Consider the following 144179-nt stretch of genomic DNA (forward strand, 5'->3'; position numbering starts at 1 on the left):
CCGGTCGGCACACAGGGAGGAGGGCCATATCATGCAGGCTGAAACCGGTCGGCTCACAGGGAGGAGGGCCATATCACACAGGCTGAAACCTGTCGGCACACAGGGAGGAGGGTCATATCACACAGGCTGAAACCGGTCGGCACACGGAGGAGGGCCATATCACACAGGCTGAAACAGGTCGGCACACAGGGAGGAGGGCCATATCACACAGGGTTAAAATCTAAGAGGTGGGGGAGAGGGACACAAGGGAGGAGGAGTGTATATCTAAAGGGGCCCATACACTGGTCAACTTCAGCCATCGATCAATCGATTCTATAGAATCGATGGATCGGAAATCGATCAGCCAATCGATTGATTTGATCTATCTGACAGGTTGGAATAATCTAGGTCAATCTGCTGCTGGAAGCAGATCAATGGCCTATACAGTTGCATTAATTCTAATGGTGCAATAATGACTTTAGACCGATTTTCAATAGATTTCAAATAGATCTATTGGAAATCTGTTCCTAGTGTGTGGCACACATCAGATAGATTCCTGTTAGATTCGACTAGACAGGCATCTGATAGAAATCTATCTGATAGTCGAATCTGCTGCAAATCTATAAGTGTAGGGCCAACTTAGAGGCACTACAGCGAAAAATGTTAAAATTTAAAATATGTGCAAACATAGACAAATAAGAAGTATGTTTTTTCCAGCGTAAAATGAGCCATAAATTACTTTTCTCCTATGTTGCTGTCACTTACAGTAGGCAGTAGAAATCTTACAGAAGTGACAGGTTTTGGACTAGTCTATCTCTTCATAGGGGATTCTCAGCAAGGCTTTTATTCTTTATAAAGATATTCCCTAAAAAGGATTTATACAAAGATGCTGGCCGGTTTCCCTACTCGCTACACAGTTTTTTGGCAGTTGGATAGAGCAACTGCCATTCACTAAGTGCTTTTGAAAATAAATATATCCCTGAGAATCCCCTATAAAGAGATGGACTAGTCCAAAACCTGTCACTTCTGTCAGATTTCTACAACCTACTGTAAGTGACAGCAACATGGGAGAAAATTAATTTATGGCACATTTTACTCTGGAAAAAATGTACTTATTTGTATATGTTTGTACATATTTTAAATTTTACAGTTTTTTGCTGTAGTGCCTCTTTAAGAGAGGGTGTTGGAGCTATGAAGATGACAGGTAAGCAGTGGTGAACAGATGGGTCTTTAAAGCTTGCTTGAATGAGTTGAAGGTGGAGGTAAGCCTGACGGGGTTAGGGCGGGAGTTCTACAGTGTAGGGCTGCTCTGGAGAAGTCCTGGAGCCTCGCGAGTGAGCAGGTGATGCAAGGGGTAGACATCCATAGAGTGTTGGAGGAGCAGATGGAGTGAGTCGGGGAGTATGTCTAGACAAGTATGCATCGAGGTATGGTGAATGGATTTGTATGCTAGGCAGATCCATTTTAATTCTGAGGAGGACAGGGAGCCAGTGAGGGGACTTGTGAAGAGGGGCAGCTGAGGAGGAGCAACCGGAGGAGTGAATGAGTCTATTTTTAGTCTTAAGTGCTTCTTAGATATCAGTTTCTGCAGGACACCCTCACTAAGGGTTGAGGATGTGCTCAAAATGTCCCTCATTTGCCCGTATGAGTGGTTGCCTATTGGCTACCCAGTTTTTGTGAACAGAACAATTGGTTCCACATTATATTCTACACTATGGTAGCTCCTGGTATTCTTGTCATTTTACAGGTGAAACTCAGAAAAATTAGAATATCATGCAAAAGTCCATTTATTTCAGTAATTCAAATTAAAAGGTGAAACTAATATATGAAATATACTCAGTACATGCAAAGCGAGACATTTCAAGCATTTGTTATAATGTAGAGAACTTAGAAGAAAGCGTTGGGCACCAAAACGTAATGCTTGCAAGTTTATTCCAAAAGGTCACAAACAGACATCAAAGCAGAAGGGAGTGTTCAAGTGGTCTAACAGCCGTTTCGCGGGGTAGACGGCCTGCTTCCTCAGAGACCAAGAAGAAGAGGTGTGCTGTCTATCCCACGAAACGGCTGTCAGACCACCTGTACACTCCCTTCTGCTTTGATGTCTGTGACCTTTTGGAATAAACTTGCAAGCGTTACGTTTTGGTGCCCAGCACTTTCTTCTAAGCTCTCTACTGGCAATCTGCAAGCTGAAAGCACACTGCGTCTGCAACCCAGGTCACACTGCCACAGCCAGCATTGAGTACCAGCCAATCTACTGTCTCTATAATTATTCTAGGCTTAAAGTGTCAGACTCTAATCAGCTAATTCATCCAAAACAGCTGCAAAGGGTTCCTATTTCATATATTTGTTTCACCTGAAGTAAATTGACTTTTGCAAGATATTCTATTTTTTCATGCTTCACCTGCATTTCCAAGTTTCCTCATTCAGTTCTGTAATATTGTGGTGTGTTTCTTACATTCCCAGGACAAATGTTGTCTGTACTGGCCTTCCGAGGGCTCTGTCACCTACGGAGACATCACAATAGAGAGCAAGGGAGACCGCCTACTGGACACGATAAGCATCAGAGACTTTGTAGTGACTAGTAGCCAGGTAAGGAATAAAGGGCTGTCACATTACGTTGTTTTGCACTGGCAATCCTGCCCTAAAGCTGAGCTATACTTTCCAACATGTTCAGCCCTCTACTAGTGCAGGCTGTAATATAAAAAAAAGTTTTGGCAAGTTGATAGCTACGTACGCACGATAGATTTGTTTGCAATTGTCTCCTGACAACCTGAACTGGAAAGTTCTTGTACGCTAGCCCTCAGTCTGTAAGTGACTCCAGTCCTTGTCATGCAGGAGAAACATACTCGTCTGGTCCGCCAGTTCCATTTCCACGGCTGGCCTGAAATCGGGATTCCTGCAGAAGGCAAAGGAATGATTGACCTCATTGGTGCCGTACAGAAACAGCAGCAGCAGACAGGAAACCACCCGATCATCGTGCACTGCAGGTGAGTCCCCGCTGACTGTCTCGTATATAGGATGGGATGTAGACATGTCATCCAGTTTTGGCAAAAATGGAAGTGTGACAGTACTGACAAATTTGCCCCGAGACCGTGAGCCCCCGGAGGGGCGATTAATAATTTCTTCCATACCCTCTGTAAAATGCGGTTGGCACTATATAATACTAATGTGGCATGACAAAGACGTTTATAGCCCTACATTAATGCATAATAATAACAGTAAAGCGTGCCATTACAGAGAACCTTGTAACGTTGTAAACTTTTTGCTATGTAAATTGTTGGTTTGGCTGTCTGCTGGTGTTCCAACATCCTAGCATACTTATCAAAGCATCATACATTTACAGAATTATTAGTTGCCCACCAAGGGGGGTTATTAGTTGCCCACCAAGGGAGGGTGTTATTAGTTCCCTCCGGGAGGGTATTTGTTGCCCACAAAGGGGGGTTTATTAGTTCCCCCCGGGGGTGTTATTAGTTGCTCACAAGGGGGGAGGGGAATATTAGTTCCCTTGGGGGGAGGTTATTAGTTCCCTCTGGGGAGGGTTGCCCACAAGGGGGGGGGGGGGAGTATTAGTTCACTCGGGGTGGGGGGTTATTAGTTTCCTCTAGGGAGGGTTATTAGTTGCCCACAAAGGGGGGGGGGGTATTAGTTCCCTGTGGGGAGGAGAGTTATTAGTTGCCCACAAAAGGGGGGAGGGGGTATTAGTTCCCTCCAGGGGTGGTTATTAGTTGTCTGGCGGAGGAGGGTTATGTGTAAGAGTAGTGACAGGTTAGGTCATACAAGCATACACATATGCTGCTTTGACGATTCATCCTAGTTGGAACACCGGCTGACGGATGGTTGTGTGTTCTTCTGTAGTGCGGGTGCCGGTAGAACAGGGACATTCATCGCCCTCAGCAATATCCTGGAGCGAGTCAAGGCCGAAGGCTTACTGGACGTCTTTCAGACTGTGAAGAGTTTACGAATGCAGCGGCCTCACATGGTGCAAACACTGGTAAGAACCTGCGAGATCTTCATGCTTACGTGTTTGGGCCATAGTGTAGAAACTGTGCAAAGTCTGGTCTACAGCTGCTTCATGCTGACATGACTCCATCAGTATTGTATTCATCCTATGCTGCATCTGAGTACAAAAACCACTTATAGGCCAACCTGGAACTGCACACTACTTTGCATAGAGCCAAACAAAATGACTATATACAAATCAGCTAAAACGATAAAGCCACCAGCCTGTATTGTGGAGATCCTTCTTGAGGCAACAAAACCGCTCTGAGGGCTCTTTTCCACTATGAAATGCGATTGCGATCGCGATTCCGATCGCAATCGCGTTTCAATTTCCACCATGCGATTGCGATTGAGCTACTATACTCATTATAGTCCAGCTCAATCGCATACAAAACGCGGCAGGACAACGATTGCGCTTTGACCAAAATCGCATCGCAATCGGATCGCACTAATGGAAATTGCTGCTGCAGTTTCCATTAGTCTAATGTACCTTGCGATTTGCGATCAGAAGCAAATCGCAGGCCAGTGGAAAACAGCCCTGACTCATTGAGCCATGTACTCCACAGGAGCTGTGAAGAAGTCCTTCAGTGTCTGTCACCAAGATGTTAGCAGAAGATCAAAGTCCTGTAATTTGAGACATCCATGGGTCAGACTTCTTCTTTTTGAGCACATTCCACAGACGCTCCATTGGATTAAGATCCAAGAATTCCAGAGGCCAAAGAAAATGTCATCACACCACACTACCATTTCAGTTGCTTCATGGTTCAGTTCTGAAGCTCACATGATTATTGTAGATGCTTTCACAGTGGACAGGGAGTCAGTATGAGCGCTATGGCTATAGAGCCCTATAGTCAAGTTGCAACGCACGTTGTGTTACAGTATATCACCTTTCCTGCATGGCCAACATTAAGATAGGAGCTCTTCTGATGAATCATACCTTATGAGCAATCTTCACTCCTCACATGCATAAATGAGCTCTGGACGCCCATAGCCCTGCCACCAGTTTATCAGTGGTCCTTACTTTGATCAGGTGGGGTAGGTACTGAATACTGAGTACACTCCTCAAGACCTGTATTTGTAGGGATGCTCTGATCCCTGTCTTGTAGAGTCACTTAGATCGCTACATAACTGGGTCACCTTCATACAAGGTATGTACTGAAGCTGATGCAAAAGTGGGCATTACTTTATCAACTGACATACAATTCCACACGTTGGTAGAGTTAAAGAGGAATTCCAGCCTAAACAAACATACTGTCATTAAGTTACATTAGTTATGTTAATTAAAATAGATAGGTAATATAATCTCTTACCCACCCTGTTTTAAAAGAACAGGCAAAGGTTTGTGATTTCATGATGGCAGCCATCTTTTTGGTTGAAAGGAGGTGACAGGGAGCATGAGACCGAGTTCCAACTGTCCTGTGTCCTGAGCACCTCTCCCAGTTGCTAGGCAACGTGAATAACAACATAGGAAAGCCCGGGCTTTTTTTCTTTGATGGGTGGAGCTTAGCTAAAAATGCAGCTAAAAATGATGCTTTGGTAAGAAAAACAAAGTTCTGATGCTGTGAAACTGTTAAAGAAACACCAGGCCTTTTCAGTTCTGCTGAGTAGATTTTTAGTCCGGAGGTTCACTTTAAATTGCCCTTACATCATCACTCGACTTGGTGGCCGATCGAGCATTCGATTCAATAATCATTACCAAATCGGATGCAAATCGGTGCCGCCACAAGCATGCACGATCGACGATTCAAACCAATTATGGGCCAAAATTGGTTGAATGTATCGATTGGACATGCCGCAAGATGTCAGTCCGAGGCGGTTGATCAGGTGCGTGGCAAAAACTGTGTGCGATATGGGGACGAGCGACGAACACGCCAGAACCCCCGGTGCCGTTTACCCTGATGTGCGGGTGTCTTCCCTCCACCCCCCATGCATTTAATACTTCCCCCATGCTCCCTATTTATCTTCCGCATTGCCTCTGGGCTTCCGTAAAGCATGCGTGGCAATACAGAAGATGACTGGGGACCACGGCGGGATACAGCGGACAGGTAAAGTATTCAATGCACAGGCTGGGGGCACATTTACATAAGAGGGGCAGCGGGGGAGGCAGCATCACAAGGCAGATTCCCAAGAGATTTCATGCAGAAATCCCTCTGGGAAACGGTCTGCTGCTTTATGGGCAGGCAAGAGATGTCTATCAGAGAGAGAGATCGGTCTCTTGGTCGATCTGTCTATATCTTCTGATGTAAGGACACCTAACTTTCAGAATAATTTTTTTCATGGCAGGTAAATACAGTAATTGGATTCCTAACAAATGCAATGTGGTGTCATTGTGTTCCTGATGAAAGAGGGGTAGTCACCTGATGGCCTCTCACCGCATGGTTTGTCTTCAGGGCTGGTCTCCCCTTCATTATACTTCTTCCCCATCTGTACACATTTCTGTTGTCGCCGACAGGGCCAGCACTAGAGGCGGAAATTCCAAGATGTACCCCCCCCCCCCCCTCCTGAATAGTGCCAGCCTTAGTATAGATAGCAGATGTGTCCCCAGTATTAGCCTTGCCCAGTTTAGATAGCCAGCTATGCCCCCAGTATTAGCAGGCCCAATAGCTAGAGGTACCCTTGCAGTATTAGGTAGCGTTTAGTGAGGGGATCACAAGAAGAATGGGAAGGCTCTATAGGGCCCAGAGCCTTCCCTCTCATTAGGTAAATCACTTTAAAGTGTACCTGTAGTGAAAAAAGTGCCACTTAAGAATACTCCCCTCAGCAGGGGGAAGCCTCTGGATCTTCCAAGGACCCAACCCCCCCCCCCCTCCATTGCACTGTTCTAGTGCTGTGCCCTCCAGTAAACCGTCAACAAGCCCTTGCCAACTGCTTGCGCATGCACAGTAGCATGGACCCAATCTGGCTTGGATTCTTCTGTCGAATCCACAGTGGGTCTGTGCTACTGTGGAGGTGCAGAGCGGCCATGCTTGTTCTCGTATGAAGTTCCAGGGGGTCCAGGCGTCAGGGAGGGGTCTGCAGAAGGGCTTGGGAAACCTCTGGAGGAGTAATTTTCCCTCTCCCGAGGTAACTATCTAACTTTTTAATGAATGCTACAGGTTTGCTTTAAACTGGGATTGTCTACAAAAAAAAAAAATCATTCCATTTACCCACTGCTCTGAGTTTATTATGCAGCCTGGAACCTGATCCCGCATTGCAAACATTCCAATCTAATCAGAAATGTTTCTGCTGTAATAAATCTTATCTCAGCCAGCCTGGTTCTGTTCTGGTACATTACTGAGGAGAGGGAAGCTTGTTATCTCCCCACCCACATTCCTGCTCCTCACTGGTTGAGGGCAGTTCAGTGTGATAGGCTGGGGCTGAGAAAGGAAATACAACCCACCCCTCTGCAGAAGCTGCTGAAATATGATCTACGCTGTACTCGCATGTGTTTACAAAGCAAGCTAGATATGAAAGTGCAGCTTCTAGGAGGAAAAAAAAGAGCATGGGAGGAAATTACATCAGGATTGGCTTCTGTCAGAGGCAGTAGAGATGGAAAATGCCTGGAACAGATTTCTCTTTATTTACTAGATAGAATTCACTGAAATCAAAGTGGACAGTATAATACATATGTTATGTAAGTAGAACAAGTATTTATCTACTTACATATGCGGTTTTTTTTCCTGTCCCTGCTGCTTTAATTCTGGTTAGTCTGATTCTCATCTCTTACTTTGCAGGAACAATATGAATTTTGCTACAAAGTGGTACAAGATTTCATCGACATCTTTTCTGACTACGCCAATTTCAAATGAAGGACCTGGTTTGGTGTCTACTTGGACCTAAGTGACGTTATATATATATTTTGTTTTGTTTTTTAAATCTTTTTTTGGTTTTAAAGTTTTTGTATTCTCCTCCGCTACCAAATAACACAACGCTATATGCTTCTCTTTCTACGTTCCGTGCGGTGTTGTACAGTATAGAGATTCCAATACAATCCTTCACCAAGTGGAGGAAAGATGGATGTACAGTATTGTATATATGTATTTATTGACAACAAAGCATGTATACTACCATGACTTATTTTTCTTATTGGCCACGTGCTTTTTATGACCTAAATAATAAGATGTGACTTGGGAATGGCGGGGTGGGACTTTGGGCGGGAGGTTTACACGCCATCATGTTTTTAAGCTGCAATTCCTGTGGAATATAAAGTATGACCTCTCAATTTACTTCAGCTTCCTGCTAAGCTGACCCTATGAACAGGTTCAAGTCAAACCTGCCAGTGGCATCCATGAATAGTTCCCGAAACTTGTGGCCAAAACAGACTACAAAAATTCTGAGCTGAGGTCCAAATCTGACTTTCCATGCAAGTTTCAACTATCTTGAAACAGAACCAATAAAGTGGATACGAGGTTCTTTCATCTTACCACACTGTACAAAACTATTTTTTTCTCCGGGAACTGGCCTTTAATTCATTAGCAGCTTCAATAGAGTTATCTTCTTTGAGATAAGTGCACGGCTTTTCACCTCAGTCGGCAGAACTCATTGTGCTGTAAATTCTTGGAATGCTTTGATGTCTCTCTACTAGCAGAAAATACAGAAACTGAAAGCAGTAGTCCTCTGTTATTGTCTCACACTGCCCTCTAGTGAAAAGTGGCCATAAATACACATTACAGCAGTACTAATTAGAAGCAGGGAAATGTAACAAATAAAAAATAAAGAAATGTGCTTAAGAAAAATTGGCTTGGAGCACTTGTAAGCCTCTAAATAAATTGGCTGCTAACGGGTTTAGGGCTCAGTGATTCAGCAGACCACCTGACATCACTTCCTGTTATGTTGGGCTCCAGTACAAGAGCAGAGGGCCAAAGGCAGCCTGTCCAAACCGAGAGCAACCAATCACAGATGTCAGGAGTGGAGATGGCCAATTAGATACTAATATTTCTATCTTGCATGCCACTTTAATGCAGATTGTATGCAGCTTGGATTTCAGCCAGTCAAAACCATCAGGAAGAGCGCTTGATTGGTTCAGTTCCAAGTTGCCTAGGATTTGGCTTAAACTTGCATACAAACCAGAATTATCAGCTTCTCGTTGAGCATCTGTGGTAAAGAGGAGACTTGCACTTGTTTCCAGGGGCAACAAGAGAAACGTGTGAGTGGATGGGAATACACCTGAATTACTTCATACAGTATTCAAAAGAAAAAAATCTTCTTTGGAATACATTTCCCAGAAATCACTATAAATAAAGCTGGAGTGTCTGGCGACCCGTCGTTTGAATAAATCAGGCGTGTGTACGCGCCTTTACTTTGGCAAGTATCTAACTTTTCTTGTTAATGCCACAGGTACCCTTTAAGCGATCTTGGCAGACCTCGGAGGACACCTGTTCAAGAGATGTGCATGTGGCTTAATAGGGTACATGTACAGGTCAGACAGACAGATATCGGAACATGTACAGATAGATATACAGAGGAATACATAGATATAGATTAGATACTGTAAAAATCCTGTAAAAATAAAAACGTTTCTGCAGTATGTATTATGAATGGAGATGAGCAAAACAGATGGAATTCTATTCAAAATCGATCGAATCGTAGCTTTGCACTGCAGCGATGCAGTACAAAGCTATGGGCATCGATCTACCAATGCTCTTGCGCCGCTCCAACCTAAACCTTCCATCCTGTCCGATCAATACTGGAGGTAGCAGAGATCAGCACACACTGCAGCTAGTTTACTATCAGTACAGGCACAGAGTAACTGCCTATACTATACATACTGGGGGTAACAGAGATCAGCACACGCTGCAGCTTGTTTACTATCAGTACAGGCACAGAGTAACTGCCTATACTGTACATACTGGAGGTAGCAGAGATCAGCACACGCTGCAGCTAGTTTACTATCAGTACAGGCACAGAGTAACAGCTTATACTGTTCATAGTGGGGGTAACAGAGATCAGTACACGCTGCAGCTAGTTTACTATCAGTACAGGCACAGAGTAACAGCTTATACTGTACATACTGGGGGTAACCGAGATCAGCACACACTGCAGCTAATTTGCTATCAGTACAGGCACAGAGTAATAACTTATACTGCACATACTGCAGGTAACAGAGATCAGCAAACACTGCAGCTAGTTTGCTATCAGTACAGGCACAGAGTAACAGCTTATACTGTACATACTGGGGGTAACAGAGATAGGCACACACTGCAGCTAGTTTGCTATCAGTACAGGCACAGAGTAATAGCTTATACTGCACATAACAGAGATCAGCACACGCTGCAGCTAGTTTACTATCAGTACAGGCACAGAGCAACTTCTGATACTGTACATACTGGAGGTAGCAGAGATCAGCACACACTGCAGTTCGTTTACTATCAGTATAGGCAGAAAGTAAAAGCTTATACTGTACTTACTGAAAGTGACATGTCTATAATCTTAAAATGGGCTAAAATCAATGTGAGTATATGGCATTCTTTGCAACCAACTAACAAATTAAGAGCAACAAATTGTACCTTCTAAGTACTATTATTATGCAAAACTATACAAAATATTATTAGATGGCAGAAACCCCACATAAAGTTCCTGTAAAAACCCATTCAGCGATGCATATGTAAATCCATAAATCCGTGACTGAAATAACAGCTGTACGCCATGTCAAAAAGCTTACGTATGGCTAAAGCCAATTATATGCAGTGTCAGAATTGGCATCCAATGACAATCAGTAATAATAAGACATTCATTCCTGGGCAATGCTTTGGTGCCGCCCCTCCTGACAGCCTAATCCTGAACTCCGTATAGAAGTTCCCCTCTCCTTCTGTTCCCAGTGGACAATAAGGCCTCTTTTTCATGGACAGTTGATAGGCAGTGAAATGCCTCCCAAACTCTCACAACTGCCTGCTGCTGCCTAGTAACTGCTGCTGAGCACACAGTTCAATTGTCCGTGGAAGATAGGCCTAACAGTGTACACTGCTACACAAAATGCATAGATCTCACGGCTGGCCAATCAGCATGGTCAGTGAGATGCTAATACTGAGTTGATGCGAAGTTCACTAATTTGCCTAAAATTAGCTAACGCTTTACATCAACTCTGATTTATTTGTACCTTACTTGCTAAATGAATTGTTCCAGAGAAGCTTCTTTTCCGCTGACTGTTGATAGGCAGTGAAATGCCTCTCAAACTCTCACAACTGCTTGCTTCTGCCTGGCAACTGCTCACTGCAGCCTGGCAACCGCTTGCTGAGCACACAGTTCAACTGTCCATGGAAAAGAGGCCTTCATTCTTTTTTGTTTGTTTTGTTGGAATTTCATTACAGCAGGATGGGTGACGTCCCATGCTTTCTCTTTTATAAGCTGCATTATTGATCAGGGCTGCATTTTAAGACATTTTAAGCGCACCCAAGTAAGTAAAGTCAGCAAGTTGCAAATAATTTCGAGTTGGTGCAGGATTACGCCAACATTGTTTACAAATGTATGTAGCTTGAAAATGGACCAGTTGAATTTCACCTTGGCAGGATGTGATCGGTCCATTTTCAAGCTCCATAAGTTTGTGTGCAAAATTTCCATAACCCCTGCATCAACTCGAAATGATTTGCATACGCGAATAAGTATTATACCGTAATAAGTATAAGCAAGTTAGCACTGTGAAGGGGGTTGTTGGGTGTGTGCCGGATGACCTCAAAGTATGAGAAATGTCAGAGGATTCCTCTTATGTCCGCCATCACTGACGCCCGTGTACAGTGGAAGGTTGGCGCACGTTCTGTATAGGAAGGCACACCGGCTGCAGGAGCTCACGGCAGAATTAGAATAATTGGTCTTTAGGATCAGAGTATATTTTAATATAAATTATATATAACAGGCCTGGATCCTGCTGCAATCTGCTAACAATGTGCAATATTGTGAGATAAAGCCGGCCGTACTGTAGCAGGTTAGGAATATTTTGCCCTTTGTCCAAATATACAAAGCACAATGTGATGCGTCTTTCTTTCTTTCTTTTTTTAAGGGGTGCTGGGTGGGAGGGTGGTTGGTGGGGGTCATTTTTGTCCATCATAAAAATGATAGTTTATTGTTTGTGTGATGATTCTTCTGGCTGAAGTACTTCTATAGTACTTAAAGAGGAGCTAAACTCAGAACTGCCTGGGAGCACAGAAGGAGTTAAGCTTCAGTGTTTACTAACTGATAACAGCTAATTAGACAGCACTGAATGAAGACTTTTTATTGTGTGCTGTGCAAGAGTTTGGGTCCTCTTCAAAATATACTCCACTGGAATAGGTATACAGATCAGGGTGGTCTGAGGATTCCTCTGGAACAGGTATACAGATCAGGGCGGTCTGAGGACTTCCCTGGAACAGGTGTGCATTTTTGACCCCTTTGTATGCACAATCCTCAGGCCTGGTCATAATAGCAGCTCTGTAGCAGTGATTTCTAGCTGTTACTAATTCATCTGACTGTATTCCTAAATCTTCCATATATAGAATCTATACTGCAAGTTTTCCAGGCTATAATGGCAGCTGTAAAGTATGTATATAACTAATGACAGAGGCTACATGTGAAAGATACATTTTATTAACTATATATAACATACAGTTGTGTTTTCATTTTCTTCAGACAAAACTATAGGGGGTTAGAGTATATTGTGTGCAGATGACAGTGCCATATGGAAAGTGTGCAATATTCTGGAGTTTGATATGGATGATGCAATGTATTCTCGTAGGTAGGTTCCTTGTCATGTCACATCCAAATACGCATTTGTAGTTTTAAGTTTACTATCATGCGAACTCATAGAGAAGATGCAGAATTACTAAAATAGTGAGGTCTGTCTTGTCGGGTAGAGCTATTTATTGTTTATTGTTATTGAAAGCTGAAGCCATTGTTAAAGTGACTCTCTGCTCACAGAAATAGACGGTATCGCTTTCCATGACGTCAGGCTGAAATCCGGTCGCCTATCAGTGTTATTGTTTTGATTATGTCCAAAAATTATTACGTACAGATTGGTGTATGAGTTTCCCCTCTCCTCCTGCCTGACCCCTTTCCCATCGGCTGTTTCTGAAACAGTTCAGCGCTGAGAATGACCTCTTATGGTCTCCACGTCACCTGTGTCTGATAAATCCAGAGTAACTACTGCAAGTTATAAAATTGGATTTGTAAACAGGAAGGGAGAATTGTAGAGGGATCTGGTCATTCTAATTTATCATATTTTGGAAAGAATAAACTATGAAATAAAAGTACAAGCATCTGCCTCCAACAGGTAAACTATTGATCTGAATTTTGGAAAAATAAACTATTAAATAAAAGGACAAGCAGTTTCCGCCGTCAGGTAAACTTTCTCTGTTGTAACAATTTCTGTGTCAGAATTCAGGGCGAATACAAATGGTGATTCCTGACTGGCTTACATTAACCCTGGTGTGTCAAACTACAGACTTGGAGTTATCTATTTGTAAAGGTGCTTACGGTAGGGCTGCTACCTCATCCCTTTAAATACCGGCACATATGTATTATAAATGCATTTTGGCTAGTTAAATGCAGTTTAGGCGCTGATTATGTGTGAGTAGCCCCAGAACCTGTATAATTCATATGTGACGGTATTTAAAGGGATGAGGTGGCAACCCTGGCTTACGATGACAAACCATGCGCTGTTTTGTTCATTCCATCTTGCCTAAGTCATACGGAAGATTGACTTCACAGTAAGCAGTGGCTTCTGGACCTCCCCAGCCTTCATGATGATATTTGTTGCTTACAGAATGACGTGGACAGTGATATGCTAATCATTCTGGCTTGAATGCAAACATAATGTAAATTGTATGCAGGTCAGGATTGGGCCAATCAAAATCAGCAGGAAGTGAGTTTAACTGGCCGATGCCAAACTGCACACAATATGCATGCAAAATAGACTTATGATCATCTCATTGACCGTCTATGCTTACGGTGAGACACAGATCTGTTCTCTCTCATACAATTTTGATCACTGACCAATTTCCCCACCTCCATCTAGTATAAGAGCTAACGGATTTTGAATACTATGAACAGGTAGTGTAGCTAAGCTTTATGCTACTTGGAAGTGATACAATTGGCCAATCATCAGCCAATCAAAACTGTGTTCCAGGCTTTATATGCTCTGTTGTAACTTGCAGTAGGAAAGCACATCTGTCGGGATGCCCAAGGACTGGCTGGATGTTGTATTACAGCATTCCTGCAGCCAGTCCTTGAGCATCCTGACAGATTTGCCGGATCTCTTTGCAGAATCACAGATCCTATGGTCATTATACTTTTTTATAAATTCGGATAACAGGCAGTGGCTTAGGAGCGGGGGTTACAGAGGTCGGGGCCCTCCTTTAATGACTGAGGGTTGATAAAGTGATCCCCGCTGCTGCCCCACTCACATCTTTATTAGGCAAGACTTTCTTTTGGCATGTTTCAGGGCTGTATTCTGCATCACATGATGCACAGCGCTATCCAGAGCCTGCAGGAGGATTGCTGGGCTGCTGAGGCCTGAACCTGGGTGGATCAGCAATGGGCAGCACGTTTAGTGATTACCACTAGCTATGCCACTGAATGGGAGCCTGGCTTACTGTAAGTGCTTGCCCATCTGCCCTCTGCAGGCTAAATCTCTGGCCGATTCTATTGCTGGCAAAGGAAGGAACTATACTGTAATTCTGCTTAAAACACAGCCAATCACTCCCCCTAACCGCAGTGTCCCATTCTAATATACGTGACGTTCACATGTAAACATTTACCCAGCTGCAGAGATGGGAGAAATGTCCTTTGTGAATTTTAGTTTGAACAATCCATAGGAATCTGTGGCAGAGCTTGAAGCAGAGTTGGGGTAAGTCCACACTGTGCACTTTACAATGGATTTCAAAATTAGGGCCAGTTCTCGAGGGCTTCCAGGGCGTCTCGATTAGCTGATGCCAAGCCCTTTTTGGCAGTGGAGCGGTAAAGCGCTTGGCGGTGGTTGCCGTCGTTCCGTCACCTTTTTGAACCCCCTACTGCCTGGGGGAACATAGACGCACCAAAAAGACGAGAGGGGGGGATCAACTATGGTGTTTAAATGGTGCAAAAACCCATAAGTGTAGTTTAAAAAAACATTTCAATTCATTTTAATGGACAGCGCTTGAATGATGAAACTGACGCGTTTAGACTCCCATGTGAACTAAGAAGCATAAGTGGCTTCTGGTAACAGGTTCTTTACAACGCAAGGTACCTCGTCGCCATTTAATCGTAGCATGGGCAAAACGTGTGCCTTGTCCGGTACCACACAGCCCGGCTCGCGTTATAAGAACAGACCCATTGTGAGACCACTGTAGTGCATCGCTGTGTGATTACAATCGTAAAATTTCAAATACGTGTAACACATAAAAATAAAAAGTACGTTTCTTCCAGAGTAAAATGAGCCATAAATTACTTTTCTCCTAGGTTGCTGTCACTTACAGTAGGTAGTATAAATCTGATAGAACTGACCGGTTTTGAACTAGGTCACCTCCTCATGGGGGATTCTCAGGGTTTTCTTTATTTTCAAATGCACTTTGTGAATGGTAGTTGCTCCGTCCAACTGACAAAAAAGGTGTGCAGAGAGGTTGGCTGGCATCTTTGTATGAATCCTTCTCAGGGAGTGTCTTTATAAAGAATAAAGGCCATGCTGAGAATTCCATGGAGAGATGGACTACCCCAAAACCTGTCAGTTCCGTCAGGTTTCTACTTTCTACTGTAAGTGACAACAACATAGGAGAAAAGTCATTTATGGCTCATTTTACTCTGGAAGAAACATACTTATTATTCATGTGTGTTGACATGTTTTTTTAAATTTTACAATTTTTTGCAATAGTGGTCCTTTAAAATGTAAAAGGATCAGCATATGCAGACACCAAATGACTGATTTTTTTTGTAGACAATGTTCTGTATAACCCTCCTTGGTTGTCTTGTTTAAAAAGCATTTTCTTTCTGCATTTTGTCATTCCTCTGGGTATTAATTTATTGCATGTCATTTAAACCTTGTCTTTTGTAATATATGACTTTGTACATTTTTTCTCTATTGATATTATTTCAGCTGTGAAGTTCTGCATCTGTGCAGTGTACTTTCTGACAAAACTGTAAATTCTTGTAAAGTATGATAAAGTTTTAAAACAAAACAAAAAAAAAAAAACTGTGACGTGTCTTTTTTGGTATGTCCACTAGGGAGCGCCATAACATACGAGAGAAATGAGCCATCAAAGATCACAGTCGGGGACTGGAGGGCTTGAGTACTCATACATGGTGTTAATAGCACAAAATCCCTCAATCCCATCAGTCCTATTAGCTTTGATCTGTCTGCTGAGAGTTAATCCCTGATTGCTGTGGATTAGGGGATATGTACACTTATCCTGTCTGTTCACAGAACTTCCTTCTATGCTAAAGCAGTCTAGCCATCTAGGTTGTAGTCTGTATTTGGGACTACTGCTTATAATGATGATGTCATGTCGGGCTTGTCCCTCCATATGTAGATTGCCTTGGTGGTACAAAAACATGTATTTGCGTGTATCTTTATGCACACTCAGTCTGTATCAACCTTGCGTTTGCACACATTTATGCATATTTGCAAGCAGTGGCGTAACTACAGTCCATGGGGCCAGCAGAAAAAAAAACCTTGATGCCACCCAGGGCCGGATTTAGGCCAAGGCCACCTAGGCCATGGCCTAGGGCACCACAGGAGCAGGGGCACCAAAGCAGCAGACTAAACTGGTGCAGCATTTGCAAGCTTGCAAATGCTGCAATGCAGGGAGATCAGGTGAGTGCCTGACAGCGGTACTCTGCTGCTATCTGCCTGTGCAGCGGCCACCTTGCTCTCTGTGCATGTCTGCATTGTGGCCGGAGGCTATTGACTTGGGCAGCATTGGAGAGGGAAAGGAAGAGGAAGCTTCTGCACTGGAGATAAGGGGAGAAATGAGTGACACTGATGGCTGCTGCGGTGTGAAGGCGAGCTGGCTACCTATACTGAAAGGGGAGAGAGGGGGATTAAGGGAGTCATCTGGCTACCTATGCTAGAGAGAAAGGGGGAGGAGTCATCTGACTACATATACTAGAAGGAACGGGGAGGAGTCATCTGGCTACCTATACTGGGGTGTCATCAGGCTACATATACTAGAGGGAAGGGGGGAGGGGTCACCTCGCTAGCTATACTGAAGGGGTCTGCTGGTGACAGTGGCCTTGGGCAGTAAAGAGTACAAATCCGGCCACCCCGGTGTTCTCTCCAAAAAATTTTCCCAGACGGGTGGCATGAAAACGTAGCTGGGTGGGCTGCGAGGGGGGAATTAGGGCCAGTGCAACTCTGCTTCCAGTATAGGAGGAGGAGAGCCGATGACAGCCGGGTGCTTACCAAAATTAGCCGGGCGTAGCACCTGGCTAAAAGAGCCTGGGGAGAACACTGCATCCCCCTCCCCAATGTTCCCAGCCCTCCCCTTGCCTCCTCTTGGTGCCCTTCACAGCCTTGGGGCCCATCTCACAAGGGCCATAAAACAAGTGTGGCTATCATGATCTTCACACCCATAACAGGCGTAGCCACAAAACACCTGATGTGAAGTATAGTCCCCTGTATCGGAGGAAGGGAAGGTTAGTAGTTGGTCCCCCTCACAGCTCTGGGCCCCCTGCTCCCCTCTAGTTACACCCCTGTTTGTAAGCACCTCTACACAGTGGTGTAGCTAAGGTGCTATCGGCCTCGGTGTGCGTTTGGAATTGGGCCCCTTTCAGGCAATCTATACAGAACTGATATGGAGCACCCAAACCTGCCAATGGGAGACCGGGCTCGTTCCAATTCACCTTTTCTCATCTTATCCATAAAGGCTCATACACACGTCAGTTTTCCAAACGACCTTGGTGGATCTGTCAAAACTAGCCTTATCAGCTGAACCACCGACTGTACACACGCCTGATTTGACATCCAAACAATCGGTCGTTTAGAAAATCCGACGCGTGTATGAGCCTTTAAATGCATTTTAGTCCACTGGTAAGCATGAAAATGCTCACAATAATCTTGGCAGTACTTTTTCACCTACTTTTTAGTCATTTTTCATTTGCAAAGCGCTGAAAAGTTATTTTAAACAGAAGATGAAAAATAGGAGAGAACTTATGATAGAGAGTGAATTGGACCGGCCCATAGTGTCAGAGAGGTGTAAGCAGGGGGAAGGGAACAGATTGTAAATAATTATTATTCCAAGTGCAGGGGTGTGGTGGGGGTGTGGTTAGAGGTGTGGCAGGGGCGTGTCTTAAAGTGTCCCTCTTATCTCAAAACGTTGGGAAGTATGGGTAAGAACCTAACTTTTTTTTCAGTGTCACTTCAGATTTGCTTTCCAGGAATAATCTTTAAAGAGAGTCTGAAGCGAGAATAAAACTCGCTTTTTCTCTTATATTCAGCAGGGGCATGTTTGCCCCAGCTAAAATGCCGCTATCCTGCGGCTGAAAGGGGGTCCTTTACCCCCAAAATCCCCTCCGTTCTGTGCGGGGAGCACTTCCTGCTTGAGGCAGGGCTAATGGCCGCAGCCCTGCCTCTCAGCGCGTCTATCACCGCTGATCGCCGCCTCTCCCCGGCCCTCTCAGTCTTCCTTCACTGAGAGGGGCGGGGGAGAGGCGGAGATCCGCCGCTGATAGACGGGGCATGGAGGCAGAGCTGCGGCTCATAGCTCTGCCTCCAGGAGCAGCAAAATCTACGACCAAGCTGGTCATGGATTTTGCAGGGGGGATTTGGGGGGTAAAGACCCCTCGTTTTGCCGTGGGATAGCGGTGTTTTAGCAGGGGCAAACATGCCCATGTAGAATATAAGGGAAAAAGCGAGTTTTATTCTCGCTTCAGAGTCTCTTTAAAGGAAAACTTAAGTGAACTATAAAAAATGAGATTTACTCACCTGGGGCTTCCCTCAGCCCCCAGCAGCCGATCGGTGCCCTCGCAGCCCCGCTCTGACGCTCCAGGACCCGCCGGCGAACACTTCCGGTTTGGCCGTCACCGGCCAACAGGCATGGGAACGCGAGTGATTCTTCGCGTTCCCAGCCTGTATATCGCCCCCTATGCTGCTATTGCGACCTGTCTGCGTACATGTACTATGTCTGCGTACATAGTACATGTCTGCGTCAGGAAGCTTTGAGCTCGATATGCAATGCCACAATTAGCATTTCTGCAAGCCTCTAGTGCTATATGGCATAGCTATGAAATTTACTTACACTGCCGCCAATCAGGCGCCGAAATTTACCTTCCTTGCCGCATATCAGAGCCATTATAAAAGGGCTCTCACGCCCTTTTTCCCCATTTCAGTGGGCACCTCTGTTCTAAAGGCATAGGAAAGATACAAGTGGTAAAATCACAAGGGCAAGGTTCTCTCATTTGTCTTGCAAAAAGCTGAATGTTTTGTTAATCACTGTAAATTTGTCACTAATACTATTATACTGTTTATCACATCTGTGTTTTGTATGCCAATGCCTGTTTGTTACTCTGTACAGAGCCGCAGAAGATGCTGGCACTATAAATCACCATTAATAATGATAAGTCAGTAAAACAGCTGTATAACCAAAGGCTGCAATTTCCTGTCACATTCTGCAAGAAGCAGGCACTGGTCTGTGGCTAAAGGGAAAGGCCTAAGCTGGGATAACTGCTTATGCAAACAGACAACAGCACTACAGACAGGGAGCACACTTCTTTGAATTGCATGTGGAAAACAAAAGCAAAATGGTATATATGGGCCGCATAAAAACTGCATTTGTGTGCGTTTTCCATTGCAATTTTTTTTGCGTTGCGCACAGCAGGCTTCTACCTGCATACTGTATGCGAAAACGGGAAATGTAAAATGCATGCGAATCATGTTTTTTAAAAATAACACCTGGTACTGTATTTTTTCCTCTTATTGAAAAAGGAGATTATTAAAACTGCAAACGCATAAAAAAAAAATAACGTAAATCCAAAAACCGCAGAAACGCACAGGCCTAAAACACATGCTTTTCTGCATAGACGAATGTGCTGCCAGCAAGTTTTCAGAGTTTGAAAGTGGCAAAGGGGTTTTGTAACGGTATTACAAGTATTCTGGCTCATTGAGCTTCCTCTGGCATGGACCCAGTGTTAACCACTTACGTACTAGCGGTCTCTGCCCCCTTAAGGACCAGAGACCGCTGGTACCAGAAACTGTGGAATACAGACGAATCGCTGCACATACCCGCCGTCCGCGCCACACGTCGGGAACCTCAGGCTACAGTATCTATGACGGCAAAGTTCCTGTGAGCCAGTCAGGAGCCACTTTCATTGGCTTCTGACCGTGTCTATCAATGTAAGCCAATGGGAGTTGCTTACATTGATAGACAGGGTCAGGTGCCCATAAAATCGTCTTCTGACCCGCTCACTGGGCTTTGCAGTTATAGAGAGAGCAGGGCGAGTGAGCTGCGGTGGTAGCGGTGAGAATGTGTGGTGTCGGTGAGTTGAAATCTACGTCCTGCCAGCCAACTCAGCATCTAAACGGGGTAGATTTCAATTACCGTCGTCCTTAACCTCCTTAGCGGTATGCATGCCTGACACTGTGTCGGGCATACCGCCGGCTATCCCCCAGGATAATTTTTTGAGATTGCATAGTTGTAATAGCTTCAGCAAGCACTAGGCTAGCTAGCAGTGGTGGCCAGCATCCCCTGATTACTTTTGATAACCCCCCCCCCACCCGATCGCCGCTAAATACATTATCCCCCGTGGATCCAGCGATCGCGCAGCCTCCCTGTACATCTCCGGTCCTCTCTATGGGAAGGATCGGGTCTGCGCATGACATCATGACGTTCAATCCTCCCCATAGAGAAGAGTGGAGCTGTCCGGGGAGGCTGCACCGATCGCTGGATCCAGGCTGGGTAATGTATTTAGCGGCGATCGGGAGGGATTAAAAGTAATCGGGGGATGCCGGCCACCACTGCTAGCTAGCCTAGCACTAGCTGAAGCTATTACAACTTTGCGATCTCAAAAAAATTATACTGGGGGACTCTCGGCTGCAAACCCTCCTGAGCTCAGGAGGTTAAAGGAGTCATCAGGCAATTATACGGAAAATAAGAGCTACTTACCCGGGGCTTCCTCTAGCCCCAAGCTCCTAGCATGTCCCTCGCTGCAGCTCCACGGTGAGCCGTTCACCTGTGAAGTGTCCTGGTCCCCGGCGATGACGTCACATGTACTGCGCCTGCGCAAGCGGCGCTGTCAATCACCGCCACGTGGACCGGAGCGTATTGCGCAAGTGCAAAACTACCGCGTCTGCGCAGTACGCGCCGAACCGCGTGGCAGTGATTGACAGTGCCGCTCGTGCAGACGCAGTACAGGCTGACCTCCAGGTTGGCTTGACATCATCGCCGGGGATCGGGAGGCAGCGGCGGCGAACGGCTGAGCTGCAGCGAGGGACATGCTGGGAGCTTGGGGCTAGAGGAAGACCCGGGTAAGTAGCACTTATTTTCTGTATAATCGCCTGATGACTCCTTTAAATGGTTAATAAAGTGGTTAATTAAATGTAGGGCTAATAGTGCACTGCAGCGTCTATAGTCAGTGGCAGGGCTGTGGAGTCGGAGCAATTTTGGGTACCTGGAGTCGGAGTCAGTGGTTTCAGTAAACTGAGGAGTCGGATGATTTTTGAACCAAATCCTTAATCACTGTAAAAATTAGACTAAGGTAATTTTGGTTACCTGGAGTCGGAGGTTTCATAAACTGAGGAGTATGATTCGGTGGTTTCATAAAAGAGGACGCCGACTACACAGCCCTGGTCAGTGGTGTGGCAATAGGCGATACAGAGGTTGCGACTGTACCGGGGCCCCTGGACCAGGGGGGCCCGCCTTCATCCATCTTATTAGCTTGTCATTGGTGCTATGCTGGTAATGAACACCCCTATATGTGCATTGCATTGGAGTAATCCTTAAAGGAATCATCAGGGCGATTATAAGGAAAATAAGTGCTACTTACCCGGGGATTCGTCCAGCCCCAAGCTCCCAGCAAGTCCCTCGCTGCTGCTCCGCCGTCAGCCGTTCGCCGCCGCTGCCTCCCGGTCCCCGGTGATGACATCAGGCCGACCTCCTGCGCCCGCACGAGCGGCGTTGTCAATCCCCGCCACATGGTTCGGAGCATACTGCACCTCCAGGTCGGCCTGATGTCATCGCCGGGGACCGGAAAGCTTCGCAGGCGAACGGCTCACCGCGGAGCTGCAGCGAGGGACATGCTGGGAGCTTGGGGCTGGATGAAGCCACGGGTAAGTAGCACTTATTGTCCACATATCCCCTTGATGACTCCTTTAAAGGACTGCTATCGTGAAAAATTGTAAAAGTTAAAATACATGAAAACGCATACAAATAAGGAGTACGTTTCTTCCAGAGTAAAATGAGCCATAAATGACTTTTCTCCTATGTTGCTGTCACTTACAGTAGGTAGTAGAATTCTGACAGAAGTGACAGGTTTTGGGCTAGCCCGTCTCTTCATGGGGGATTCTCAGCAAGGCTTTTATTCTTGATAAAGACATTCCCTGAAAAGGATTTATACCATGATGCTGGCCAGCCTCCCTGCTCGCTGCTCACTTTTTTGGCAGTTAGTGAATACCAGATGCTCTGTCCAAGTGCTTTTGAAACTAAACAAAACCATAAGAATCCCCCATGAGGAAATGGGCTAGTCCAAAACCTATCGGTTCTGTCCGATTTCTACTACCTACTGTAAGTGACAGCAACATCGGAGAAAAGCCATTTATGGCTCATTTTAATCAGGAAGAAATGTACTTTTTATCGGTAGGTGTTTACATGTATTTTACATTTAATGATTTTCACGATAGTGGTCCTTTAAACTGTTTCCTTACTCTGAGTACACCTCTCAGTCGCTGCAGCTGTCCTTGGTTGGTTTGGGGGGCTTCATATAAATACATTGGTTGTGGTCCCATGTAAATCTCACACTGGGGGCCCAAGCTCCTTTGTTACACCACTGTCTTTAGTAGTCATTTGTATACTGTACCCATCAGGGCCTGGAGATTTGTTTGGCTTGAAGGACATCTGACCCAAGCAAGGCTGGATCCACATACCTCTGTCACTGTTGTCACAGTTCCAGACAGGAAGAGGCGGGGTTGCTGTGATGTTCCCTCCTTTCACCTTCCCATTCCCTCCTCTTCTTCCCTGCAATGGTGATCGGAGGGAACATCACTGCAGGCCTTCCTCTTCCAGTCTGAAAAGTTGACTTAGCGAAAAGTCAAATCTGTCAAGGAGTGACTAAGAATGAATGGGGGGCGGAGTTGTGGGGTAGGAATGGACAAAGCACATAGGTATGTGGATCCAGCATGGACACACCTCTCTGCTTATCTCCCTCGGTTTAGGTATCCTTCAAGGACTTTAAAAGGAAACCCGAGGTGTGAGACCTATGGAAGCTGACATATTTATTTCCTTTTAAACAATACAAGTTGCCTGGCAGTCCTGTTGATATGTCTCGTCAGTAGGGTCTAAATCACACACCTGCAACAAGCATGCATTTAATCTTGTCAGATTTGTCACAGACATCTGATCTGCATGCTTGTTCAGGGTCTATGGCTTAATGTATTAGAGGCAGAGGATCAACCGGACAGCCAGGTAATGTGCATTATTTAAAAGGAAATAAACATGTCAGCTTCCATATCAGTCTCTCACCTCGCGTTCCCTTTAACCTCCTTGCCGGTTATCCCGAGCTCAGCTCTGGGTAACCTGCACAGGAGGATTTCTCAGGCCCCGCTGGGCCGATTTGCATAATTTTTTTTCCTTACACGCAGCTAGCACTTTGCTAGCTGCGCGTGGTACGCGATCGCCGCCGCCACCCGCCGCTAACCGCCGCACCGAGCCGCCCCAGACCCCTGCGCAGCCTGGCCAATCAGTGGCAGGCAGCGCTGAGGGGTGGATCGGGATTCCCTGTGACGTCCATGACGTCCCGACGTCCATGACGTCGGTGACGTCATCCCGCCCCGTCGCCATGGCGACCTGGTAATCCCTGCAGCAAATCCCGTTCTGAACGGGATTTCCTGCTTACTCTGATCGCCGGAGGTGATCGGAGTGGGTGGGGGGATGCCGCCGCCCAGGGCTTGCTACATGATTTTAAAAAAGAAAAAAAAAAAAGTTTTGCGCTGCCTCCTTGCCGGCGGGAATTAGACCGGCAAGGAGGTTAACAGACTGGGAAATGTCAGTAATGTGTATGGGAAAACTAAAGAGAAACCGTGACCAAGAATTGAACTTCATCCCAATCAGTAGCTGATACCCCCTTTTACTTGAAAAATCTATTCCTTTTCACAAACGGATCATCAGGGGGCTCTGTATGGCTAATATTGTGGTGAAACCCCTCCCACAAGAAACTCTGAGGACCATGGTCCTGGCAGTTTCCTGTATGTGAACCTTATGCATTGTGGGAAATAGCCGTTTACAGCTGTTTCCAACTGCCAAAAAAGCAAGCAGCAGCTACATCACGTGCCAGCAGTAAAAATGTCACCATGTGATAAATGTCAGAATGTAAATCAGGGATTTAAAAATCCCCCAAAAAGTCCTGAAAATATACTGGATGAACTCTCGGGGAGCAAAGGAAGGGTTAAAGCATCTGTCTATTCCTGTATAGCAGTGCTGAGGTGCTGTGAGTCACGCCTACTGATTACACACTTGTTACACTCAACTGTATCTAAATAAACAAACGCAGCTCAGTGCAGCTGATTTCTACAGAATTTCTATGTGTAATGAACACTTTTCAGTTTGTTCTTTGCAAGAGCTCGGGTTTACTTTAATACCAAATATTGACATAATATTTAATTATAAAGGTTATTATAAAAATAATTAAATGTGTTTGCAATTTCTTTATACGTTTTTTCCCTCCAGAAAGGATGTACTAAAATCTGAATTTGGGCTTTAGTTATTCCTAATTTGATTTGTTTTCAGTAGAACTGCTCCAGCTTTATTGCTTTGAGAATAAAATAGCAGCTACCGTCTCTGAAGGCGTAAATCAGGTTCACGTTAATGTCTAGTAAAACAGATGCAGAAACTATCTTACACAAACGTCTCTTGTACCGGGCAATAGGTACCAGAGTTTTGTATTTGCAGTTCCAATCCTTTTCTCACTCAAGACAACTAAAATGTTAATACATGCTCTTATAATATCTTGTCTGGACTACTGCAACATACTACTTTGTGGACTACCTTCTAACAGACTGGCTCACTCCAGTCGGTACTGAACTCAGCTGCTCGTCTCATTCATCTTTCTTCTCCATCTTTCTCTGCTGCTCCTCTCTGTCAAGCTCTTCACTGGCTGCCAATTAACCAAATGATCCAGTTCAAACTCCTAACCCTAATCTACAAAGCTCTCCACAATCTCTCTCCCCGGTACATATCCTCACTAATTTCCAGATACCAACCCAATCGCAATCTCAGATCTGCACACGATCTTCTGTTGTCCTCCTCTATCCATCCGACACTCGCCAACCTTTGTTACCTTCAAAGAGTGCCCATTGTAAAATCTTTTAAATCCCATCCCTGATTTACATCCTGACATTTATTACATGGTGACATTTTTACTGTTGGCAGGTGATGTAGCTGCTGCATGGTTTTTTGGCAGTTGGAAACAGCTGTAAACAGCTATTTCCCACAATGCAGCAAGGTTCCCAGACAAGAAACTGCCAGGAGTATGTACTCAAGGAGTTTCCTGTGGGAGGGTTTCACCACAATATCAGCCATACAGCGCCCACTGATGATCTGTTTGTGAAAAGGAATATATTTCTCATGTAAAAGGGGGTATTAGCTACTGATTGGGATAAAGTTCAATTCTTGGTCTGAGTTTCTCTTTAAACGCTCTCTAAAAACTAATTTTTTCCGACAAGCATATGCGCTACCTTAGGCCACTTCCCTTTGTCCTAAGACCAAATTGCACTCCTACTAGGTATCTTAAAACACACTGCCTCTATATATTTGCTGTATACTACCCCTCCTCTTGTTTCCCCGCATTCCCTTTAGATTGTAAGCTTGCAAGGGCAGGGCTCTCTCCCCCTTTTATGTCTTAGAAATCATTATACATTTTATTTATCATGTTACTTTTATCACTGTCATTACCAATTCTGTATTTTGTATTCTGTATTTTGTATCATTTCTTTGTATTTTGTCACTAATTATGTATCTTGTATATTGGTGTACACTAGGCCTGAAAGATAAATCAAATTTAAACAGAAATCATCAAGATCACAATTTCGGAATCGTCAAAGTGGCGATTTTCGCAATGACGTTATTTCTGCATAGGGAAGTTTGAAGACACTGCTCTTGTGCACGGCATACTTCCTGGTTCCTGTATGTCACATGACATACAGGAAGCATGCGTGCATTAGTGAATAGACGGGCATTGCTGAACTCGTGCTGGAAGGTATGTCCAGCACTGCCGCAGCTGGGGACAGAGCGGGCATAGAGAGAGACAAAAGGGGCCCAAAGAGAGACGCAAAGGGGGTAAGAGAGAGACCTAGAGAGGGCACAGACCCACAGACACAAAAGGGGCAAGAGAGGGTCCCAGAAGGGGCACAGAGAGACAAAAGGGGCTCAGAGAGAGACACAAAAGGGGTACAGAGAGACACAAAAGGGGCTCAGAGAGAGAGAGACAAAAGGGGCACAGAGAGACACAAAAGGGGCACAGAGAGACACAAAAGGGGCTCAGAGAGAGACACACAAAAGGGGCACAGAGAGAGACACACAAAAGGGGCACAGAGAGAGAGACACAAAAGGGGCACAGAGAGAGACACAAAAGGGGCACAGAGAGAGACACAAAAGGGGCACAGCAAATGGGGGGCACAAAGAGACACAAAGGGAGGAAAAAACAGAGGGGACACAGAAAAAAGGGGCACAAAGACACAGAGGGTGCACAAAGAGAGATGGGACAGAGAGGCACAGAGGGGGAACAAAGCTTAATTTGAAGGAAATCGTGAATCTAATCGAAATCGTGATTTGAAACAGAAATCGCTCAATTCAATTTTTTCCTAAAATCGTTCAGGCCTAGTGTATACCATTGTCTGTATTATTATGTACCCCATGTTTGTTTCTTAACTTTGTACAGCCCCACGGAATATGTTGGCGCTTTATAAATCAATAATAATAACAATAATAATAACCCCCTATAATGCTGAAGATATACATTTCTCCCACTGCAACACAAGCTTCAGTGGTCTTCAAAAATTGACAAATCGTAATAAGGAGCCATCCATCTGACAAGTAATAAAATGGCAAGGAGAGCTATTTTAGACTATGGCAGCAAACTACCACCAGAATAGACTATATACATACATACATACATACATACAATAACAAGCTCTAGGCATGTACATAAAAAGCCCCAGCTTACAAAAATGCGTTGACTGTACACAATGCATTTCCAAAGAGTTACTTTGCATGTTTTTACATCCTCTGTCTTCAGGCTGGAGCTGCTGAACTTGAGACTTGCAGGTAGAGCTGGTGCTCTCCATTGTCCGGAAAAGTCAAAACAAACGCAGCTCAATAGAGACATGCACTGCTGTGAAAGCAGAGAGGGTGTGGTGGGCGGGCAGGGGATTTGTAATGTAGAGTCTGCTTCACAAAGCTGCAGCATCTGTTCCTGTTTTACTAGTATGGGCTGGGGGATAATAGCTGGGCTGGCTTTGCAAACGTACAATGCAAATTGCACAACAAGCCTGTCTCCTGTGAATTGTATGCCTCGGGGGATTTGTATCAAGCAGGGTTATTTCATCACAGCAAAATAATAACACTGTAATGGGGATTTAAATCAAATCCTCTGCTGTGAGGGAAGTACCGTAAGTTAGTTGACTGCTGTAGCAGTCCACATACTTTGAACATCCACAAAAAAAACAAAAACTGGGGGAGGGGAAGAACTTTCAAAGCAGGCCACAGACTCAGCAGGAAATTTGGGCACTGGAGGTTTTCTGCGGCGGGTCGGACCAAACGGCAGGAAGTTGTCACTCGGTACGCTTAGCTATGTATCACCGAGTTCCTTATGGCATACATTTACATTGGCAAATCCAGCAGGTTGTGCTACTCACTGCCTGACACCAGTCAAAGGGATGGATTGTCAGCCCCCAAGCAATTTTCACATATCAGCACTGCTTCCATTCATTTGCCAATAACTTTATTACTACTTATCACACCTAAACAATCTATATATTGTTTTTCTAGGACAAATTAGGCTTTTAGTGGGTGATATTTTTGTTTAGTAATTACCTTATTTTCTATGCATTTTAAAAGGAAAATAGGGGGAAATTAGACAAAACATTATTACACTATTTCTCCATTTAAATCCATTATAGCTTTACAATAAATAGTGCTAATTATGAGTTAAACCCACACATTGTATTTGCTTATCTATCCGGGTTATTACAACATTTAGATTATGTTCCTAGTACAATGTATGGCGACAATATTGTATTTGGAAATAAAGATGTCTTTTTTTCTGTTTTGACAAGACAAGACAAGACAAATAACATTTATATTGCGCTTTTCTCCTTGCGGACTCAAAGCGCCAGAGCAGAGCAGCAGCCACTAGGGTGCGCTCTATTGGCAGTAGCAGTGTAAGGGAGACTTGCCAAAGGTCTCCTACTGAATTAGTGCTGGCTTACTGAACAGGCAGAGCCGAGATTCGAACCCTGGTCTCCTGTGTCAGAGGCAGAGCCCTTAACCATTACACCATCAGCCAGCTTTCTCATTGTATACAATCGATGATTACAAGACATTGTTTGCAAAAAATAATAGTAATAGACCCTTATCTCATACATATTTAAAAAGCCAAGATCCTAAGGCAGTGGTCCTCAAACTAAGGCCCTCGGGCCGAATGTGGCCCCCTGAGGCTTTTTTACCGGCCCCCCACACACAAATTGTATTATAGATGCGGTCAGCTACATTTTTAAATATTGGTGGTTCACATATAGAATGAAGCCAGAAAGCAGTAATTCGATAGTTTCCTATTAAATTCCACATCAGGTGACACTGGTAACCATTTGGACTGAAGGTTTTCACCTTAGTATGCATCACTTTCTGGCCCGCAAAGACTTCTATGTATACTCCGGCCCCCCAGCAGTCTGAAGTATGTTGACCCGGCCCTCGACCCAAAACGTTTGGGACCCTTGTCCTAAGGTAACAATACATGTATTTTTATTTTATATTCTGTAACTATTTTCATTTCCAAGTCTTTTATTTTGGTATAGAATATGCAAACATTTTTTCACTAAACATTTTCACAAAAATGTTTGTCATTAAAAAGAATACACAAGACATAGGCCTCAATCCTAAAACAACCTAAAATCTATTCTACCACTTATCACGGATAAAATTTTACCACATATGTCTCATGTAGTTTAGCTAAAACTTTCCCAAGTTTGATCATAATTTTGAAAATGACTTTTTATGTTGGACTGAGTTTGTCCCTACCTATCTTTTATGTGGCGTGGGTCCAAGCTTTTAAAAACACAACAAAATGTATTCTACAACTCGTCACGGTTAAAATGATGCTGTGTGTGCCTCAAACAAAGTGGTAGTGCACTCTTCACAACCATACTGGACATATCCCACACACACACACACACACACACACACACACACACACACACACTTTAGGGTAAGCAGCCTTCGCCCCTCATTTTGTATAAGTAGCTGTCCCCCAGTATAGGCAGCCCTCCCCCCCCCCCTTATATAGTATAGGTAGCTTTTCTCCAGTATAGGTAGCTATCCCCCAGTATAGGTAGCTGTCCCTCCCCCCATACAGGTAAGCTGTCCCCCCAGTATACTTCCCATCACTCCCTTCTTATTATCAGTCTTTCTGGCACTGCTCCGCCTCTCCTCCACGGTCCACCACTCTCCTCCTCCCCAAAGCCAGGCTACCCCTTGTTATCGCTGTTGGCATAGTCACACCTCAGATCAGCTGCGATCGTAATAAAGAGAGACAGGCAGCCATGCCCAGTATCAGCGGGCGCCGTATGCAGGAAGTGATATCACAGCTCACTTAATGCATACGCGCGCGCTGATAGTGGGCACTGCTGCCCACAAAAAGCCTAATTTTTTGGAGGAGCTCTGACAGGTGAAAATGGCTTTTGGCATTAAGGGTAAAATGGTCTGTAAGCTGAAGTAGTTAAAGCAAAACTGAAGTGAACCTGTGACCTATAATCACATACGGATAGGGGAGGCTCTGGATACCTTAGAGCCTTTCTAGTCCTCTCTCTGGGCCTTCAGTCCACCAGACCCCCATGTGAAAGTAATCTAATCAACTAGTCGAGTATGCCTTCGAGAGGCTTTGTATTTGTGTCTCTGAATACACCTGCACAGGTGCAGTACCGCTCCTGATGACAAGGGTGTGTTCACGCGTAGCACGGGCACATGTGCAGAAGATGCCAACCCATCCAGGGGTCAGGGATCTTCAGAGGCTGTCAGTGGGAGACGGCAAAAGACCGGAGGTGCAGCGAGGGACACATGTGACTTGTAGGGGCTGGAATAAGCCCCGGGTAAGTAAAAATAGTTTTATTTGCTCACCTCGTGTATCCTTTAAGAAACAGTTCGAGGCATGGCTGCCATACTCACAGGCCACTTGGCTATAGCTGAGTGGGTAACAGTAAATTCGGGCGCCTGAGGCTAGTGGACAAATCGGGCGCCGCCATTCACTCCTATAATAAATATCGTTTAATGGGCGCCCGATAGGAAAAAAGGGCGCCGGAGAAAAATAACGTTTTAAAAGCGGCGCCCGGAGACTTAATGTTTTATTACTGCTTCTCATGATTACACATTATTTAATGATTTATACATTTTTAAATATTATTTTTAAACGAAAAACAGTACAATATTTTTTTTCAAACATTATTTTTAAACGAAAAACAGTACATTTTTTTTTTTTTTTACATTATTTTTAAACGAAAAAACCAACAGGGGGGTCTTAGGTTTAGGCACCAACAGGGGGGTCTTAGGTTTAGGCACCAACAGGGGGGTCTTAGGTTTAGGCACCAACAGGGGGTCTTAGGTTTAGGCACCAAAAGGGGGGTCTTAGGTTTAGGCACCAACAGGGGGGTCTTAGGTTTAGGCACCAACAGGGGGGTCTTAGGTTTAGGCACCAACAGGGGGGTCTTAGGTTTAGGCACCAACAGGGGGGTCTTAGGTTTAGGCACTAACAGGGGGGTCTAGGGGTTAGGGGTAGGTACAGGGAGGGTTACTTAGGCACCAACAGGGGGGGTCTTAGGTTTAGGCATCAACAGGGGGGTCTAGGGGTTAGGGGTAGGTACAGGGAGGGTTACTTAGTAATATTTTTTTTTTTAAACGTTATTATACGTTTCACTATTTAAACGAAAGATTAACGTTTTTACAATTGCCGATTTAATGCACATTATTTAATGATTTATAACTTTATAAAACATTAATTTTAAACGAAATACAGTACAATACATTTTTAAACGTTATCCATGCTTATCGTTAAAAACCCGGCGCCCTTTTTTCCCAGCGCCCCTTTTTAACGTACGCAGCTGAGTGGTGTGTACTGTTCAATGGAGAGAAGAGGAGGCACAGCAGGTGCTGCAAGATCAACTTGATAATTGTGAAAACAATGCGCTTGTTTGTCGCTTTTGTTTAGGAGTCCAGCACGCCAGATCGCTACTCATCACAAGACATTGTGGGACCCCCCCACACACATGCTAGAGTCTCATGTCATGGTCATCTTGGTTGAACTTTTCACCATGTGCATCAGGCAGTAGTTAAAGAGAATCTGTATTGTTAAAATCGCAGAAAAGTAAACATACCAGTGTGTTAGGGGACATCTCCTATTACCCTCTGTCACAATTTCGCCGCTCCTCGCCGCATTAAAAGTGGTTAAAAACAGTTTTAAAAAGTTTGTTTATAAACAAACAAAATGGCCACCAAAACAGGAAGTAGGTTGATGTACAGTATGTCCACACATAGAAAATACATTCATACACAAGCAGGCTGTATACATCCTTCCTTTTGTATCTCAAGAGATCATTATACACAGGCAGTGTGCATAGAGGGGCCAGGAGGGGGGAGATGCATCACAGAACCACAACACTGAAGAACTTGGCAGCCTTCCAGACACAGGCTGACAAGTCTGACAAGAGAGAGATAAGTTGATTTATTACAGAGATGGTGATAGTAGAACGTGCTGCTGTAAGCCAGAACACATTAGAATAGCTTTTGGAACTTGTAGGATGATAAAAAACAGGATGTAATTTTTGTTACGGAGTCTCTTTAAAGATGATTTACACAGAGTCCACTACACAACAATCCTGCTCTCAGCTTATACATAAATCCCATTCTGCAGTCCTCACACATGCTGGATCCTCCTCTGCAGATACTCTGCATGTGTGGGGCCTTCTGCTAGCTTTACCTGCAGCTTGTATTTTGTAACTAGTCGCCTTATCTTTCCTCTTCATCGCCTAAACAAGCATGAACAGAAAGTAGATCAAGTGAAGCTGTTATGGGAATAATATGCCCCCTGCTGTAAAATAGGCCACCTGCAACAGAAGCACAGAAGAGAACTGTGCTTATATAAAACGTTTGTGTGTCCGAACAGCAACTTTACAGCATGCATGAAAAAAGGGCTCGACTGGATAACGTAATGGCGCCGGTGGATAATGAAATCTGATAATGATAAACCTCGTTGTCAAACTTGGTGAAACGCTAAATACTGTTGTAAAAACAGACGGGAAATAATAATGAAAAGATGTTAACGTTAACAATAGTTACATAATTCAAAAATACAGTTTAACCCAACCCCACTCTCACACAGAACCCTCCCCTGGTGGTGCCTAAAACTAACCACTTCCCTGGTTACACCTAACCAACCCCCGGTGGTGTCTAAAACTAACCGCCGCCCAGGTGACACCTAACACCCCCCCCCCCTCCCCCCAGTGTTGCCTAACCCTAACCGCCGCCCGGGTGGTCCCTAACTCTAACCACTCCCCCTGGTGGTGCCTAACCCTAACCACTCCCTCTACAGAAACACCCTTTTACACATAGAGACGATAATATCTTTGATACCGTAAAATCTGTACATAGAAACTAATCAATATGACAAAAACTACAACGTTGCAAGCTTCTAAAACGATAACATACTTCAAAAACTGTAATGTTCTAATACTGTTAACGATATTTATCGCGGCGCCTTTTTTTCTCCTTTTTTTGCTGTATTAAAGATAATTGCATTAGAGTCTATGGCGGCGCTTTACAGGATGCATGTCGCTACATGTCACTTAGAAGCTGACAATCTAATCCCCATCTAAAGCTAGGCACACGTGATACACATTTTTTTTGACAGATTTACTGTTCGACTATTTCCAACAAGTCCAATCTGATTTTCTTTTTGATTTTCTGACTGATTTTCCATAGAAGTAAATGGAAAATAGATCAAAAATCGGACCTGTTGGAAATAGTTGATCTGGCAGTAAATCTGTCTGAAAATGTTACTGTGTGTACCTAGCATTAGTCTGTCATACCATATTATTATTATGTATTTATATAGCGCTGGCATCTACTAACAGAGTACATAGTCATGTCACTGACTGTCCTCAGAGGAACTCACAATCTAATCCTACCATAGTCCTAGTCTAATGTCCTACCATATTATTATTATTATGTTTATATCACTGACATCTGCAGCACTTTACAGAGTACATAGTCATGTCACTGACTGTCCTCAGAGGATCTCACAATTAAATCCTACCATAGTCATAGTCTAATGTCCTACCATATTATTATTATGTATTTATATAGCACTGACAACTGCAGCACTTTACAGAGTACATAGTCATGTCACTGACTGTCCTCAGAGGAGCTCACACTCTAATCTTACCATAGTCTAATGTCCTACCATATTATTATTATGTATTTATACAGCACTGACATCTTCTGCAGCACTTTACAGAGTACATAGTCATGTCACTGACTGTCCTCAGAGGAGCTCATACTCTAATCCTACCATAGTCATAGTCTAATGTCCTACCATATTATTACTATGTATTTATATAGCACTGACATCTTCTGCAGCACATTACAGAGTACATAGTCATGTCACTGGCTGTCCTCAGAGTAGCTCATGATTTAATCCTACCTAAGCCTCTGTCAGATTTACTTAGAGGGTCCCAGCACTAAATCACTGGGGTTGAGGACGACGGGGGAAGCCTCAGGACTATCCAGAAGCTTTTCTTTTCTTATGTAACTTGTATTTAAAAAGTCACTTTTGGTTTACTTCAACCTTGTATAAGAGCAGACTAAAGTACATACACTAACCGAAGGTAAGTACCAGGGAAAACATACAAGAAAACACACTTGTCACTAGGACATGCCCTATAGGTACAGAGTCAGGTATAATACACCTGATGTATACTACGATTAAATATCGATAAAAAACACCAATACGTCCCGGTGTTTAATGCAATGACACTGACTATATATCTGTGGTAGTACTGTGTTGAGGAGGTCCTGGCTGATCCCTCTCCACTGAAACAGTATGTCAGTGGGGTGTAGCTATCCCACACCAACAGTACTCGGTGCCCTGCCAAGGGTGGTATGGACCCAAGTGTGATCGCAGGTGTGGTATTATAAACCACCTCAGCAAACACCTCAAAGTATAAGTCCTATACGCACCCCCTGGGGAGGCTAGATTACAATCGTGCTAAAACGTGCATCGTGCTGTACATATAAATGTAATAAAAATACAGGTTTATATGTACAGCACTATGCACGTTTTAGCACGATTGTAATCTAGCCTCCCCAGGGGGTGCGTATAGGACTTATACTTTGAGGTGTTTGCTGAGGTGGCTTATAACACCACACCTGCGATCACACTTGGGTCCATACCACCCTTGGCAGGGCACCGAGTACTGTTGGTGTGGGATAGCTACACCCCACTGACATACTGTTTCAGTGGAGGGGGATCAGCCAGGACCCCCACAACACAGTACTACCACAGATATATAGTCAGTGTCATTGCATTAAACACCGGGACGTATTGGTGTTTTTTATCGATATTTAATCGTAGTATACATCAGGTGTATTATACCTGACTCTGTACCTATAGGGCATGCCATAAGAGCAGACTAGACTGTTAAAAAATGCATGCAGACGTTTTGGAAGAGAACAGAACTTCCTATACAGCCTCAGCAGCTGAAACAGAACTTTTGTGAGGACAGACTTGGAGAAGGGACAACAGACTTTACAGCGTAAACAGACAGGCAGTGCAGAGATTCAATGATTATGATCTTGGACCGGGACAAGGGATACCATCCCTCAAAACGCACCTCTTCAAGATCACCTGCCTGTCACCTCAGTTTCAGTTACAGTGCAGTACTGTGAACAGCCCCATAGGATTGTATGAGCAGGGAGTTATTCTGCAACGCAGCTGAGCACTGTCTGTTGCATGATCTTCCCCATTTATCGTTCAGCACTGTGTAATATGTTCTTCCAACTAACCGACTAGCACCCCTCCAATCTTTACTGAACTCTGCTGCTCGTCTCATTCATCTGTTTTCGCTCTTCCTCTGCTGCTCCTCTCTGTCAAGCTCTTCACTAGCTGCCAATTACCCAGAGGATCCAGTTCAAACTCTTAACCCTAACCTACAAAGCTCTCCACAATCTCTCCCCGGTACATATCCTCACTAATCTCCAGATACCAACCCAACCGCAATCTCAGATCTGCACACGAGCTTCTTTTACCCTCTTCTACAATTACCTCCTCACATTCACGGGTACAAGACTTCTCACGTGCCTCACCCCTCCTCTGGAATGCCCCTCCACAGCACATCCGCCACTCTGCCACCTTTGAAATCTTTAAACTCTCCCTCAATACCCACCTTTTCCGACAAGCATATGCTCTATCTCAGACCATACACCCTTCAACCTTGTGTCTAGTTTTACTCCTTACTAAATATCCTAATCACGCATTGCCTGTATATACTGTGCAATTCCCCCACCTCTTGTTTCCACCCCATTCCTTTAGATTGTAAGCTCGCAAGGGCAGGGTTCTCACCCTTTTGTGTCTTGGAATGTTATTCATTTAACAGCTTGCATTCTGTTATACATTTACACATTTTAGTCATCATGTTAAATCTGCTCTTGTAATCGCCAGTTCTGTATTTTGTACAAGTGTCCATACTTGATGTTTATCATTGTCTGTATCCCTTGTTTGTTTTCTTACATTGTACAGTGCCATGGAATATGTTGGCGCTTTATAAATAAACAATAATAATATGTTGGTGTTGTATAAGTACAATAAAGAATAAATCATTCTAACAGATTCATATTTATTAATAAGTTGAGTGCTGCAGGTAAGGGTAGTATTGATAACTGCATAAGCTTTGTCGTGCATTGGACAGCTCCATACTAATGGTGGCAGCGTTGTTATCAGTTTTGAATCAGATCTGTTTATCTTAACCTTGGATAAAACGCCCTCCCAATCAGTAGCTCATACACACTTCCCCACAAGAAATCTTCATCTTTTCTCCAATAGATCATCACAGAGGAGGAGGGGGGAGGGAATCTGTGCTGCTAATAAACCCCTCCCACAGTGTGATGTCATGACCTTGGTCCTGACGGTTTGCTGTCTGTGAACCTCGTTGCATTGTGGGAATTAACGTTTGTTTTCAACTGCCAAGTAAGCAATATCTCTGTGTATTGAACTCTCAGTAACGAACATTCCATACAGATCACCTGGCAGAACTAAAGATGTCACCACCAGTGATAAATGTCAGGGCTGGTTTACACTGGCAATCACTAAGCGCAAGTGCAATTGCGTAGAGATTTTGTGAATTTTTTTCTAGCGCTTTCGGGGTGATTTTTTGTCCAATACAAAAGCTATTTTTGAGCGATTTCAGAGTGTAGCGATCAGCCAGTGATTGGTGAATAGTAGGTTTTGATGGGAAAAGCGCTCAAAAATCACTGCACTTAAAAAATAAAAAGCGATTTTGAAGTGATTCTATACTTATAATGGAAGCGCTATCGCTTCAAAAACGCTGCATGCAAATCTCTTAAATGAGAACATCTCCATTGAAATACATTGCTGTAGCGCTTTTCCAGCGATTTGCCTGATCGCTAGCGATCCGAAACGCTGCCAAAATCCCTAGAAAAGTGCCCAGTGTGAAATAGCCCTCAGAATGTAAATCCGGGAAATATTTTACATTGGGCAGACACTGACTAAATAATTTATACATTAATATTGTAAAAAAAAAAAAAAGCAAAGAAAAAAAAAGCATTATCACTACAGTTCCTCTTTAACCTCCCTAGCGTTCTGATAATTTTTTTTTTCAAACACGGAGCTAGCACTTTGCTAGCTGCGTGTTTGCCCCGTTCGCCGCCGATCCGCCGCTGCCCGACGCGAGAGAGGCCCGCCCCGTGCACAGCCTGGCCAATCGCCGCCAGGCTGCGCTTTGGGGTGGATCGGGAGTCCCAGTGACGTCACGACGTCGATGACGCCACTCCATTCGTCGCCATGGCGACGGGGGAAGCCCTAAAGGATATCCCGTTCAGAACGGGATTTCCTTATGGGCGTGATCGCCGGCGCCGATCAGAAGGGTTGGAGGGAGAGAGGAGGAAGGGGAGAATCATGTAGCTAGCACTAGGCTAGCTACATGAAAGGGAAAAAAAATCAGGCGAAGAAAACCCTCCCGCGGCCATGGGAAATGAAACGTCCAGCAGGTTAAGTGATAGAAACAATTTTATTTTTTTTTAATCTTAAAGGGATACTGTAGGGGGGGTCGGGGGAAAATGAGCTGAACTTACCCGAGGCTTCTAATGGTCCCCCGCAGACGTCCTGTGCCCGCGCAGCCACTCACCGATGCTCCGGCCCCGCCTCCAGTTCACTTCTGGAATTTCTGACTTTAAAGTCAGAAAACCACTGCGCCTGCGTTGCCATGTCCTCACTCCCTCTGATGTCACCAGGAGTGTACTGCGCAGACACAGACCATACTGCGCCTGCGCTGTGCGCTCTTGGTGACATCAGCGGGATCGAGGACACGGAAACGTAGGCGCAGTGGTTTTCAGACTTTAAAGTCTGAAATTCCAGAAGTGAACCGGAGGCGGGGCCGGAGCATCGGTGAGTGGCTGCGCCAACACAGGATGTCTGCGGGGGACCATTAGAAGCCCCGGGTAACTTCAACTCATTTTCCCCCGACCCCCCTACAGTATCCCTTTAAATTTGCTCTGTTCTGCTTACGCAGGAGAGAGAGGAAAAGTGGAATAAAATGTTTGACTGTCAATACCATTTAACCACATAACGACCAGCTAACGCCGATAGGCGGCGGCTGGTCGTTTGTGGGTTTCCATTCCATGTCAGTTCACGGAGGGTGTCTCCGTGAACAGCCTGCGAGCCTCCGATCGCGGCTCGCAGGCTAAATGTAAACACGCGGGGAAGAAATCCCCTGTGTTTACATCATCCGGCGCTGGAGATCGGCGATCCCCGGTCTCTGATTGGCCGGGGATCGCCGGCATCTGATAGGCTGAAGCCTATCAGAGGCGGCGTAGGATGGATCTCCGTCCTGTGCGCCCATAGGAAGGAGGGGAGGAGAGGGAGGCTGGGAATCGCTGCGGAGGAGGGCTTTGAGGAGCCCCCCCCCCACACACACACAGAGCGGTGGCGATCAGATTCCCCCAGCAGGACATCCCCCTAGTGGGGATAAAAGGGGGGGGGGGGGGGGGAAGTCTGATCGCCATGCTGCAAACACGATCTGTGCTGCGGGCTGGAGAGCCCACGCAGCACAGATCAGAGAAACCAGCCCGGTCCTTAAGTGGTTAAACATTGTTACTACCATATACTGTAATCTTGGTATGCGCTGGGCTGTTTATTTTTTAATTGACTTCATTTGTGATCAGCTATACTTAGTATAGCCAGTTAGCACAGGCGGAAGATCAGGATGTTATTGTTACTTTGTTACATCTTTCAGATGCTCTTGTGAACGTTCTTCCTGTGCACCTGCATGTTTGTTAGTGGAATGCTGCTTACAAGCGTAGCTGCAGGCCCTGCTGGGATTTTCATACTTCCCAGGCCATGTGATTTAAAGAGACTCCGTAACAAAAATTGCATCCTGTTTTTTATCATCCTACAAGTTCCAGAAGCTATTCTAATGTGTTCTGGCTTACTGCAGCACGTTCTACTATCACCATCTCTGTAATAAATCAACTTATCTCTCTCTTGTCAGACTTGTCAGCCTGTATCTGGAAGGCTGCCAAGTTCTTCAGTGTTGTGGTTCTGTGATGCATCTCCCCCCTCCAGGCCCCTCTCTGCACACTGCCTGTATATTATTTAGATTAGGGCAGCTTCTCTCTTCTCTCTTATCTTTTACAAGCTGGATAAATCCTCCTCTGAGCTGGCTGGGCTTTCACATACTGAGGAATTACATACAGGCAGAGCTGTCTGCACTCTGCAGGAAGAAACAGCCTGACACTTCAGTGGAAGATAGCTGCAGGGGGAAAGAAACACACAAATGATCTCTTGAGATTCAAAAGGAAGGGTGTAAACAGCCTGCTTGTGTATGGTTGTATTTTCTATGTGTGGGCATACTGTACATCAACCTACTTCCTGTTTTGGTGGCCATTTTGTTTGTTTATAAACAAACTTTTTAAAACTGTTTTTAACCACTTTTAATGCGGCGAGGAGCGGCGAAATTGTGACAGAGGGTAATAGGAGATGTCCCCTAACGCACTGGTATGTTTACTTTTGTGCGATTTTAACAATACAGATTCTCTTTAAAGGACCACTGAAGTGAGAGAGATAGAGGCTGTTATATTCATTTTCCTTTAACGGTTTAACCATTTCCATACCAGCAGTCTCTGGCCCCTTAAGGACCAGAGACTGCTGGTACCGCAAAAAACGCCGCCTTCCAATGTATCGCCGCACAGACCTGTCACTCCCGCCGGTCACGCCGCTCTAATATCGCCGCAGGTCCCTCTGTCTGCCGTCCCTATGACAACAGAGCTGTGTTAGCAGGTCAGGAGCCGCTTTCATTGGCTCCTGACGGTGTCCATCAATGTAAGCCAATGCAATTGGCTTACATTGGCTCCTGACCTGCTAACACAGCCGGCGATCTAACTTTAGAGTTGCAGCGCCACCCGGAGGATGGAGGCATAACTGCAGCGCTGGAGCCAGGGAGGTGAGCGATTACTGGGGCTGTTCAGATCTCCCTGGCAGCGGTTTTTTTCCAGGTTTTAGGGTCTGAAAGGATGCAAAAAAACTGTACCGCTTTTTGACTCTAAAATCTAGAAAGCATCATACCGCCAAGGGGGTTAAGGTACCCCTAAACCAGGGACAAAAAGTGAAATAAGCCCAGGGTGAGTTAGATTACCTCTTAGTGTCCTGGCACTGCTCATTTTCCTGTTCGTTGCCCCTCACCCCCTTTATTTTCTCATCATATTTGATGGGATGCTTAATTGAATACTATAACCAGGAAGTTCCCACAAGCGGCACCGCGTGATTGAGAACTTTACAGGTGCAAGTTCATATGAGCGCTTTCTTTTACTGCACAGGCGCAGTGCCGGCTTTTGGGAAAGGCCTGGGTGGCTGCAACCTAAGGGGGCACCTGGACATGCTAATTAATGAAAGAGAAGGCTGCAAGTTGGGAGCAACACATGAAAATCAGAAGCTGATGCCCAAGGGAGCTGTACATGAAAGATGGGCTGCAGTACGTAAGAGTTACAGTGGCTTGCAAAATTATTCGATGAGTTTTCCACATTTTGTCACATTACTGCCACAAACATGAATACCATTTTATTGGAATTCCACGTGAAAGACCAATACAAAGTGGTGTACATGTGAGAAGTGGAGTGAAAATCATACATGATTCCAAACATTTTTTACAAATAAATATCTTCAAAGTAGGGTGTGCATAATTATTCAGCCCCCTGAGTCAATACTTTGTAGAACCACCTTTTGCTGCAATTGCAGCTGCCAGTCTTTTAGGGTATGTCTCTACCAGCTTTGCACATCTAGAGACTGAAATCCTTGCCCATTCTTCTTTGCAAAACAGCTCCAGCTCAGTCAGATTAGATGGACAACGTTTGTGAACAGCAGTTTTCAGATCTTGCCACAGATTCTCGATTGGATTTAGATCTGGACTTTGACTGGGCCATTCTAACACATGGATATGTTTTGTTTTAAACCATTCCATTGTTGCCCTGGCTTTATGTTTAGGGTTGTTGTCCTGCTGGAAGGTGAACCTCTGCCCCAGTCTCAAGTCTTTTGCAGACTCCAAGAGGTTTTCTTCCAAGTTTTCCCTGTATTTGGCTCTATCCATCTTCTCAGCAACTCTTACCAGCTTCCCCGTCCCTGCTGAAGAGAAGCATCCCCAGAGCAAGATGCTGCCACCACCATATTTGACAGTCGGGATGGTGTGTTCAGAGTGATATGCAGTGTTAGTTTTCCACCACACAAAGCGTTTTCATTTTGGCCAAAAAGTTCCGTTTTGGTCTCATCTGACCCGAGCACCTTCTTCCACATGTTTGCTGTGTCCCCCACATGGCTTGTGGCAAACAGCAAACGGGACTTCTTATGCTTTTCTGTTAACAATGGCTTTCTTCTTGCCACTCTTCCATAAAGGCCAACTTTGTACAGTGCACGACTAATAGTTGTCCTATGGACAGATTCCCCCACCTGAGCTGTAGATCTCTGCTCGTCCAGAGTCACCATGGGCCTCTTGACTGCATTTCTGATCAGCGCTCTCCTTGTTCGGCCTGTGAGTTTAGGTGGACGACCTTGTCTTGGTAGGTTTACAGTTGTGCCATACGCCTTCCATTTCTGAATGATCGCTTAAACAGTGCTCCGAGGGATGTTCAAGGCTTTGGAAATCTTTTTGTAGCCTAAGCCTGCTTTAAAATTTCTCAATAACTTTATCCCTGACCTGTCTGGTGTGTTCTTTGGACTTCACGGTGTTGTTGCTCCCAATATTCTCTTAGACAACCTCTGAGGCCGTCACAGAGCAGCTGTATTTATACTGACATTAGATTACACACAGGTGCACTCTATGTAGTCATTAGCACTCATCCGACAATGTCTATGGGCAACTGACTGCACTCAGACCAAAGGGGGCTGAATAATTACGCACACCACACTTTGCAGTTATTTATTTGTAAAAAATGTTTGGAATCATGTATGATTTTTGTTCCACTTCTCATGTGTACACCAATTTGTATTGGTCTTTCACGTGGAATTCCAATAAAATTGATTCATGTTTGTGGCAGTAATGTGACAAAATGTGGAAAACTTCAAGGGGGCCGAATACTTTTTGCAAGCCTCTGTACATATGGGAGAGGGGGCTGCACGCGGAATGGGAGGGGCTGCTGTACATCGTTACATAGTTATTTGGGTTGAAAAAAGGCATACGTCCATCGAGTTCAACCAGAGAACAAAGTAGAACACCAGCCTGCTCCCTCACATATCCCTGTTGATCCAGAGGAAGGCGAAAAACCCTTACAAGGCATGGTCCAATTAGCCCCAAAAGGGAAAACATTCCTTCCCGACTCCAGATGGCAATCAGATAAAATCCTTGGATCATCATCATTAGGCATTACCTAGTAATTGTAGCCATGGATGTCTTTCAATGCAAGGAAAGCATCTAAGCCCCCTTTAAATGCAGGTATAGAGTTTGCCATAACTACTCCCTGTGGCAATGCATTCCACATCTTAATCACTCTTACTGTAAAGAGCTCTTTCCTAAATAAATGGCTAAAACGTTTTTTCTCCATGCGCAGATCATGTCCTCTAGTCCTTTGAGAAGGCCTAGGGACAAAAAGCTCATCTGCCAAGCTATTATATTGCCCTCTGATGTATTTATACATGTTAATTAGATCCCCTCTAAGGCGTCTTTTCTCTGTCTACATGGAAGAGTCCGAACATACTTGGACTAGGGGTGAAAAAAGTATAAATCCAGGCTTGTGCAGGCGCAGTTAGAGAGTTCAGACTTCCAGGAGGCTGCGGAAAGAAGGGGGCCTGGGGAACAAGAGGATAACGAGCAGCACCAGGACACTAAGGCCCATTCTTCAAATGTCCGCTGCAGTGCAATTCTTCCCCAACCACACTGCAAGAGTCCCAAAAGGTTGCGCTACCGCTGTGGTGCGACCAGTGAGCCATACTTCCTAATGAAAGTATGCCTCATTTCCAGGTGAAACAAACACGACACACACCTATTCGTGCATTATGACGGGACCCGCCTCCCTGCATACAATGGGATAACCCCATAGGAATATTACTCCTTATGTGTTTTTTTTGCTACGTGACATGACGGACCTCGGAAAGTATGAAAGACAAGACAAATAATATTTCTTCTGGGGGACTCAAAGCGCCAGAGCTGCAGCCACTAGGACGCGCTCTATAGGCAGTAGCAGTGTTTAGGTAGACTTGCCCAAGGTCTACTTACTGAATAAGTGCTGCCTTACTGAACAGGAAGAGCCCTAAGTGAGAGGTAATTTAGCCACGCATGGACTTCAATCAATAGATATTTCGCTGACTCAGGGTACTTTTAATTCCACCTTCATGAAAGGTTTGCTTTGCAGAATCTAAAGCTGAGAGGGGAACTGAAGTTAAGAGGTATACAGAGGCTGCCATATTTATTTCCCTTTTAACTACTTTCACCTCCTGGACGTACTAGCTACGTCCAGGAGGCCATGTGCCCGTGCTCCCGGCCCGCGGTTCGTTAGCCAGGCAATCAGTGAATCGGGCTATGGTGCCCGATCACTGATTCCTCTCCCCTGCTGAAAAAGCGACAGCTTCTCTCGGAAGCTTCGCTTTTTCTGGCTCTCGCGTCCCCATGCATCCCTCTAAGCGTGCGTGTTACCTCCATATCCCTCCCACCTCGTGTCCCCTTTAAATGGACCCAGCGTTAGAACAGTGGGCCACAGGATGATCAGTGAAGACTCTGGACTATACACGTTTCCCTCTACTCGAGCAATTATCTCATTTGAATTCCCACTTCTGGTAAACAAGACTCAGAGCTACACATGACAAGAGATTTTCATACATTACTTTAATGTCTACCTTGGTGTTATTTCCAGAGACGGCCACGTGCACAGCTCAGCCTTCCTGCCAGCAAAACGAGTATTGGGTGTGTCAGTTCTTTGATTGGAACTCAAAATAATCGGTGAGACAATAATCTTTTCAGTTCCTGGAAGTATTGTAGCAAACTGTTCGCAACTTGGAAACGATCCAGTCCAAATTGGCAGCTCCAGTATTCGGGGTGGACATTTAAGGGGTATCTTAATACAGGAGGCTCGTTTGAAGTTCCCACAGGGTGAGTGATCCAGTCCATCACAGAGCGAGTGGCATAGTCCATATCCTGGTGGATCACAGTAGTCCAGTGACGTCGGGGAACGTGTACACTCTTCATAGACGATTGCTTCAGCCGAGGGAACTTTGAAGTGTAGGCATAGCTTTGGTGTGTTATTTCCTTGCATGTGGAGCACAATTATGGAAGCTCACATTTACACCATTAGGACATTATTGTCTAAACCAAAAGCCCAATATGGATGCGCTTGCCAAAGGCTGTTCATGAACAGAAGAAAGGCACACTGGGCTGCTCCTGACTTGCTCCGTTCACGGATTAAGACACTTTTTTTCACTTGATCTGAGGAAGTGGACTGCGTTCTGCAAAACGCGTTATCTTATTAGTGCCTGATTTGCATTAAAAGTTTATTTTACATCCATAGGCCTATCCCTTTCTTGTTAGAAGTAAGCAAAACTTTTTTTCAATTTTAAACATAATTTATCACTTAAATGTACGTCGGAGTGCCTCCCCCACCCCAGATTCACACTAGGGCTTAGTTCACACTAAACAATGCAATCAGCAAGGTCTTCGCAATTGCACATTTTTAACGTATGTAGGGTAAGAAATGCTGCGTGCAGTGCGATTTTGAACAAATGGTAACTCTGCTGAGGGATCTAACTTTTTCTTTTGTTATTATTATCGCTTTAGGTGCTCTTTTCAATATCATGTAGTCTCTTGCTAATTTCTTTCAATAGCATGGAGAATTCTGCACCACTGTTGAACTTGCAAGCAAACCAGTGGTATTTAAAGAGAATCTGTATTGTTAAAAATCACACAAAAGTAAACATACCAGTGCGTTAGGGGACATCTCCTATTACCCTCTGTCACAATTTCGCAGCTCCCCGCCGAATTAAAAGTGGTTAAAAACAGTTTTAAAAAGTTTGTTTATAAACAAACAAAATGGCCACCAAAACAGGAAGTAGGTTGATGTACAGTATGTCCACACATAGAAAATACATCCATACACAAGCAGGCTGTATACAGCCTTCCTTTTGAATCTCAAGAGATCATTTGTGTGTTTCTTTCCCCCTGCATCTCTCATGCACTGAAGTTTCAGGCTGCTCTTTTATTCCTGCAAACAGCTTTGCCCTTGTGTGTAATTCCTCACTATGTGAAAGCCCAGCCAGCTCAGAGGGCGATTTATCCAGCTTGTAAAAGATAAGAGAGAAGAGAGAAGCTGCTCTAATCTAAATAACACACAGGCAGTGTGCATAGAGGGGCCTGGAAGGGAGAGTTCATAGCAGAACCACAACACTGAAGAACTTGGCAGCCTTCCAGACACAGGCTGACAAGTCTGACAAGAGAGAGATAAGTTGATTTATTACAGAGACTGTGATAGTACAAAGTGCTGCAGTAATCCAGAACACATTAGAATAGCTTTTGGAACTTGTAGGATGATAAAAAACAGGATGCAATTTTTGTTACGGAGTCTCTTTAAACTCAAATACAAAGTGGGCAGAAAATTGAATGCTGGGACCAAGTCACGGGCCAACCTCAATGTCTAGTGGCCACCTCACTACCTTATAAAGTTCCCTGGTGTATAATGGCCCCCTTCCACTATACCAGGAATGTCAAACGGTCCTTCGAGGGCCGAGATCCTCACACTTTTTTGACATAGCTCAAATGAATTGAGGGTCTGAATCAGGAAAGGTGTGGTCCATCAGGTGGAACACATTCCTCTCTTTCTGAGTCCATCCTAAACACTGGCATGGATCTGGCCCTCCAGGCCTGGAGTTCGACACCTGTGCCCTATAAAGTTCCCTGGTGTCTAGTGGCTCACCTATGCCATTCTCTAGTGCAGCCTTTATCAACCTTTGTACTCTGGAGGAACCCTTCAAATAATAGGGGGAGTAGGGATTTATTTTTCAGGATGCATGGTCTTTAAAAGTGGGTGTGGTTGTTCATTGTAACAACTTTGTTGTTAAGCCTCCATTCCATGTTTCTTCCTTATAGTGGTTCCTTTTAAGCAGCATACGTTAGTGTTTCTTATTATAGCTCCTACATTTATTATAGTGCCACTTGTTATACTGACCTCATATTCAATTGTTTTTTTATTAATGTGCTCCTTATTGTAACAGCTTTATACGGTACTCTATTATAGTGTGCTCTTACATACGTCACCCCCACCCCATTCGAAATGAGCATACAATGGGCTTGATTCACAAAGCCGTGCTAACCCATAGCACAGTGGCGCCAGCGTTTTGCACGCGTTATAACGCGATAATTGTTTTGACGCGCAATTGCAAATTTTCAGCCGTGTTTTCGCACGTTCTAACATGCGCAAAACCATGCTAGGAGTTACCACGGCTTTGTGAATGAAGCCCAATGAGTGAAGAGGACACAGAGGAAACAAAATGGCACTTTTGAAACTTTCTCATCCCCCCGGGAAAATGCCAGGGAACCCCTGCAAAGACCTGAAGCTACCCTGGCTACGAAAGCCGGCTCTAGTGGCCCCCCTCCCTGTCCTATACAGTTCTCTGGTGTCTATTGCCCCCACTCCCTGCCCTATACAGTTCTCTGGTGTCTAGTGCCCCCACTCCCTGCCCTATACAGTTCTCTGGTGTCTAGTGCCCCCACTCCCTGCCCTATACAGTTCTCTGGTGTCTATTGCCCCCACTCCCTGCCCTATACAGTTCTCTGGTGTCTAGTGGCCCTACCCTGTCATATACAGTTCTCTGGTGTCTAGTGCCCCCACTCTCTGCCCTATACAGTTCTCTGGTGTCTAGTGCCCACACTCCCTGCCCTATACAGTTCTCTGGTGTCTATTGCCCCCACTCCCTGCCCTATACAGTTCTCTGGTGTCTAGTGGCCCTACCCTGTCATATACAGTTCTCTGGTGTCTAGTGCCCCCACTCCCTGCCCTATACAGTTCTCTGGTGTCTATTGCCCCCACTCCCTGCCCTATACAGTTCTCTGGTGTCTAGTTGTCCTCTCCCTCCACTATACAGTTCCGTAATGTCTAGTGACTCCCTCCGCTATAGTTTCCTGTTGAGCTTTACCACTTCCTCTCCCATGGTGCTTCCCTGGTGATCTAGGGCTTCACCTTTAGTATAGCTGCCCTGGTGTCTAGAATGGACCAAACATAATGAAAAGAGGGTAAACCACTTGGTGCCAAATTTGATGGCTCTGCGGGGCAGATTTAGCCCATGGGCCAGAGTTTATATATGCTCGAAACGCAACAAAATTGCATATAAAACCATCTGCATCAAAGCACATGGTAAACCGGCAACATTATATCAGAAGCATGCAAATGGGCCTTACAGAATAGCTAAACTTTTTCTATATCAGTGCCATGCAAGCTGGGCAGATGGAAGGGAGTGCTCCCATTTGGGATAATCTTTTGTGGATACAGAAATATCTAGAAAACGGACTATACACAATTGCCAAAATAAGGGTTTCATTAATCTTTGCTATATACAGAGCTAAGCTGAAACCATTTGATGTTTTCACAACAAAAGAGGAACAGCCTGTAAAAGGGTTCCCCTCCCTGAGTAGCCCCAAATACACATTTCTGGGCTCATTTTGTATCTTCTGCCAGATAAAATTATGGGCCTTCTACCTTGGGCAGGTATTGTAGACCTACCTATATCCTGATGTGGTCACCATGCAGCCAATTACTCCTGCAGCAAGATTGGACATTCAATCTAAACCATCTCATAGTAATAGTATTCCAGAGGCATGCATTAGGATATGGCACCGGGTAATTTGGCCTCGGGGTGAAGCCGATATTCTACTAAGACTTCTACCTCCTCCAATAATTCCACCCCTAGCTACTCCTAAAAATACCCCCAAAACATTACTCCTAACACTACCTGTCCCTTCCTAACGTAATTTGGGCTTCGGCTATTGACAGCACCCAAATTACACACTGGTTTCAATTCACTAAGGATTAGCACATACGGTAAAGTAGAAAACGGGTTTTAATCAACATTTCGGAAAATGTCAATTCACTTAGTCTGTTGCCGCAAGGAAAACTAAAATAAGGCTACTTTTCCATTAGCCACAATCCCTTCAAAAAAGCAGATCGCGGCTGTTTTTCTGATAGCAACAGGACCGCGATTTACATGCAAATTGTGATTTTTCCGCAAATCGTAGTAGTCAGGCTGCAAAACTTTTGGTGTGATCCCACTCTGTTCCAGATGGCGCAATGGCAGCGAGTAGAAAACATAGGTAGCACGATTTTGCATGCAATCGCCCTTCCTAGTGGAAAAGCAGCCTTAGTGACTAGTGAGGAAAGTACTGTATATACTCGAGCACAAGTCTAGAAATTTAGGTCCGATTCACTTCATAAAAGTATAGGAGTTGACTTATACACGGGTCACAGGCAACACTGAGTAATGTGTGTACTAATAGTTCCTATTTGCAGCAATTTACCGTCGTGATACTTTGAGGAAAGGAAATGTCAAGAACACACAGGTCTAAAAGCCCTGGGCACAATTATCAGGTAAAGGGGCAGGAGGGAAATACTGGGCTGCATAAAAGGGAGTGAATAATTGCAGCAATTGGGGGCCTGGAGGAGTTATTGGCTGCACTTTAGGGACAGGAGGGGTTAATGACTACAAAACTGTATGCAGTGCAGTCATTAACTCCTCCTGAGCCCCAAGGGCAACTATTAACTTTGCTGGGTAGACTTATATTTGAGTCAATAAAAATTCCAGCTTAAAGCGGAATATAACCCTGCATTTCAACTTTGCTCTAAAACATTATTTACAGTATATTATATGCAACCAGCATTTTTTTTTTTTTTACTAGACCAGCATTGGAAGGGTTACACAGGGCTTTAAAGTTCCTGGAGATTTCTGCAGACGCATCCGAACCTGAAACAGATACATTTTGTTTACATAAATGTATCTAAGTGTGGCATGTGACTCATCTCTCACTGAGAAGGAGTTGGAGGACAGCCAAAGAGTGTGTAACTGTTTATCAATAGATACATCTAACTAAATAGAATGTATCTATCTGAACTTCTGCATATCTCTCCACCGAACTTGAAACCTCTGTTTACTTCTCCTTCACTTCCCACATCCAAAACCTCACAAAGTCCTGCAACTTCCACCTTCGTAACATCTGTAAGATTCGCCCTTTCCTGACCTCTGCCACCACCAAACTCCTCATCCATGCCCTCATAATTTCCCGCCTTGACTACTGCAATGCCCTGCTGTCTGGTCTCCCTATGACCCGAACAGCCCCACTGCAGTCCATCATGAATGCGGCAGCCAGAATTATCCACTGCTCCCATCGCTCCACCACGGCAGATCCCCTCCTAGAATCCCTCCACTGGCTTCCTATCCAGTCCAGAATCAGATTCAAGATACTGTGTCTGACCTACAAATCTGTCCACAAAACCTGTCCAACCTACATTTCCGATCTTACTCAGAGGTACACACCTAGCCGCTCACTCCGCTCTTCCAATGAACTTCGCCTAACCGCCCCCCGCATCACCCAGTCCCATGCACGCCTCCAGGACTTCTCAAGAGCTGCTCCAACACTATGGAACTCCATACCTCCACCCATTAGGGCAGCCCCCTCCTTCAACATCTTCAAGAAAGCCCTCAAAACTCACCTTTTCACTCTGGCCTACTACCCCTCACAAGTGCTCTAAACCTACAGCTGAACTCTGGTCCCCTACTATTTGTGTCCTTACCTCTCCCTCTAGATTGTAAGCCTTTGGGCAGGGTCCTCCTCCTTTTGTGTCCTACCTGATCTGGCACCTCCATTACTGTGAACCCATGCTATGCATCTGAGTGAACATAACTTGCCTAATCTCCATGATCCCCTCCAGTGACTGACTAAGCATTACCTTGTACTAATACTGTGCTGTGTGATCTGGTTTTCTTGTATTCCTGTATTGTCATATTGCTGTATGTCACCCCTAAATATTGTCTGTAACCTAAATTAATGTTCAGCGCTGCGTAATATGTTGGCGCTTTATAAATACAATAAATAAATAAATAAAAATAAACCCTTCCAATGCTGGTCTAGTAAAGAAAAAATGCTTTTTGCATATAATATGCTGTAAATAATGTTTTAGAGCAAAGTTGAAATGCAGGGTTATATTCCGCTTTAAGAGGGATGAATATTTGAGTTGACTTATACACGAGGTTGACTTGTATTCGAGTATATACGGGTACCTCAATAAATGTCAATTCACAAAGATCAAGTGAGATGTTCGGTGTATCCAGCTTGGAGCTGTTGGTAACCAACAGACATTCAGAAGGTTATAAAAGGGAGGAAACGCAGCAGAGAAAAGGCGAAAACTAAGTCAACTATCCAGGAAAATATGTAAATAAATTATAAAAACATATTTCACCTAACTTCACAATATTATTGCGCAGTAATTAAAAATAATTAAATTACCAATGGTTTTAAGCTGATTATATGCACCTCGGACTTGCACTTAACTCATCAGTATCATAAACAATGCCATCTGCATCACATCCTTTATCCATTTTACCTGCACTGCAGTAATTCATCTAATACCAAATGAAATACTGCACGATTCCTAAAATACCAATCCTGTCTCCCAACTTTTTGAGATAAGGGAGTGGGACACTTTAAGACACGCCCCTGACACACTTCTAACCACACCCCCACAACACATATCACTAAAAAAGCGGTAAAAGACTTAATTTTATTCAGACTACACTGGTCCTTTCTATCATCACTAGTTATTCTTCATATTAAGATTTGAAATGAAGAAATATATCAGTTTAAAGGATGGGAATAAAGTTTGGAGCCAATTAAACACATTTTTCAGTAGAAAAATACATAAATCGATACATCAGTCCTGAAAGAGGCACAAATGAGGGAGAAAGAGGGACAGAAGACGGACTGTCCCTCTTTAGAAATTAAAGGGACAATTTAAGCAGTTTAAGCTATGTTGATACCGCATAAAAGTAACAATCTTCGTGAATATTCATGCAGTTTTTTGTTAAATTACAAAACTAATACATGCGTGAAAATTTTAGTGCCCCCCCCCCCCCCAAAAAAACGCGATATTTTTCAACCTTTTAAATTGTTTTTTTTTTACCGAATGTAGTGATTTAAAGCCACTGGGCGCTGCGGTCTACAGCAGCACCCAAATTACCCATTTTGATCTAGAGTGCTGTTGACGCTGTGCAATTTAAGCCCTCAAAAAGAGAATGGAGAGCCCAATAGGGTGTAGTTATGTACTGGTATTAGAGTGGCAGAGTAAAACGGAGAGCATTTTACATGCTCCTACTTATTGCCTGATGAAGCAGAGCAATTCCTGCGAAACATGTTGCATCTATCTCCTGGAGTGTAAATACATTTGTGTTGGTATTACACATTTATGTTGAGATTAGATTACATCAGCTTTTACTTGTGTCTGCTTGGAAGAGGCAAGTCCACCACTGCCTCCTCTGATTTTAAATACTTTTATACTTCTGGCGCCTCTGTTCCTATTGTGTACAATTTAAGTCCTCCGTTTCTTTTTGGAGTTGTGGCTCCAAGTTGAATTTAAAGAGAACCCGAGGTGGGTTTGAAGAATATTATCTGCATACAGAGGCTGGATCTGCCTATACAGCCCAGCCTCTGTTGCTATCCCAAACCCCCCTAAGATCCCCCTGCACTCTGCAATCCCTCATAAATCACAGCCACGCTGCTGACAAACAGCTTGTCAGAGCTGGCTGTGTTTATCTCTATAGTGTCAGTCTGCTGCTCTCCCCGCCTCCTGCAGAACTCCAGTCCCCGCCTGCATCCCTTCCCTCCCTGATTGGAGGGAAGGGAGGGGGGCAGGGACCAGAGCTATGCAGGAGGCGGGGGAGCAGCTGAGACTGACACTACAGATGTAAACACAGCCTCACAGCATGGCTGTGATTTATGAGGGATTGCAGAGTGCAGGGGGACCTTAGTGGGGTTTGGGATAGCAACAGAGGCTGGGCTGTATAGGCAGATCCAGCCTCTGCATGCAGATAACATTCTTTAAACACACCTCGGGTTCTCTTTAAAACAGAATAATGAATTACACAAATGTGTGTAAATTCCAATCTTAAAAAAAAATGGTGAAACTAGTGGCATTTAACGGATACTGTCCCTTTAAAGACATTTGTCAGGCAGTAACGTCCTTGGGCATGCGGCTATTCTCCTCAGCGCAGCGCTTGTGGTGTATTGCATGCTGCTGGCCTCATAATGCAGCTCTATTGGTGCAGCGGGGGGCAGCGTGCCCGCACACCTGTCCCTCAATGCGTTTCTATGGGACTGTTTTGCCGCCATAATGAAAACCTTCTTCCCTCTCTCGTCGTCTTTTGTTTGGGGAGGGGGGAAACTGCGCGCTCTTTTTCCCTCCCTCGGCCCCGCCCACCCACTCTCTTCATTGGCAGCGCGTCTCCATCACGTGATCCGGGGCGCCCAATCACCAGCCTTCGCGCTGTTTTTCGAACACTTTTAAAACTCTACGTCTCTCCGAGGTATCCGTGCGCGGCAGGAAATAGTCCCGCGGGTTCGGGTTTAGCAGCCGCGGCGGGTGACCGGGCGGTCTTCAGAGCCGAAAGTGAAGCAGAGCGGGGTGTTCGGAGCCTTTTCGAGGCTTCTTCGCGGGACGGACGTCAGCTGGTGAGTGACGCGGCGGAGGGATACGTGGGTCGGCGTGCGGCGCCTGCGCAGTGGGGTCGGCTTCCGAGGCGCCGAGTTGCCCATAACGGACTGCGGGGCTCCAGTGTCCGGGTGTTGGAGGGGTGATCTCACCGCTCCGCCTCGGCTAGAAGAGGAAGCGTCTCCCCGCTAAGGTCAGTTTCGGCGCTGCTGAGGGGGGTTCGGGCCCACTGACCTCTGCTACGGGGTTGCTGGGGGAATTGGCGGGCTTTCGGCTGGATGAGCGTGCGGGGGGCTCCTCTGACACTGGGGCGCCAGTCTACTAGCGAGAAAACTCATAGGGCGCGCGAGAGTGAAGCTGTTGCCAGGAGCAACCAGGCACGGGTTTGGTTGCTAGGTAAAAAAATAGGATTTGGGTTGGTTGCTAGGGCCAACTGTTACAACTTTCTGTCTGTAGCCCATAATGAGCCAGGGACATCTATTGGGGGGCCCATAAGGCACCCATTGTGGCTGGCATGGATTCTGAGGGCTGTGTGGGTCCTACAGGACAGATCCTGAGCTCTGTGGGGTAATGGGGGATCCTATTGGGGGGGGGGGGTGCACAGGGATCCTCTGACACTGGGGTGCCAGTCTACTAGTGAGAAAACTCAAAGGGCATGTGAGAGTGAAGCTGTTGCCAGCAGCAACCAGTCACGGGTTTGGTTACTAGGTAATAAATAGGATTTGGGTTGGTTGTTAGGGTCAACTGTAACAACTTTCTTCTGTAGCCCATGACAAGCTGTAGCCAGGGACCTCTGAGTGGCATGGGGTGCATAAGGCATCCATTGTTGCTGGCATATATTCTGAGAGCTGTGTGGGTCCTACAGGAGCTATCCTGAGCACTGTGGGGGTAATAGGGGATTCTATGGGGTACTTAATGGCACCATATGGTGCATAGGATGGCTATAGTTGTGGGGTATTCTTAGGACAAATCTTGAGCACTGGTGTTTATATGGGCAAGGGTATACACAGGTTTTTATAGGGTACTTGATGGCATATGGCAGGGGTTCTTGACATTGTTGCAACTTAAAGGATGGGGGGGGGGGGAGAGTTGAATTTACCTGGGGCATCTAATGGTCCCCCGCAGATGTCCTGTGCCCACGCAGCCACTTCACCGATGTGCCTGCCGCAGGTTCACTTCTGGAATTTTCGACTTTAAAGTTGGGAAAACTACTGCGCCTGCGTGGCCGCGTCCTTGCTCCCGCTGACGTCACCAGGAGCGTTCTCCCACACGCACATTAATTTGGAGGACTGATTGTATACTTTTAAAGTGCTTTTATGCTTGTAACAAAAACGTAAGGCTTGTTTATAGCCAATGCATAATGTTTAATCAAAGTTCACCATAATAGTTTGATGACCGGTTCAAGTTCCCCTTAAAACCAACTCAAGTACCCCGGGAGTGCGCATGTGTTGAGAACCTAGGACATATGGTGTGTAGGATGGCTGTAGAGCTGAAGTATAGACAGGGCATATCCTGAGCACTGCATGGATGCAAATAATAATATTGGAGCACTTATGTGGAGAGTAGGCTGTTGGGTGTATTTCTAAGGTACCTATGTTGGGGCATGTCGGGTAACTATGGCCTGGGGGTGTATGTAGGGTAACTGATGCATGTGTGTGTGGGTGCTCTATGGTGTACATTTGGGGTTTTGCATAGGGGTTATTTAGGGTAGCTATGGTGCTGTTGTGTGTAAGGGTTAAGATGGCCACACAATTTTTTTAAATTTAATTTTTTCTGTACAACTAATTGTTTTATCAAATTGCTGTAAAAGGGATCATATTATTTTATCATGTGGCCACTTTAATGCAAATCACTGGTAACATTATAGCATGTGCTCTATATGAAAGGCTTTGATTACTATACATATAGGTGACATATTGAGTATACATTGACACATTTGTATGCCACGTTGTTTTAAAAAATTTTTTTGAAAATCTGACGAACCAAAATAGCTTCATGTAGATTTTGATAGTTTTCCATCACAATTTAATTTCACAAGCTGAAATTATGTGTCTAATTGACGATTTGTATGCCAGAACTTTGCGATATGGTAATTGGTGGCTTGCACAGAGCATATAGAATACTTTTGATGGTACAGGATGTGTTGGTGACACTGGGCCAACTCTTGTGTTTTGTATATGGTATTATTGGATACCTCCAATTCTGGGACATATCGGGTTACTGACAGTGCCTTGTGGAGCATCTGTTTATCAGTATGTGCTGTGCATACAGGGTATCTACTGAGCGTTATTTGCTTGCACTGCTCATATATTGAGGTATATAGTGCATTTCTGGCACTGGACATGCGTTTGGTCTAGTATATTAGGGCTTGCAGGGTAATTGTGAGACAGTCACATCTAGGATGCATATACAATCCTCTGGATGCTGGTATATGGGATCACCTTTGCTCTGGTGTATTACAGGGGTAGATTTGGCAGTATGTGTTGGCAGGCTATTTTGAGCTGTTGGCATGGGACACTCAGCATGTTTCTACCATGGGAGTTTATATGGCACTTCTGGGTAGCACGGGGTGGTGTATAGGGTTCTACAGACTGTGAGGAGCATATGAAGTACATCTGCTTTTTATGAATACAGAGCTATAATATACTTTGGTGCCATTTTCATTATTGCACCTTGACAATAGGTTTGTTGGGACAGGTAAATATCCGAGCTATTTGTGGTGGGTACTGCTCCCAGTGCTGGGGAGCATGTTTTGCACAGGGCCATTGGTGTTATATAGGGTGCCTTGACAGGCCTATACTGGCACATGCCATACACTGGTGTATCTTGAATCACTTTAGAACATACGGTGTCCTTAGAGCCAAATGTGGTTTTACTGTGCTCAGGAGTGGGTGGTGGCATGCTGGGTTTTTGTTCTATGGGTATCCACAAAATAGGAAAACTGGGCAGTCTATATGGTGTTTTGCCAGATCTTCAGTTTGTGTACTGTGTATGAGCTGACAATGCACAGTGTTCTCCCCAGAAATGTTTTGCAGCCGGGTGGCATGAAAAAGTAGCCGGTGGGGCGATGTGACAGAATGCAGAGGAGATGAGCTGATGACAGCTGGGTGGAGCACCCGGCTAAAAGGGCCTGGGGAGAACACTGGTGCAGGGAAAGGCAGGGTTATCTGACGAAATACCTGCATTTGACAATCAATAAGGCCAGAGGTGTATAGAATGACTGCATTGCTAAGACCCCACATGCTCTCATGTGGTTGACTTTTAGCAAGTTGGTGCTCCATATGGGAAAAGACAAACTATTGACCTGCTTCCAAAGTCACGTTTGATGCAGAGTTGTAGCTGGCCAGTACCAGGGTTGGTTGTTGCAGCATTGTGACACTGGCATAGCTGGCACTGACGCTTCACTGACTCATCCTTTGTGATGCTTGGCTTTCAGTGCTTGCTGTGTCCTTTATAAAGTTCTTATTGCCTTTATCATCCATGTTGCTGGCAGTTCTAATGGTGATAATTAAAGGGATGCAAGCTCAGTATATACATGGACTAAATGTTTTGTTGCTGCATGGAAGGCTTTTTAAGTTTATTTTCCGAGTCTGATAACATTGGGTAAGGAACTTGCAAATATAGCCTGAGTTATAACTTGTACAGATTCTGTATATTTAGTAATGAATGTTTAATGTATTGAGAGTCCTGGTATTAGTTGTCACTTTACATTTGCTTTGTGTTTACTGACTGGGCCGTATGCTTTGGTTCTGTTGAACTAACCCAAAGGAAAAGTTATGAGCTGTAGATAACGGTTTGTAATATAGAAGAAAAGCAAGCTGCAGAACAAGTACCAATATTACACATGCTGGTGGTAGCCTGTAATGACTGCTTACGCTGTCCATGGTGTTGAACTCACCTGCATCATAGCAGAAAGTTACAGCTCTTCTCCTGCAAGGGAATACAGTAAAACCCCCATTATCAGCACCAACAGGGATCAGAAGTGTAGTTTCTGGTTGCTGGGGGGTCAATGTCAAAAACAGGCCTAGCTAAAAAAAACATTACTATACCCTACACTGTAAACCAGGGCTGTGGAGTCGGTCCAAAAATCCTCCGACTCCTCAGTTTAGGATTCCACCGACTCCGATTCCACGACTCCTCTAATTTGCATATTACAATTTTGTTGATTAAAAGTATGTAACATGAAATTCGTCTCTTAACTGCCAACGCTTAGGAATTTTACAAGACAACTGAAGTGAGAAGGATATGTAGACTACTATATTTATTCCCTTTAGACTAAAACTAGTCCTTGGTAAGAGTACTTGTAAAAGGTACAAACCGGAACAAAGAACATCTATCAGGCCCTAGGCAATGTAAGTGTGGGAACATGTAAGAATGATGTGCAGGTACTCTGCAGGGGAATGAGGAGATTGTAAACAGACAACACCTCTGTGTTCAATGTGCACAGCATTCTCAGTGGATTCCCTGCAGCTCTGTGGGGAGTGCATATGTAGAGTATAGTACTACTGTGTAACAAAGTAAACCTGAGACAGATGAAATTAAAGTTTTATACATACCTGGGGCTTCCTCCAGGCGCCTTCAGGATAATCAGTCCCTGTATGTCCTCCTCCACCACCTGGATCTTCTGCTATGAGTCCAGGTACTTGAGCCAGTCGGGCGTAGTGCGCATGCACACACTCCGCCGCCAGGAGCATACTACACCTGTGCAGCACTATTGCGCAGGTGCAGAATGTTCCTGGCTGTGGGAGCGGCATGCGGCCGGACAGCGCTGACTGGCTGAATTACCAGGACTCATAGCAGAAGATCCGGGTGGTGGAAGACAGTGAGGGACTGATTAGCCTGAAGGGGGCTGGAGGAAGCCCCAGGTATGTATAAAACTTTACTTTTCACCCGTCTCAGTTTCCCTTTAATTTGTAGTCACCAAACCAAATTTTAATAACCTCAAATTATTTGATTTCATCAGCAAAGGGAGTGCATACATTTGCATAAATCAGCATCAGTGCAGAATTATTTCCATCTCGTTGACCATCTCTATTAGTGACACAGCTACACATCAGGCTTTATATTTACAGCATAGATGTTATTTTGTATATATAAGAGATTCCTGTGTACACATCATATATACAGTCACAATCAGATATGTATATCTGACTTTAAAAATACGGGGACTGCTTTATTGAAGCAGCACAAGTAACTAATTTTGATTGGTTTATTTCATTTTTGTAGACTAAGCACAGCTATTACTGTATATATACATTATTTTTAATGACTATTATCTGAGAAATAGAACATTTTATCATATTTTCTATTTTAATTAGTTACAATTTCATTAGGAGTCGGTGCATTTTTCCCGACTCCAGGCACCCAAAATTGCCCGACTCCATGACTCCGACTCTCCGACTCCACAGCCCTTCTGTAAACGTACCATTAATTCAGTATTTATGTTAAAATACAGTAATTAAAACAAATTAGGGCAAAGGACAGACTACGTAACAGGTTTATTACTGTGAAAAGTGTAAAAGTAGATGTATGCATCATGCAAGACCAGAATTTGTTTTTTGTTTGCTTGAGACTTCTGGTTAACTGAGTTCTAAGATAACTCAGGTTTTACTGTACTTAAAGGAATCAGGCATTTTTACAAAAATCTGCTTTACTCACCTGGGGCTTTCTCCAGCCCTTTGCAGCCGACTGTCCCACGCGGTCACCTCCGCTCTCCGCCGCTGTTGCCGCACGGTGCAGAGGACGACCGCGAGGTCGCCCTTACTGCGCCTGAGGCAAGCGCCTGTCAATCACGGCCACATTATCTGCAGCTTACTGTGCAGGTGGCCATGATTGACAGAGGCGCATGACGCAGGCGCAGTAAGAACAACCCCGCGGTCATCCTCTGCACCGTGCGTTGGAGAATGGAGGTGACAGCGTAGGACAGTCGGCTGCGAGGGGCTGGAGAAAGTCACCAGGTGAGTAAGACAGTTTTTTGTAAAAATGCCTAATTCCTTGAAGCTCATTTGAAAATGATTGATTCGAAATAGCCTAAAAAGTTCAGGGATGAGTATTAAACTTCTGCATTTTCACAAGACATTTGGTTTAGGACAGAGATGGCTTGCTTTTGTCACAGCGGAAATGTCCTGGCTTATAAAGTATATTTACCAGGCAGCAAAGACTGTAAGTTCCCTGTAGAAGATTCATACTTGTTGAATGTCTGTTGGTAGTTGTTCTGTCAGACAAGGCATTGGTAACAGCTTAGCTGGATACAGAAGAGCTTGCCGTATGCATGCCTGCAGATAAGGCTCCTGTACACTTTGTCAGCACTTGTTTGACGTGGACAGGGCCTTGTTGGTCACATGCTTGTCCTTGCCATGTGTTTAGCCTACAGCAGCATACTTTCCCAGCTTGTAACTGCTCATTTAATTATATTCTAGGTTTGACATTCTAATCTATACTTTAAAATTTAGGCTCTCAATATGAAGCATAACCCAGGTGATTAGTTTAGGGCAGTGATTCTCAAACTTTTTGGGTGAGGGAGCCTTGATTGCTTTGTGTAGGGTTTTCTTTTTCTGCTCCCAATGTGCCCCTTGACGCAAACTACCGGAATGCCCTTTTAGGCAGCACCCCTTCCAAGTAGCTAGCGATGCTTAGTGCTTACTAGGCACCATTCCCCACCCCCTCCAAGTAATCCAACATGCATGCAGACTGTTTTGGATTGGTTGATTCTCATCAGTGCATGGCATGGAGTAGGACTAGAAACACCCAGAGTTGCAGACTACTCAGCAAGCTCATCATAGTGATGCTTATTTGGCCACTTAACCCACCACCCCCCCTTCAAGTAGCCACTGACCCACCCATTTTATTAGTTTGGTTGCATTACCTGATGGGAATTCCCAAAGGATGGCTATGAATTCTGAGGCACCCAGTCTGACAACCCCTGATTTAGGGCAGTGTTTCAACATTGTATTGGTATGTACCCATTTTAAAACCCTGTACTCACCAAGTACCCCCCTAGCATAGTAAACATTAGCACAAGGAGCCCTTGACAAATATATATTTAATCATAGTACATATTAATTGGTTCTACACACTTTCCAAGCATTTACAATTGCTTTTAATTAGCTAAAATACTAATTTGGTGTTTTTAAATAAGATTTTTTTTCTACAACTCTAAATTTATTTTTGGTTAAGTACAACAAACCAGAGTACCCCCTTGAACCAACAGAAGTACCCCCTGGGGTATGCGTACCACACGTTGAGAACCTAGGATTTAGGGGCTATGTGGGCTTGGTACAGTTAAAGGGTACCAGAGTTGTAAATAGTGTCCCCTTCCAGCTCCCGTAGTCTTGTAGGTCCCTTGCTGTCCTCTTTTTAATCCACGGTGTGGCCCAGTGAAGCTCACTACTTGGTTAAAGAGATACTGAGGCCACTATAAAGATCAGTTTTTACCTTTTTTATTTCTTTTAAGGATCATTGTTAATAAACCGCTGCATCCCTACGGCAAAACGAGGGTTCTATAACCCCAGATCCCTGGGGCAATGTCTTGTGAGCGGTTCCTGATTGAGGCAGAGCTCTCGGCTGTAGCTCTCCCTCTCGTCGCATCAATCCCCTTTGATTGGCGCCTCTCCCCGCCCCTCTGTCTTCTTTCACTGAGAGGCGGAGATCCGCTTTGGATTGATGGGAATGGAGGCAGAGCTGCAGCTGAAAGCTCTGCCTCCCTGGGCAGCAAAATCCACAGCCAGGAAAGCTGTAGATTTTGCACAGGAGATTTGGGGGGTATATACCCCTGGTCTTGCCATGGGGATGCGGTGGTTTGTCTGGCAATGATCCTTAAAAGAAAAGGTAAAAACATATTTTTTTTTTTGTAGTGGCTTCATGGCTCGTTTCCACTAGAGCGAATCTGCATGCGTTTCCTGCATGCAGATTCGCATAACCAATAAGTGGATGGGACTGTTTCCACTTGTCAGGATTTCTTAGCGGTTTTCTGTGCAGAAAAAATCTGCACGGCAGAGCCATCAGAATTCGTACACCACAAAGCGGTGTGCGAATCGCATACAATGTAATTAGGAAAAACGCATGCGTTTTTGCGTAAAAACAATGTAAAAAGCACACCAGCATTGACATAGTTAAAAACGCTTGGCCACAACGCATAGAAAACCGCATCCGCATGCAAAATCGCACATGTGGTTTCCGCACTGTAATCGCACCGCACCAATGGAAATGTACCCTCAGAGTCTCTAAGTTGTGCACTACTGCACGTGTCCAGGGGTGTTCTGCGCATGAGGAAAAGGAAAGATTTTTACATAGCTGGGGTTTCCTCCAGTCCCATCTGCTCCGATCGCTTCTAGCTGACGTCCTCAGCCTTCTGCAGCGCTGGTAACTGGTTCCTTAAAAAGAACCTGAGGTGGGATTTAATGTTAGTAGAGCACAGAGGCTGGTTGTGCACACTATCACCCGCCTCTGTTGCCGTATAGTGTGCCCTCAGGCACCCCCCCCCCCATCCCTACGCTCTGCTGTCCCCTGTAATAAAAATAAAATCCGCAGCGCTAGTGAGATGCACCTTGTCGGCTGCACGCTGTTTACCTATGTGGTGCCTGTCATTGCCGCCCCCCGCCTCCTCTATATTGCCGTTTCCCTCCCACTGATTGGAGGGAAGGGACAGGGAGTGGCGATATAGAGGAGGCAGGAGAGTGACGGAGACCACATAGGTAAACAGCGTGCTGGCGACAAGGTGCATGTCACTAGCGCGGAGGCGGATCCATCAAAACCAGCATTTGCAGCTGAACGACCGACTGTACACACGCCCGGTTTGACGTCTAAACGACCGGTCGTTTGGAAAAATCCGACGTGTATGAGCCTTAAAGTTGACCATATGGTTAGATTTCCACCCTGTATGACACAACCAAGAGATTAAATTACACTTGTGATTACTTACAGTTGAGGGGTAATTACTGGCTCTTCTCTCCACACACAGGGTGCATTTCTCTGTTTTCCTTGTGTCCTGTGCAAGAGTTCATTTAATAAGAGGCAAATTTGAGAATAATTGCTTGCAGATTGCTCTTGCTGTCTTCTAAACTGTATATTCTGCTGTGTGTAGTAAACAGTTTGCTTTGTAAGTTGCTATTCAGTGACTGCTTGTGCTAGACAAGACAAATAACATTTATATTGCGCTTTTCTCCTGGCGGACTCAAAGCGCCAGAGCTGCAGCCACTAGGGCGCGCTCTATAGGCAGTAGCAGTGTTAGGGAGACTTGCCTAAGGTCTCCTACTGAATAGCTGCTGGCTTACTGAACAGGCAGAGCCGAGATTCGAACCCTGGTCTCCTGTGTCAGAGGCATAGCCCTTAACCATTAAACCATCCAGCCAGGGTGCTGAGGGTTCCTCCAGATTTAGTGTTGACACAGATGTGTATCTCGTTCTATAGGTAAGATTTTAAAGATGCCTCTCCACGGGGAAATCGTTGTGATAAAAAGGAATGGTGCTGATGGAACACATTTTCCACTGACTGCAACTGCATGCTTGTTTGGAAGGTAAGCATTTTATTCTTCTAAGTGTTTTCCCGTTGCGGTGCATAAAGTTGAGTGCTGCAGGAATATGAAATGCAGAACTCTTGGCACTGCTGTCGAGGTTCTACGTCTTCCAGTAATCAGAGTTCCACCATCATCAGGTCAGCCTCAGAAACTTTTGAAAGTCATGGAACTCGCGTTGCTGAAAGTCGAGCTATGAATCCTCCTCTCCATTGCATTCCAAAGCATCTGCACTGCACTTCTGATAGTTACCTTAAGGCCCCGTTCACACTGCTCGCGTTTCCAGCCGCGTTTTGGAAACGCGTGCAGGTGGCCAACACGCACGACATCAGACAGTGCATAGAGTGCACTGTCTGATGTTCACACTGCATGCGTTCTGGACCTGTGCGGTCTGGGAACGCATGCTGCACTCGTGGCTGTCCCATTTACTTTTCAATGATGGGATCAGCCACGCAACGCACACAAACGCGGATGGCGTGCGTTCGCATGCGTTAGGTTCCGCACGCATCGCCATCCGCGTTTGTGATGTGAACGGGGCCTTAGATGTGCTAAAGGGAGCAGGACATGGAGGCTGCCATATTTACTACCCTTTTAAAGGGACTCCGAGCACCTCTCGTGGGTATGCCTTTATGACACCGACCAGTACTGCAAAGTACGTTTCTGGAGCTTGAGCTCTCCTCTTTCATTTGATGCCTGAAACGCCATTCTACACCAAATAGTTTTTGGTCGATTTTAATTTAAAAATAGCGGCTGCCATCTTGGATATGTTATAACTTCCGGGTCACGTCTGTCTTCTCTGTTAGAGAAGTGCATCACTGAATGAAGAGGAAGTGACGCATGGCCATTGCAAGAGGCTCCTCCAGAGGGGTCATAGCACGGCTTTGTTGGAAGTCGTCTGGATTAAAGGCATGCCCATGAGAGGTGCTCGGAGTCCCTTTAAAGCGGAATATAACCCTGCATTTCAACTTTGCTCTAAAACATTATTTACAGCATATTATATGCAACCCGCTTTTTTTTTTTTTACTAGACCAGCATTGGAAGGGTTACACACAGAGCTTTAAAGTTCCGTGGAGAGAAATGCTGCCGCAGCCGAAGTTTAGATCGATACATTTAAGTAAACACAATGTAACAAGTGTGGTATGTGACACACTGTGCAGGAGCTCCCGGACACAGTGAGTTGCATTCCTCACTTGTTACTTTGTGTTTACTTAAATGTATTTAAACTTCGGCTGTGGGGAGCAGTTCTCTCCACGGAACTTTAAAGCTCTGTGTGTAACCCTTCCAATGCTGGTTGCATATAATATGCTGTAAATGTTTTAGAGCAAAGTTGAAATGCAGGGTTATATTCCGCTTTAACCATGCCAGTTGCCTGGCCGTCATGCTGTTTTGTGTCTGAACCAGGCTCCTGAAACAAACGTGATCAATCATTAGATCACTTGCTCTGCATCCTTCTGGTTCAGTGGCTTAAATCATTGGAGGCAAAGGATCAGCAGGACAGTTGGGCCATAAATATTTTAAAAAAAGAAACATTGCAGCCTCCATATCTTTCACTAGTGCATGTTAGTATTTAGGGAGGCGTCACGTATTTAGCACCCTGCGTCCGTGAAAATACTTGTTGTTGTTTTTGCCATGTAGTTTTAACATAAAATACATTTTGACTGTTGGCTGAAGAAACTGTTCCCCTCCCAGTGGTGTGCATAATCCCATCTGTTTCAAGCTTTGTTGAGCCACATCAAACATCGCCTTTTTGGTAAACTGATCCCTTAGCAAAGTGTAGGATACTAATGTTTGTTGTTTCCTTTTCAGGAAGTCCGAATGCGATATTCGTATTCAGCTGCCACACGTCTCCAAAGAGCACTGTAAAGTGGAAGTCAAGGGAAATGGAGAGGTAACTGTCCTGGCTTCATGCCAGCCCATTCTTCTGCATAAAGCTCAAACTAGATCATGTAATGACTGTAATGATATACTGAGGTGTGACATATACAGGACAGGGTAGAAATCTTAGCAAATAGAACTTATGTGGAAGACATTGTCTGCTGTCTCCAAAATACTCATATGAAAAGTTATGCATTGCCTTTGAAGCCAGTTAGAAATAAGGAAGCTGGCCATTAGTCAGTGTTAAAGAGACTCTGTAACAAAAAGTTCCCCTGGGGTGTACTTTCCTCTGGAGGGGGAAACCTCAGGGTCCCAAAGAGGCTTCCCCCATCCCTGTAGCTGCAAGCAATCCAGAGCTGGCTCCCCCGAAGCGTCCCGCAATCCTGGCTTGACAAGGCTTTGAAATATTTACCTTCCCTGGCTCCAGCGGGGGCGCTGTTGTGGCTCTCAGCACGGAGATAGGCGGAAATAGCCGATCTCTGTTGGGTCCGCTCTACTACGCAGGAGAGTAGTGAGCGGGCCGACGGCTATCAGCTATTTCCAAGCGTAGATCCTGTGCTGGAGCCGGGAAGGTAAATATTTACATCCTGCTGTTCGGAGAGACGGCCGTGGGACACGGGAGGACAAGGGATGCCTCGATAGGATCTGGAGGCTTCCCCTACCTGAGGTGAGTACCCTCCAGGGAAACTTTTTTTGTTGTCCTATGCAAACACCTTAGTGTGTAGAATAGGGAGCTGCCAAAACACCTGAATAGACTATTGTTGGAGACAGCTGACAACGCAGGAAATGGTCTGTGTGCCTGTAGTTTACCAAAAATGTCATTCCATAACTTAAAGAAAACCTGTACTGAAAATTAAAAGACAACATAAACATACACAAGTCATACTTACCTCCTGTGTAGTCTACGCCTCAATCTATTTTTCCTCTCCTTCACCCTGTTTGTCCACTGTGATCATTGGAATTCTCCGTCCTCCATTTTGAAAATGGCTATTACCCATAACAGCTTCCTGGTCAGCACACTGTTAAACTGTAACAACGCCCACTTGAGCCATAGGGAAACATGGCCACATCAGTTCTCCTCTCAGCTCTAACCGACAGCAACTGATATATAACTGACAGCAACTGATATATTTCAGTTCTGACAAAATGTTGTCAGAACTGGAAGGGATCACTGTAAGAAGAAAATGGTGAGCTTCTGAGAGGAACTGATGGCAAGGTAACTACGTAATGTTCATTTGAAGTTACCTCATGTGTTTATTTTAAATAATTTTGCTCAGTACAGGTTCTCTTTAAAGCATGCGTTTCAAATTACCTTCCTGATCATTGGCAGGTAAACTTTCGTAGTCAGCTGTGTACAGAGCTATAACCAAACTTCAATGTGTCTGAAGTCTACAGTGCTCGTCACACAATCTACATTGTTTATCAATCCTACTGTTTACTGCATTGCCTGTCACATCACATTCTGTAGATATCGTGAAAGATAGTGGAACAATTGTTTCGTCATTCACACAATCTTAAGGTGGCCACTAATGGTCCAATTTCTAGTGAAAAATCTTTTGCGCGATCAGAAATTCTGATTGAATTGGTTGAAAATAATCTCAGTTGATGGGTACAATCGATTATGAGCGGAAAAAAAAATCTTTGTCAAACCAAAATTTGGATTTTCTTGATTAGTTGTGATAGGAAACAAAGATTGGTTCGTTGGTGGTGTAGTAAACGATTTTTCTTCCGATTGGAATTTCTGATCACTCGAACGATTTTTCCCTTGGTTCCTGGACATCCAATCTGCAAATTAAAACTCGACGCCCTCTTTGAAAACCCCAATTGTATTGCTTTGCTATGCGGTATTGTCTGTTGGAGCGTAATGGACTCAAGTGAACCTTATGTAGGGTGAAGGTTTTTTTTCTTCTTGGGGCGTCTTTCCGGTACCCTTTAGTAATCCAATTTACCAGCCCTGTGTGTGTGCTTTTTATGATCAGGAGCATTCTTTGCATGTGCAGTTCTTAAAACCATGCGTGCGCAGAACGCTTCCGGCAACCGGTGTGCAGTGTTCTGTGGCTTGTCCTGTTGGTGAGCTTTTGGGGAGGCCCTGCAAGACTTCCAGGGGCTGGGAAAAGCCCCAGGTTAGTAAAACGTGACTAATTAACCCCACTTCTACAAACTAACTAAAAAAAAAAATTCCCCTGGGCGGTACTCGCCTCGGGTTGGGGAATCTGCCGGATCCAATTGCGGCTTCCCCATCCTCCTGTCTCCCATGGCGGCCTCGCTGTGCCCCTCCGAACAGCGGGCATCTAAATATTTACCTTCCCGGCTCCAGAGCAGGCGCAGTATCGGCTCTCCACTTGGAAATAGGCGGCAATACCGATCGGTGTTGGTCCGCTCTACTGCGCAATGCGCATGTGCAGTAGAGCGGACCCAACAGAAATCTGCTATATCCGAGCAGCGCACCCGCTGGAGCCAGAAAAGGTAACTATTGCACAGCCTGACAAATTCTCGGATGTACGTTCCGTGGGCTGCAGCGAGACCGCCGTGCGACAGAGGACGACTGGGAAGCCTCATTGGAATCCAGAGGCTTCCCCCTGCCAAGGTGAGTACCCCCCAGTGGAACTTTTTTTTTTTTGTTAGTCTCTTTAATGTTCACTTTAAGGTCAGTTTTAGCAGCCCATCACTGACTTGAGACTGAAACCACAAAGGTAATTTTTAATAACCTCAGGTTCCAAAAACATTACTGAAGCACCGATTAAAAAATGCTTATTGCAAATTTTTAGCAAAATAGAATTTTTTTTTTGTCAGCAGGCCAGGTTTTAGCTCAGACATTCACATTTAAAGGATAATTCCAGGTGATGCCAACATTTTACTTTTTGTTTTTTACCATTTAGGTTTTTATAACCAACTTAAGCACAGTAAACCCAACTCAGTTGAATGGGACTCCTCTTAAACAAGCTGTTCGTCTCAAGCATGGAGATCTAATCACTATTATTGATCGTTCTTTTAGGTAAGTTTCTGGCATGGCAATTTTCCTTAAAACACTTTCTCTCCCCTGTTGTAGAACAGAGCTATAGTCAAAAACACTGCACACATGAAAACCATTCTAAACCCAAATTGTAACTGCAACCACCATTAACCACTTGAGGACTGCAGGTTTCGCCGTTTAAAGCCAATGGGTACCGTTTAAAAAAAGAGTCAGATACTCACCTAAGGAGAGGGAAGGCTTGGTCCTAATGAGCCTCTCCTCTCCCGGTGCCCTCGGTGCTGCGCTGGCTCCCCTGTTCGCGTCCGCTGCCGCAGGGACTTCGGGAGCACTCGGGCTTCCGAAGACGGGCCGCTCCATACTACGTACGCGCGAGTGCATGATAGAGGGCGCTCGCGCATGCGTAGTGTGGAGCGGCCGCGTCATCGGGAGCCCGAGTGCTCCCGAAGGCTTCCGAAAGCTCCCAAAGGCATGCGGAAGGGGCAGTATTTGACCAAACTAGTTGAATACTGTCATGGTGGACCCTGCGCGGGACCGGGAAAGGGGGAAGGCTCATTAGGACCGAGCCTTCCCTCTCCTTAGGTGAGTATCTGACTTTTTTTCTTTTTTAATCCGGTAAACATTCACTTTAACAGTCTCCTAGCGGCGATTGCCGCAGGGAGACTGATTACGGGGCGGGCAATGCACACGATCCCCTGCAAACTCCGCCCCAGGACTGCACTTTGATCGGCGTTAGGTGGTCTTGGGGCTGCCGCCGGGTACGCACCAATTGGCATGGAGCGGTCATCAAAAGGTTAACTCTACATAGTATACAGAAGATTGCTGGACAGAAACATGTCTTGGTGACAGTGGTTAGCACTTTTGCCTGGCTTGTGTACACTTGCTGTTGCCACAATTATTTCCATGTGATATAAACCAGTATGTGAGGCCAAACGCTGAGTATGGCAGAATCTCTGACTGTAACGTGAAAGTTAGTTGCAATAACCTTTGATGCATTCTGCCCCTTGAACAGAACAGTTCCTTTATTGTGCAGCTGTAGTTGAGGTGTTTACAGGTATTCAACCCAACAGCTGAAATTATTGTCGCGAGCATTCCACTTACCAATCTGTTTGTGCTGGATTCCCTCCTTTCCTGCACCCATCAAATCGTTAGGCGCAAGCTTTCAGCTGCAGATTTATGGGGGGGGGGGGGTGCAATTGCCTTGTAGTCTAGCAATGCTATACTCCCCTCCAGTATTTATAGTACAGTACATGCCGCTGGGCAAAACATTGTTACCCCCTGGGGTCCATGTGTAACATGTAAGCCTGTGATGTACCTACATGTTGATCTAATGCCTTCAGAAATGTGCAAACCCCAAATTCTCATCTAAATTATAAGTGAGGACTGAGTCATCATTCTGATTTCAGGTTCGAGAAGCCACAGTCACAAGGAAGACGGCGATCTGCAGGACTCGACTCCGACACTTTTAAGGTAAGCTTTGTTTATGAAATACTGTATGAAGGGTCAACTGTAACGAGATGGATATGGAGGCTGCTATATTTGTATACCAGTTGCCTGGCTATCCTGCTGTTCATCTGCCATAGACCCTGAACAAGCCTATGCAGATCAGATGTTTCTGGCTTTGTGAAATCAGACAAGATTTAGCTGCATGCTTGTTTCTGGTGGTGGTCAGCCATTTCTGCAGATCAGGACTGCCATGCCACTGTTATTGTTAAAAAGAAATTATGGCAGCCTCTGTATTCTTCTCACTTCAGTTGTCCTTTTTTTAAATTCAAAGCTAATACCAGATACAAATAGTCAAAGTAGCTGGACTGCAGTAGAACATGAATAGATGCTGCATAAGTTTTACAGAGCGCTTGAGGCGGATTCTAACTTAGGATACTTGCCTACAAAGAAGTCTCTGGATCATTTAGAGGCTTCCCATGTCCTCAAGACTACTGCCTGGCTTCCTTGCAGTTCACAACAGCACATATCATCTTGCACTACCGCAGTCATGCTGCACCTGCGCAAGTACACAGTGGAGGAGCGGCTCTGGGATACTGTGCCGGCACGCTTACACTGCGGGTAGAATAACATCTGACAAGCTCATTGGATATATTTCATGTGTCCTGCGTGTGGCAACTGGGAAATGGAGGGCATGGGAAGTTTCTGGAAGATCAGACGCTTCCCTCCTCATTCTCCTAAAAATGACTTAAGATATTCCAGTTTTGTTTTATATTTAACCATTTCAGCCCGGGGGGATTTTTTTTACCTGATGCATCAGCAGTTTTCACCTCCCATTCATTCGCTAATAACTTTATCACTACTTATCACAATTTATTGATCTATATCGTTTTTTTCTGCCACTAATTAGGTTTTCTTTGGGTGGTACACTTTGTTAAAATGCATTAATAAAAAAAATAATTCTTAAGATTGATAAGGGGGAAAAAATGGAAATTAATTCTGTTTTCGGCCATTATAGCTTTAAAATGATACATGCTACCATAATTAAAACCTATGTATTTTATTTGCCCCTTTGTCTCGGTTATGACACAATTTAAATCTTGTCCCTATCACAATGTGTGTTTGTGCTGGGGACACTGATCCCAGGGCTACCGGGAGACAGCACGGGGGCACTGTAGTGCGGCACCACGGCAGAAATGGTTAAATTTACTTAAAGTGGATCCGAGACCAAGTAAGGATGTCCGCATTTTTGTGCTGGTGGACATATTTTGGGGGCGTTAAACCCTTTAAATAGCGTTTTTTTTTTTTAAAATATATTTCACAATAAAAACCTTATAAAAATATTAAGCCACGCCCCCCAGCGCATCTAACACCGCGGCGTTCTGTCCTGGGATGCAAAGGGTCATGGGATCTAATTATAGGCAGGAGGAGGCAGAGGCGGTGATTCAAGTCTGGAGCTGCTGAACTCTCGCGATACTAGCGTGAGCAGCACAGTCAGTGGTGATTCTAGGAGGAGTGACACCCGGACACAGAGTGTAGTGAGGATGCAGGGAGGGGGGTCCGACCTCACTCCTCCATCACTCACCATGGACCCCCCTCGTGTCAGAGCGCAGCGTGTAGTCTCCATCACCTTTGCTCCCATCCCTCCCTCACCATGGCCCCCCTCTTCTGCCTGTGTGTGTATCAGAGCACAGCGTGTCTCTTACCAGCGCTGCTCCTGGACATTCCCTGGACGTGTTGAAGCCGTGCAGGCAGAAATTATGGTACACCGTCCAGCCAGCAGCTCTCTGCATGTCTGTGTAAACGCGACATGCAGAGAATAGGAAGTGGTGAGAGCTGCTGGCTGGACGGTGTACCATAATTTCTGCCTGCACGGCTTCAACACAGAGCGAACGTCCAGGAGCAGCGCTGATAAGAGACGCTGCGCTCTGATGCACACAGGCAGAGGGGGGCCATGGTGAGGGAGGGATAGGGAAGAATTTGTATAGCAGCCGCACTGCCTGGAGCTGGAGGATTGGATGTCAGGTGGTACTTTAGCTGCAGCCCCCACTATCCCTCCAGCTTTTATTGCTTCCCCATCCAGATTCTCACAACCCCCTCCCCACCCTGAATGACCCTTTCCTCACCCTCACCATGCTGCAGCCTGTCACCACTTTTCCACTCTCTCCCATCACCTTCAGCATGTTGCTAGAATTTCTCATCTACTCTCCCCTCCTCTACTACCACCTCACTCTGCCACCCTTTCCTTGCCTGCTGACCCCCCCTCTCTGCCACCTTTCACCTTTCTGCCATCCTCCCCTCCCTTTGCGGGGCCCTCTGCCACCTTCCCCCTCCTGTCACCCCTATTTCCCCTCCCCTCCTGTCTCTTCTTTGCCATTCTCCCCAGCTCACAGGATTTCAGAGACAAGGGGAGGAGAGGGGCGTGGCGTTATCACAGGTTGAGGTGTGGAGATGCATAGCTAATTACCTGTGTAATGATTGCAAGCCTAACATGGCAGCTCTCATTGTGTCATAGGAAGAAATGTTCATATATTGTTTAAGCTGTATGCAGCTAGATTTACTGTGTAAACCATCTAAATTTTAGATAAGATACAAAGACAAGTTACTTGTTATAGTTAGTTTTTCACCTCGGATCCGCTTTAAAGTGAAACTTAAGCAACGATAAAAATTGAGATTTACTCACCTGGGGCTTCCCTCAGCCCCCAGCAGCCGATCTGTGCCCTCGCAGCCCCGCTCTGACGCTCCAGGACCCGCCGGCGAACAGCTGGCCGCAATAGCAGCATAGGGGGGCGATATACAGGCTGGGAACGTGAAGAATCACTCGCGTTCCCATGCCTGTCGGCCAGTAACGGCCAAACCGGAAGTGTTCGCCGGCGGGTCCTGGAGCGTCAGAGCGCGGCTGCGAAGGGCACCGATCGGCTGCTGGCGGCTGAGGGAAGCCCAAGGTGAGTAAATCTCATTTTTTATCGTTTACTTAAGTTTCACTTTAAAAGATGTGGTTTTTTTCTCCCCTCTCCTGTTTTTTTGCTCAATGACACATTCATTAAAGTGAACCTAAACTGAGAGGGATATGGATGTTTCCTTTTAAACACCAGTTGCCTGGCTGTCCTGCTGATCTTTAGCTGTAGTAGTGGCTGAATCACACACCTGAAACAAGCATGAAGCTAATCCAGTCTGACTTCAGTCAGAGCACCTGATCTGCATGCTTGTTCAGGGGCTGTGGCTGAACGTATTAGACACAGGATCAGCAGGAGAGTCAGGCAACTGGTATTTTATAAGGAAACATCCACATCCTTCTCAGTTTAGGTTCCCTTTAACCTCCTGAGCGGTATGGACGAGCTCAGCTCGTCCATCACCGCCGGAGGCTGCCGCTCAGGCCCTGCTGGGCCGATTTTCCTCAAATGAAAAGCAGCACACGCAGCCGGCACTTTGCCAGCCGCGTGTGCTGCCTGATCGCTGCTGCTCTGCGGCGAGCAGCGGCGAAAGAGGGTCCCCCCAGCCGCCCGAGCCCTGCGCAGCCGGACCAATCAGTTCCGGCCAGCGCTAAGGGCTGGATCGGAGGCGGCTGACGTCCATGATGTCACTCCGCTCGTCGCCATGGCGACGAGGAAAGCCAAACAAGGAAGGCTGCTCATTGCGGCCTTCCTTGTTTGTTCTGGGCGATCGGAAGAACGCCTCCGGAGCGCCCTCTAGTGGGCTTTCATGCAGCCAACTTTCAGTTGGCTGCATGAAATAGTTTTTTTTTTTTTAATTAAAAGAAAAACCTCCCGCAGCTTCCCTGGTGATCTCAATAGAACGCCGGGGAGGTTAAAGTATGCTAGAGCTAAAAATCTATGAACTATTCTCCCTTTTTATCTCTTTCCGGCCCTCAGAAGCCATTTTCTGCTAGGACAGTGTTTTGGGGCCAGTGCACACCATAAATATCTAGCAGATCTGCAATATGCTAGAGGTTTTTGAAGCAGATTTTCAGCGATTCTAGGCATTTTTAGAGTTTTCTAAATATGCCTAGCTTTTTTTTTTTTTTTTTTTTTTTTTTTTTTTTTTTTTTTTTTTTTTTTTTGGGAGCGTTTGTGTAGCAGATTTCATATATTGTTACAGTAAAGCTGTAACTGAACTGCTTCTGTAACAAAAACGCCTGGAAAACCGCTCTAAACTAGTGTTTTTTCAGAGCGGTTTTCCACTTTCCTAAACATTAAACATTGAGGCAGAAACGCCTCAGAAATCTAAAAAATGCTGCAGCCCCCAAAGTTTGTGGGAAAAAACGAATTGCTCTGGTGTGCACCATCCCATTGAAATACATTACCCAAGCAGTCTTCAAACAGCTAGCGTTTGTAAAAACTCCAGAACCGCTCTGGTGTGCACCAGCCCTTATAGTTGGAATTTCTTATCAGTGAGGGTCACACTGTAGTCACTTCCTGTCTGAGTCAGCCACCTACATACTTGGTATTTAACTCTTTCAGTCAGAGAAAAAAAGGAACACAGCATAGTTATGTGTGCTAGGCACTGTACATACACGTATGTCACCTTTGGTATCCTTTAAGAAATTGACCTATATACTGTTAAGTGTCTTTAGTAACTTTTTTTTTTTTTTTCCCGCTCCCAGGTCTTTACCAGTAAGCAATCCGCAGACACAAGTAAGAATATTATTTTTTTTATTTTATTGCGTTCTACTAGAATTTGTTAGAAAGCATCGGTGTTTAATCCTATGATTAAAAACCCTCCTTTTTGTTTTATAGATGAAACTGTAAAGATAGAAAATATCGTTGGTGGCAAAGGTCACAGAAAATCTGAAGGCCACATTATCAAAGCAACTCACGTGCGGCGATCGCTGCAGGCAACCTCATCCGAAAAAAGCAGCGATCCTTTCGGTGATCTCTATGAAATGTATAAAAGTGGGTTGAAATCTCGAAAAACCAAGAATGGCCACACTCCAGTAAAGGAAAACTCCCCAAAAAACGTGACCACTAAGAAAATTCTGACCGTAGCAGTTTCCCAGTCTCCTGCCTCAACCAGACGAGACTCCAGAAGAAGTCAGTCAAGCGACAGCTCTGCAGTTCACAGCAAAGACGTAAGTGTGACGCCGAGGTCGCTGTCTGCTGACCGGGCTGGGGAACTTTCCAAAAGTCCAAGAGGGCGCAGAAGCTCTCTGATTAAACAGAAGGAAAGTAGTGCTGTGAACGCGAAGAGCCCTACAGTGAACGGCTCTGCACCTGAGGTTGTCCAGAACCACATCCAGACTCCTCGGAGAAGCTCTGGCAAAGTATCTCCACAGGCAGTTCCTCAAGAACAAGCAGCTCCAGTTGTCACCCCAGACAAACGGTCCCCCAGAAGATCCGGAAGTGCTGAGAAAACCCAGACGCCCCCTCCTCGTTCACCCTCTCCGGCTAAATCTAGCCCCAGAAGAGGCCGACCATCACTCTCTCCGGTAGCAGCGCTTCAAAGCCAAGGGAATTCACCACAGCCAATTAAATCCCCAACGGCCAGACGAAGTGGATCGAAGGAACAGCCCAAAGCGAGTCCTAAGTCTGTTTCAGCAGGAAAAAATGTTAAGGAAACTGTTAAAGGTAAGTTTTGTAAATTACAATGGGCTCTATTCACAAAACCTCTCATAAATGACTTGGCTCCTTATTTAATAAAAATAACCTTTCAGCACATTTTACAAGCAAAATTATCACTCAAAGTTGTTTAACTTCATTTTAATTTTCTGACGTTATATTACGGTATATTTTGCGCTTTGTGAACTTAGGCCTCTTTCACACCAAGACGTTGCGTTTTAGGGGCCGTTGAGGTCGCATAATGTGCCCCTAACACAACGCATGGTGGTGTTGAAGTTGGACGTCGGATTGAGCCGCGTTATGCGTCTGTTGGTGCACCTTTACGTTCTATCCTGGGAAGTCCGGATCTTTTCATTGATTCGGATGATTCCAATCGGATCATTGAAAAGATCTGAATCTTTGAATCCTTTTACTAGGGAAGCAGGGGTGCAGCAGAGAGAGGTGCAGGAGAATGAGGGCACATTGAGGGTGCTAATGGGGAAGGGAGAGATGCAGCAGGAAGATTGTGCTTGTGCACAGAAGCTGCAGTTCCTTTCTTCCAGCCATCCACTGTGAACAGAATCCTTCATTGTGGTGATCTGGATTGTGAACAGAATCCTTCATTGTGGTGGTCCGGATCAAAGATCCGAATCGTTCATGATCTGGACAACACTATGGTGCAGTGAATAATAATTAGCCATGTGGCTAGGAACAATAGCGGACTCTCCCCTTTCTGAGCATGTGCAAACAGTCTAACGCAGCTAAAGCCCATTATAACACACAGCATGCTGCACTTTCCCAGAACGTGCAGCGTTACAATGTAACGCAACGTGGGCACTGTGAACAGCTCATTGATTTTTCATTACTGTGAGTTGGGCTGCGTTACAGGCTTCTCTAACGGGCGCCTGTAACGTCCCACTGTGAAAGCAGCCTTAAAGTAACATAGAAAAAGTGAAAAAGCTTTGAATCATGCCCAATATAAGGCTTTTCTGTCTAGGGTTTTTGCTTGTCTACAAGCCTGGTTCTAAAGGTGTGAGTAGATAAGACATCCTCTGGCTCTTCCTAATGATACCTTTTGTGTATATACAGGAGTTAGAATAAAATGTACCTAAAGTGAAAATTAACTTGTAAATTGTGCACAGTGAAGTGCTTGTAAAGCTTTCCTGAATTTCCTTACCTTCATCCCGGGAGCACCACCCCTTTCTTGCCTGGAGCCCACAGTGAAAGCAAACCTCCGATTCAACTGCAAGAAGGAACTTTACTACTTCCCTGAGTGTACCGTATATCCTCGAATATAAGTCGACCCCGTGTATAAGCCGTCTCCAATATTTGACCCTCCTAAGCTGGAATTATTGACTGAAGTATACATCTTCCCAGCAAAGTTAATGGCTTTTTGGGGGGATCAGGAACAATTAAAGGCTGCATTTGGGAACCAGTAGAGGTTAATGACAGCACTGTATACAGTATTGCAGCCAATAACCCCTCCTGTCCCTTAAGTGCAGCAAATAACTCCCCCAGGCCCCCCAAGTGGAGCAGTTATTCACCCCCCTTCCTGCAGCCCAGTATTTTTTTTTTCACCTGCCCCTTTCCTTTGTTTAATTGTTCAGACCTGTGTTTTCTTGGCATTTCCTTTATCAAGAAAGTCACTCACCGCTGGGTAAATTGCTGCAATTGGGAATGTCACTAATAGTGCACACATTACTCAGTGTTGCTCGTGACTTGTGTATAAGTCGACCCCTTTACTTTTATTTAGTGAGTCTGACCTAAATTCCTAGACTTATAGTCGAGTGTATACAGTAAATAGGAAGGTGGGTTGGGAGCAGTGTCACTGCAGGAGTAGGAGGAGCAACGTTCAGCTTCTGGGGCACAGTCACACTTTCCTGTAGCCGGGTAGTTTTTTATTTTTAGTGGGCTTCAGAGATGGTCCATGAGATGCACAGAATACCAGCTTGAATGCTTTTATATGGACCACTCTGCTGCTTTTTAATCCGGACTAACTGTGCTTTCACTGATTCTGTGAGCACAACCAAGATCTCTAAATAAAATGACAGCTTCACTTGGCAGTTGTCCTTCAGATAAAGAGAACCTCCCATTTATGTCCTAGCGGTACTCTAGTGCCTAACACGAACCAGGCTGCAATCAGTCTAGCACCTAGGTTCTCAACGTGTGGTACGTGTACCCCAGGGGGTACTTCTAACGGTTTCAGGGGGTACTCGGGCTTGATATACTTAACCAAGAATAACAAATTTAGAGTTTTAGAAAATGATAAATCTTATTTTAAACAACCCCAAATTAGTGTTTAAGACAATTAAAATCAATAGTAAAGGCTTGGAAATGGTTTAGAACCAATTATAATGTACTACGATTAAATATTTATTTGTCAAGGGGTACTTGTGATAATGTTTACTATGCTAGGGGGTACTTGGTGACTACAGGGTTTTAAAAGAGGTACACACCGATAAAATGTTGAGAAACACTGGTCTCTAGCAGATTCCTTCCTCCGGACAGACATAAGCTTATAGTGTAGTCAGGCTGTTACGGTTTTACTGTTTGTTTTTCTCATGGTTTTAATGTTTTTAATTTTAAGGACCTGGAACAAGATCATCTCCAAAAAAGAGAAGGAGCGATGAGCTTTCCTTGCCAGAGCCGCCATTTAAAAGAAAGAGGGTCTCCTTTGGCGGTCACCTAAGTCCAGAACTGTTCGATAAAAGACTGCCGCCAAATTCTCCCCTTAAGAAAGGAGCAACTCCAGCTCGAAGAAGTTTATCCATAAACTCTCCTCGCGTAGTCATCAGGAAGAGCTTTGGTTTAAAGCAGGCCGTGCTAGCGGTAAATGGGTTTATACAGAAGCGCATGCTTTTAGGAAAACATTTTTTTTTGTACATGTTTTGTTGATGTTTATATTTTTGTTTTTACTTTTTAGGAAGTTCTTGAACATGCCAAGTCTGCGGTCTCTCCTTTAGTATCTCTTACACCGACCAGGAGAGTTTCAGCTCCTGGAGCAGCAAAGAGTCCTTTGCCTAGTACATCTCCTGCAGCCAAGGCAGAGAAGGCATTGACTCCTAAATCATTGGCTGGATCTCCAAGTAGAAGGTCTTCAGGTGTGGGCAAGAAGTCTCCAAGTAAATCACCTTCCTCTAGTTCAGTAACTCCTGCCAAACTGTCTCCCAGAAGATCGCCTAACCAAATTCCTTCCATTACTCCCGTAAAAACCCCACTGAGAAATTCTCCGTCTGCTAAATCGCCAGTCAAATCTGTGTCCAAGACTCCTGGAAAGAAAACGCCTCTGAAAGTTGAGCCCATTACTCCAATGAAGGTGACCACTCCGGCTAAGGCACCAGTATCACCAGTATGTTCTGTGTCTCTGACTCCAATCAAGAAATCTCCAGGAACACCTACAGCTCCAGTGAAAACGTCTCCTTCCACTAGGTCTTCGGCCAGATCTCCTACACCAGCCAAAGCTTCACCATTAAAATCCCCATCATTTACACCTGCTAAGAAATCTCCTGCTAAACTGTCCACGCCAGCTAAGACGTCGCCTGTAACATCAGTAGTACCAGCCAAGAGAGCTTCATCCACCAGGTCTCCTTCTAGTTCTGTTGCAGCAAAGAAATCTCCAGCAAAGTCTCCTTCCAGGTCTCCTGCTAAATTGTCTACACCTGCCAAGAAGTCACCAGTCAGATCTCCATCCAAAACGCCTGGTGGTAAGAAGTCTCCTGCTAAATTGTCCACACCAGTCAGGTCTCCTAAAACTCCAGGGAGAAAGTCTCTTGCTACGTTGTCCACACCCTCCAAGAAGTCACCAGTCAGATCTCCATCCAAAACACCAGGTGGTAAGGAGTCCCCTGCTAAATTGTCTACACCTGCCAAGAAGTCACCAGTCAGATCTCCATCCAAAACGCCTGGTGGTAAGAAGTCTCCTGCTAAATTGTCCACACCAGTCAGGTCTCCTAAAACTCCAGGGAGAAAGTCTCTTGCTACGTTGTCCACACCCTCCAAGAAGTCACCAGTCAGATCTCCATCCAAAACGCCAGGTGGCAAGGAGTCCCCTGCTAAATTGTCTACACCTGCCAAGAAGTCACCAGTGAGATCGCCGTCCAAAACGCCTGCAAAGAAATCTCCTGTTAAATTGTCCTCTCCGGGCAGATCTCCATCCATGACCTCTTCCAGGAAGTCTGCTAAAATGGCAACACCAGCTACGAAATCACCTGCAAGATCTTCACCCTCAACACCTGCCAAAAAGTCACCAGTGTTAACTCCTTCAAAGCGGTCTCCATCCACCCCGTACACCAAGGGTCGATTTTCAATTTCACACATTACTACACCACCGCAGGTGGCAGAACACGTTACAGAAGTTCTGACAACACGGACACCAAAACAGCCACGGAAGTCTTTGACCACAAAGAAGACACCACACAGAAGGAGCCGGAAACTTGATGCTTTTGAAACTATTCGTGCCAAAAGGCGAAGTGGTGCATCTGAGGCTAATTTGATTGGTAAGTGCATTGAGAAAAATAAGGGCTAGTTTCTAAAAGTGGTAGCCAATGCTAGGAATAAGATCATGCATGAACTTGCTAGAAAAAAGTCCCAAGAATTTCTATGTGGGGGGGGGGGGGGGGGGGATATTAAGCCTAAATGACTACTTATAGGGAACCTTAAGTGAGAGGGATATAGAGATGTACATATTTATTTCTTTTTTTAGGCTGTAGATGCACTGAGCACTTTCAGAAAGTTTTTCTGACAATCAGAGCTTTCTTAGCGTTTAAAAAAAAAAAAAAACCTCTCCCATTGACTTGCATTAGAATCGCGGTAAAATTGCTGCAATTACAATTTTTTTAAAAATAGTAATTACTGTAACTTTGCCTCAATTTTTAAAGTGGATCCGAGATAATCTTTTACTCATTGCATAATTGTGTCCTCTTTCATTTAGTTTATAGGGCATTCATCAAACCAATTTTTTTTTTTTTTTTTTAATACTCTTAATTCCCTATAAACTAGCAAGCCTCGCCCACAGCTTCTCCAGAGTGCCTTGGCACTCTGAGCATTAGTGGCAAGGGCTTATGGGAGCTCAGTCCAGGCAGGAGGAGGTTACTAGCCAGAGATTTCAGAGGGAGGGGGAGTGAAGTTTTCACAGGCTGAAGGGTGGAGATGCAGAACAATTTGCCTGTGTGTAATGTGACAAACAGAACATGGCTGCTCTCATTGTATCACAGAAAGAAATAATCATGTACTGTTAAAGCTCTTTGCAGCTAGATTTGATGCGTAAACTATCTAAACTTTAGATAAGATATATAGACAAGTTACTTGTTATAGTTTTTCATCTCGGATCCGCTTTAATGCAAGTCGATGTGAGTTTTTTTTTTTTTTTTTTTTTATGAGCAGAAAAGCTCAGTGCTTGTCTACAGCATGTCCTGATCCTTTTTTAATACTTTTAGCCATAGACCCATAAGAAGCGTGCAGATCGGATGTCTCTGATGCATATTTCAGGTGTGTGATTAAAGGGAAGGTTCAGGGAGTCTCACAGAAAAATAAAAATCCAAATCCACTTACCTGGGGCTTCCTCCAGCCCGTGGCAGGCAGGACGCGCCCTCGGCGCCGCTCCACAAGCTCCCGGTGGTCTCCGGTGGCGCGCCCGACCTGGTCAGGCCGGCTGCCAGGTGAGGCTTCTTCTGCGCTCCAATCTGCGTGTCACTGGTGCGCGCTGGCCTCATCTGACGTCCTCCGGGCTGTACTGCGCAGGCTCAGAACTACTGGGCTGGAGGAAGCACCAGGTAAGTGGATTTGGATTTTTATTTTTTTGGGGAGACTCCCTGAACCTTCCCTTTAAGACACTACTTGGCCAAGACTCTCTAATGTTCCAGGGTGGCCTGCTGAGTGTTCTAACTGCCTGCAGCTTTCAAGCACGTTGAGTCTGACAATAGAAACATGTTATACTAATGTTAGCATATCTTTTTACACTGATTCCAAATGCATAAAAGCAAATTTAGCTTGTCAGTTTTTGAAATTTATTGAAATATTTGTATAACTTTAAGTTGTCTTATAGAAGAAGTGACAAACTTGTTCTTAAAGAGAACCCGAGGTGGGTTTGAAGAATATTATCTGCATACAGAGGCTGGATCTGCCTATACAGCCCAGCCTCTGTTGCTATCCCAAACCCCCCTAAGGTCCCCCTGCACTCTGCAATCCCTCATAAATCACAGCCACACTGCTGACAAACAGCTTGTCAGAGCTGGCTGTGTTTATCTCTATAGCGTCAGTCTGCTACTCTCCCCGCCTCCTGCAGAACTCCAGTCCCCGCCTGCATCCCTTCCCTCCCTGCTGATTGAAGGGAAGGGACAGGGGCAGGGACTGGAGCTATGCAGGAGGCGGGGGAGCAGCTGAGACTGACACTACAGATGTAAATACAGCCTCACAACACGGCTGTGAGTTACGAGGGATTGCAGAGTGCACGGGGACCTTAGTGGGGTTTGGGATAGCAACAGAGACTGGGCTGTATAGGCAGATCCAGCCTCTGTATGCAGATAACATTCTTTAAACACACCTCGGGTTCTCTTTAACACTGGCTTCTGAAGGATGTGGTGTATGAGTGGCCAAGTCATCCTATGCACTTGTTCTAGTTGTTAGAACTGTGTGAAATGTAGATGCTAATAATTTATACTGCTTTGAAATGGACCAATTGGGTCCAGCAGATGCTGCGTGCAATTGGGACATTCAAAAGGAACCTAAAACTAGTCTTCCATATTTCCTCTGAAAGTGGATCCGAGAAACTTTTACGCTTTGCATAATTGTGTTCCTTTCATATAGTCTATAGGGCATTCCTCAAGCCAAATACTTTTTTTTTTTACTTCCCTATAAACAAGCCTCACCCACAGCTTTTCTGAGTGCCTTGGCATTTTTTCAGTCAGTAGCAAGGGCTTATGGGAGCTCAGTCTGGGCAGGAGGATGGGGAGGTGTTACTAGCCAGAGATTTCAGAGGGGGGAGGGGGAATTAGATTTTCTCAGGCTGAGGGCTGGAGATGCAGATTAGCTTGCATGTGTGTAATGTTTACAAACAGAACATGGCCGCTGTCATTGTACTACAGGAAGAAATAATCATATTCTGTTGCAGCTGTTTGCAGCTAGATTTGCTGTGTAAACTATGTAAACTTTAGATATGTAGACAAGTTACTTGTTAGTTTTTCATCTCGTTTACGCTTGAAGCAATACCAGTTGCCTGGCTATCCTGCTAATCTATTTGGCAGAAATGGTGTCTAAATTGCACACCTGAAGCAAGATTGCAGCTAATCCAGTCTAATTGCAGTCTCCTGATTTGCTTGTTAAGGGTCTATGGCTAATTGTATTAAAGCAGACCTGAACTCAGAACGTTCTCTCTGCTATAAGATACAAAACGGCATAATAACTTTTGAACAAAAACATTTTTGTAACAGCTAATACAAGTCCTAAAATCTGCACTGTTTCTATTTCCTGATTCATGGAAGCAGACATATTGTTAACAGCCTGTACTTTCAAATGAGCTTATCTGCCTCATGTGACATGGGAGAAATTAAATTACAACTAGTGATTAGACACATGAAGGGGGATTAGACAGGCTAAACTCTCAATACATACATGGTGCACTTCTCCTTTCCTGTGGAAGAGTTCAGGTCCACTTTAACCACTTGCCGACCGCCTTAAGCCGATGGGCGGCTGCAAGGGCTGGGCCCAAACGACCGCAATACGCCCATCGGCCTTGGCGGCGGCGGGCGTGGTTATGTGACCTCGTCATTCGTGACGCGATCAGCCGCCGGCGACTGGCTCTCCCCGCGCTGTAACCCGCCGGCCGTTCGGAAGCGCCGGCGGGTTACTAGCACCCCGATCGCCGCACGGAAAGTGTATAATAGGCTTTGTAATGTATACAAAGCCTATTATACAGGCTGCCTCCTGCCCTGGTGATCCCAGTGTCCGAGGAACCACCAGGGCAGGCTGCAGCCACCCTAGTCTGTACCCAAGCACACTGATTTCTGCCCCCTGATCGCCCACAGCACCCCTCAGACCCCCTGCCCACCTCCCAGACCCATGTTTACACCTAATCACCCATCAATCACTATCTGTCGACGCTATTATTATATTTTTAACCCTAAACTGCCCCCTGCTCCCTCCTGATCACCCCCCCCCCCCCCTGTGTACTGTATGCTTCTATCCCCCTGATCACCTGTCAATCACCCCCTGTCACTGCCACCCATCAATCAGCCCCTAACCTGCCCCTTGCGGGCAATCTGATCACCCACACCAATGGATCGCCCGCAAAGTGCAGTGTTTACATCTGGCCTCTACCCTAAACGCAATCACCCCCTATCACCACCTGTCACTGTTACCCATCAGATTAGACCCTAATCTGCCCCTAGGGCACCCAATCACCCGCCCACACCCGCAGAACGCCCTCAGACCCCAGCCCTGATCACCTCGCCAGTGCATTGCTTGCATCCATTTCCCCCCTCTAATCGCACCTTGAGACACCCATCAATCACCTCCTGTCACCCCCTAGCACACCTACTCATCAGATCAGGCCCTAATTTGCCCCGTGTGGGCTCCTGATCACTCGGCCAAACCCTCAGACCCCCTTCCGATCACCTCCCCAGTGCATTGATTGCATCTATTTTCCCCTCTAACCACCCCCTGAGACACCCATCAATCACCTCCTGTCACACCCCCCCCCCCCCCCCCCCCCCAGCACTCCTATCCATCAGAGCAGGCCCAATACAACCTGTCATCTAAGAGGCCACCCTGCTTATGACCGGTTCCACAAAATTCTCCCCCTCATAGACCACCTGTCATCAAAATTTGCAGATGCTTATACCCCTGAACAATCATTTTGAGAAATTTGGTTTCCAGACTACTCACGGTTTAGGGCCCGTAAAATGCCAGGGCGGTATAGGAACCCCACAAAGTGACCCCATTTTAGAAAAGACACCCCAATGTATTCTGTTAGGTGTATGACGAGTTCATAGAATTTATTTTTTTTGTCAAGTTAGCGGAAATTGATGTTTGTTGTTTTTTTCACCAAGTGTCATTTTTCACTAACTTGTGACAAAAAATAAACTCTTCTATGAACTCACCATACCCCTAACGGAATACCTTGGGGTTTCTTCTTTCTAAAATGGGTTCACTTGTGGAGTTCCTATACTGCCCTGGCATTTTAGGGGCCCTAAACCGTGAGGAGTAGTCTAGAAAACAAATGCCTCAAAATGACCTGTGAATAGGACGTTGGGCCCCTTAGCGCATCTAGGCTGCAAAAGTGTCACACATGTGGTATCGCCGTACTCAGAAGTAGTATAATGTGGTTTGTGGTGTATTTTTACACATGCCCATGCTGGGTGGGAGAAATATCTCCGTAAATGACAATTTTTTTTTTTATTTTATCTTTTTTTTTACAAACAATTGTCCATTTACAGAGATATTTCTCCCACTCAGCATGGGTATGTGTAAAAATACCCCCCAAAACACATTATACTACTTCTCCTGAGTACGGCGATACCACGTGTGGCACCTTTTTGCAGCCTAACTGCGCTAAGAGGCCCAAAGTCCAATGGGCATCTTTAGGCTTTACAGGGGTGCTTACAATTAGGCACCCCCCAAAATGCCAGGACAGTAAACACACCCCACAAATGACCCCATTTTGGAAAGTAGACACTTCAAGGTATTCAGAGAGGGGCATGGTGAGTCCGTGGCAGATTTCATTTTTTTTTTTTTTTTTTTTTTGTCAGTGTCATTTTCCGCTAACTTGTGACAAAAAATAAAATCTTCTGTGAACTCACCATGCCTCTCACTGAATACTTTGGGATGTCTTCTTTCCAAAATGGGGTCATTTGGGGGGTATTTATAACATCCTGGAATTTTAGCCCCTCATGAAACCTGACAGGGGGTCAGAAAAGTCATAGATTCTTGAAAATGGGAAAATTCACTTTTGGCACCATAGTTTGTAAACGCTATAACTTTTACCCAAACCAATAAATATACACTGAATGGGGTTTTTTTAATCAAAAACATGTTTGTCCACATTTTTCGTGCTGCATGTATACAGAAATTTTACTTTATTTGAAAGATGTCAGCACAGAAAGTTAAAAAAAAATAATTTTTTTGCCAAAATTCATTTCTTTTTTGATGAATATAATAAAAAGTAAAACTCGCAGCAGCAATCAAATAGCACCAAAAGAAAGCTGTATTAGTGACAAGAAAAGGAGGTAAAATTCATTTAGGTAGTAGGTTGTATGAGCAATAAAACCGTGAAAGCTGCAGTGGTCTGAATGGGAAAAAAAAGGCTCTGGTCCTTAACCTCCTTGCCGGTCTAATAAATCCGGCAAGGAGGCAGCGCCGCACTTTTTTTTTTTTTTTTTTTTAAATCCTGTAGCGAGCCCAGGGCTCGCTACATGATAGCCGCTAAGCGGCGGCATCCCCCCACCCACTCCGATCGCCTTCGGCGATCAGAGTATGCAGGGAATCCCGTTGAGAACGGGATTTCCTGCAGGGCTTCCCCGGTCGCCATGGCGACCGGGCGGGATGACGTCACCGACGTCAGAGGGAACTCCGATCCGCCCCTTAGCGCTGCCTGGCACTGATTGGCCAGGCTGCGCAGGGGTCTGGGGCGGGGGGGGGGGGGGGCGGCGTGGCGGGTAGCGGCGAGCAGCGGCGAGCGGCGGCGATCGCGACCTAAACGCAGCTAGCAAAGTGCTAGCTGCGTGTAGGGAAAAAAAAATTATGCAAATCAGCCCAGCGGGGCCTGAGATATCCTCCTGCGCAGGTTACCCCGAGCTGTGCTCGGGATAACCGGCAAGGAGGTTAAGGGGCGAAAAGACTGTGGTCCTCAAGTGGTTAAAGTCCGAAAAGCAGCAGGACAGCCAGGTAATATGCGTTGTTTAAAAGGAAATAAATGACAGCCTCTATATCCCTCTAGATTAAGATGCCCTTTAAAGCGGATCCGAGATGAAAAACTATAACAAGTAACTTGTCTATATAGCTCAGTGTTCTCCCCAGGCTCTTTTAGCCGGGTGCTCCACCCGGCTAGATTTGGTGACCACCCGGCTGTCATCGGCTCAGCTCCTCACCTCCTCCTATGCTGTAAGCACAGTTGCCCTGCATTTTCATCTCGCCCCACCCAGCTACTTTTGTATGCCACCCGGCTACTATTTCATGCCACCCGGCTGGAAAAAAATTCTGGGGAGAACACTGTAGCTTATCTAAAGTTTAGATAGTTTACACAGCAAATCTAGCTGCAGACAGCTTTAAAAGTGTATGCTTATTTATTGCTGTGATACAATGACAGCAGCCATGTTCTGTTTGTCACAGGCTGAGAGCTGGAGATGCTATCAGCTTGCCTGTGGAAAAGTTCACTCCCTTCTCCTCCCCTCTGCCTCTGAAATATCTGGCTAGTAACCGCCTCCTGCCCAGACTGAGCTCCCATAAGCCCTTGCTACCTGGGACTGAGTGCCTTGGCTCTCTGAAAACCTGTGGGCGTGGTTTATTTAGTTTATAGGGAATTGGAGTATTAAAACAAAACAAAGTATTTGGCTTGAGGAATGCCCAATAAACTATATGAAAGGAACACAATTATGCAATGTGTAAAAGTTCATCTCCTCTCCACTTTAACCACTTAAGGACCACAGGCTTACACCCCCAATAGTGACCAGGCTATTTTTACAAATAAGTGCTCTGCAGCTTTAATTGCTCGGTGCAGAGCCATACAACGCAGGACACAAATGAATTCTAACCCAACCGTCCGTCCTTTTCTGCCCACCAACAGAGATTTCTGTTGGTGGGCTCTGATCACAGCTGCATGTTTTTTTTTTCACTTTATTTGTTTAGCCTATGAGAGTCAATCGCTCTCTGAGCCTCTACAGGAGACAGCCAAGTGGCACGGCTGTGCCGTCTAATAGCAGTGATCGCCGCTGTTAGACTGATGCCAGGGCAGAGCTCCATCATTCATGTGGGGATTTGCGTGATCCCCTGCAAAACCCCCGGACTTGATGCCTTTTGGCGTTAAACGGTACTGGGGCTGTCACCTGTCTTACGCCTATTGGCATTAGGTGGTCGGGAAGGAGTTAATCCAGGCTTCATAAATTTGCTTAAAATGTATAGAAACTGAATTAGCAAGTCGTTGATCATCCCTAGGTAATTAGTTTCCTGGTCAAGGTTTTGTTGCTGTACCTAGCTTTCCGACTACAGAAAAGTTTAGTATGTGGTGTCCCTCTTAGAAGAGATATTTGAGGCTTTTTTTTTTTTTCCCCTTGGAAAGATCTGTGGATTAAGACAAGGGGCTATAACCGTACTGCTTTGTTTTTTGCAGTGGCTAAATCCTGGGCCGACGTGGTAAAAATTGGTGTCGCGAAACAGCAAAAGAAGATTGACAAACCTGCACAGAAGACTGTGGTTACTAAGAAGAAAATGCTGTCAAAGGTACAAGTAGCATTGTGATTGTAGCTTGTTTTGCTTTATTTCTTCATACTTTATGCTTCATGCTTTCCGTTCTGAATTCTAGACTCCAGTTAGAAAACTCAAGGATTGGGCCAGCACGGGTCATGCGGCTTCTCCTGCAACCATTCTTGTTGGAAGAGCTCATACAAGAACCGTGAACTTAACTGGACATGTGCCGAAGGTGGTGAGAAACGTGGCCTTGAAACTCAAGCCTGCCCTCGATGAAAGCTTCACCGGTAAGATATTGTGGTCAGCAAAGATGCTTGAAGAGCAATGCTGCATTAGAAGCAAGAGGTTTCCAGACTTTTAATAACTTGTTGAAATGACAGCCCACATCTTGGGTTCCATGGGCTTCAGATGGAACTATAGTCATATGCTTGTGACTGAGCTATTAGCGGGTGTTTTGGGTGCAGCTATTACACTTTCTGCAGTGTTTCAGAGGACAACAGATAAAGCACATCACTGTCCCTCTGCAAGAATTACAATCTAATGTCCCCATACCACTCTGCTACCAATATTTGCAGGGGTAGCCTTTTAGACTAAAATTCTTTTTGAGCCCTGGACAGGTACAGTCGGTACAAAAATCATCCGACTGCTCAGTTTATGAAACCTCAGACTCCAGGTACCCAAAATTGCTTCGACTCTGATTCCAAAGCCCTGGTTCTGGAGTGAACATATTAAACGGTACTGTCGTATCTAGCTTGCTTTGAGCACAGCATAATCTTATTTCGGCAGCTCTCTGAACTGCTTTTAGCCAATCGGTGAGGAGCCGGAATGTGGGAGAGTAGGTGACCAGCTTCCCTCATGTTGGCAATGTACCAAATGGAGCTAAGCTGACTTAGATGAGATTTATTACAGCAGAAACATTTTATTGTATTGGAATGCAGGGTTAGGTTGCAGGATGCATAATAAACTGAGAGCCGTGGGTAAAAGGAGTTTGATTTTGTGGCTGAATAATCCCTCTTTAATGTCCTGTTTTTTTTGTTTGTTTTGCATTCTTATGTTTTTTTTTTTCCCGTTAGGCTTGTCTGAGTTATTCAGCACACCTGAAAATGTCAAGCGGGCGAGAAGCGGCAGACTTGACGTCTCTAAAGCGGACACGCCAAAGTCATCCGTAGTTGAAGCGTCGGTCATGCAGACACCAGAGGAAGCAGGTCAGTGCTGCTCTTTTAAACGTGGCATAAGCTGTTGGGTTTATTCTTTCAGGCAGACAGCAGCATACAATAAAAGCTGTCGGAATTCTTCTATCACCAGCCTGATTGCATTGAGTGCATTTGTGCAGCACAATAGCTTTGTACTTGTTAGACATAACCTTAAAGCGGATCCGTGATGAAAAATGAATTATAACAAGTAACTTTTCTATATATTTAAAGTTATGTTGTTTGCAGCTAAATTAGCTGTGTAAACTGCTTCAACAGTATATGATTTCTTCCTGTGATACAATGACAACAGCCATAATGTAAACATTACACAGAGACAAGCTGATCTGCATCTCCAGCCCTCAGCCTGTGAAAACATAATTCCCCTTTCTCCCCTCCGCCTCTGAAATCTCTTGCTAGTAACACCTCCACTCCTCTTTCCCAGACTGAGCTCCCATAAGCCCTTGCTACTGTCTGAAAGTGCCAAGGGACTCTGAAAAGCTGTGGGCGAGGCTTGTTTAGTTTATAGGGAATTGGAGTGTTAAAACAAAATTTGGCGGGAGGAATGCACTATAAACTATATGTAAGGGGCACAATTATGCAGTGAGTAGAAGTTTTTCTCCTATACACTTTAAAGATGTTAGCTGATGGAAGACTATGCGTTGACCAACACCTGAACCTTTCACAATTAATGCATCCACAGCCTGTCCCTGACGTGCTACCTCTGGATCAGGCACAGCGTGTCTAGGTGCAGTGAATTTTCGTAGTATGCCTTTGATTTAATCCTTTTGTAATACCGGCCTAAAGGGTTGCCTTTACCTGTGGCTTCTTCCAGCCCCGGAGGTCACGTGTCCCTTGCTTCTCCTGGGTACTGCTAGCAGTATTGCCGCGTGCCTCGATGGGTTAGTGTCCTATGTGCGAACATGCCCACGTCGCTGTACGCTCCAGTGATGTGGGCACATTCACACAACACGCCGATTTATGGGGAGGATACAGTAGAGGCTGCCAGTGTGACCCAGGAGAGGACCGGACCTGTGGTAAGGGAAACATGTGACCTCTGGGGGCTGGAATAAACCCCACGTAAGTAGAGCAAGGGTTTTTTTTTGTATCTGCTAAGATATCCTATTTAAAGGGGCACTATGGCCAAAATTTAAATTGTGCAAATGTATACAAATTAGTGTGGGGTGTTTTTTGTTTTTGTTTGTTTTTTCCTCCCTCCCAGAGTAAATGAGCCATAAATTAATTTTCTCCTATGCTGCTGTCACTTACAGTGGTAGTAGAAATCTGACATTACCGACAGGTTTTGGAGTAGTCCATCTCTTTATAAAGCATAAAAGCCTTGCTGAGAATCCCCTATAAAGATATTCCCTGAAAAGGATTTAAACAATGATGCTGGCCAGCTTCCCTGCTTTCTACAGTTTTTTTTGTTTTGTTTTTTGGCAGTTGGACAGAGCAACTGCCATTCACTAAGTGCTTTTGAAAATGAATAAATCCCTGAGAATCCCCTATGAAGAGATGGACTAGTCCAAAACCTGTCACTTCTGTCAATTTCTACTACCTACAGTAAGTGACAGCAACATAGGAGAAAAGTAATTTGTGGCTCATTTTACTCTGGAAAAACGTACTTATTTGTATGTTTTGAAAATATATTAAATTTTACAATTTTTCGACATAGTGCCCCTTTAAGAGAACCAAAGTTCAATGGGCTTAATTCAGACATAACTATCGCTGTTTGGTAGCTTGCAGATTACTTAACGTGCACCAATAGCCATATAAGATACTAGTATTCAACTCAAAGTTCATTTTGGTAATAACTCACAAACTTTAATATTTACCGGTTAGATGTACATCTTCCTGGTTAGTGAATTTGAAAAATGTAACAATGTAGTTAGTAAAAATTATATCAACTGAAAAACCTGTACAGCATTGACTGACTTTAGTGCATGTATACACCTGGTATTTATGATATTGCTTCCTGAATTTAGCCTATTGTCTAGTTTACATACACACCGTCACATTTTGTTTATTGGTAAAATATTTTTGTACACTGATGTTGAATTATGTGCTGTCACGGGACTAGGTATATGGAGGGCCACCAAATCCTCTTTATCCCATCTTAATATTTTTGTGAAGGTTTAGTAATGCCTTTTTCTTTGCTTTCAGGTGAAATGGTGGTTTCGCCATTAAACAGCCCTGCCACAACTCAGCGCAGACGATATGGTAGAGATGCAGTGTCCAGACTTCTTGATTCTCCGGCATCACCAGGGTTGAGTAAAAAAGTTGAGCCTTCAGAGGAGAGCAAAGGAAAAACTCCAAAATCTGGAAAGGACAAGAGGAAATCTGTTGGACTTACTGGAGTGAAACGCATCATGACCACTCCAAAACAGAAAGGCCAACCGGTTACTGATCCACATGCCCTGCGAAAATTGTTGAAGACACCAAAAGATCCTGCTTCTCCTCAAGCTTCTACCCGAAGATCTGTTAAACTTGAGGTACTTGGTATTGCACAACTTGTGAAGACCACCAAGGCGAAGGCAGCTCCTGTAGCAGACCTCACAGGTGTCAAGCGAATCATGAAGACTCCTAAACAAAAGGGAGAAGTTGTTGAAGCACTCAGTGGTGTAAAACGCATCATGCGTACTCCTAAGGAGAAAGGACAGGAAGTGGAGGACATGACAGCAATAAAACACATTATGAGAACCCCTAAAGTAAGGGGAGAACCAGTAGAAGACATGGTGGGAATAAAGCGTATAATGCAGACACCCAAGGAGAAAGGACAACCGGTGGAGGACCTGGTTGGACTAAAACGTCTCGTGAGAACTCCCAAGCAAAGAGGACAACCAGTAGAGGAGATTGATTTAAGCCACTTAATGGAAACCCCCACAGACAGTGCCCAGTCTACTGATAGTGCTCGTCCAATAGAGGAGATATTTGGCATAAAGAACTTGGTTAGGACTCCGCCAAAGAGATCCAAAGCTCAAGAGGTAATTTTAGCTCCTACAAATTGTACTTGCTTAGATCAGCTTTTGAAAATGGTTTGGAAGTCTATTGCGAGTTCTCCAATCCACAGCTTACCATACATACTCAAGTATAAGCAGAAACCCCAACTTTTACCTTTAAAAAAAAAAAAAAAAAAAACCTGGGAAAAATGTTTGACCCTTGAATAGGCCATGGCTGGCCACAACCATATGTTAGAAAAGCAGCATAAATTCAGCAGATTGCAATAATAAGCTAGAACATAGACCTACAGTGGAGATGGACATGCAAAGAGCGCCTTTTGTAAAGTTTAAGCAGGAATACAGATAAAGCAAGGAATGCAGAGCCACAGTCATGTATGTAAAACTTGATATAGAAATGCAAGGACTCTCACCACTCAGACGCTGTCCCTGTATGCCTTCCAAGGCTACAACTCCAGATGAGGCTAGCTGGGACCTCCCATGGAAATGTCAAGTGTGTGTGTGTGGTCTTCCTCAGATGATGCACCACTGTGTGCATATAGTGGGGGTTACTGAAATAGTGGCTGGAGTATAAGCTAAGACTCCCACTTTTGGGCTGCTTTTTTGGCCCAAACATTAGGCTTATACTGGAATATATACAGTAGTTTTTATGATTAGTAAAGCTTAAAGTCACTGTGAAGTGATCATGGCGAATGTGTTCTGTAAGGCAGCTTCTCCCAATGCTGATATAGTTCTGTAGATGCTGTCTCAAATCTGGGGATTTTGAAAGTGTGGTCTCCATGTGGTTACTAGCATATAAATATTGATTCCTTGATGGCATTAAAAATGGACATTAAACAGGTGCTTCTTCACACAAAAAAATCTAGTGTATGTGTTTATAATTGCCCTACTTCCTCTGGACTACAGTCCACAGAAAGGAAAGAGCTGGCCGTTAAGTATTGCTGTAATTAGCAGTAGCAATAAGCAAACAAAAGGACAATTTACTTCAAAAGATTTAGTCTCACCTTCCTCTAAATACACGGGGGGGGGGGGGGGGAGGGGGGGGGGGAATGACAGCTACTGAAACCAGGACAAACTGCAGAAAAAGCTGCTTGAATCCCTTTAATATGTGAGGAAACGGCGATTTAGTTGCTGCAAGGCCTAAAAGGGTTTTAAATTAGATTTTTTTTTCTGCATCTTTTCATACTGACAGTACAGCATCATGTATTTTTATTTTGTTTTTCAGGCTTTTGCTGCCGAAGTTAATAAAAGTGCTTATGAGGCCGCAACATGTAAGTATGCATGATAGTTGTGTAAAGCTAGTTAGGTTATTATATTGCAGTCAGTCTGTTTGCTTCTGGCTTTCACATACAGCAGGCAATGTATAGAACCTGAAAGCCAGCATTTCTACTTCGCTCTTAAAGATTCCTCACAGCGTAAAAGCTACTATCCCAGGATCTTTTTTTTAATTTTCTTTTCTTTTTTTTTTTTTTTGCACATCACTGAAATGGTTAAACAAAGCACTTTGTCCTGCTATTCAGCTTCAAATCCGCATCCAACCTGGAAATAACAGTATCTTTTTTTTTTTTTTTTTTTTTTTTTTTTTTTTTTGCATTCCAATGTTGATACATGTGTGTAACAAGTGAAAAGCTCTGTGAAGCTCTTTGCTTCAAGCACACCAACGGCTCAGAACAGCTAATTAGAAGATGTTAATGTAGAATAAAAAGCAGTTTGAATAAAATGCAATGGCAGGTTTCAGGGCCAGATAAACTACACTTTGGGAACTTGTAATTTATAAACAAACAATATTACTTGTGCACAAAAGCAAACATAACTGTAGGAGTAATAAAAAGTAGGAAAAAACATTGTTTAATGTTATGTCTGAGTTTCGGACCACTTTAAGCTCCCTGCACACTGCATGTGATTCAGATTCCGTTTTTTACATCAGATTCCGATTTTTAATCTTTACTGCATGCTGCGTTTTTTTTTTTTTATCAGTTTTTCTGTTGAATGTATTCAGGGAAAATCTGAATCGAAAACTGTATTTGCAGGGAGCCTGAAAGACAATGAAGCGAGAGAAAAAAATGATTTGTATGTGTAGTACAGCTAAGAAATAAAACATTAGGAGCAGAGACATAAGTCTAATATTGTTTCCAGTACAGGAAGAGTTAAAGCCATTGATCTCCACGACTTTAAAGTCGCAGAGAGCTCTCTTCTGAAGCTTGTTGTCTTAACTGTCAGTCACTGTATTTTCTTTTTCTTTGCAGAGGAGTTAAATAGTTCACTGGCCTGCTCTGTAAAATGATTTAGAATGCTGAGTAGTGTGTAAACTGCAAATATTAGAGAATGATGCAATGTTATAAAAAAAACTATTTTCTTTGCTACTCATGTTCTAGTAATTATCTGTACTACACAACCAATTCATTATATCATAATTATTTTTTCGCTTCAGTGTCTTTGTGTTACTGTGAAGGTACTATTTATTAGGGCACTGATTTTATTGAGGGAAATGGTGATTTCTGCTGGACACCTATTGTGCTCCAGATCCTAGGTTATCAATAGTGGTTCTCGTACCCCTGGGGGCGTACTTGGATTGGTTTTGAACCAGTCATATTCAGACACACAACAGTATAGTCAATGTAATACAATTAGTTTTTTTTTTTTTTAATTATTAAAATGCACTGTTTGCTAAACCTAAAATTAAAGTGTGGGGGTGGAGGATACATGAATGAGGCTCATAGTGGGCTAGATTACTTGCTCCTGAGCCTCAACTATGTTTTGTCTTCGGGGCCTCTACATATTCCCCACGATACTCGGCCACATACTCTTCCAGGAATTTGGGGCAAGCAATGGCACTACATTTAGAACTGCTCAAAGTGCACATCCACTAGTGTTTCGTTTCGACGCTCACACCTGTGCAGTTCAGAATCGATGAGAGACTTGGAACTTCCTGGGAGGTCAGGGTATCGGGAGGGACCCCGAGGACAAGCAGTCAGGACACTCCCTAAGCCCTCTTATTCAGGGGTATTTTACATTTCATTGCATGAAAGGATGTTTCAAAATCATTTATGCTCTGAGCCAATATGGATGGTCAATAAGGTGCAAATCCGAGTTAATGCCGGTTTATGTAAATTTATGCTGCTTGAAAATGGACCAATCGTAACCTGCCAAGGTGGCATTTGATTGGTCCATTTTCAAGCTGCATACACTTAATTACAGTTTGTATAATTCTGTATCTGCCTCACATTGACCATCCCTACTATCAGATACGTGTCATGGGCTGCTTTATTTTCCAGCTTCAGATGCACTTTAATTCCATTTACTATACAGTTTATTTTCATACGATCTCATGTATCCTTTCTTCTTATCATAGCTCTTGCTGAGAAATCCAGTACGCCGGGCAAGAGAGGAAGACCTTCCAAGAGACTTTCCCTTCCAGCTGTAACTTCGACTACAGGTAAAACGCACTTGACCTAAATTGTGTGATGCCAGTACACTGCAGCATTTGGCTGCTTCTAAACACTTCACCTTCTTGGCGGCTAATTAATTCTGCCAAATAGACAGAAATACATTTTTTTTGTTTCATGTAAAGCTACAAGAGTGGTAGCTACATGAAACACTAGAAGGCACATGTGTCCCTCTAGTGCGATCGTTGCCGGCATCAATGGCAAACAGGGGAAAGCGTATATAACGCGTTCCCCTGTTTGGCTTTTCCTGTTCGGGCTGACGTCAGACTCCTCCGATCCAGCCCTTAGTGCTGCCCGGAAGTCATTGGTCCGGGCAGCGCAGGGCTCTGGGGGGGGCCTCTTCCGCCGCTGCGTGCGGGTGATCGTACAGCACTTTACAGAATAGAAATCGCTCCACCAGGGGCTGAGATATCCTCCGGTGGCTTACCTCCGCTAAGGAGATTAATGCAGTGAGAGCATTCTCATGTCCTCAGAGTGGGAGGGCTACTCTGACAGACTGTTGGAAAGGATTATTGTGTAGTTAGAGCAGGTACTAAAACCAGCCAGCTCTTCCCGGCCTTTTAGATGGACTTGTGGCTAGTGCTAGACTATCTGTCATTTACAGTCTGAAATAGGCCTTTTATTGCCTTAATAGATAAACCAGCTCAATTAGCCTCTTGTGGCTATGAACTTCTTGGCTGTGGTGAGTATAGACCCCTTCACACCTGTGGGTTTCACATTCTTGTAAAAAAAAAAAAAAAAAGGCACCAGGTAATTTGGACGCAAGTTGAAGTCTCTGAAGTGCACACCAGAACACTTGCCTGCGGCGTTTGACCACTGGGCTTCATGCACAACTTGTCCATTACTCTGTTGGTGGCATGGATAACGGCACTGGTTTTTTTTTTTTTTTTTTTTTTTTGCGCAATCACACTGGATTTGGCACTGTTATGCGGTGGAGTACATAAAACAGTATGCCTATGAATACGGTTTGGCACACAGGTTTGTTCACTGTAAGGATTAATTTGTTTCTTGACATGGAGCCCTCTCTATCATCTGAACAGTTTGGAAGTACTGTGTATATACTCTCATATAAGCCTAATTTTTCAGCATAAGAAAATTGAAACGTTACTCCCTCGGCTTATGTGCGAGTCAGTGGAGCAGAACGGATGGTGGAGCAGGTTTTGTTACTGGCAGAGGAGCATAAGAATCGTGCACTAGTGATCCTGCTCTTACCAGCTGGCTCCCTGCTGTGTCTGTGCCCCCATCCCCTTTAACATGGTGTGCAGAGTGCTCTGTTCAAGACTACCTGTGTCCCCTATCTTGTGGAGTGTGCCAGCGGCGCAATGATCGGGGATTCTTCCTGTGTGGCAATCTGTCTCATATCTATGACTTGAGACACGGCTGTATAATCCTGGTACACATCTGGCTATGGGAGGGGGGGGGAGAGAGAGAGAAAGCTGACTCGTACTGGGGGAACATCGGCTGCGGGTGCTCACACATTTTCCTGATTTCTGAAGGAAAAGTGGGTACCTCAGAATAAACACTGATCGGCTTATATGCGAGTATATACGGTAGTTCCTTTTTTTATATGTATTCAGTACAAGACTAAATTTTTTTTATTTTTTGTTTGTTTTGCTACTCCGTATCAAAAATTTATTTTCCTTTTTTGTCTTAACTTTTTCTTTATTTTTTTTTTTTTATTTCCAAGCAGTGACTGATGTGCAGAAAACTATGGCAGTGACAGAATCTGAGATTGCTCAGGAGTCTGTGATGAGTATCAGTGAGGTTATTAAATCTGCACAGAAGAGAGGTCGACCGTCCAAGAGTGCGCCTGCTGTTCCCGCGCCCGGTGAGTTGCTTTACTCATTGGCCTCAATTCACTAAGATCATGCTAGAGATAAGGCAAGAGAAAACTTACCTCCACACATGAGTTATCTTACCTCTTCATTCCTTAAGTTACCTCCTCTGTAGTTAATTTACCACCTCTGTAGTTATTTTCACACACAGTTAACAGCCTGTCTTTAACTCTGGAGTTATTTTAAGGATTGGAGAGTTAATTTAAAGACAGAAGAGTTAACTTTAGGCTTGCCTGAGGTAAAATGTTTCCTGAATACTACATGCCTTATCACCATGGTAACAACTCTAGAAGAGTTATTAAAGACAGGAGATAAGTTTAGTGAATTGAGGCCATTGTCTGGGATTACCACTTCTGCACCCATATTGCTAAAGGTTTTTCTATTCCACCATGGATGCTTTATTTGAGTGCATTTATAAACGTAGTACTATTATATTTTTTTTTATTTTTTTTTTTTATTTGCTGTCATAAAAACACATTTTGTCTGCTTAAGTAATACATTTATACCAAAATTCTTTAGATCTGATAATGTAATTTTCATTAGTCTGGATACACATCAAATACCCAGTCATGTTCAGGAGAATACATTTCAAATGCCTAATTTGGTTCAGCAAAGTGAGTCGTCGTCCCCCCCCCCCCCCCTTAATTGCATCAGACTTTTTGGCCATAATTGCCATATATTCAGGCGTATAAGACGCCCCCCAACTTTTCCAGTTAAAATATACAGTTTGGGATATACGCTCCCTATAAGACTACCCCTCTTGACTGTTAAAGATGTGTATACTGTACTATATGTACTGGTGCTATACTATATAAACAGGTACAGATGCCGCTGTACTGTATGTGGTACCCAGTACACAACAACCAACCAATCACGGCAAGAGATGTACCTTAGCGGCAATTGGCTGGTTGTATACAAAGCCTTCCCAGTGAGGTGCCCCTTCACCTCGTCATCAGGACCACGTCAGGTCTCTTCTTTCCAGGAATCCTGGCGAGTGGATTTTTTTTTTTTTTTAGCTCCCCCAGCCCCGATCTCCCCCGCCCCCAGCATGCGGCAACCGCAGATTTTCTGGTCCGGTTAGGAAGTTTCAGCACCCGCCTTATAAGAATACCCCCGACTTTTGAGAACATGTTTCCTGGGTTAAAAAGTAGTCCTATTTGCCAGAATATACTGTAATTGTGGACACTGCTTACCATGAAGGTCAAAGACAAATGGTTAAGACTGACTTATTTTGTATTTGGAATTGTTTTGTTGATGCAAAAGCAATTGAGTTATTTTTAGAAATATGAAATCTAATCTCCCAATTCTACACATTTTGCTGCAGAAACTCCTAAAGAACCTGCTGTACTTGAATTGACTTCATCTTCTCAGAGAGGAAGACCAAGAAGTGCTATTGAGGCACCAAAAGATTCTCAGATTTCTGATGTGACCTCACCTTCCCGTAGAGGGAGACCTCGAAGCACCATTGAAACTAAATCTGTTTCAGTAGCTGCTGAGAGCTTGCCACCAAAAGAATCTGAGGTGAGTTCACCTACACAAAAGGGAAAACGGAAAGAGACTGTAGTAGCTGCCACAGCAATTGTTCTAGTCAGTGAACTAACATCTCCAACACGTAGAGGAAGACCAAGCAAGACTGCTGAAGTGGCCAAGGAATCAGTCCCAGTTTCTGATGGTGAGGTGACCTCTCCGACACGCAGAGGAAGACCTAGCAAGACTGCTGAAGTGGCCAAGGAATCAGTCCCAGTTTCTGATGGTGAGGTGACCTCTCCAACACGTAGAGGAAGACCAAGCAAGACTGCTGAAGTTGCTAAGGAATCTGTTCCAGTTTCTGATGGTGAGGTCACCTCTCCTACACGCAGAGGAAGACCTAGCAAGACTGCTGAAGTGGCCAAGGAATCAGTCCCAGTTTCTGATGGTGAGGTCACCTCTCCGACACGCAGAGGAAGACCTAGCAAGCCTGCTGAAGTGGCCAAGGAATCTGTTCCAGTTTCTGATGGTGAGGTCACCTCTCCTACACGCAGAGGAAGACCTAGCAAGACTGCTGAAGTGGCCAAGGAATCAGTCCCAGTTTCTGATGGTGAGGTCACCTCTCCAGCACGCAGAGGAAGACCTAGCAAGACTGCTGAAGTGGCCAAGGAATCCGTCCCAGTTTCTGATGGTGAGGTGACCTCTCCATCACGCAGAGGAAGACCTAGCAGGGCTGCTGAAGTGGCCAAGGAAGCCGTCCTGGTTTCTGATAGTGAGGTCATCTCTCCTACACGCAGAGGAAGACCTAGCAGGGCTGCTGAAGTGGCCAAGGAGTCCGTCCTGGTTTCTGATAGTGAAGTGACATCTCCGACACGTAGAGGAAGACCTAGCAGGGCTGCTGAAGTGGTCAAGGAGTCCGTCCTGGTTTCTGATAGTGAAGTGACATCTCCGACACGTAGAGGAAGACCTAGCAGGGCTGCTGAAGTGGCCAAGGAGTCCGTCCTGGTTTCTGATAGTGAAGTGACATCTCCGACACGTAGAGGAAGACCTAGCAGGGCTGCTGAAGTGGCCAAGGAATCCGTCCTGGTTTCTGATGGTGAGGTCACCTCTCCGACACGAAGAGGAAGACCTAGCAAGACTGCTGAAGTGGCCAAGGAATCCGTCCCAGTTTCTGATGGTGAGGTCACCTCTCCAACACGCAGAGGAAGACCTAGCAGGGCTGCTGAAGTGGCCAAGGAATCCGTCCTGGTTTCTGATGGTGAGGTCACCTCTCCGACACGAAGAGGAAGACCTAGTAAGACTGCTGAAGTGGCCAAGGAATCCGTCCCAGTTTCTGATGGTGAGGTCACCTCTCCAACACGCAGAGGAAGACCTAGCAGGGCTGCTGAAGTGGCCAAGGAATCCGTCCTGGTTTCTGATGGTGAGGTCACCTCTCCGACACGAAGAGGAAGACCTAGCAAGACTGCTGAAGTGGCCAAGGAATCCGTCCCAGTTTCTGATGGTGAGGTCACCTCTCCAACACGCAGAGGAAGACCTAGCAGGGCTGCTGAAGTGGCCAAGGAGTCCGTCCTGGTTTCTGATAGTGAAGTGACCTCTCCGACACGCAGAGGAAGACCTAGCAGGGCTGCTGAAGTGGCCAAGGAATCCGTCCTGGTTTCTGATAGTGAGGTCACCTCTCCGACACGCAGAGGAAGACCTAGCAGGGCTGCTGAAGTGGCCAAAGTATCCGTCCTGGTTTCTGATAGTGAAGTGACCTCTCCGACACGACGAGGAAGACCTAGCAGGGCTGCAAAAGAAGCAGAAGCCACTACTTCAGTGGAGGTTAGTTCATTCATGTACCACGAATTGAAAAGCTTAGAAGCACTTGCACAGTATTAAATTAACCACCTGCGAAGTGGATATTTATAAACACCCTATTTGTGCACCATTAGTGCAGATAGGATGTTTATATAAACTTCCAATGTGCACGCATGTGTTAAACTTTGAGCCTATGGCATAAGATGGTTGAAAGGCCCGTTTATACTATCCTGATAATTTTGCTGTATATTACATCTGTTTATGCTAGTATTCATCTTTTGTTGTGCGTGACAACACATGCAACAGTGTTGGTTGCAAGATGCTCATGTTCAAACCATCAGGAGCAGCATTTAATTGAATGGCTTGCACATTGTCATTTGCTAATTGTGAAAAAAAAAAGGCAACTTGCGTAGTGTCGTCTATCCCAGTAGAGGTCATCTCTACGTATAGAAAGGGCTTGTACCACTGTAGGAGCACAGAGGCTCTTCTAGTTGTGGACCTTTTTCACCTGCAGTAATGAACTTGTGCTAAGTGAAGGAGTTAGCTGGCACTCAGTTTAAATAGTATTGTGAATGAGTTGAGCTGCATATGTTGCTGCGCAAGGTGTTGACCCCAGTGCCACAGTGTATTCAGGACTGAAGGGATGGGCAGTCAAATATTCGCATAGGTTTATAGAAGTCTGGCACGATAGTGCTGTTTATTGCAAGTGAAGTACAGCATAGAGATGAACTTCAACAATGATGCAAAACAATTATTTGATATACCCATCTCTTGTGGGGGAGGAGGGTCACCTAGCTTCCAAGGGCATAAAGTGCATGCTGGTGTGAGCTAACCTATGCACTTCCCCTTAAAGAGGAGCTGTCAGCCATACGATCTAAGAATTTTTTTTTTTTTTTTAATAGAAGTAGATAAATACTTCCTCTGCTTACATATGTATTGCACTGTCCACAGTTTGATATTTTACAGAGTTTTCTATAATAAAAATAGAGACTCTTAAGAAGGATGTTCTCTTTTTTTAACTGTATGTCTTGAAGCCAATCCTGATGTCACACCCTCCTTTACTCTCCTCTGCCTGATTGCGTATGCATTGCCTGACCTCCTACCAGTCTTCAGGCACTTCCATCTAGCTCTGCAATTGGCCCAATATTTCTCATGCTGAGACAATGTACTGTCATAGGAACAGAGGTGTGTGGGGGGGGGGGGGGGGGAGGGGGGAGAGAGAGTATGGGTGAAGAGGCTTCAGCCAATTAGGCTGCATTAGTTAAAGGGGCACTATGGTTAAATAACTGCCTATCATTTAATATAAAATATGTGCAACTGCCACAATGTTTAGCACATATATTGTGACAGGATGAGTCTATTTTGATATTACATTACCCTTAGAGAGGATTCCTGTCAGCAGAGGAAATTATCCGACGCCAAAACGGCACATACCATTGTGCAGTAGGAGGCAGCGTATCACCTGTCTAAACTGCTGTTTTAATCCCCCTTTGATATTCCGTGAGAGGATTCCTCCAACTCCTGTAACTGCTCACTGGAGCAGTTTTACTACTCATCTAAGCCGCCGTACGTCTCAGGACATTGACGTACGGCTCTGATGAAAAAATGCTCCTGGCTGAGGCATCCCAGCTGGCTCAGGAACGGACACATTGTTGTCCGTTGCTGTGGAGACCAGCTCTCTGCGATGTAGCTGTGTCCTGCATTGTTTTCATCAGAGCCGTACGTCAAAGTCCTGAGACGTACGGCGGCTTAGGCCCGGTTCACACTTGCGGTGGCCCTCCGGAATCGCCGTGCCGGAGCCGCACCGCCTGCAGAACGGACGGAACGGACGCACGGCATAGCAATTAAAGCCTATGCGTCCGTTCACATGGGTCCGTTCTGCAGAGCCGGACTCCGGCCTCCGTTCCAACATGCGCTATTTTTTCATCCGGCCCCTCCGGCAGCCGTATCCGGGGCGGAGCCGGACTGCACCATCCGGCCAATACAAACAAATGGGAACCGGAGGCCGCACAACACACTGGCTGAGAAATCCGGATCTTCTACCCCACTTCCTATGCGGATTTTTGCGGCGATATTGGCTGGGGACACATGGGCAAGCATTTTGGAGTGGAGCAGCACGAGCTGGAGGTGTTGGCAGGATGTTGGCAGCATGTCGGAGGTGGAGGTGAGTGCTAAACAGCAGAGGGCCTGATTCCACAGGTCCCCCTTCTGCTGACCTCCCAGACCCCAACATTTTTTTTTTTTTTTTTACGTATATTTTGCCAAACTGATCCGGATCGCATCCTGATTACCACCTGATGCAACCTGACCGGATCCGGATCGGATCTGGATCAGAACCGTACGGTTCCGATCCGGATCCGGTCAGGTCATCCGGTCCGTTTGGCAAACAACCGCTAATGTGAACCGGGGCCTTAGATGAGTAGTAAAACTGCTCCAGTGAGCCATTACAAGAGTTGGAGGAATCCTCACGGGATATCAAAGGGGGGATTAAAACAGCAGTTTAAACAGGTGATACGCAGCCTCCTACTGCACAATGGTATGTGCTGTTTTGGCGTCGGATAATTTCCTCTGCTGACGGGACTCATCTCTAACTAAGGGTAATGTAATATCAAAATATTTTTTTTTACTTTTTTGGACTTATGTTCACTTTGCCAAAAACTAAGAGCTTAATGTTTGTCCACAGGTTGTGTCTTCTGAATCTATAGATGCACAAGAAATTACAAAATGTAAGTATGCTCATGTTGCCATTAAGTTGTGCCAATTGCATTAAAGTTTACTTTAGGAATATATCAGGACCCTCAATGCAGCATTTGATTGTACTGTGGACACTGGCTAGATTAACTTTGTTGGGGAAAGAATGCAGTTGTCCTTGACCATTCTAAAAGGGAATCTGTGGCGAGAGGGAGGCTGCCATATTTTAAACAATGCCGATTACTTGGCTGTTCTGCGGATCCTATGCCTCTATTTTCAGCCATAGACTTTGAACAAGCATGCAGATCAGATGTTTGACTAAAGGTGCGTACACACCTCGGATTTGCGCAAATGACCCGTCGTTTTGTCGTCCCGAACGATTGGTCATTAGCACAAATCTGACGTGTGTACGCACCTTTAGAGAAATTGTAACCAAGGATTGAACTTGAATCTGATTACTCCCTTTCCCACCAGAAAACTTTACCTTTTTCTCAAATAGATCGTCAGTGGGTTTGTTTGGTTGATATTGTGGTTAAACACCCCCAAACACCCCCCCCCCCCCCACACACACACACACGGTAATCTTTGAGACTCATGGTAAACTCTGGCTCTTACTTACAAAGACAAGTATGCAAACACCTGAAATTTATGCAACAAAGAGCTGTGTAAGGTGGAAACTTGTTTCTGAGCTAATACTTCGTTTTCTTTGCATTGGTCTTCATGAATCCACTTCTGAACATTAATTTCCATGCAGTAACCTCTCTGTGTAAACCCAATGCCTGTGAGATTCTCCATTCTGTACTTGACACCACCCAAAAAAAATGTTCTTTCCCCCACCCCCCCACCCCCTTGGATGCCTGCAATAACTGCTGCAGTGCAAAATGTCATTGTTTGCACTCTAATGATAGATTTCCTCTGTTCCAGCCCCTGAAAATGTTTCCACAACTCGGACATCGAGAGGAAGAACTCCGAAGCGTGCTTCCCTTCCTTCTGAAGCAGCTCCTGCAGGTATGACCGCCTTTTATGTGCCTCGTCGGTGGTGTAATGTCATCCCATCGCAAAAGCTCCAATTCTTATTTACTTGGTTAGTTGCAGCATTATAAAGGCCAGGCTGTAACAAATGCTTGTGGCTGTACTTTTGTGACAATTAAAGGGTACCTGCTATTGACATGTGCATATGTTTATCCCATGTTAAAGTCATTCCTACTTAAAGCACACATGACTCAAGGCAAAGCCTGCCGTAAGGAAAGCACAGAGGTATGTACATGCTGGATCCACATACCTTTGTGTGTTATCTCATAAACCCCTCCACCTTTCCTCCTTAGAGGAGGCTGATCGAGGACCATCATAGCAAGCCTTCCCTCTTCCTGTTTGAAAATGGCCTTTAAAACTGAGCTGTTCATGCAGCTTTTTTGTGTAACTGCTGAAATCCAGCAACCCAATTATACATTTTAAGTTTACCCTACAGTTGTCAGAAGCCGGGAAGACTCAAGACTTCTGTTTTCAAATTACTACTATAGTTTCTTAACCTTCCTGGCGGTAAGTTCGAGCTGAGCTTGGGCTATGCTGCGCAGGAGGATTTCTCAGGCCCTGCTGGGCCAATTTGCATAACATTTTTTTTTTCAACACGCAGCTAGCACTTTGCTAGCTGCGTGTGCACTCCGATCGCTGCCCCTTGGCCCCCCGACCCCTTGCACAGCCTGGCCAATCAGTGCCAGGCAGCGCTGAGGGGTGGATCGGGACTCCCAATGATGTCGTGACGTCATCCCGCCCGTCGCCATGGCGACGGGGGAAGCCCTCCAGGAAATCCCGTTCTTTGAACGGGTTTTCCTGATAGCAGATCGCCGTAGGTGATCGAATAGGGTGGGGGGATGCCGCTGCACAGCGGCTATCATGTATTTAAAAAAATATATATATTTAAACTGCTGCGCTGCCCCCTGGCGATTTTTAATAGACCGCCAGGAGGGTTAATGAACAGGCCACATGACCTCACGCACTGCACGTCTATACCCTTAAATGTGTGGTTGGTTTTTGTTTGTTTTTTACTCGTGTTCAGGCTTAGTCCCTCACTTCTTCTGTTAACTGTTAGACGTGGATGCTGTCTTGATTGAGTCAAGACCAAGTCATTACAAAATCTGTAAGAGGGGTAAAATAGATTCCATAAGGCTGCCATACACTGGTCGGTTGTTGGTAGATCTGGTGGCAAATAGATCCCTCTGATCCAATGTGATAAGAGAGGGATCTAATGGCTGCCCATACACTGCACACAGATTTTGAATCTTTCAGCTTGAAATCTATTCACAACCTGTGAAACCGCCGCCCCTGATCCCCCGGCCAGCTGCAAAACCTCACCTGTCCGCCAGCGCGAGTCCCCGGGTCCCAGCAGTCTCATTTCTTCCAGCGCCCTCCTCTTCATTTACTGTCCCGCCCTGTGACAAGCAGAAAGTTCAAACCGTAGATTGCCCTCTGTTTGAAATTTGCCTTCTCACAGGACGGGACAGGAAGTGAAGAGAAGGTGGCGGAAGAAGTAAGACTGCGGGGACTCGTGCCAGCCATACTGGGGATATATTGCTGCGTCAGTCATCGCCGTATCTAACGCGCCCCTCGCCCGCTGGCGGTAGTTGCGTTTTCCGCCTGGACAGATTAACTGAATCGATCGCTTTTAGGTGGAAATCGATCAGTTAACAATTTCACAACAGATTCAATCAGTGATCTAATCTGCATTTAGACGGGAGATCATTGTAGTGTGTGGGTGCCTATACTTGGATTCCTAGAATTTGGGATTTAAATAACCTGACATTAAAGACCCTAAAGTAGATGACTTCCCCAGAGATTGCAATTAGTGTTTTTTTTTGTTTTGTTTTTTTTAACAAGTGTATGCTCCCACAAAACTCACTCATCCCTTTTTAATATTTAAGGTGAGTTGCATTCTGAAACAGAAAATTTGATCTTCTGTTTTATAATTCTTTCACACAGAAATGCCTGAAGAACCAGTTATAATTCCTGAAGTATCTTCATCTTCTCGAGGAAGGCGCAGTGCTGCTAAAGATCCTAAGGAGTCTCAGGCTGATGAGCTGGAGGTGTCCTCGCCTAGACGAAGAGGAAGACAAAGCGCTGGAGCTACAGATCTCCCAGCTGCGGCTGTAGAAATTACTTCGCCTACACGCAGAGGAAGACCTAGAAGCATGGTTGACGTAGCTCCTGCTAGTGTAGCAGCAACTAAACATTCGGTTCCTAGTGAGGTTACTTCACCTACACGAAGAGGAAGACAGAGTTTGACTACAGGAGAAGCTAAAGAATCTATTTCAACTTCTGTTGTGGAGACTTCTTCACCTCGACCTAGGGGTAGGCCTAGTTCCACAGAGGTCCCCAAGGAATCAGTTTCTGATGCTGAGATGGCTTCTCCAAGTCGTAGAGGAAGACCAAGAACCACTCAAGGATCGGTAAAAGAATCCCTTCCAGTATCTGAGATTCCATTAACTTCTCCATCACGCAAAGGAAAACACCAGGTCACAACTGCAACTACTGAAGTCAAAGCTAAGTCTCCTTTGCGGAGGGATGGGTCAAAGAGTGCAGATGCTGCCCATGAGAAATCTGTGGAAGTTAGCTCACAGGCTCGTAGAGGAAGAGCTAGACCTTCTGCAGATGTGCCCAAGAAATCAGCTGCTGAGGTAGTTGTTGTACCACCGACACGAAAGGGAAGATCCACAAAAGTGGACATACCCAAAGAAACTGAGACCATATCTCCAACCCGTGGAAGAAAATCTAAAAGTGCTGATAAGGCGCCAGTCTTTGTTGTTTCTCCAGTTAGGGGTAGCCCTGAAACTGCGGAAGTAGTGGAGCTTGTGCTTGCTCAAGAAGCACCTTCAACGCGCAGACGAGGTCCTAAAGTCACTGCAGAGGTTTCTAAGAAGTCTGCTGATGAAACTTTGCCGTCACGCAGAGGAAGAGCAAGAACTAAAACTGATGTACCTGAAGAACCTGTTCCTGCTGTAAGTGAAGAGGTCACTTCTCCCACCCGCAGAGGAAGGACTAAAGCCCTAGAAGAACCAGTTGCTGGCGTAAGTGACGTGACCTCTCCTACACGTGCAGGAAGATCTAAAGTTCCAGAAGTGGCAATAGAAGTTTCCTCTGCAAGCGATGTGGCCACAGCTACCCGTAGAGGAAGAACTAAAGCTAAAGAAGCTCCAGAAGAACCTCCTGCTGCAAGTGATGTTACATCGACACGCAGAGGAAGAGCTAAAGCTCCAGAAGCTCCAAAAGAACTTGTTCCTGCCCCAAGTGATGTGACCTCTCCTGCCCGCAGAGGTAGAGCTAAAGCTCAAGAAGCACCACTAGAACCTATTCCTGCCCCAAGTGAGGTGACCTCTCCTGCCCGCAGAGGAAGAGCTAAAGCTCAAGAAGCACCACTAGAACCTATTCCTGCCCCAAGTGAGGTGACCTCTCCTGCCCGCAGAGGTAGAGCTAAAGCTCAAGAAGCACCAGCAGAACCTATTCTTGCCCCAAGTGAGGTGACCTCTCCTGCCCGCAGAGGAAGAGCTAAAGCACCAGAAGAACCTCCTGCTGCAAGTGATGTTACATCGACACGCAGAGGAAGAGCTAAAGCTCCAGAAGCACCAAAAGAACCTATTCCTGCCCCAAGTGAATTGACCACACCCGCCCGCAGAGGTAGAGCTAAAGCTCAAGAAGCATCAAAAGTGTCCACTGCAAGTGTTGAAGTAACCTCTCCTCCTCCTCGCAGAGGAAGAACTAAAGTTCCAGAAGCACCAAAAGAGCCTCCTGCAAGCGATCTGACCTCTCCTACACGTAGGGGAAGATCTAAAGCTCCAGAGGCACCTAAAGAACCTGCTCCAAGTGAGAATGTGAAGTCTCGCAGAGGAAGACAGGCAAACACTGAAGCACCCAAAGAAACTGTTCCTGCTGCAGAGGAAGTGGTTGCATCACCTAAACGTAGAGGACAGCGCACAAAGGCGGCTGAGGGTAAGTGCTGGACCACTCTTCTTTTAAAGCGGTTTAACACCCAGCATTACAACTTTGCTTTAATAGATTGCTTACAGCTTACAAACTATTATGCCAGATTTTTTTTAAGCAGAAATTCACTGAATGGGTTAAACATGACATTTTAGTGTTGGATTTAACTAGGAATCCGCATCCGTTCTTATCTGTAGTTACAAAATGTATCTTTATTTGTAATACAAATAGACCTTTGAAAAGCCTGCCGGGGAAGCCCTCTTTGTTCTCTCAGAGCAGTGTTTGTTTGTTACATTGTAGATAGATACATTTGTAACTAAACAAGCAAGCACAAGGAGCATTTCTAGCTAAATGCAGCACTAAAATGTCATGTTTAATCCATTCAGTGAATTTCTGCTAAAAAAAAAATCTGGCATAATAGTTTATAAGCTGTAAGCAATCTTTTAAAGCAAAGTTGAAATGCTGGGTGTTAGACCACTTTAAATAAGGTCACATGCATATGATGGTGCATTTTACTCAAATGTACATAAATTACTTTTTTCCTATGTCTCTTACAGGATGCAGTAAAAATCTAAGTAGTTACTCTCCTTATGGGGATTCTGTTCTTCATATATGTTTATTTACTTTAATGATGCCACATTGTGTATCTACGCCCCCTTTGGGACTACGTATAAACCAGGGGTATATACTTATTGTCTGTTTACATGTATGTCAATAGGCTGTATCATACTGCTCTCTTTGCAAATACGGTAAGTGCTCGTAATTAAAAACAAAAAACTTTATAAATAGAAGATAATAGCTGCGCTTTTGTTTGCTTTTGGTATAAAACAATCAACGGGTAATACAACGCCCCCGTCAGGTGGGGACTCACCGGATGGTGCGGCCTTAAAGGGAACCTTAACTGAACGGGGGGTAAAGAGTTTCACTTACCTGGGGCTATTACCAGCCCCCTGCAGCAGTCCTGTGCCCTCGGCGCCGCTCTGGAATCCTCTGGTTCCCCGCTGTCACTTAGTTTCGTTTTTGACGACTCACCAGTCGCCGGCCGCCATGCGTATTATTGGACGCATTCACCAATGCAATTAGCGCTATTGCGGACCACAACGCGTACAAAAATACGCGTTGCCGCATATCTATGCGTGCGGAATGCGGCAACGCGTATTTTTGTACGCGTTGCGGTCCGCAATAGCGCTAATTGCATTGGTGAATGCGTCCAATAATATGCATGGTGGCCGGTGACTGGTGAGTCGTCAAAAACGAAACTAAGTGACAGCGGGGGACCAGAGGATTCCAGAGCGGCGACGAGGGCACAGGACTGCTGCAGGGGGCTGGTAATAGCCCCAGGTAAGTGAAACTCTTTACCCCCCGTTCAGTTAAGGTTCCCTTTAAGGACCCCGATGTCTCGTTTAGGGTATTGGCCATCCCACAGCCACTCTGGCACCTCCCGTCCTTCAGGGACTCAAGTTCATCACCAGCTGTACATAATAAAAATGGAGACTCCTCATCGCGTAAAAGTCTACTTATGGGTATATTCGCTTTTTTTTAGGTTTGCATATACATGCAGAAATCGGTAAAAACGTAAAAAGTTCCAGTAAATGTGCCCAACATGGGATAGTGACCACTCCATATGAGCGATTAGGGATCACGTAAAGCAAAGTAATGCACTTAGCCAGGGTGGGTAGAGCACCCAGGGACTACCTAACAGCCAGTCCACCGATGTCATTCCCGCTATCGGTGCTAATACTGCTCACTGGAAGGAATAAAAACCGCTCCTACGCAAATGCCGCGTCCGACCAGACTTTCGCGCTGACTTCACACCGCGACTCCGCCCAACGTTTTGCTATGGCAAGCCCCTGAGGAGTTGCCATAGCAACAAAACATAAGCACAAACCGAAGCGCAGCTATTCTCTTCTAGTCTGAGTGGTACACACTGAACAGCAGCGCGCCACACCTGTTACATGATAAAGGACTCTGTAGTGTGTATGTGGAGCTTGTACATGGACTTTTGCACAAAATCTTACCTTGACTCACAGTACAATTTCCTTGAGGATTGAGGAGTCCTATATATATATATATATATATATATATATATATATATATATATATATATATATACATATACATATACATATACATATACATATACATATACATATACATATACATATACATATATATATATATATATATATATATATATATATATATATATATATATATATATATATATATATGTGCATGTGCCCGCTGCACAGTGGACGGTGCGCTGGCCCATTCGCCCGTTATCGCTCTCTCCCTCAATGTCTCTGCGTCCCTGCACATGCGCAGAGCGCACGTGGGACACGGGACGCAGAGACTTTAGGGTTTTTTTTTATAGAGGATTGTGCATATTGAATACAGCAGCACACTATTGGTTATTTGGTGCTTGTACATGGACTTTATGCTGTGACTCAATTTAAAAATTTCATGCAAAATTCCTTGAGGATTGAGTAGTCCCTTATATGAGCGCAGTGTTCCAATTGTGATTTCATTAAACATTTATTTCCAAATAAAATATCACCATACATTGTACTAGGGACATAATTGAAACATTGTAATAACCGGGCAAATTGTGTGGGTTTTTTCTATCGTAGCACTTTTCTTTAAAAACTACAATGGCTGAAAAATAAGACCTTTAATTAAAATCCGGCAGCCTGCAAGTTAAGCAGTTATATTTACCCAAGAAGTCCTGTCCTGTGATGCAGTCACTTGACTTGTGCTGCCTAGCCCCGCCTCCCCTTTTTCCCCCCGAAGAAAAACGCCAAGTTATTTACTGTAGTAAATAGCTTGGCGATTTTTCTCTTTGCAGGCTGCTGGATTTTAATTTTCACTTTGGAGGTCCTCTTTAAGTGAAAAGGTCCGCCATATGTTTGCACTTCTATCCGACACATCACTACTTTTATAGGACAATGTTAAACAGGTAAAGAAAGGGGCCACTAGTTTTTAAAGCTACAGCCTTTTAGTACAGTTGCTACCATTTAGTACTTTCACATTGGCTGGTCGACTGACTAACATTCTGGTAACAGTTGTCCATGTGATCAGGCTGTTTTTAGGGCTTAAAGAGACTCTGAAGCGAGAATAAATCGCTTCAGAGCTCATAGTTAGCAGGGGCATGTGTGCCCCTCCTATCGCGCCGCTAAACGGGGGTCCCTTCACCCCCAAACCCACCCCAGCAAACCTTGGTCGTCTGTTGGTCGCAGATTTATTGCTTCCTGGAGGCAGGGCTAACGGCTGCAGCCCTGCCTCCAGTCGCGTCTATCAGCGGCGCATCGCCGCCTCTCCCCCGCCCCTCTCAGTGAAGGAAGACTGAGAGGGGCGGGGGAGAGGCGGAGATACGCGCTGACAGACGCGTGTGGGGCAGGGCTGCGGCGGTTAGCCCTGCCCCAACCAGGAACCGCTCCCCGGCTGTACGGAGGAGATATGGGGGATCAGGGACCCCGTTAAGCCGCGGGATAGCGGCGTTTTAGCAGGGGCACACATGCCCCTGCTATCTGAGGTCTGAAGCGAGATTTATTCTCGCTTCAGACTCTCTTTAAAGCATGTCCGAGATTAAAAATTAACTAACAAGTAACTTGTCTATATATCTTATCTAAAGTTTAGATAGTTTACACAGCGAATCTAGCTGCAAACAGCTTTAATAGAATGATTATTTCTTTCGGTGATGCAATGACAACAGCCATGTTGTTTGTAAACATTACACAGAGGCAGGCTTATCTGTATCTTGAGCACTCAGCCTGTGAAAAAAACCTAATCCCCTCTGCCTCTGAAATCAATGGCTAGTAACACCTCCCCCTCCTGCCCAGACTGAGCTCCCATGAGCCCTTGCTACTGCCAAGGCTCTCTAATTCCCTATAAACTAAATAAACCACACCCACAGGTTTTCAGAGTATTAAAACAAAATATTTGGCTTGAGGAATGCCCTATAAACAGTAGGAAAGGAACACAATTATGCAATGAGTAAAAGTTCACCTCGGACCCACTTTAATTTCTTGGCGTAGGTTCTGGTTAACTTACTTTATTTTATTTTTTTTTTTTTTTTAGTTCCAGAGAAGGAGGAAGTGCCACAAGAAGCACTGGATACAGCAAAATCTGCAAAGAAAACCGTACGCCAGACTAAAACCTCTAGGCAGAGGACAGAAGAGCCAGAGCAGGTGCAGCCATCGGAAGCCAGTACTGTAGCCGAACAGCCAGCCGTCAATTCCAGGAGGGGAAGAAAAGCCACAGCTTCTGCTCAAGGTAAAACTTTGAATTGCCCCGTATAGTATGGTCTTGTTGGTTGCTTTAAAGAGACACTGAATCGAAAGAAAAAAATTAATTGGTTGTGTACTACAGCTAAGAAATAAAACATTAGGAGCAGAGACCTAAGTCTAAAATGGTTTCCAGTACAGGACGTTAAGAAACTTCAGTTTTCTATGCAAAAGAGCCATTGAGCTCCAACATTTAGTCACATAGCTCTGTATTCTGAAGCTTCTAGTGGCTGGCACTGTATTGTTGTTTTCCTGCAGAGGACAGTTCAAAAGTTCACTAGCTTGCTCTGTAAAATCATTTAGAATGCTGAGTAGTGTGTAAACTGCAAATATTAGAGAATGATGCAATATTATAAAAACTATATAACCGAAATTAAAAATGCTACTAATGTTCTAGTAATTATTCGTACTACACATACAATTCATTATATCATAATTTATTTTTTTATTTTTTTTGCTTCAGTGTCTCTTTAAAGAAAATCTGTAATGAAAAAACCTCCCCTGGGGGTACTCACCTCGGATGGGGGAAGCCTCCGGATTCTATTAAGGCTTCTCCCGGAGTGGCGGTAATGTAAATATTTACCTCTTGGCTCCAGCGCAGGCGCAGTATTCACTCTCTGCACGGAGATGGGCGAAAATAGCCGATCTCCGTCGGGCCGCTCTACTGCGCAGGCACATTAGAGCGGACCCGACAGATCGGCTATGGCTGGATAGTGTAATGGTTAAGGGCTCTGACACAGGAGACCAGGGTTCGAATCTCGGCTCTGCCTGTTCAGTAAGCCAGCACCTATTCAGTAGGAGACCTTAGGCAAGTCTCTCTAACACTGCTACTGCCTATAGAGCGCGTCCTAGTGGCTGCAGCACTGGCGCTTTGAGTCCGCCAGGAGAAAAGCGTGATATAAATGTTCTGTCTGAAAACCTTGAGCACACCTGCCTCTTCCATCTCCAAATTAGAAGAAAAGGCCACTACCTAGAGTACAATACTTTAAACCTTGACTAGATGAAGGGGCAAATTGAGAGCCCACTATAATGTAGTATGTTATGATCTGCGTTTGTGTGAAATACTCACAAAGGTGGGTTACCGCTAAGACACCTGTGGACAATGGATGCACCAACGATACAGGTAACCGTGAAATGGAAACACCAAGAAGGATAATCTACACTAAAAGCAGTTTAAAAATGGGAGGTAGTAGTGGACTTGTTCCCTCCCCACCCCCCACTTGATGACTTGAATTGTCTGATTCAAGTAAACTTAATTGTACGCTCCACAATGCAACACGTTTTGCAGGTGTTACCCACTTCATCTTTGGAAGTGTACGTTATTAATTTTGTCTATAAGTGTATGTATGTGCCATTTACTTTTTGGCCACAAGATGGCGCTAGTGAACACATACCTGTTTCATACGAAGTGTTATCTTTTTTTTTTTTTTTTTTTACATTTTGTTGCACTGTGACGGCATCCTGTTTTATGAACGGGAGCTGATCGCGGTCACGTCCATTCATTCCAGGCATTGCGATTGGGTAGAGGACCGCTCGGTCCTCTTCCCCAATCACGGAACACTGACACCCAATGGTAAACTGCAGCGTGCACAGAGCGGCGGCGTGAGCCATTTATTAAAGCGTCCTGTTGCTGTTAACAGGGTAAAACAGGACGTTTTTAATCAGTTTGCTGTTAATTTCAGTTTTCATACATGCAAAAGTGCCATTCGTTGAATCGCACCAGGGATGTGTTTTGAGATTAGTCATAGAGTAGCATAAGCAGTGATCTCATAAATTCGGGCCATACTTGCCCATTGGGAATAGAAGCACTTATAGTTCCCTAGCATAGATGTCCAAATTACATAATGCTCTGGAGTGCAGATTCTTGACATGTTAAACTCCCTAGGGTGTACTACTTTTAGGTCCTTGTATTTTGTCCTTAATTTTTAAACAAGACAAACCATATTCGGTATTTATTAAATATAAAGAGTATAAGGAATCAATGTATTTGTCGTGGTACTGTAAAGGTGCTATACATTACTCTATTTGCAGAATCGATGGCCAGCAAATTCGATCATGTAATCTGCCAGAGATTGTGTATGTACCAAATTCTCTTGGTAGGAGTAAAGGCAAACGCTGGTTTTCTATTTTGCTGCCTGAAAGTTAATTTCTGGGCATGGAAGTGACAGCTTCCGTCTTGTCCGGAATATAGTAAACATCACTGATGAGCAAATTACAGCAAAAACGTTTTTTTTTCCTGGCAGAAGACCACTTCTGAGGGTGGGGGGAGAGATAAAAAAGTTGCATGTATTTTCACTCTGGGACGATTAATAGACTTCTACTGATTAGAGATAGTAAAACATTCAACCTATTTTGTGAATGTTCAAATATAAAATAAAACCTTGGGATACTTAGTTTTTAGGGGTAGGAGGATAAATATAATTCTCATCAGTTTATTTTTCACCTCTGGTTCACTTTAACCCTTTCTGGACCAGCACCCTCTGCCCCCTTAAGGACCAGAGGGTGCTGGTCCAGCAAACCGACGCATCGCCGCAAGTTACCGTCGCTCCTGCCGGACACGCCGCTCTGTCCCCGCCGCAGGCTGCTCTCTCTGCCGTCGCTATGACGGCAGAGCGCTGTGCGCCGGTCAGGCTCCTGACTCTGTCATTCCATGTAAGCCAATGGGAACGGCTTACATGAATGACAGGGCCAGGAGGCAATGAAAACTGCTCCTGCCAGGCTCACAGTGCTCTGCTGTCATAGAGGTGGCAGGGCATCACATTGCGGCGGGGGCAGAGCGGACCGAGCGACAGGGACGGGCGGGGGCGCGCCGTCAATGGGACGTAGAGCTTGCGTCCGGTCAGGACCGCAGCGCCCCCTGCCCGCCGTAGATTCATACTCGCTCGGTCCGCAGGTAGTTAGAGGAGCTGTTAGGTATAGGGTCTCAGAGGAAAAAAACACATCAGTAGCTAAACATTGGCTGTACTTACATAACATATGCATTTCACTGTCCACGTTTGGATTTCACAGAATTTTTATATAGTATTTGCAGAGAATGATGCTCCTGGCAGGTTCCATGTTTGTCTGTCTCTTATGAAGCTAATTGTGATGTCATATCCTCCCTGCTTCCTGATGATTCGACTCTCAAAAAAGATCCTAATGGACAACACTACTGTGCAGTGAATATTAATTAGCCATGTGGCTAGGAACAATAGCGAACCCATGCACTATACTCTAACGGAACATATGCCCCGTGATTTTTCAGTGCTGTGAGTTTAGGCTGCTGCTGTTACAGGCTCATGTTACAGCAGCTTCTAACTTCCCACTGTAAAAGCAGCCTTAGGGCGTGATAGGGAAATGAAGGGAATGACCCAAGGTAGTGCACTGGGGAGAAGAGGCAGCCCCAGAATGCTTTGCAGTATCTGTTATGCGTCCTGCCGGCCTCCTTACAGAGCTTGGGAATAACAGCCTTGCTTTTCAGCACACATCGCAGTAGGAGAGATTTTTAACTTCAGTATTGCCTTTTTGGCTTCCTTCTAAACTGTTTAACACAGGAGAATAGAGGTTTAAATTGGCTTTTGCAGCCGGACAGTTACTCTTTAAAGTGGACCTGAACTCAGAACGTCCTCTCTGCTCTAAAATATACGCAACAGCATAATAACCTTTAAACAAACATTTGTTACAGCTCACACAAATCCTGCAATAAATTTGCAGTGTCTCTACTTCCTGATTCATGGAAGCAGACATATTGTTAACCTCTTGTGCTTTCAAATAGCCTTATCTGCCATAGGCAGTCATGTGACACGGGAGAGATCAGATTACAACTTGTGATTAGTCACAAATGAGGAATTAATCGGGCTAAACTCTCTAAATACATACAGGGTGCATTTCTCTATTTCTTCGGTCTCTAAAAGTTCAGGTCCACTTAAAGCGGACCCAAACCAAACATTTTTTAATTAAAAATATTTAGTTGCACCACTCTGACACATACAAAGATAAATAAACACTCCTTCAAACCTATGATCATTTCAGTGCATGGTTTTCACCCTTCTCTTTTCATAGCTAGGATTATACTGTGGGGGCAGCCATTAGCAATTCCTCCATTGCCAGACACCATCTACTCCACCAGTTTGCCGGAAAAATCCCGGCAATTTGAAAGGAAGGGAGGGGTTCCTCCAATAAATGTAAAATATTTTATATTTGTCATCATGCAGCTGAAAAAAGGCTGCTATTTATTATTATAATTTAGAAAATAGATTTTATTTCTGAAATCTTGTATTTTTAATTTGGGTCCACTTTAACGGTCACTGTTTTAGAGCACATCATTGTTGTCCTGCCAAAATAATAAACTTCTTTTCCTTCCGTTTCTAGATTTTAACGATTCCAGAGCAGAAGAGCCTAAAGTGGAAGCAGGACATAGAGGCCGGTCAAAGCCCAAGAGCTCAGAAGAACATTTGGAGACTGTAGATTCCACCGTTCCTGACCAGGCTAAGAGCCCAGCTGCTAAATCAGTTAAAAGGTCGGCCAAACTTCAGCCTGAACCTCCTACAAATGTACGTGGAAGACGAAACAGAACTGCTCAGGATGGTTCTGCAGAGACCAGCATATCAGAAGTGTCTGAAACTTCAATTGTGGAGGTTGTGCAAAAGCAAACCTCAAGAAGAGGAAGGTCAAAACCTGCAAGAGACAGCAGTGAAGCATCTACAGATGACCAAGAACAGCAAAAGTCCACCACTACTAGTGCCCCAGTCTCCAGGCAGAGGGGTGGAAGAAGAAATCAAGTTAGCACAGACGTGGTTTCACAGGAGAAAACTGAACAACCTGAAGCAAGATCAATACGAGGCAAGAGAAGTTTGCCTAGCAGTGATGAACCATTACCCGAAGTAAAAGGAAAGTCTACAAGAGGCAGAACATCACATACTTCAGACAAGCAGAGTGAAGCAAAATCTGTACAATGGCACCCTCTGCTGACCATTGATGGAAATGTACAAAGCTCAGATGCAGCAGTAGAAACCACTGCTAAGCCTCCAGCTCGTGGTGGCAGAGCTAAAGGAAGAACGAAACCCGAGGCAGAGGCACCTGTACCTGCCAAACGGTCGCGTGCAGAGAAACCTGTTGGCTCTGAAGAAAAAGCTACTTCAGTCATTTCTGAAGCAGTTTCTCCTGCTAAAGGTAGGAGGGGAAGAAAGGCTACAAATCCTCAGGAACCATTAGAGAAAGTCAGCACTTCAGATTCAGACAGCCAGTCTTCAACTCTTGAGAATGATTCTAAAGCTGCAAGTCCAAAGCCTACCAAGAAGCCAGCTTCACTTCCGGCACGGGGACGAAGAACAGCCGCGTCTAAAAAGGAGAGTAGCGCAGTAGAAACTGTTGTTGAAGCTCCCACTTCTAGAGGAAGAAGAGGGGCTGTCTCAAGTAGCACCCCTGCAAAGAATGTAACAGTCCAATCTCCAGTAAAACCTAAAAACCAGAGAAGAGGCGTCTCCCCAAAAGAGAGTAGCAGTGAGAGGGAAGAAAGCACAGCTAAACCAGCCAGGGGTTCAAAAAGAAGAAACCCCAATACAGATGCAATTGGCAAGGAGCCTGAAGCTCCAACCCCAGCCAGCGCAGCTAATCATGTAGACTCAGAGAACGCCCCCGCTGGGCGTGGCAAAAGGAATGCACGGAATACAAAGACCTCAAAAGAGGAAGTAGAGACTGTTGTAGAAAAAGAAGCCGTATCGCCAGCAAAAAGAAGGAAAACAGGTATTTGACAATCAAATGTGGGTACTGGTGGGTGTTTAACTAATGCACTGGTGATTGACTGTTATTAAAGATGCCTTGCAGGTCTAGTCTTGGGTTCATGATTCTGCAGTTTTGTTTGGGATTCATGGTGTGTGTGTGTGTGTGTTTCATTACTATAGGGCAGAGGTGCCCACACTTTGACTTGCTAATTTTTAAAAGTAGCTCACAAGCCGAAAGTGATCTACCTATGTACAATTTTAGGAGCACACTTGTATATACAGAATGGAAAATATAGTGGGGTCGGGATCTACCATGAAGGCCTTGACGATCTGCTATAGGGCTTCTTTACTGCATTTTATTATATGCCACCACAGTGACGTTTTTAAAAAACTTCATTAGTATAGTTGCGTCCCATACTTTCGAGCACCATGCAAATCCAACCATCAGCATAACAGAGCTTGACCTGGATAGCTTCCTCCACCCCCATTGTGAGCTTTCTTCCTACTAGGGATGGCCAATTAGATGCTAACACTTGAATGACGATGCTTACGTGCCTCAGAGAAATCAGAAATGCATATGAATGGCCCAGTCTCACTGTATATAATTTTCATGCAAGCCACATATAAGAGTCTCATTGACCATCTACTGCCACCCTCATTCCTCTCACCAGCTTGTTCGCATTACTGAGGAAAATGTGGTATCCATGTTGGCCCACAATGTGAGTGAAGACTTCATAGTAACTACGTAAAAATGTGCATGCTTGCCAATTGTCACATTTAAATGGAACTGGGAGATACTATAAAAGCAAGCATCAGGTTGACGGCGAGAACTGCACATTGTATGCTTATATTAGGTCGGGCTCTGGCGAAAACTGGGTGCTGCCTGCTGCCATTTTCACACATTCGAATCCCCATAGCCATGCTTGGCTATTGCGATTCGGAGGCACATTTTGCATTCGTACGGGTGCTGCGTCAGTTTTGCAAACAGACGTGGCATGCTAGTGAAAACCTGCCTGTAGGCTACCACTACTTGGCAGTCTGAGTCGTCACATTAGGATGTGCATGCTGGGATAGGTGGCTGAACTCCAGAAATTAGACACTTTCTCAGTGAAAAGGAGTCCTCGCCTTCAACTTCTTTTTCAAAACAAGTATAGGGAGGTGTAAGGCTAGTATATATCTTTACGTTTTTGAATATGATCTTGAAGAGTAATAAGGTAATTATGTTGTGGTTTTTTTTTTTTTTTTTTTGATAAACACATTTTTGTGGTGTAAGTTTGTCTGCATATGCCCCCTATCCCCCCTGTTTTTGTTGATTCATACATAAGGCTAGTATAAAGTATGGTAGTGCTGAACTGATCCACAATGGAGAACTTGGGTTTTGTTTTCTTATTAAACCACCCTTCCTCCCCCTTTATTGCAGCGGTTAAAATGCAAAGCCTGCTCAAATTCAAAAACGGAGCTATTCTAGCTTGTTTGGTTAAAGAGAACCTGAGGCGGGGTTCTTACATCGCAATCCCCATACAGAGGCTGGGTCTGTCTATAGAGCCCAGCCTCTGTTGCTATGTAGCTTCCTCCAAAGCCCCCCCCCCCTGCGTTCTGCGAGACCCCATTAATCACAGCCGCGCTGTCGACACGCAGCGTGTCGCAGTGCGCTGTTTACCTTACTAATGCCAGTCTCGCCGTTCCCCCGCCTCCTGAATCACTCCTGTCCCCGCCCACGTCCCTTCCCTCGCCGCTGATTGGAGAGAAGGGACGCGGGTGGGGACCAGAGCAATTCAGGAGGCGGGGGAGAGCGGAGACTGACATTAGTGAGGTTAACACAGCCGCATAGCGCGGCTGTGTTTCATGGGGTCTCGCAACGCGCAGGGGGGGCTTTGGGGGGAGCTAAATAGCAAGAGGCTGGGCTCTATAGGCAGACCCAGCCTCTGTATGGGGATTGTGTTGTAAGAACCTCGCCTCGGGTTCTCTTTAAGGCAGTATCATCGATTGATGACTTTAAATCTGTATCCACAGTTCTTGTTTCTAACTCTTCCTGTATTGTCTTCCGCAGAGGCAGCTCCCAGCACAAGTCAGACAAGAGGGAAGTCCAAGGAAACAACTAAATTAAATGAGAAGCCAGCAGTAGCGGCAGCAAAGACCAGAACAAGCACACGCAACAGGAAATAGTTCCACAAACCCGTCCACTATCTATATTTGTAAAATAATTTATGAAAAAAAAAAAAACCCATAGTGATAGATCACTTTAAACATTTTTTTAAAATGTGGTTTTAAGATATTCTAGATGTTTTAATTCTGTAACACTGTTTTATTTCAGTGAAATTGTACATTTTTTCTAAATTTTAAGTCCTCTTGTCTTAAACCGCTTAAGCCAATAACTGACTGGACTGGAAATTTGGGGCAGCGCTTTAACAAATTCATATTTTTTTTTTTTTTATTTGAACATGGGTGTATTTGCTATATGTCAGATTGGTGTATATGTTGAATAAATAACCAGTCGTGTTTTTTATATATATATATATTGTCTATTTTTTATCTCTTTTGGTTTATAATAAAATCTTGGAATGATTCTTGTCAACTTGTAATTTCCAGACACTTTAATGTGATAGCTGCAAGATTGTATTTTAATCATTCCAGGTTATATGGCAATTCAATTTGGACTTAAAGGATAGGTGAATTTAACAGCTCCAGTTTTCATATCCTCTCGATACTAGGCGGACTTTACCGCAGCCAGGGTCTTGGGGCAGCGTACTGCTTGATGCAGACATTCTATTTAAATTTGCGTTCTGGGTAGGTCAGGATAGTTAACCTGGAGTTTCTAATTCCACTTATCCTTTAAAATTAAAGATCAGTCTTAAATATGCTTAATGCCACCTATCTTAAGTATTTAATAATTTTTGTAATATATCTACCGATTTGTTGTTTGTTCACAGGTAAGCTGATAGTGTAACATTTTATGTATGTTTAATTTACGAAGTGCTGGGAGATAAGATCACGCTATGCTCTTCACCCTTTGTCTATTATCACAAAATAATGGATACAATTTGTATATTGTCTGAGTTGTGGGTTTTTTGTTTTTCCTGCTTGCTCTTGTGCTCTCGCTTTAGTTCTCTCTCTGGCCTTACTTTGCATTCAGCAGTTATTGATACATTTGTGAAGGGTGACAACCAGGATTTCTTTTCACCCAGGTAACTCCTGTTGTATTTTGAGCCACTATACATACCAAGGATCTGGTATCACATGAATGTTTAAACATAAAGTGCCTCCGCTATTTTTATACATATGATCAGAGTACACTATGGCCGTACCTGGTTGTTAAGGTCTTTTTTCATTTCTTTTGCTTTTGAACAGGGATCCCCCAGCCACTAGTTTGTGATGTCTGGTCACATTGCAGTCTCTCAGAATCTTTTGTTTTTTTGTGGATACACCTGCAATATGTCAGGTATGCAGTCAGTCTTGACACACATACCATTTAATTTTATTGCTAATTAGGTCATATTACCCCTCTACTGAGCATGCTTGACTTGTTATTGGAACAAGACCCCCCCACCCCCCATCATCTAGGACTAGGATCTAACCGTTGTTTCATTTTGGCTCAGTGACCACAGCTTTTAGATGCTTTTCTTCCCTGGGTCCTTCCTAGTGAATCTGTTTTACTAAAGAGAATGAGGATAAGGCTGTATGCTCTTTTCCTGCGGTGCAACTCTTTAATAGACTGCGGCATTCTTTAAGGTACCGCTATGTTTTGGGTTCCAGGTATGGAAATATTACTGCAACAACTATAGCCAGGCCAATCTCCAGCCTCTGCCTCAGTGCAGAGTCTCGAAGCTTTCAGCTGCTGTACCATCATGTCTGAATGGACAAATAGAGCAGCACCTGGTGTAGTCAGTGTTTAACAAGTGCACCGCAGAGGGCGCTATAAGCTGCATTTGGTATTCATCCTATTTTTTGAGGATTTAAACAGATTCTTTTTGTTGTCTTGCAAACCAGATCCAGCCAGAATCTGTTTTAGGTAGATCAGAGGAGGGCTAAAACCTTGGTTGCATTTTTTTAGCTATGTTCCACACGGCAGGCTGTGTTGAGGCTTCACTGCCACTGTAAATGTTGGATGCACCACACCCATCGTGAGCGTACCATTGGGATGTCATTGCATTGGGATATTGTCCATCGCAAAAGATTCGGTGTGAAAAGACCATTACACTCTTCCAGCCCTGGTATCCTACTACTTGGCCACTAAGAATCACACAAAATAGTGAAGTAAGGAGGATACCAAAGCCTTACAGTTCCCAGTATAAGTTTGTGACATTAACCTCCGGTCCAAGAAATTTTAAGTAAACAAGGTTTGTTTTTTTCCATACTGTTTCTGGAGTAGACTTAACTACTTTAGGACCTTGCTTGAAATCTACGCCATGTTTTGATGGCTACCAGGGCGTAGATTTCAATCCACCAGCGCTGCACGTTCTTTCCACTTTTGTCGCTCCCGACAATCCCACTGCTGTTTTCCTCGCTCTGCTGTCTCTAGAACGGCAGAGCCCTGTGAGCAGGTCATGAGCCGATTTCATTGGCTCCTGACCCTGTCTATCAACGTAAGCGGCTCCCATTGGCTTACATTGATATGCAGGATCAGAAGCCAATGAAAGCAGCTCCTGACCGGCTCACAGAAACGCTGCCGTAATAGAAACGGTAGAGTGGGTGGCCCAGGTTTCCGACGAGCGGCGATTCGTCGCTAATCCAGCGGTCTCTGGTCCGTAAGGGGTACCGCTGGTGCTCAAGTGGTTAAACATGTTGCGTCGCTCCTAATTCAGCGTGCCTAACAATGCAAATTTATCATTTTCTGCTAGTTAGATCTCTTCCAGTGAATTTATAGTACAGTAAAATCTCGTTAAACTCTTGGTCTAGTAAATCTATGGCTATAATAAAATCATTCACTTGGTCCTGACCGTGTGCCAGTATGCATAAACAATGCATGACCAATCATGATGGAACTTTTGGAGTTTACTGTATAGGGATTCTACTGTACAAGTTACTCCATGCCATGATTTTTCATCCTCATTTAATGCTGATTCTGCTGAGCTTGAAACGGGCCAATTAGATTCAGCTGGGAAGCACATTTGATAGGTTCAAATTTCAAACTTTATACAATTTGCATTGGAGTTGATATCTTAAAAGTGAAAGGTCAGTGGTGCTTATGAGTAGTAAATATCAGCAAATGTTCAGCGTGGGTGAACATGGCCGCATTTTCAATTTATATAAATGGGCCAATATTTTAAGAAAGATGTATTTTAACCACATGCACATTTCCTGTAGATGTTTAAAGGGACTCTTAAGTCAAACAAAAAAAGAGTTTTACTCACCTAGGGCTTCCAATAGCCCCCTGCAGCTCTCCGGTGCCCTTGCCGTCTCCCTCCGATCCTCCTGGCCCCGCCGGCAGCCACTTCCTGTTTCGGTGACAGGAGCTGACAGGCTGGGGACGAGAGTGATTCTTCGCGTTCCCAGACACATTAGCACCCTCTATGCTGCTATATGGTATATGATATATGCTATAGCAGCATAGATGGCACTATTGTGGCCAGGAACGCGAAGAATCACTCGCGTCCCCAGCCTGCCAGCTCCTGTCACCGAAACAGGAAGTGGTTGCCGGCGGGGCCAGGAGGATCGGAGGGAGACGGCGAGGGCACCGGACTGCTGCAGGGGGCTATTGGAAGCCCCAGGTGAGTAAAACTATTTTTTATTTTTTTTTGACTTAAGTGTCCCTTTAAGCACACGTAACCACTTCAGAACCTGCTGTCTCTAGCCCCTTAAAGTGGAGCAGTCAGCCATACTATCTCAGAAAAAAACATTTATAAGTAAATACTTGCTCTACTTATGTTTTGCACTGTCCACATTTTTATTTGTGATTTTTCTATTGTAAAAAAAAAAGCTTCTTGGGATTTTCCATTTTGTCTATCTTGAAGCAAATCCTGACATGTTTCCTCCCTTACTCTGTGTATCATTGCCTTCCCCCACCAGTCTTCAGACACTCCCACCCAGCTCTGCAGTACAAAGTGCATTGAGAAATATTGCCCAATCAGAGGAACAGAGGTGTGGGAGGGAAAACCAGAGGGAAAGAGGTTTCAGCCAATCAGGCTGCATTAGTTATGTAAAGAAGAAAAAAAGAAAACCCAGCATGCCTTGCATCTTCCTTTTGTGTGGCAGATGTACCAAATTAGAGCCAGGGAAATTAAGGAATGTTTTATGGAGAAGAAAAATGGGAGTGTTCTTTATTTTTGGATTGCCTGGTTAGTATCCTCATTACTTGTTTACCAGATAAAAATAAAGAATTGATTTTATGCCCGACAGTTACTCTTTAAGGACCAGAGATTTGTATCCACTAAATGAGCAGTGATTGCTGTTTGGCTCAAAGTGATTTTGGGGTCGTGCGCAACCGAGATATGGCACTCTTCTGCTAGCGAGATCGCCGTGTGAACAGATTGCAGTATTGGTGCGAACTGGAGTAGTGTGCGCACAAATGCAGAAGTTAAAATCTATGCGCTGGCAGGAATAAGTGGACATAAACAGGGTGTAGAGTTCATCTAGCCTGGTCCAGAAGTACCCTGACACTTTTAACCTAATCAAGAAAGCCGTGGGAATGTTGAAAATAAAACAGTACTGGACCAGGCACTTATTTGGGAATAGAAAACAAACTGGTAATGGATGCAGATCTTAGGGCCTTGCAGTCGCGTAAAGCAGTTTTATTGGGGTTCTTAATTAAATGCCACAATTGCATATCTACCGTCCGTCACTGGCAGAGCTGAGAATGTGCAAGGCTCCCTTTTTGCATAGCAATGTGATTCTGGTTTATCATAGATCAGTGAAACAAGAGTTTTGATTGTATTTTGTATATTGCCTTCTAAGCCAGATGGTGTGGCTTCTCGCCATGTTTTATTGAATGTGGTTCACAAGCTGCTGAAAAGCTGGAGCCTTTTGGGAATTCGGAGTTAAAAAAAAAAAGTTGGAACGAATACCTTGCAAAGCCTGCAGCCTTCTGGTAGTAATATCTAGCGAATGTAGATTGTCCTAAGTAATATTAGGGCTGGTCAAACCCTGCCTTGGACCTGCAACCCACAAGTGGCCATCAGTGATCGCATTTACATGTAGGGACCTGCCTGTTTCTGCTAGAAGTGGTTCCTTTCAGCATTTAATGAATGTTTAAAAAAAAAATGGTGGCCCTCCACCGTAAAAGATTGTACAGTTTTGTTTTTAAATATTGGAATGTTGCATTTTATGTTAAACTTTTCACATCTTGTATGTTGGCATCTCAAGACAGGATTTGTAAACGCTCAACAATAAATATATTTTCTGGATCTTTGTAAATTCATGTGTGCTTCTTCATGTGTTTGGACTTCAATACATGCTGAATGTTTATCTCTGCATATAGCGTGGGTGGGTTGCAGCACTATGGTCCCTTGTGGCGGGCGTATGAGAGGAATCGGCGTGGGAGACTTGGGAGCCAGTATATGGCTTATCCTGCTGCTGCACAAGTTCCTGGCTGCATTAAATATTATTCCCCCTCCAGGCCACCTTGGAAGGTGGGGAATAAAATAATTTGGCTTCCAGCAATTGCTGGAGGCCAAATTATAGTGTTTTAAAAGTAACTTCAACGCTGTCTTCTGACGGCACTGAAGTTACTCCCCGTGCGCCGCTACAGCCATAATTTCTATTACGGCCTATGGTGGCGCCGGCTGCGCCCAAGTCTCCTGTTCTGGATTTGGTGTGTTTGTTGTGCCAGTGCCCCAATATACTGACCTATACATCGAACCAGCCTACAAGCATAGGTAAGGGGTGATGTTAGTGTTGTGCATTAGGAGGGAGGTCAGTGTTGGGGGGGGGGGGGGGGGTGTAAGTGTAAGACCAGGAAAGCAATTAGAGGGGGGATTAGTGTTATGCACTAGGAGGGTGTTGGTGTTAGACAAGGAAAAGTTAGTGTAAGAGTAGGAGACAGGTAAGTCGACAGACAGGAAATGTAGGCTACTTTGGCGATGCAGGCTATTTAGTTGGAGTACCTCCCCCAGCGTATTGCAGAGCAGCAGGGAATGCTTCATATGTACCTGATCCAGACACAGGACTAGCTCTCGCACCATCCAGAGAGCCCTCAAACATGAAAATTTACACCATACTGCAAATTCCAGGTATGCAAAAAGATAAGTTTGTTAATTTTGTGTATCTTGCATTGTTTATAATCGGATTGTGGGGACCTTTTAACATTGTTCCAATCAGAAAATCCTATGGGACACAATTCTATACAATATATAGAATCCAATAAAACAGCTCTATGGAAGTCAATAAGATGCTGTTGGATCATGCTATGGCAAAAAAAATAGGATTTGCTCTCGATCAGCTCTCCTTTTCCACCACCGAGCGGCGCTGTAATGCAGAGGTCCTCCTCTGGGTCCGGATCACATATGACATGATTGAAACCCACAGGATGGATGTCAGTGTTTACTGCACCTCGTGGTGGAAGAGGATATTGGCTATGTAATGCTAACATCCTCCTCTGGGTCCGGATCATTTGATCAGGACTTGGAAGGAGGTTGATGGCTTGGAAAATTCAATGAGGTGCATTTTTTTTCTCTCTTGAGTTGATGCAAATTTATTTGCAGTTTGAAAATGGACCAATCAGTTAAAACTGGATGATCTCTTTGATCATCCTATTGATGGCGTTAGTGCCGCTCGCTGGTGGAAGAGGAAAGGTGAATCCTGCGTGGAGCGGGTAAATATGAAGTGCTCACTGCCACTCTGCATTAGGCAGCCCTGCCCCAAGTTATCTAAAATGAGAACGCGGCCAGGGCAGTTAAAAGGTTAAATACAGGGATGCTCATCACGGAATGAACACGAGTAACCAGTGGTTACTCATGATTCAAATGAACTTTAAGTGCTGCACCTGAGTGGCTAGATGCGGCGGGGTTAATTTCCCATAATGCCGCTCTCCGCCCAGCGTTTCAATGAAGTGCAAGCCGGAAGGAGGAAGTGCGCCATAGCGAGGCTTGCAACGCATCCATTAGGACGCTTGCACCTCATTGAAACACTGGACAGATAGCGGCATTATGGGCAATTAACCCAGTCGCATCTAGCTGCTCAGGTGCAGCAATTAAAGTTCATTTGAATCGTGAGTAACAACCGTGGTTGCTTGTGATTATTCCGTGATGAGCATCCCTGGTTAAATACTAGAGGTGATGGTTGGCGAAAGACAAATAATTTTGGCTTCCATGTAATTTGTACACAGCTTGGAATTTGGCCAATTAATTGCTTTTCTGTTTATTTTTTATTGCACTATTTCCAAGCTGTGTATAGTTGCATAGTTTGTTTTGTCATATGGAACATTTTATGCTGTATTGAATGCAAAAAAAAGCTTCCTATGGTTGCTACTTGCACCTGAACGAACCCTCAGTGAGCCTTGTCAGGTCTAGTGCCCCATTTTTTTTGTTATACTTTATTTGTATGATTTATCCTAGTTTTAACCTCAAAAATTACTATAATGGATTGACTGTTCAATTACCCCTGAGTCCTGCTCAAGTTACCCCTAGAGCAGGGGTCATCAAACTTTTTTTTAATGTCAAGGGCCAGGTCCACATTCTTCAGACTGCTAGGGGGCCGGAACATATGTAAAATTATGCAAAAAAAATATTACATCACATCTAGGTGTTGATTTCCCCCCCAATCATGCCTGGAGGAGGACTCCCAGCAGGAGCCGTTCAGTCATGCGGTGCCCGAAGAATGTCTGTGCACCAGACAGTGAATCATACCCTGGTAACAACCTGCAGTCCAGTTGGACAGCAGTGTTGCCTGATGCAGAATTAAAAGCCAGTGAATTACTGCTCACTGGCTTCTACAGTATGTGGATGAGTGGTGCCAGCACTGCTATTCTATATGCGGCCCGCCAACATTAAAAGGTGCAGTGAGCCACATACTATAAGTTACACATTTTGTGTTGGGGAGCCAGTGAATAAGCATCGGGAGGCCACTTTTGGCCTACGAGCCTTAGTTTGAGGAACACTGCCCTAGGGGTATATATCGTGTTGAGAACCTAAACAAATAACTTTTGTTTTTTTGCTTTCTTGGCTCCTGCTGTGCACAACAGGAGCCCAAAGTAAGCCAGAGCTGTATGCCAATGCACAAGGGAAAAAGGCATTTCAACCCCACCACCACAAATCTGCATGGATGACCTCGGGCCCCACAAGCAGGGCCCTTCTGTTTTTTCCAAGACCTCCCCAAGCTAGGCTTCAAGGGTGGCCTGGCTCTTTGCCATTGGTGCAAGGGGACCTCTGACACCAAAAGGATTGGAGGACCCAGACTTGCCCACAACCAAGGGGCTGCTGGGAGCCTGAAGTTGGGGACAACCCCAGGTACCAGCAAGCTGGCCCTGAACTTGCGGCCGGCATTATAAAATGTTACTCTTATGGCTCTAGTTACCTGGTTCTGTTCAACATCAGCTGTATTGGTGGCCATACATGACAATTTTTCTGTTTGAATCTACCCCAATTTAAAAAAAAGTGTCTCTCTCAATTTAAAGTGCATTGAAAATTGGAAAAATCAGGTTCATTTTGTCAAATTGAATAGTGGATTGTGTAAAAGTCAACCTAATAAATTGTAAGTTTACGTTCAAGAATAAAGAACTTTATTTGTCAAAGTGACACATTAGATACAAGGTACTTCAGTATTTTTTGTTGTGGTTGTGTCATAAGCTAGTATACTTGTGTGGTATATTGGTAACAATAGTCATCATTTTTCATTCAAGCGAAAAAAAAAAAATAGTCAAAATAAGTTGTAGCGTGTGGCCACCATAAGGCTGGGTTCACAGTGGTCAGTTGCATAACACACAAGTTATGATTGTGAACAGCAATGGAGACCAGGGATGCTCGTCTGATTCCGCGGAATGGAGATTTCCGTGATTCCGGTTGGAAATTGGCAATTCCGTTCCGAAAATAGCGGAATTTCTATGTGGAATTCCGTCTGAATTTAAACAAAAGCGTGTAAAAGCTGCATTAGCCAATCAGAAGGGGATAGACCCATCACAGAAGCTTAAAACATGATTTATGCATTAAAAATGGAATTTCTGCACCAATTAGTCTTAACAAAAACCAACCAATCCTACATTAGCAACCAGCTCCTAGCTACCTATCATCAGCTATCCCACCCATTTTGCATATAAGAGAGGTGTGACAGTCACAAAAGCTTGTGGGTTTCAGTCTGGTGTTGGAGAGAGGAGAGAGAGAGACCCATTTTAGTTGTTTCAAGATAAAACAATAGTCTTTTTAAAGCCTGTATATAAAACAAAAGTCTTTTTAAAGACTGTGAGAGAGAATTAGATTGAGTGTGAGCTGTAATAACTAGCTAGCTAGGTGTATTTGTGAGAGAGTGACAGTAGATTGTTAGTTTGAGTGATAGATTGTAGTGTAGTGTACTAGTAGTTGCTGTGTGGAGAGGGTTACAGAGCCAGCCAGGCCGCAGGCTTAGTGTTTGACAGAGTGAGAGAGTTAGGTGGTGATTGATTAGTTGAGTGAAGTTTTTTGTTTGTTTTCTAAGTTCATTTTTTTTTTTGTTTCCTTTATTTTGTTTTTTTATTTATTTTACTTCTGTCACTCATACCCCTTCCCCAATAAAGTTTTTGGCCCCAAAGCAATGGAGCGAGAGCAGCAGCAATTTCCTGCCACTCCTAAAAGAAAATGGAGAAAATGGAGTGATGGTGGATCACGGCAAGTACATGATCAGGTTGAGGGTGGCAGCAGCAGCAGGAAGCATTTCCCCCTGGTCAGAGGTGTCTTCCCTCTGTTCGCACACAGGAAAATTTTGACAGAGCAGCAGGCGAACAGAGTTGTAGATTATTTAGATCAGGAACCCTCTACCCAGTCTGAGGAACTTGAAGCTAGTGGCAGCAGCACCAGTAGTGGCCAGGTTCCTCATGACCAGAACTCGACCGCAGCTGCTTCTCTTGACGAGGTTCCTTCCTCCGAAGTACTCTCCTCCAGGATTAAAGCACACCTATGTCGTTGAGAGAGATGTGCAGAAGGATTGGAAGGAGGCATTGGAGGAAACCATGGGACCAAGGTCCTAAAAAGTGGTGGGTTCTGTGGTGACAGAAATGGCCCCTGTGTTTTCTTCATCCAGTAGTAATCCGGCACAACTGGGAGCTTGTGTCACCACCAATCTACATCACCACCAGTCAACTACAGAGGTGTTTTGTGGCCAGGTGGAGGGTCCAGTAGAGTCACTTATGGGTTCCAGTGATTTGGTTGAACTGGATGATGTTTTGGATGATGAGGCGGCTGATCCACCGTGGTTGCCATCTGGTGGGGTAGGCACTAGCAGGCGTGAGCAGCATGGAGAAATAGAGCAGAGCAGACGGTTGGCCAGCAGCCTGCAAGTGCTTTCCCGTCTGTCAGTACCCACCAGTCCAATGCTGAGCATCGACGTGCTAGAACAGGTCGCACCACTGCTCCACGTGCACGCACGTCCCCTGCATGGAATTATTTTACTGTTCTGGAAGAGGATGAATCCAGGGCAGTCTGTTCTGTGTGCTGTAAATCTGTGAGCAGAGGCAAATCGGGCACTGGGTTTGGCACTTCAGGGCTGATAAGCCATCTATGCAACCACCACAGATGGGAGTTTGAATATGTAAAGAATTACAATAAGATGGGTGGAGGAAAAGCAGCAGCAACAGGCCCCTCCTCTTCTTTTTCTACTCGTCCTGTCCCTATCCAACCTGCTCAGTCCCATTCTAGTTCAAATCCCTCTGCATGCCAGGCTGGAGGAGGACTCCAGACCTCGACACGCACCTCATCACCCTTGTTGGTTTCCTCTGAATCACCAGTGTTCCAGCGTCGGGCCTCTGTGCCAGAAATATTGCAGAGGAAGCGGATGCTCCCTGCAACTGATCCGTTTGTTGTGAAAAATAATGCACTCTTGGCTAGGCTGTTGGGCCAACACCTGCTCCCTACCAGTTTGTGGACTGTGTCCCCTTCCGCAGACTGATGAACAGTGTTGCACCACAATGGCGGATCCCCAGCCGCCATTATTTTGCCAGGAATGCTATCCCTGCCCTTCACCAGCACATTGTGGAGTGTGTCGGCCAGTCTATGGATCATGCTGTTGGTGGCAAGGTGCACTTCACTATGGATGACAGGAGCAGCAGGTATGGGCAAGGAAAGTATTTAACTTTTACCACCCATTGGGTCACCCTCCATGGTGCTGCTGAGAAGGGTGCAAGATCCTGGGGCATCTCAGCTGGTGGTGCCGCCACGTGGGTTGAAGGGGAGGCCTGTTGTACTTCCCTCTGCTACATGTTCTGTCCAAGGCCAGTCCGCCGTTGCTGAGCCTCCCAGCAAGTGGTCCCGCTCCTACACTGGTCTGCAGCACCGTCGATGCCAAGCAGTGCTGAAACTCGAATCCATGGACGAGAACAGGCAAACCGGATCTGTAATCCTTGTAGCCTTACAGGATCAGATTTGGCAGTGGCTTTTCCCCTGAAAACTGGACACAGGTGTAGTGGTGTCTGATAATGGTGCCAACATGCTGACCACCATTTCGGAAGGTGGCTACACTCACTTACCTTGCTTGGCCCACGTCTTCAACCTTGTAGTCCAGAAATTTCTACGAACTTTTGATGGGTTGAAGGACGCTGTGGTCTCAGCACAAAAAGTGTCAGCCCACATCCGTCGCTCCGCAACCGCCATCACGGCCTTGAAACTGCTGCTGTGCCGCCATAGCCTACCGCAGCACAGGCTTATTTCTGATTGTCCGACTCGGTGGAACTCCACCCTCCACATGCTGGAGAGGTTGTGGGAGCAGCGAATGGCGGTCAGGCTATACCTGCCTCAGACATCTTCCTCCAGAACAGGGTCACTGGACTACATTACTGGGGACCAGTGGCAGCTGATTGACCAATTTTGTTGCCTGCTCAAACGGCTCCAAGACTTTACAAACCTGTCCAGTGAGGAGCACTGCAGCATATCAGAAGTGCTCCCTATTATCTTCATGCTTGACAAAGTGCTCGGACAGGGGGAGGAAGCCCTACTGAACAGTGGTCAGTCAAGTGGGGGAGTGAGTGAGCATGCTCAAGTCCTGGATGAGGAGGCAGAGCTTGTGGAAGCGGAAGAGCCCATTGTCCAGGGGTGGGAAGAAGATTCTGATGATGTGGAGCTGGAGCATGACGACAGTTCTGACAGCCAGGAAGAGGTGATTAATGGCAGACAACTCTTCCCTATGGCTGCACATATGATCCAGTGCCTCCGTAAGGACCCCCGGATTAAAACTCTAAAACCAAGTCTCGACATGTGGGTGGCCACCATCTTAGATCCCCAGTGCAAGGGGAAAATGCGGCAGTTCATACCCCCCTCCAATGCAGATGCCAGGATGAGCCAAATCCATGATGCCCTTCTTCGTTGGGTAGAAGATGTGTTTCCTGCACCTGTATCCCGGGCCCAAACTACCAAGCCTCATCATACTCAGCAAAGGTCTGGTGGTCCCACTCCCAGCAGCAGCACCAATAGCCAATCTGAACCTGCTGAGTATAGGCTATGAGTAAGGATAAGATCCGAAACATGTCAGCCATTTTACTGCCTTTGTGAACTACATTGAATAAAAACCCTTGGACTTTACCTGCGGGTGTGCGGATTCTGCTTTCCTGTATCCTGAACCTGCTGAGTATGTTGAAGGAATTTTTTTCAGCCAATGCCAGATACTCCTTCTAGCAGCAGCACCACCAGCGGGCAAAGTAGTCACTGCCAGTGGCTGGCCCGTATGGTGAATGATTACTTGGGGTCGGCCAGTGCTCCAGACAATATGGAGAGTAATGATGACCCCATGGAGTATTGTACAAAACAACTGGATACCTGGCCTGAACTCGCTCAGTATGCACTGGAGGTTCTTGCATGCCCCACCGCCAGTGTTCTTTCTGAGCGAGTATTTAGTGCTGCAGGTGTGGTGGTCACCGACCAATGAACCCGTCTGTCCACAGACATTGTGGACATACTAACGTTCATAAAAATGAACGAGTCATGGATCAGTGATAATTACAAGGCCCCTCTCACTGATTCATGATGAAAATTGGACAGACTAAATTAAAATTTTGCTTTAATGACTGCTGTGAAACCACCTCTAGGCCCCATGGCCTACAACAACTCCTGCTGCTCCAAAGAAAAATTGTGATGACTGCAGTGGAACCACCTCTAGGTCCCATGGCCTATGACAACTCCTGCTGCTCCAAACAAAAATTGTGATGACTGCCGTGGAACCACATCTAGGTCCCATGGCCTACGACAACTGCTGCTCCAAAATAAAATTATGACTGCTGTGAAACCCTCTAGGTCCCATGGCCTACGACAACTCCTGCTGCTCCCAAAAATCCGCCGGAATGTAGCGCTTACAGAATTTCGTTACTGCAGAATCCGGAATTTCCGCGATATCGGAAATCGCCTGTTCTGATCATCCCTAATGGAGACTGGACGTAGACTTAAAGAGGAACTGTCTCGAAAATCTTAAAAATTTAAACCGCATACAAATAAGAAGTACATTTTTCCCAGAGTAAAATGAGCCATAAATTACTTTTCTCCTATGTTTCTGACACTTACAGTAAGTAGTAGAAATCTGATATTACCGATTTTGGACTAGCCCATCTTCTCATAGGGAGTTCTCGGGGGTTTTCCTTATTTTTAAAAGCACTTAGTGAATGGCAGTTGCTACGTCAACTGCCAAAATAGTGTGCAGCGAGCAGGGAGGCTTGCCAGCATCTTTAAGTAAATCTTTTTCAGGGAATGTCTTTATAAAGGCCATGCTGAAAAACCCCTATGGAGAGATGGACTAGCCCAAAACCTGTCGGAAATGTCAGATTTCTACTACCTACTGTAAGTGACAGCAACATAGGAAAGAAGTAATTTATGGTTCATTTTAATCTGGGATAAATGTACTTCTTATGTGTATGTGTTTTAAATTTTAAGATTTTTGTGACACGTCCTCTTTAACCACTTTGCATCCAGACCTTGTTTTCCCCTTATTGACCAGAGCAGTTTTTACGTTTTAGCTATGTCCCTATTCAATCAGGAATAACTTTATCCCTACTCACTACACCTAAATGATCTATATATCCTTTTTTTTAAGACAAACGAGGCTTTCGATGGGGGGTATTTAGTCCCAAGAACAATTTTGTTTTCTAGGCATTTTAATTGAAAAAAGGGAACAAAAATAAAAAAAAAATGCATTATTTCTCAGTTTTTAACAATTCCAGTTTAAAAATAAAAAGTGCCACAGGGATAAAACCATTCCACCAGTTTTATGTCCCCCCCCCTAATATAGTCAGATGTGCCCCGAGTATCAGCCCAACCCTCCCAGTTTAGCCAGATGTGACCCCAATATCTGCACCCCCCGTATAGTCAGATGTGTCCCTTGTATCTACCACCCCCCCAGTACAGACAGACAGTAACGCCGCCAGGATGGGCACCCCTCATTATAGGCAGATGTGTGCCCAGGATAAAATTTCCCCCATTACAGCCATATGTGCCCCCAGAATTGCCCCCCCCCAATTATAGCCAGATGTGCCCCCAGTATTATGTTACCCCCCCAGGTAACCAAATGATCCCCCATTGGCAGATGTCATCCCCCATTTACCCAGATGCCTGGCAGTTGTTTTGGCACCCCCCTCCCCCCCCCCCCCCCAGTGTGGATAGCCAAATGTATGTCCCCTCCCCCCCCCCCCCCCCCCCAATCAGGCAGCCCCTCCGTGCACAGATGCCAAAAACATGTAAATTAAGCTGCCTCTCTCACCTTACCTCGTTCCAGCGATGAGCCTGCAGCCTGAGCATCCGATCCCAGCTCTGAACTCAGCCGCGTATTGCCGGTGACCCGGGTCCCGACTTGATGACGTCATCAAGCCGGGACCCGGGTCACCGGCGATACGCAGCTGAGTTCAGAGCTGGGATTGGATGCTCAGGCTGCAGGCTGATCGCTGGAACCGAGGTAAGGTGAGAGAGGCAGCTTTATTTACATTTTTATGGTTATCTGTGCACCTAGGAGGGGGAGATGAAGGATCACGCTGTTTGCTACAGCGGTGATCGTTCATCCGCGGGGGGGGGGGGGGGGGGTCACTAATTGTCTACAAGGGAACATGTTCCCTTTTGCCAATTAGTACTGCAGCTGACAGTGCCGGGGGGTGAGCTCTGAAGCGCACCTGTTCCTGCACAAAAGGGCTGCAGCCAGGTCAGTATACCTACGTCGCTGTGGCTTGGAGGGTGCCACAGCTGACGTAGATATACTGTAGTGATGGGGAAAGTGGTTAAATACAAAGCCTGCATGCAATGAGTTAGAATAACTATCACGTACCCAACGTTGTACTGTGAACAGGCCTATAGAAATGTATGGGCAATGACTTGATATGCAGAATTATTCTGCAAAGCAACTAACCTAGCCCAAAGGGAAAATAAGGCAAACCTGCGTTCTGTTATTGATCTGCAACTTTTATTACCCAGGGGTGGATGCCTCCTCTATCTTGATCCAGTTTCAATTGACGCTAAGCTGTTCTTAAAATCAAAATCGGGACTTACCTGGGGTCCAGCCCCCCCCCCCCAATAGCCTACGAGGTCCTCCGGCATCTTCCTGGCTTCTTCCGTGGTCCTGCTGTCTGGTGATCCAGCGACTTCCAATCAAGTCACCTGTGCACGCTCCCGCCGTGTTATCACGCTGGGCACCGCCAGCCTCCTATGCACGGTTCTCTAAAAACACTACCGCGCATACACAGAAGTCACCGGATAACCGGACATCGGAACCGTGGAAGAGCCCAGGAAGATGCCGGGGGTCCTCGCGTGCTACGGGGGGTCACGATTTTGATTTTAAGCTCAGGGTCTCTTAAAAGGGGAACTTCAGCCTAAACAAACATACTGTCATTAAATTCTATTAGTTATGTTAATTAAAATAGATTAGAATAGGTTATATAATCTCTTACCCACCCTGTTTTAAAAGAACAGGCGAATGTTTGTGATTTCATGGGGGCAGCCATCTATTTGTTTGAAAGGAGGTGACAGGGAGTATGAGGCACAGTTCCAACTGTCCTGTGTCCTATCACCCCTCCCAGCTGCACACGCTAGACTCTAAATCTCAAAAGAGAACAAAAAATTTTGCACCAAAACAGTAGAACGAGAACAACATCAGAAATCCCATCATGCTTTGCACAGCATCAGGGGAAAAATGCCCGGGCAGTTTTCTTCTGTGCAGCTAAAAATGAGGCTTGGGTAAGAAAAACAAAGTTCTGATGCTGTGAAACTGTTTAAAGAAACCCCAAGTTTGGAGGTTCACTTTGAGGAGTACGTGTGAGTTTAAAAATGTACTCACCTTAGAAGAGAGATGCCTCTGGATAATCCAGAGTAGGGTTGGGCCTGCCTAGGAGAACTCACGAATAAGCATGTGATCGGCTGTTAAATTTGTAAGGCTCTGATTTGCTGGTCATGATCAGTACAGCCTGGAGGACGTCCGATGAAGTCAGCGCGACGGCGTGAGGCGCACGTTGGATCGCAGAAGAGCCTGACCTGGAAGCTGAGCCTGGCCAGGTCATTTGCGCCAACGGAGAAGACCAGGAGCCTGAGGAGGGGCGCCGAGGACACGTCCTGCCTGCCACGGGCTGGAGGAAGCCCCAGGTAAGTGGATTGGTATTTTTATTTTTTTCATCTTCCCTTTAACCCCTATAAGATTTCCTGAGAATATAACAGAGCTGTCCTGAGGTCACTTGTTCTCTTGGAAAAATTAACAAGAAGCCTTCACACCTACACACAAAACAAATGCTGTTTACAGGAGAGCCAGATACAGACAGCATGGGGTCCTTAAACTCACCAGGACTCTGGGTCTCAAAGGGAAACTTTCAGACATGTCGGAGCCTGCCTGTTTGTGTGCCCTCCCTAGCTGTAGTTGAATCCTTGCCTATATGTTCAATATCTCACAAAAGTGAGTAAACCTCTCACATTTTTGTAGTTTTTATATCTTTTCATGGGACAGCACTGAAGGAAAGACCCTGATACAATGTAAAGTAGTCAGCTTGTGTAAATTTGCTGCCCTTTTAAAGTCAACGGGACCCGATTAAAAAAAAAAAAAAAGCCAGATATTTACCTAAGGAGAGGGAAGGCTCTGGGTCCTAATGAAATTCCCCTCCTCTCCCAATGCACGTTCCAGTGCTGGCTCCCCGGTAGCACTATTTGACTAAATTGGTCAAATACTGCTATTTCCGCCGCCAAAGGAAGGCTTCAGCAGTCTTTGGGAGGCCGAGTGCTCCCGAAGATGGGCCACTCCAGACTGCGCATGCAAGAGCGCCCTCTCTCGCACGTGCGCAGTATAGAGCCGCCTGTCTTTGGGAGGACTCGGCTCCCGAAGACTTTCAAAGTCCCCCACAGTTATATAGTGTTTTTTTATAACATTGCATCATTCTCTAATATTTGCAGTTTACACACTACACTCAGCATTCTAAATGATTTTACAGAGCAGGTCAATGAACCTTTGACCTGTCCTCTGCAGAGAAAAAGAAAATACAATGACAGACAGTTGAGATAAAAAGTTTCAGAAGTCCGTGCTCTCTGCGACTTTGAAAGTCGTGGAGCTCAGTGGCTCTTTTGCATAGAGTTTCTTAACTCTTCCTGTACTATAAATATTAGACTCATGTCTCTGCTCCTAATGTTTTATTTCTTAGCTGTACAGTACTAAACATGCAAATCATCATATCATAAGTTTATTTTCACTTCAGATTCTCTTGAAAATACCACAACCATTCATGTTTAAACAGCTAACAACCATGGCAGACTGTCAAAGTCATCACATTTGTAGAGAACTCTATTGTGGGCCTTGTCAGTAAGGATGAGCAGGCCTACCACCAAGAGGTAGACAGTCTGCAATTGGTGTAGAGAGGCTAGTCCGAAACACATTGACTTTAGAAAGCACGCCTCTAACCCACCCCCCATCTACTTAGATGGCACCAAAGTTGAAAAAAAGGGTATGCAACGTCCGCCTACTAGACACAATCCTCTTTGATGACCTTTCCTTGGGAGGGGTGGGGGGGAGGGAGGCAGCAGAAGCATCTCAACTCAGAAGAAGGCACAGCAAAGACTCTACCTCCACCAAACTGAAGAAGTTTGGTATGGCCCAGGGATTTCTGAGGTCCTACTCTGCTACCATCAAGTCAGTCCTCTGCTTGTCTATCCTGGTCTGGTTCGGTTGATCTTCCACCAGCGACAGATACAAAATTTAGAGGGTCATCCCTTCCCCCTCTAGACCTCATCTACAACACCAGACCACTCCACAGCAATGAAAATTGCTGGTGACCACACCCGCCCAGGCCATAGGTTCTTCAGCCAGCTCCCATCGGGGCATAGGTACCAGGCCATCTCTGCCAGGACCACTAGGTGTAGAAACATCAGCACAATTTCAAGGGAGACTAACGATTCACAACCCAATCACACTTGTGGGTTTGTTTTACACTAGGAAAAGAGAAGTCCAATCCATAGAAACAGAACCAAGTCTCTAGTTCTCAATTTTATCAAAGTTCCAATTCCACTAAGTTCACAATTTCTTCAATTCACCCAATACAATACGTACGAGATGAATTGGCGCAGGAACCTGCTCCTGCACAAATTCCCATTGACGTTAAATACTATTCCCCCTCCAAGCCGACATGGATGGTAGGGAATGAAATAATTTGGCTTCCAGCAATAGCTGGAGACTGAATTATAGTGTTTTATAAGTAACTTCAGCTCCGTCTTCTGACGGCGCTAAAGTTACTCACTACTGCGCCCAAGTCTCCTGCGCTGAAATGAAAGTGTTTGAATACAATAACGATTTACGCTCACCAGATTGGATGGCCGACCAAATGAGATCAGCATGACACGTGTGTGGCCTAGCCAGTTGACACTTGTCCCACTCTTAGCCCTCCGATATCTTCAATCCTCCATACATGTAAAAAAAGATGTGTACAGCAATAGTGTGATACTGTATAATAACTCAGCCTATAGTAACACCAGTGTTCCCCGGTTCTTAGTTATAGCACCCAGTGTACCACCACCAAATAAGTACTCAGGCCTCTCACCGAATTTCATGCGCTGACCCAACGTAGACCAGCAAAACACAGCTTTTCATGAGACCAATGATGGTGTTGCTCCAGAAGCAGTGTTCCTATGACTCAAACAAGCCGCAACATAGCGTAATTCTGTTTTATTATTATTATTATTTATTAGATTTATATAGCGCCAACATATTACGCAGTGCTGTACAATAAATAGGATTACAGACAATGATAACAGGGTTGACAGAACAATACAGGTAACAGACCATAGATACAACAATACAGGTAATAGCAATAAGATACACAACACAATGCAGATAATAGTACAATGCCAGATCATAAACTGGAATGGTAGTGATAAAAAATTACCAGTTCCAAATTCTGGGTAAAGTGCACACAGTCAAGTATGATACACAAGGGGAGAGGGCTTACAATCTAGAGGGAGGGGCTGGTGACACAAAAGGAGGGGGTGCATCAAGAAGTTATTGGCAGAAAGGATTAGGGTAGTGTTGCGTTGATGTAGACCTCCTTGAAGAAGTGAGTTTTGAGTGCTTTTTTGAAGGTGGGAGCGAGCCTGATGGGCAGTGGGAGAGAGTACCACAGGATAGGGGCAGCTCTAGTGAAGTCCTGCAGTCTGGCATGGGAGTGCGAGATGCGTGGGGTGGTTAAGAGGAGGTCGTTGGAGGAGCGAAGTGGGCGGCCAGTTGTATATCTGCTGACCAGGTCAGAGATGTAGGTTGGGCAGGACTTGTGTATGGATTTGTATGCCAAACATAGGATCTTGAAGCTGATTCTGAAGTGAATTGGAAGCCAATGAAGGGATTTGCGTAGGGGAGTTGTGGAGACAGAGCGGTGGGAGGAGTAGATGAGTCTGGCTGCTGCGTTCATGATGGATTTTAGGGGGGCGATGCGGTTTTGAGGAACGCCTGACAAGAGGGAGTTGCAGTAGTCCAAGCGGGAGATGATGAGGGCATGGACAAGGAGTTTGGTAGTGTCTAGGGTCAGGAAAGGCCGGATCTTGGAGATGTTGCGTAAGTGGAAATAGCAGGCTCTAGCTACGGTTTGGAAGTGGGAGGTGAAGGAGAGGGCCGAGTCTAGGGTGACACCCAGGCAGCGGGCTTGTGTGGTTGGGTGAATGATTGTGCCATTGACAGTGACATAGAGGTCAGTGGGGGGTGAAGCAGCACGGGGCGGGAAGATTAGGAGTTCAGTCTTATCCAGGTTTAATTTTAGGAACCTGGCAGACATCCACGATGAAATAACTGAGAGACCAGAGGATACCTTCTCCATGGTGGTGGTGGAGAGGTCAGTGGTATGGAGGTAAATCTGGTTGTCATCTGCATATAGGTGATAGTTGAAACCCAGAGAGGAGATGAGTTTTCCGATGGAGGCGGTGTAAATGGAGAACAGCAGGGGACCAAGAACAGAACCTTGGGGGACCCCAACTGAAAGTGGGAAGGAGGTTGAGGAGGAACCATTGAAGGAGGTCTTGAAGGAGCGATTTGAGAGGTAGGAGGAAAACCATGCTTGGGCACGGTCTTGGATACCCACAGATTGCAGGGACTGGAGTAGCAGGGAGTGATCAACAGTGTCGAATGCTGATGAGAGGTCTAGGAGGAGAAGGATAGTGTATTTTCCTTCGGCCTTGGCAAGCGTGAGGTCATTGACGACCATGGTGAGGGCAGTCTCGGTGGAGTGGCCTGGCCGAAATCCTGATTGTAGGGGGTCAAACAGATTTTAAAAGGTAGTGCACTTACAATCTTCCAGAAATAATGCGCATATCAAAGTTTGGTATAGCGTCTTCCTCGCTCCATAGGCTCCACCCAACTAGTTTCGTCAGTTGACTCATCAGGGGCTTGATAGCCCCTGATGAGTCAAATGACGAAACTAGTTGGGTTATACAAAAGTTTTACGCTCACTTTCTTTAACAAGGGATGCCTAGACAGCTTATGGTGACCCAGAACCACCTGAAAGGTATAAAGGGTGTCAATTGACAGCTTCATTTCCTGGCATTGATCAGGAGCCATACGGAATAGCTCCTGATCACGTGATCACTACGATCGCAGGTAATCAAGGAGGTAAATAAGCACCTCACCTGTCCACGTTCCCCTGATGATTGCTGCACATGTCCGTCTTCATCGGCAGCCAGCCCGTACTGAAGCATGTACCAGCCTGGCTTGATGATGTCTTCAAGCCAAGATCCCGGTACACGCTTCAGTACGGGGCTGGCTGCTGTGATGCCTGTTCATCGCTGGGGATGGAGAGAGGTGAGTAATACTTGCCCAGCATCGCTTCCTGCTGCCAATCTGCATGGAGGGGGGACCCTACAATACGAGGGAATGTTTCAGGAAGGGGGTGGGGACACTAGATCACAAGGGATCCTTAATAGGGGGGGGGGGGGGGGATATGCCAGTCTTGAAAGGGTTGAAATAGGATCCTTGCTTTCTTTCCATTAGCCAGTTGCCTATCCATGCACACAGACTCTTCCCTAGCCCTTGCAACTTCTGCACCAGACTGTTGTGGGGAACATTATGGAAGGCCTTTGCAAAGTCCAAGTATATCACATCTACAGCATTTCCAATATCCACATTAGTGTTCACTACCTCATAAATGCTGAGCATGTCAAACAAGACCTTTCCTTGGTAAACTCATGCCAATGCTGAGAAAATAAATTATTCTCTGCTATGAAATCTTGTAGAGCATCTCTATTGCTAGGTACACACGATGCAATTTTCTGACAAATTTACTGTCAGATCAATTATTTCTTACATGTCCAATCTGATTTCTGATTAATTTTTCAAATGATTTTTCATAGAAGTGAATGGAAAATTGTTCATTAAATCGCCCAGAAATCACATCGGACATGTTGGAAATAATAGATCTGACAGTAAAACTGTCAAAAAATTGCATCGTGTGTACCTAGCATTAGACAACCATGTCTCACGTGAAAAAAGTCACAAAAAATAAGATAAAAGGTTAATCAATAACTGAACTTAATTCCCTTAGCAACCGAGGATTTATACATCTGGGCCCGGTGCCTCATCAGTTTTGCCTTCACTCCCTTTCTGTGTTTAAGTGAATGGGAACCCATATTAAAAAAAAAAAAGTCAGATACTCACCTAAGGAGAGGGAGGCTCTGAGTCCCATAGAGCTTTCCCTCTCCTGGGTCCCTGCTGTTGCGCTGGCTCCCCCGTAGTGGTATTCAGTCAAATACTGCTGTTTCCCGGCCTAAGTGAGGCTTCGGAAATGCTTATACGGGCCGCTCTATGACGCACTCGCGCATACGCAGTGTGGAGCCGCCTGTCTTCGGGAGGACTCTGCTCTCGAAGACTTCCGAAGTCCCCTCGGTGGGGGATGTGAACAGGAGAACCAGCGCAGCACCGAGGGCACCGGGAGAGGAGAGGGAAGGCTCATTAGGACTGAGCCTTCCCTCTCCTTAGGTGAGTATCTGACTTTTTTAATTTAAATATGGGTTCCCATTAGCTTTAAGTATTTAATATTAAGATTGGAAGACCGGCACCTTACCACATCTGTAATCTGCAACAACATATTTCCCTTGTGAAGACAAGTATTCAATAGCTCTGCCCTATTGAATATTAAAAATAAGTGGACAATACATCTACAAGAAATGACAGAAGGCTGTTTAATCACGTTATAACAGCATAATTATTGCTTAAACATCTTCACATTTTATTATTGCATTTTTTTTACGTCCTGCAGCTCTGTATAAAAAAAAATGAAAAAAAACCTTCCTTCTAAAATTTGTGATTGTAAAAAAACATACCCTGATATTTTGCCAGCAATCACTGCAGACGCTGCCTGGAATGTATCAGAACATTGTGATGGCCTCAGAACGGTCAGGTTAGTAAACGTGCACTGCATGATTGCACGGCTATCAGCGTTTTTGTCGAAGATAGTATGTTTGCCTGCGTCGCAACAGATTTCAGAGGTATACTGTTCAGGTGAGAATAGGAAAATCTATGCATTCAGAGGGCAGTGTTGGCAAAGCTGAACCTCTTACACAGAGTATGAAGGACATCGCTGCCGGGAGACTTGGGCCAGTATATGGCTTATCCTGCTGCTGCACAAGTCCCGGTGGCGTTAAATACTATTCCCCCTCCAGGTCCATGTGGATGGTGGGGAATGATGTAATTCGGCTTCCAGCGATTGCTGGCGGCCGAATTACAGTGTTTTAAAAGTAACTTCAGCTCAGTCTTCTGACGGCGCCAAAATTACTCCCTGTGCGCTGTTATAGCAGTAATTCCTATTACGGCCTATGGTAGCGCTGGCTGCGCCCAAATCTCCTGCGCTGGGTTTCTTGTATTCGCCTACAGAGGCTTAAAGGAAATTTTAAGGCAAAATTAAAAATGACATACAATCAAATACTGCACTGATATATAAAATGAGTGATATAACACTGGTGGTGCGCTGCTCCACGCGTAAAAAAATTGTACACGTAAATTTGTGCGCAGCTGGTGTTTGAATATTGAAAATTAAAAATGAGTTGAACTTACCTGGGGCCTCTTGCAGCACCCTGGACACATCCTGTGCTCAAGGCATCCCTCCAACAAGCAGCGGTGACCCCCGCAAAAACTGGCCAGCCTCCGCACTGCACTCCCACGGCCGGGGAGCGTTCTGCGCATTTACAGTAAGTGAAAATCAATTACTGCGCATGCGCAGAGATCAGGCTGTGCGCGGCTTGGGGCCACGCATGAGCAGTAGCTGCTGCTGGCCAGAGGGACTACAGCGGATGTCGTGGGCACAGGATGAGTCCAAAGGGTGCAACAACCACCACTAGTTTTCTACTCAAATTTCCAATATTAAATTTCCCTTACACTGAGCCAATCCAAAAGGTCTTCAAAGAAAGTAAGGTTAGGTTCACAGTGGGGCGTTGTGTTGCAGTCCCTGTAAAAATGAGATCGCGACGGAGGGGAAAAGTCGCATTAGGCGTGCGATGCGACGTATACAATGAAGCATGCAGTCCATGCTTCACTGCAACTGTAAAAGCACATGATGTTCGATACCACAGGGATTTTCGATCTTGATCTGATCAATGTATGCCACACAAGAGATAAATACTGGAAACAGTACACTGTACTGTCAGATATGCCGGAATAGCTGCTTTACAGCCTGGCTTTCACTAGGTAGCATAACCTGCATCTATACCGTAGCTATACGCGCGCCAAAATATTCACAAATGACAGAAACCGTTTTTAGAAGCTGCAACGTGATTTGAAAAGATTGTTTTCGCGTGAGGCGATGAAACAATATAGGATTAGATTCTATAACCAGGGCCAGATTTGTGGAAAGGCCAGAAGGCCCTGGCCTTGGGTGGCTGCAGGCCAAGGGGCACCTGGACATTAAAGAGGGATTATTACATATGAAAGAGGAGGGTGGAAATGGGGAGCAACACATGAAAAAGTAAAAATTGATGCCCAAGGGAGCTGTACATGAAGGAGAGGGGCTAGTGTACATGGATGATACACATGGAAGAGGGGGCTGCACATGGAATGGGAGGGGCTGCTGTACATGGGTGAGACACATGGAAGAGGGGGCTGCACATGGAATGGGAGGGGCTGCTGTACATGGATACACATGGAAGAGGGGGCTGCACATGGAATGGGAGGGGCTGCTGTACATGGATGCTACACATGGAAGAGGGGCTGCACATGGAATGGGAGGGGCTGCTGTACATGGATGATACACATGGAAGAGGGGGCTGCACATGGAATGGGAGGGGCTGCTGTACATGGATGATACACATGGAAGAGGGGGCTGCACATGGAATGGGAGGGGGCTGCTGTACATGGATGATACACACGGAAGAGGGGGCTGCTGTACATGGATGTTACACATGGAAGAGGGGGCTGCACAGGGAATAGGAGGGGCTGCTGTACATAGATGATACACACGGAAGAGGGGGCTGCTGTACATGGATGATACACATGGAAGAGGGGGCTGCACATGGAATGGGAGGGGCTGCTGCAGTGCTGGGCCGAAATTACGCATGAGCGTAATTACGCATCGTAATTCAATGTAAATTTACGCGTAAGCGCTACGCGTAACTTACGGTCTTACACGTAATTATTTACGCGTAAGCAGTAAAGTGGTATCGTAATTACACTGTCTACCGTAATTGCTAGGTATGCTCAATTTTACGAACACTTACGGGTAATTTTACGCGTAATTACTAACGTAAAAACTCCCCTTTTCTAAGAGTAGCCAATCAGTCAACATCCTAAGCAACCAATAGTATCTTCTCCCGCCCTTCAGTATATAAGCGTACGTTTTGACGCATACGAAT

General features: G+C 45.1%; 2 protein-coding genes across 7 annotated transcripts in view; both read left to right on the forward strand.

Annotated features, from left to right (window-relative positions):
- PTPRE (protein tyrosine phosphatase receptor type E) overlaps nt 1–11950 on the forward strand; it is a 362965-nt gene extending 351015 nt beyond the window's left edge. For both annotated transcript variants that reach the window (XM_068257334.1, XM_068257335.1), the window contains 4 exons: nt 2443–2568; nt 2815–2966; nt 3835–3970; nt 7692–11950. In XM_068257334.1, the coding sequence (XP_068113435.1) occupies nt 2443–2568; nt 2815–2966; nt 3835–3970; nt 7692–7766 (489 nt within the window). In that variant the 3' untranslated portion in view covers nt 7767–11950. The remainder of the gene's footprint in view (nt 1–2442; nt 2569–2814; nt 2967–3834; nt 3971–7691) is intronic.
- A 40747-nt stretch (nt 11951–52697) lies between these two features.
- MKI67 (marker of proliferation Ki-67) lies at nt 52698–119392 on the forward strand. 5 transcript variants are annotated; one of them, XM_068257538.1, is made up of 24 exons: nt 52832–52941; nt 62157–62262; nt 64066–64147; nt 67014–67129; nt 68512–68575; nt 73152–73182; nt 73285–74112; nt 76670–76911; nt 77006–78578; nt 86402–86511; nt 86594–86765; nt 87552–87683; nt 89832–90652; nt 91851–91896; nt 93978–94061; nt 95759–95899; nt 97231–97669; nt 97751–99194; nt 101854–101896; nt 102786–102869; nt 104838–106841; nt 110910–111104; nt 115466–116839; nt 118868–119392. In XM_068257538.1, exons 2-24 carry the CDS (start codon nt 62171–62173, stop codon nt 118981–118983), a joined length of 10233 nt encoding a protein of 3410 aa, XP_068113639.1. In that variant the 5' UTR covers nt 52832–52941; nt 62157–62170; the 3' UTR covers nt 118984–119392. The 5 variants fall into 5 exon arrangements, with proteins under 5 accessions (XP_068113637.1, XP_068113639.1, XP_068113640.1 ...); XM_068257539.1 differs by having other exon boundaries at nt 97231–97611; nt 98179–99194; XM_068257536.1 differs by lacking the exon at nt 52832–52941 and adding an exon at nt 52698–52768 and having other exon boundaries at nt 97231–99194.
- The last annotated feature ends 24787 nt before the right edge of the window (nt 119393–144179 follow it).

Source organism: Hyperolius riggenbachi, chromosome 10 (genome assembly GCF_040937935.1).
Source record: "Hyperolius riggenbachi isolate aHypRig1 chromosome 10, aHypRig1.pri, whole genome shotgun sequence".
In the NCBI taxonomy this organism is placed as follows: Eukaryota; Metazoa; Chordata; class Amphibia; order Anura; family Hyperoliidae; genus Hyperolius; species Hyperolius riggenbachi.

Coding starts and splice junctions, on each gene's coding strand:
- MKI67 (XM_068257536.1), top strand. CDS start 62,171: ATGCCTCTCCACGGGGAAATCGTTGTGATAAAAAGGAATGGTGCTGAT. Junction 62,263..64,065: donor ACTGCATGCTTGTTTGGAAG/GTAAGCATTTTA, acceptor TTTCCTTTTCAG/GAAGTCCGAATGCGATATTC. Junction 86,512..86,593: donor AGAAGAAAATGCTGTCAAAG/GTACAAGTAGCA, acceptor TCTGAATTCTAG/ACTCCAGTTAGAAAACTCAA.